The following is a 132,762-nucleotide window of genomic DNA, read 5'->3' as shown; positions in this document are numbered from 1 at the left end:
TGTGAATTCCATCATTTCTATCATTTCTTGATCTTTTTCTGTTGGCTCATTTGCCTTATAGTTTATGTATTACCTTTTCCTACTTCTTTGCATGCCTAATAGTTTTTTATTAGATGCTGGACATTATGAATTTTAGGTTTTAAATGCCTATATTTTAAAATTTTTCTTTAAAGAGTGTTGGATATTGTTTTGAAGGGAGTTAACTTACTTGAAGATTAGCTTGAGCCTTTTGAATCCTATTTTTAAGGTTTGTTAGGGCAAATTTATGGTACTCTTTACTCTAGAACTAGTTTAACCCAATCATTAAAGGGATATCCTTCTGAGGTCTCTACCACAGGCACTTTAGCTGTTCAATGAAGTCTCTTCACTTTTTTGGTTGGAACTCAAATGTTGTTGTCCCTCCTCCTCCTCCTCCTCCTCCTCCTCCTCCTCCTCCTCCTCCTCCTCCTCCTCCACTTCCTCCTCCTCCTTCATGCTTCATGAATTTGCTATCATGATAATTAACATGGGAATTGACTGTATTCAATTCCCTCCTCCTTCCCCTTCTCCTCCTCCCCCTCCTCCTCCTCGTCCCCCTTCTCCTTCTTCCTCCCAAATGTCTTCTTACTCTAGGTGAGCTCTGGAAAATTTTCAGCTTATAGCTTACCAGTAGTTCTTTACCAGCCTTATAAAATTTCCCCCTATGAGTCTTCTTTTCTTTTTTTTTAATGTTTACTTATTTTTGAGAGAGAGACAGGGCACAAACAGGGGAAGGGCAGAGAGAGAGAGGGAGACATAGTGAAGCAGGCTCCACACTGTCAGCACAGAGCCTGATGCAGTGCTGGCACTCGTGACCTGAGCCAATGTCAGCTGCTTAATTGACTGAGTCACCCAGGCACCCCTCCCCCTATGAATTTTCAGCTTAGTATTCAGAACAGATTCAAGGGTATGAAGACTTCTTAAGCATATATATATACACACACACACACACACACACACACACATACATATACATATATTCATACATATACATATATTTACATTGGATATATGTATGTATGAAGACTTCTTAAGCATATATATATATATATATACACACACACACACACACACATACATATACATATATTCATACATATACATATATTTACATTGGATATATGTATGTACAAAATGTATTTTATTGACTATAAGCTGAATTATGGATATGAAGGCAAGATGAAGGTATTGATGCCTACATTGCATATTCTAGCATCTGTGGCCCACAATTAACCTTCAAGTGGTACTACTATTATATATAAAATATCTCTTCTAAATCCTTTGCTTCACAAATCAGCTGCCTCAGTGCCCCCAATCTCTGTGTTCTCAGAGACTACCTTGCTTTACTTGGATTCCCTCTCCCTGCTCCATAGTCATGAAAGTGCCTTCAGAAGAAGAAAGCCAGAGTGATCATTGAGCTTAGGTCATTCGTTTCCTTTTTTTAGGGTTATAAACTTGCACTTTCTGCTGTTCAGTGTCTTAAAACAGATGCTTCTTTTTTATTTTTTATAATTGTTTTCAAGGTTATTTATTTATTGTGAGAGAGAGAGAGTGTGTGCCAGAGGGGCAGAGAGAGAGGGAGAGAGCAAGAATTCCAAGCAGTCTCTGCACTGTCAGGGCAGAGCCCGGTGCGGAGCTTGATCTCAATTTGTGTGCTCATGACCCAAACTAAAACCAAGAGTCGGAGCTTGACCAACTGAGCCACCCAGGCACCCCCTTAAAACAGATGCTCCTTGTATGTTGTCCAGTTTTCTAGTTGTGTGCGCTGAGAGGACAAGTCCCGTGTCAGTTACTCCATCATAGCTAGTAGAGAAAGTTTCCGTTTCAAAAATTACCTAGTCATGGCCAATCTTATTTCATCTATGCTTTTCCCTCCACTTCCACCCCTCCTAGATAAGTCATAGAAACCACCAGCTTTAAACTGATGATGGAGGGGACGATTGCAAGCCTACTTGTGAGTGACTGAAATAGTGGTATCCCTTGAAAATTGATCGTGTGCCACAGATCCTAGAATGCACCCTGTGGCATCAGTACCTCCATCTTGCCTTCATATCCACGGTTCAGCTTACAGCCAGTCAAACACCTTTTGTTTTTTGTTTTTAAATAGTTTGAAATTACAGTCAATTCCCATGTTAATTATCATGAAGCAAATTTATTAAAGTGACAACTACTTGGTTTTTCTTTTAGAAAGCCATCATACTGCATTTGATTTACAGATTCTTAGCAAAGGTTAAAATTAATGATTATCTAAATGTTATTATATTCTTGTTACTGATTCATGTAGCTTAACTGGTTCAATGGATGTTAGCCAGGAAAATTTTTGAAGAGCTAATAATGTATCATTTTGACACCTACTATTTGGATGTGATCCAAATTAAGGCATTTATTGGGCTCCCTTAAACATTTTAATCACCTATAAGTGAGCTAAACATTTCTACATGTTAAAATCTCCCAAAGAGGTTTCAGAAGGCTGCAGAATAAATACTATAAATGACAAAAAACCTTTAACACCCTAACCAAAACACTGACCTATTGTAAACACCTTATAAAAAACACAAGAGACTTGTATTTTCTGTCAACAGAAGTGACATTACAGTGCACTTTTCTTCTAGGAATGTGAGTGGTGATGTTATTAAGAAAATTATTTATTTTATTTTATTTTTGCTTTCTTAGTAAAGTCAGGTGGTAGTGTAATGTGCATATTGGTATTTTATTTTATTTTACTTTAGAGACATAATGCCAGATATGAATGGAAAAACTTAAGAACTCACAGCATTCTTCCATTTTAACACAAACTCGTGAGGCAGTGTGATGTAGGAAATGATCACTAGAATGAAGTGTCTAGGTTTTAATCTTAATGCCAATAACTTGCTGGCTTTGCTTAAGGTATAGTTTGGCATGGCCATGAATTCTATGGAAAGTTAATTTTTTTCTCTCCACGTATCTGAGAATGACAATGAGAATAAGGAGTTCCGTCATGAGAGGCAGGACCTAGACTCCGGAGACAGGAATGTCATCAGGGGTTTCTATGGCCTACTTCAGTGGTTCTCAACATTGGGAACCAAGCTACTATTTGGATTGATTTTCTGTGTTTTATTTGTGTTTTCTTCCACCCCCCCTTTTTAAACATTTTACAATTTACATACATAAAACTCACTTTTTTGGGTATGCATTTCTATAAATTTTGACAGATGCAAACAGTCATCATGGCCACAGTCAAGAATCAGAACAGTTAACGTTGCCCCTCAAAGAAATTCCCTCATGCAACCCCTTTGTCGTTAAACTTTCCTGGGAATCCCTAGCCTCTAGGAACCCCTAGCCTCTGTCAACCTGTGTTCCCTGTTTATAGTGATTTTTCTAAAATGTCACATAAATGGAATTACACAGTAGATAGCCTTTTAGACTGATCCAAAGCTGCCTTTTTATAATAGACATTCTGGGGCGCCTGGGTGGCTCAGTCGGTTAAGCGTCCGACTTCGGCTCAGGTCGCGATCTCACGGTTCGTGAGTTCGAGCCCCGCGTCGGGCTCTGGGCTGACTGCTCAGAGCCTGGAGCCTGTTTCAGATTCTGTGTCTCCCTCTCTCTCTGACCCTCCCCCGTTCATGCTTTGTCTCTCTCTGTCTCAAAAATAAATAAACGTTAAAAAAAAAATTATAATAGACATTCTGTTATTTCCCCTTTACTCTCCTCAAATAGAACACAGGATAATATTATCTACTCTGACACATATAATCCCAAATAATAAATATAATGCTCTAACATATATGAACAAAGCAAAAAAATCAATTCTAAAATAATATGTATTTAAAATGGGAATGGTTGAGCGCAACTGTTCCCGACCTAGTGAAGTAACTGGATACTTGCACCTACTTTAATGAAAAAGTTTGGTTTTATGGGAAGTAAAAAGATCAGAAGCTATTATGTATAAAAAGTACAAGAGAATGAAAAAAGTAGAGGGGTGATGTGATTTTTCCAAAATGTGAATAATTCTTGATAGAGATCCAAATAAAACCAAGCACAATCTTGCTTTCCACAGAATCTTACTATTCCCAGCAGTTGCATTTCGGGAAAATTCAGGGTGTTTTTAAAACTGTGCGTTTACACATAAAATGGAACTAGGTTCCCAGGGTCAAATAAGTGTAAACAAGTTTTCATCTGCATGAATCTCCAATGGGGTAATCAAAAGATGCTTGTAGACTGTGGCACATTCATATGTGGCCCTGTCTCATGCATAGCAGGAAGTACCATTCCTGGTTTGTATCCAGTAGGAGTCCAAAGCACCCACCAGACATTGTAACAACCAGAAATACCCCCACAGATTTCTAAAATGCCCCCAGTGGGTAGCAGTTGAGATTAACTGGCCAAGATGAAGTACCATCCAATACTCTCATCTGGAATCAACATTCATCAATCTTTTGATTACCAATAGAATTCTGCAGGTAGTTTTTTTTTTTTTTTTTTTTTTTTATTTATTTTTGAGACAGAGAGAGAGCATGAACGGGGGAGGGTCAGAGAGAGGGAGACACAGAATCTGGAACAGGCTCCAGGCTCTGAGCTGTCAGCACAGAGCCCGACACGGGGCTCGAACTCGTGGACCGCGAGATCATGACCTGAGCCAAAGTCGGACGCTTAACCAACTGAGCCACCCAGGCGCCCCTCTGCAGGTAGCTTCATGCTAGGAAAGCGATGTCTTGGAGTGCTAACTTTTGCATTCTGGTCTCCAGAAATATATTCCACATATTGGAGATTAGTAAATTACCATTTTGGATGATCCTGGTTCTGAGTGTGTTTAGCCTGAAAAGGTCTCTGAGGTCCTGATCAACTTGGAAGTAACAAAAGATTTGTCTATACAAAATTAACTTCCAATTTTGTGTTAACTCTGCCAAGGTTTTATCCCTCAATGGGTCTTAAATTCACAATGATCTGATCTCCCTTGAAATTTTAAATGTGTCCTTTCAAAAATTCCTAAGTGAACATTTTTCAAGGTTACTACAAATGCTATTTGGTATTTTACCTAAAGGAAGCCAGTCACACCATCTGGCATTGTTTGATTTTGATCATTGTTATGAGCGGAAAGAAACTATGTCATGTTCAGGTAGTCCAGGGAAAGATACCTCAGGAAGTTTGAGAATTTTAATAATGAGTACAGATAGAAAAAATTCAACTCCTATTGTGGTTATTGGTTACCAGTGAGACAAATCTCACAATATATCTTATGATATATTTAAAAACTTAAAGTTTTTAAATTATAATTTTTTTATGTGGGAAGGGTTTTTAGAATCACGATGCTCTCTGAATCCTAGTCAATGCTGCAAAGGCTTTCATGGATGATGAAACCAGACTTATGTCCCCATCGTCCATTGACGGTAAAGTGTTTATTGCAATAGCCAACGGGCAAAGCAAAATTTCCTCTTGGGAATAAGTTATATGACTCCATATAAATTAGTGATATGTATGCAAGGTATTCATGCCATTAGAACAGGCTGAGTTAAGAACATATTTTTGTGGGCTGCCTGTAGTAACTTAGAAGAAGCTAGTAACTTATAAGAAGAAACCAAACATAACCATTTGGATCCAAATATTGCGTTAAATCTTTCAATGTATATTTAACAGACACTGATAACGTACCTATTATATTTCAGGCACTTTAAAACCAAAAGTAGTCCTTAAACTAATCTGAGTTGAAGTAGCTAATCAAATAAAGTTAACACCATTTTAACTTACAGCATGGCATGCATTGTGTGCTCACTTGTTCAGTTTTGATGAGCAATGTTTCTAATTCTTGAATATTGTAAAGTTTGTCAAGAACATTCTTACTTATATATATTTTATGCATTTTTAATTATTTCCGAAATTTTCAGAGGTAAGTTTCTTCATTTTTTAACGCTTATTTATTTATTATTTTGAGAGAGAGAGCATGAGCAGAGGAGGGGCAGAGAAAGGGAAAGAGAGAATCTCAAACAGGCTCCACGCTCAGCCCAGAACTTGACCTGAGGCTCGATCTCACGACCATATGAGATCATGATCTGAGCTGAGATCAAGAGTTGGACACCTAACTGACTGAGCCACCCAGGAGCCCCAGAAGCAAAAATTCTTAAAAACTGTGCTTATCTAAGCTGTGGATACAAGATAATATATTGGTCTTTGGAAAGGTTATACCAATTTGTACTCTCAACAACCGTGAATGCTATGAATTATTTACATCTTTGTTCTAGTGAAAGGTAAAAGAGTATCTTACTGTTATTATTTGTATCTCTGTAATGGCTAGTGAAGTTGGATATCCTTTAAAATGTTAAATGATCGTAGTTTTTCATTTATTTGTATTTGTATGTCAAATTTTTCTACTGAGAAATTCATCTCCCTCATCTAAATTTTGGTAAGAATGGGCTTATATTAAGGATTTTAACCCAATATTTTCCCCTCAGAACATCATTTATCTTTCAGTGTTGTTTCTCATATCACTAAGCATATAAATATATAGTTATAAATATCTACATATAGATATGTAGATATAGATATATACATATATATGTATATACACATATATATACATATCTACATGTTACATAGAAACCATATATATATATATATGTCTTTAATATATATATATATATATATATATATATATATATGTCATCATTTGGTTGAGGAGATATTTACATATATCTTTGGCACATATATATGATATATGTATATCATACATGTGATGTTTGATGTTTTTGTTTTAAAAAGATTGCCAAATGATCACCTAAATTTTTTTCTAGAATGTTTACAAACCATCACACTTTCAAGATTTTTTTCCCCCAAGATATACAAATAGATGTCTTAACCTCACTCACAAGGCTCACCAGACAGGAAAAGACTCAGTGAAGGAAGGAATGAGAGTTACTTGGTGGTAACAGTCACATTCCTACTAACCTCAAACAACCCTGTCAAAAGGGTGGGTGAGAACAGTGTGATTGCTCCTGCTCTAGGCAAAACAGCCTCATCAAAGCTATGTGTCAAAATTATTTTTGCTACTTTTTAAGGCTCATTCTGAAATAAAATCCTTTATATAGTATTTCTGTTACCCATAGAACTTTCCACTGCTTCAGGTATCTGTGTTCTAGGATGTCTGTGTCTGTGGTAACTTTCTGGGTGTGGGAATGAGTGAAGGACGGGAACTCAGATTAACATATAAACCAGACCTCCATCAAGACAGAGAGGTTCATAACGCTCTGGAGACTTCAGAGCTCAGTGATTCTCCCACTCCTCTGTCCTGAGGGTAGCCTCAGATCGACAGGTGAGAAAGCAGCTCTATACCCAGGACTTGAGTCTTAGCTATTCACTTAGATCACTATGACTAGAACTCATGAAATACCAGCGACTCCTGGGGCTTTGCAGTTTACAGCACGTTTCCACAGGACTTAAGCAATTGAAATGGCATTTCTCATGAACACATCAGGGCATTTTTAAATATTACGTTTTGTGTGTTCATAGTACACAAAACACATTACACAGAAACATGGTTTTCTTGGGTGTCTTTCACCTGAAACCATATTTTCAGCTATTAAAAAGTATTTGAAAATGTCATTTAAAAACAATTTTTGGAGTTTAATATTTGAAAACAGAAAAGCAAAAAGAAGAAATTTTAAATGGCTCATAATCACATTACCTTGGTAATTTCTATTAACATTTCAAAAGGTAGATAGGTCTAAACACTATCAAATGGTAGAGAAAAAAATAGAATAGAAAAAGCCTCTTTCCCAAAACTCTGCCTAATTCGTAATTCCTTTCTCTAAAGGAAACCAGCATCCAGCCTGCTAAGCATGGTAAAGTTACTGTATGAGTGTGTGGCTATGTGAGCATGCTGTGCTGCCTTTTTTGTATGTATATGCACGTCTGTGTTTAAACGCTTCTGTGTAGATTTTTATGTGCGTTAAGGAACACATACTATATACACTGCTTTGCATCTTCCTTTCACAAGGAATCCTGAGAACTCTCATAATCGGCACATCCAGAAGTGCCCGAGATTCCACTGCACACACGTACGATAATTTGTTTTACTAATTTCCTATTAATCGATAGATGATCTCAAATTTTTTGTTTCTTTGTCTTTGCTGTTACAAGCCACGATACAAAGGACAGCTTTGTAAATGTAATTGGGTGGGTTTTTTCATGCATGTTCATGGAATAAATTCTCAACCGTGGAATTACTGAGTCAAAGGGTATTTTGCATTTTGAATGTTTGAGGGATATTGCGAAATTAGAAACTGTTTTGCAAAAAAGATGAACCAGCTTGCACTTTCATCAATGATATGAAAGCATCTCTTTTCCTATATCCTCGACAATCCTTTATATTTGGCTATTTTTAAATTCTATAGTCTTGTCCATTTTTCTCCTAAATGACATGTTCCCTGTAAAATGTAAATACAAGCATTTTGGAAATTAAATAAGTTGTTCCTTTGTCTGTCACGTTTGCAGATATTTTTCTCAGTGTTTTGTTTACGGTGTGGCTATTTTTATTTTAATTTCTACATAGTTATTTCAAATACTTTTTCACGTCCAATTTATTTATCTTCTCTTTCATAGCTTTCAAGTATCTTGTTTATAAAGATCTTCCCAGTTCTAAGCTTATAAACACATTCATCTATGAGTTCTACCAGATCTTTTATTATTTTGGTTTTTGTATGATACAGTAATATTTCATTAATATTTTATTAAAACACAACATACATTAAAAGGCACACAGTTAGAAGTGTTCAACTTCATGAGATTTCATCAAATAAGCATTCTCATATGGCTAACACGCAGATCAAGAACAAAACATCGCCAACATCTCAAAGCCCCTTTTATGTCCCCTTTCAATCATTATCACCCTCCAAAGGTAATGCCTTCACTATCTTGACCTCTGATAGCATGCATCCATTTTTCTCATTTTTGAACTTTCAGTAAACAGAATCACCCAGGATGTATCCTTTTGGATTATTTAGCTCAATATGATGTTCTGTGAGATTCATCCATGCTGTGTGTAATTGTTGCTTGTATATTTTCATTGCTGTGTAGTATTCCACTGTACAAGCAATAATAATGTATTAATTCATTCCACTGACAATAGATACTTGAATTGTTTCCATTTGGAGGCCAAAATGAAGAGTGCTGTTATTGACAGTCTTTGCATAAATATATACACTTTTTCTTTTCTGCTGGGCTTATCTGTAGAAGGGAAATTGCTGAGTTGAGCTTCAGCAGTTATTTCCATATCATTTTCCAAAATGATTGTACCAATTTACACTTTGACGGCAGGGTATGCTTCACACCCTCACCAACTTTATATAATTTTTCTATTTTTATTTGAACCATTCTGAGGGGTGTGAATTGGTTTCCTATGTGGTTTTAATTCTCATTTCCCTGATAAGTAGTGATGTTGAGCAGTTTTTCATGTGTTAATTGGCCATGTGAGTATATGCTTTTGTGAAGTACCTTTTCAGGACTTTTGCCCATTTTCTACTGGCTTGTCTGTCCTTTTTCTTATGGATTTGTAGAAACTCTTTATATATTCTGGATGAGAATCCTGTACATCCAAGTACTTCCTCCCATTCAGTGGCTTGTCTTTTCACCCTCAATGCTATCTTTTGATAAGGGAAGTTATTAATTTTAATATCATCCAATTTACCAATTTTTTCTTTCGCTGTTAGTGCCTTTTGTATCCTGATGAAACACCAATATTTCTCATTTCTTTAGAAAGTTTTGAAACAGATTGAATGAAATTCAGTTGACATAATAAACTGCATATATTTAAAGTGTATGATTTGTTAAACTCTGGGAGTGATGGGTAATGTACATTATCTTGACTGTGATGATAGTTTCATGATTGAACATAGATATCAGAACATCAATTGCATCAATTTTAAGGATTCAGTAATATTTCATCCTATGACAGTGTTCCAATATGTTTCTCATTCCTCTAATACTCGACGGTAAAATTGTTTTCCTGTTTTTCTCCCATCGTTAAAAAATTATAGCTGTTAGGGGCACCTGGGTGGCTCAGTCAGTTGAGCGTCCAACTTCGGCTCAGGTCACGATCTCATGGTCTGTAAGTTCGAGCCCTGCATCGGGCTCTGTGCGGACAGCTCGGACCCTGGAGCCTGCTTCAGATTCTGTGTCTCCCTCTCTCTCTGCCCCTCCCCTGCTCTTGCTCTGTCTCTCTCTGTGTCAAAAATAAATAAACATTAAAATTTTTTTTTAAAAAATAGCTGTTAAATGTCATAGAGATGAAACAGCATGGATGAACAGAAAATACCAGATATGGTTTGTGGAAGACAAGTTATAGTAGGTTGCTTGGCAATGCCATTAAGTGAGGGAAGAAGAACAGGAGTGTGGCATGGGATGACGAGGCATACCCAAGCTGGGCTGTGCTTCAGTAATGAGCTGTCATGTGTCGTGATGGACAGATCTGAAGTGATAACGTATGCAAGCAGCACAGCGAACCGTGCTGGCCTAGGGTGGTGACAGCTGCCTACTTGGGGGAGAAACTGACTGAAGCAGGAAAGAAAAGACCTTTTTCCCTTCTTAAAAATGATTTTTAATTACAAGAGCATCTGCTCATTTTTTTTCAAAGCCGGAAATATTTGTGCATGAAGTGAAAATCACCCCTAGACCCAGTTCTACTCCCTACAGACCACCCCTGGAAATATTTTGGTATGTAACCTTTTAGACACTTTCTGCGTATAGTTTTAGACACGTACAAATATAAACATATGTACACATAAACATTGTTCTTCTATGTTTATTTATTTCTCAGAAAGAGACAGAGCACGGGCGGGGGAGGGACAGAGAGCGAGGGAGACACAGAATTCAACGCAGGCTCCAGGCTCTGAGCTGTCAGCACAGAGCCCTACACAGGGCTTGAACTCACGAGCCCTGAGATCATGATCTGAGCCAAAGTGGGACGCTCAACCAACTGAGCCACCCAGGCGCCCCAGCATAGTTTTTAAAAATTTTTTTAAACGTTTTTATTTATTTTTGAGACAGAGACAGAGCATGAATGGGGGAGGGTCACAGAGAGAGGGAGACACAGAATCTGAAACAGGCTCCAGGCTCTGAGCTGTCAGCACAGAGCCCGACGCGGGGCTCGAACTCACGGACTGTGAGATCATGACCTGAGCCGAAGTCGGACACTCAACCGACCAAGCCACTCCGGCGCCCCCCAGCATAGTTTTTCAAAAACAGGACTGCGGTAAAAATAATGCTTGGCAACTTGCTCTATTCACTTACTGTGTTGTGGCTCCCTTTTCGTGCTGCCAGGGTGCCTGCTCCCCTCCTTCACCACAGCTCAGGGTGCATCTGCTGTGCCCTGGTCTCAGGGCCAGCCCCTGGAGTTAGCAAGCTAGCTCTGCTTGAGACCACGAGGCAGAGTGGGCAGGGAAAGGATTACCTGGCGAGTGGGTGGCGGGGCACTGACAAGGTCCTCCTCTATAGCAGGTTCTGCCCCTGTTCCCGCAAAACCGCACTTCCGGGATGAGTGCTGGTTTCTGTCCCCTCGAGCACCTTCCTCCTCCCTGTCCCATTGCCTCTCCTCTAGTCCAAGAGCAGCAAATTCAGAAGCCTACAGAAGCCCAGGAAGTCAAGTGAAGCGGGCTCGGTAGAAGTGTATCATAACTATAAGAAGCAGAGCCCTGTTTGAATGGCAGCCAGTACTTACCCCAGTACTCACACACATCCCCTTGTAAGGGGGGGAATATTGCCAGATCTCTGAATTTGCCTTGCAGAAGCCATGAGAAGCCTGGGAAAGTCTTCATGGTTCATTCTTCACTCTGTCTCCAATTAGACCAAGATTTGGAGAGTAGGAGCTGTGTTTTTATCTGCCTCTCTATCCATACATCAGACACTTCACCAATGCTTTTTTTTTTTTTTTCTTGTCAAATTTCCAGTTAAATTCCAGTTAGCTAATAAAGAGTGTAATATTGCTTTCAGGAGTAGAATTCAGTGATTTCATCACCATAACAAGTGCCCTCCTTAATCCCCATCACTCATTTAGGCAAACCCTCACCCACTTTCCTTCACCAATGTTTTTTGAATGAATGAACTAAAAATTTTTTCAAATCCCAGATATACTTCCTCTTTGAATTCCCAGTCCTTCTGTCAACAGCCACCATATTTTGCCTTCTATTAGGGTTACTTGGGTGCTTGTCGTATTCATTTTAATAACTCCAATATTCGTCAAGAGCTGAGGTCGTGTTTCATTTTTCATGTAGTTTCATGACTTTTTTTTTTTGCTGTCTTTGTTTTTCCTGTAGTTTTCAGCAGTGTCTTGCACAAAATTTGCTATTTTATCAATCTCTGTGGAATAAGTAAGTTAATAAATAAATGCATCTGCCTACAAATGTAGCTGATGAGAATGAATTGCACAAGGAAAGGAAAAATAATAGTCTGGAAAATAAATGGTAGAATTTTCTTAAAGATTTTTAAGTCATCTCTACATACAACATGGGGCTCAAACTTACAACCATGAGATCAAGAATCACATGCTCAGCCCAGTGAGCCAGCCAAGTGCCCCAATAAATGGTAGAATTCTCGAACTAAGTGAAGCTGACTTGTAATATCATCTAGCACATTATTTTGAAATTTTTATAATATGCAAATAAATATCGTTACTTTTTTTTTCGTACAGAAATTTGAAACATGACTGTATTCTAAATGAAAAAGCCACTTTGCTCCTTAATAATAGAAAGGAGAGGGGCGCCTGGGTGGCTCAGTCGGTTGAGCGCCCGGCTTAGGCTCAGGTCATGATCTCACGGTTCGTGGGTTGGAGCCCCGCACCGGCCTTTGTGCTGACAGCTCGGAGCCTGGAGCCTGCTTTGGATTCTGTGTCTCCCTCTCTCTCTACTCCTCCCCTGCTCATGCTCTGTCTCTCTCTCTCTCTCCTTCAAGAATAAATTTAAAAAGAAACATTGAAAAAAAAAAACAACAGAAAGGAGAATCAAGCCTGATTCACGTCTTAGGCAGCCCCTCCCCCCAAAAGATACACTCTTGGAAATAGCTGACTGGTGTATACCATATGTTCGTTCCTTCCTTCCCTTTAAAATCCCAGGAATTCAAATCCAAGATTTTTTAAAAATAGCATGTTTTTATAACTCTAATAAAATCTAATTTTTTTTTAAGTGTCCACTGCTAAGGAGAAGTGAATAGAGAGCAACCATTCTGGAAGGAAAAATAATTTCTTACAGCAAAATTAATTTTACCATCATCATCAACACCTAAGTCAACCACTGCGGAAAGGCCTCACTCAGAGGAAGTTGAATAAGGAGGGAATTTAGCCCCTCTTTTTCCTAAATGTCCTAAATGTCCTAAAAATGTCCTAAATGTCCTAAAAAAGGACATTTTAGGAGTATTTCCTACTTAGTGTTTGATTATAACAACCTGTAGAGGGCGTCCTTGCACCAAGAGCCATAGAGGTTTGAGCACTGCAAAGGAAAAGGTTTCAGTTCAGACCACACTTTTTGGAGTCAAAGAAAATGTCTATTGTGTGCTGAAATTATCTTTAATTGGGAAACAATTGGCATTAAAATGTTAAAGGGCTTCACAGGCTGCCTAATGTATGTGAATACATTATATATAGATGAATATGCACTGAAATCAAAACTAATAAAATGTTTGAAAAGAGGTAAATAGTCTTATTCTAAAGGGAGAATGGCTGTGAGCCTTGGGATGTATGCACTTAATTATAATTTACTTATCAGTACTAGATATAGTGGCTAAAAGAATGGGCTTTTAAATCAAGAGTGCCTGGGGTTTGAACCCTGACTCTGTCCATTACCATCTGGGTAACCAAAGGCAGCTTAGGGGACTTTTTGGAACAGTGCTTCCCTATCAGTAAAATGGGGCTATTAATAGTGCCTTTTTAAAAGAGTTGTGAGGATTAAGTAAGCACTTTAAAGTCCTTATAAAGTTAAGGCACTGCAAGTTCAAAACAGTCATAATTAGACATCTTGTCTAATTACTTTTAAAGATCAACAGTTGTAAAGCTGAAAATATTTCATAATTGGAAATGCATATTCTGTTCTTTTTAGTAACTTATCGTGACCTAACATTTTTTTAACTGAATGCGTGCACATGTTCGGCTTCTGTTCTGTCCGTTCTGTTTGTTTTCCCCTCTTGAGGTGTCCACCACTCTACAAAGGACTGAGTGAAACACCACACCCAGCCCTAGACACTCATCCTTGGGCATTTGTCGCAGCATCTGGGTGCTTAAGAACAAGGAGACGTGAACAACCCTTTTCTGAGTCTGAAATCTTTCTAAGCCTTTTTTTTTTTTTTTTTTTTTTAATCTTTTGCTTCCGTTTTCTTTGCGCAGCCGAGGGATTAGGCAGGGAGCAGGTTAAATCCCTTCTGAGGAGGTCGGGTATGTACGTTAGGCTGTAGCCCACCGCCAGCCAACCAGTCTTCCCATAGGCAAGGCCAGAGCTTGGTCTTCCTCCCAAGCGCCTGTGATTTCAGTACCACCGCGCGCGCCTCCAAGTTTGGGGAAACCCCAGCAAACATTAAGATTTTCATGGTTTTGTGAAGTCCTATCCTCACGGGGTCAGGTGCACGTGTCATCCAGCGTCCAGGGAACTCTTCCCGGGTGAGCAAGGAGAAGAGTCTCCCCAACTGTGAAAGCGCCCTCCTTGATGTGAATCAAGTGCGGAATGAAAGCCCTGCGCCAGGAGCCAAGCCGAGCGCCTGCAATCAAGGACACCACTGGACGGTGGATCGGGTTTTACACTGTATCAGCATAGAGTATCAGCGTAGAGCGGCTCAGAGAGGAACGATAGTGGCGGAAAGGAAGAAGTGGAGGAGTATGTGCTTTCCTTTAGCACTGGCATAGGGATGGGGGGTCGTCGTTGTCATCGTCGTCATCGTCATCATCACCATCCTCAGAGCTTAATCAAGCCGCGCGATGTCCGTTCTTCCCCTTTGTTTCCTGCCAGGCCAGCCAGGCGAGAGGCAGAGGCCAGTGACGTCCCGGGGGCCGGTCTGAGCGGCCCTCTCCTCAACCGCCTACACCACGCGTTCCCTTTGCGCGCGCTCGCACCCGCGCCCCGCGGCAGGGACGCGGCTTTCCCGAGGGTCCCGCGCCGCCCAGCGCCCCCCAGTGGCGAGCGGCTGGACCTCGCCACTCCTCGCTCGCACCTCACTCGCGCCCTCCCTTCCCGCTCTTCCTCTCGGCCTGTATTTAACCCTCGGGCTCTTGGCCTCGCCGTGCGTGCTGGCATCTCCCGCTTTGCCAGTCTCGCGTCTCCGCCGTCGCGTCTCCCTCCTGCGCCCCCTGCGCCTCCCAGCAGGCGCCGGCTCTCCCCTCCCTCCTCCTCCTGCTCTCGCGGACTCATTCGCACGGGAAGGAGGCGGCTGCACGCCTGGCCGTCTAAGCGGGCACAGCTCCGGCTGAGGGAGGACTTCACGGACGCAGGTTGGGTGGGTGCAGCGGCGAGAGCCACGGCGAGGGAGATCTGGGGTAGCATGGCCGGGAGAAGCGCCTTCCCCGCCGCCGCGTTCCGGCTCTGGAGCATCCTCCCGTGCCTGCTGGTACTGCGGGCGGAGGTCGGGCAGCCGCGGGAGGAAAGCCTGTACCTGTGGATCGATGCTCACCAGGCAAGAGTGCTCATAGGTAAGGCCCCCCGCGCCCACTCCCTTCCCCTGCCTTTACTCTCTCCAGCGCTTCTGTTCAAGGAGAGATGCATGCATTTAAGGATCTTTTAAAAACTTTAATTTGCAAGGAAGGTTGTTCCCCTCCACCGTTTAATAAGCTATTTTTCCACCTGAAGGCGTATGCCCTTCTCTCAAGAAACCTAAGCAGATCTAGTGTTCTGATCGCGCAGTTGTAGGTTTCCACAACCGTTAAGTTTTGCGGGGGACCCAGCGGTAACTCCGTGTCCACTCCCTTTCTTGAAAGCTTGTGTCTCTTAGCACCGTTCTTACCCCGTGCAGAGGAAAATTAGTTGGTACCAAGACAGGTGCGTGGTGTGTAGGCATGACCCATACCAATTCTTTAATGCTCTTTTTGCATGCAGTTTCTGGTTTGGATTCTTTTAAGTCCACCTAGTTTGATAGTTTTGTTTTTGTTTTTGTTTTTTTAAACCAGGATTTGAAGAAGATATCTTGATTGTTTCAGAGGGGAAAATGGCCCCTTTTACACACGATTTCAGAAAAGCACAACAGAGAATGCCAGCCATTCCTGTCAATATCCATTCCATGAATTTTACCTGGCAAGCTGCAGGGCAGGTAAGTTCTGATACCAGAAGGGGTGGAGAAAATTACCCTTTAATATTTCTACTGCCCGATGGCAGGTAGAAATAATACGGTGTTGCGTGTAGGCTGGTACCTTTTTACCACTTTTAAGAGTGATTTCTCATGTGATTCCCAACGCCAATAAAGAGCTAACTCGTGTTTATTGAAACATGTCCCATACATTAAAGATTCCCAGAAGAAAAGGGGAAGCATTGTGCCTAAGCTTGCTATTTTGGTATGACTGTGTCTTCAGGCTGCTAGAGACAAATACCAACATCACTTCTTCCTGTGATCAGTGACATTTAAACTTAATATCTAGAAGAGACTCTTTTCCCCATAGTATATACTAATCATGTTTGACATTATTTATACTTCATAGCAAATTTTAAACTCTAAGTATTTTTGACATTGTGCATTTGAAAAAAAAAATTGTTGAATGTTACTCACTGGAACAATGCAAATGCGATACATTTCTGGTTCAACTTCATAGCCTCAAAAAGTGTCATATAAGAATGTTTGTAAAATATTGCAGGCTATTGATTTTTTTAAGTAGCATTTTAAATACGTTCATATGGAAAAAGAAAACTGCAATATATTTTTATGAAGAAGCAGACATTCTCTTAGCACATTACCATCCTTTGTATGTTACCTTTTGTACAGTTCCAATATTACATAAATGAGCTCTAATTTTGGAAAGAAAGGGAGAATAAATGTTAGAGGGATTTAATTTCTTTTGTGCAGTTGGAGAATTTACTGTAGAGGACAAAGAGTAAGTAATAAATTCTTTTATTCATTAGTCGGTAAAATATGTCCACTATGAGAGTCATTGTAATTATAATTAAAATCACATTCTCAGGTCCTTTTTTAACTCCAAATTACTTAAGTGGCCATTTTTGTGACGAATGTGATCCAGAAGACACTTAATTAAAAGTAATTGTCTTGAACTGAGAAACCACTTTGTGTGTCTCTAATTATCTGTTATATTTGGGGTGTGATCATTTTAATTGTCATTTTTCCCTCAGGTCTGTTCTCTCATTTTTCCCCCTAAAATAAACCAAATCTAGACCCATCGACACTTCCATCATTGTAAAAAAAATAGATGTTTTGGATCCATCAGGGTTCATAACAGGAAGGTCATCTATTCTCACACCCCCATTTAGCAGATAAGTTCACTGAGGTGCCTATTGCTCCAAAAGAGACTATCCCTTTTCTTCCTACAGAATTCCCTCTTCATAGATACTTTATAGACAGTTAATTATGGAATATTGTGAAATCAGTAATAATTTAATGAATGACCTTTTATCATCTTTTTTCTTTTCACCTGAATGTATCTGTGTTTGACCATTTGTCAGATGAGATCAACATTAATTCAGTGTTTGTTTGTTTGTTTTTTAATGTTTACTTATCTTTGAGAGAGAGAGAGAGAGAGAGTGAGGAAGGGAGGGGCAGAGATGGAGGGGAACAGAGTATTCAAATTAGGCTCTGTGCTGAGAGCAGAGAGCCTGATGGGGGCTCCAAACTCTCAAACTGTGAGATCAGATCCTGACCTGAGCTGAAGTTGGACGCTTAACTGACTGAGCCACCTAAGCGCCCCTTAATTCAGTAGTTTTAAAAAGGACACTTTTTTAACCTATACTTTCATGAATTTGTAAGAACCATTGGAAGGTCGCTTAACTTACACCCCTTCCTAGCTGAAAGCATTTGATAACTGTAAGAGAAGCAGAAGGTATCAACGGTTCTTATTTATTTATTTTTCATATGCGTTTGTCTTCTGAAGAATGGAATTTGAAGCAAAGGCTTAAATGCCATGCTATCTCCCCTGTTGGTTTATGGCTAGTGCAGGTTTGCAAACACTGGCATGTTATCGAGTACAAAATGAATCACAGATCAATCTCCAGAATATCTCTTGTAAAGGATTAGAGAAGACATCAGAACTGGCATGGAAATAAGGCTTCTAGCATCTTTTTTTCTCCTGTTTAGTTGTTAATAGCCATGTGGCTTATCTCATTACACCGGACTGGGGGCGCCTGGGTGGCGCAGTCGGTTAAGCGTCCGACTTCAGCCAGGTCACGATCTCGCGGTCCGTGAGTTCGAGCCCCGCGTCAGGCTCTGGGCTGATGGCTCGGAGCCTGGAGCCTGTTTCCGATTCTGTGTCTCCCTCTCTCTCTGCCCCTCCCCCGTTCATGCTCTGCCGTTCATGCTCTGTCTCTCTCTCTGTCCCAAAAATAAATATCTCATTACACCGGACAATGTTAGCCCCTCAGTTACCTTGCTCTTTATGCTTTCTGCTCTGGCCAGGTACTCTGGAGTCTCTCTTATTTAGCGGGAGGCTAGGTGAGAAGCGTGTGATCTACGCAATGCCAAACAGCGGGACATTTAAAAATATTACTTAAATGTTACTTATTTTACTCAACAACGTTATGTGACTCCAGCAGCATCATTTTTGAAATGCATGGACATTTTGAAGATGAGAAAAATAATCACTTCAATAGCAATTAAGTCTTTTGAAAGGCATCTCTGGCTAAAGCCAAACCACATCAAAACATCGACATGGAAAATGAAAAGCTCACTCCATTATCTAGTTATTTCATCCAAATAATATCAAGCATTTAGGGATTTCGATCATTTGAAATAACTTTTATGTTCTACTTCAAACAGATGCAAATAAAAAAATTACAGTGAGATTCGTTTCCCCACATCAAGTTGCTCAGGTTTTTAAGAGTGTTTTAAGTATGTGGAGAATTGGGCACGCTTGTATGTGGCTGATGCCCCTTGAGCCTTTTTGTAGAGCAATTTGATTCTGAGAGCAAAAAGCGTGATACGGATCCTTTGACTGGAAATTTTCCTTCCAGAGATACATCCTAAGGAAATGATGTCCTAAGGATATTAATAAAAATGTAGGTGCAAGACTGTTCCTCATTACACTATTTATAAAAGTCAACATGGGTAGATGGGGCGCCTGGGTGGCTCAGTCGGTTAAGCGTCCGACTTCGGCTCAGGTCACAATCTCGCGGTATGTGAGTTCGAGCCCCACGTCGGGCTCTGTGCTGACTGCTCAGAGCCTGGAGCCTGTTTCAGATTCTGTGTCTCCCTCTCTCTCTGACCCTCCCCTGTTCATGCTCTGTCTCTCTCTCTCTCAAAAATAAATAAACGTTAAAAAAAAAAATTAAAAAAAAATAAAAAAGTCAACATGGGTAGAATGTAGAGGCCCAGTGATAGTGGCAGGAGAATGCAAAGAAGCATTAATAAGAATATTCTAGACATCTAACCAATGCCACAGAAGAAAGATATTCATGACAGATTAAGTCAGCAGTGTATAACAGTATATTCTGTTTGATTCCATTATAAAATATGTAGGCAGACATAGGAACAAACATCTGATAAACCTCTGATTCTCCTGGGTATTAACATTAGTCACATCCGCGTATTTTACATTTTTGTTTTTCCACAATGAATGTGTATTGATTTGTAATTTCAAAAAACTATTTTACATTAAATACGTACAAAAAGTTATACTTTAGAGTTTATGCGTGTATGACATTCTATATTAGTTTACTTATATTTATTACCCAGTATCATTTTTTAAATGTTTTTTTAAATTTATTTTTGAGAAGGAGAGAGAGCACAAGCAAGGGAGGGGCAGAGAGAGGGGGAGGCAGAGGATTCAAAGCAGGCTTTGCACTGACAGCAGAGAGCCCGATGTGGGGCTCAAATTCATGAACCATGAGATCATGACCTGAGCCAAAGTCAGACGCTTAACCAACTGAGCCACCCAGGCGCCCCAATACAGTATCATTTTTACACCACACATCACTCAACAAAATGATAAAACAGGTGGTTTTTGTGGCTGACTATAGCTATGGAGCCCAAAGAATTCACTAATGCTTCTCTCTGATTCTCACCAGTTTCTTTCAAGATCCCTAAAAGTCTGCCTACGAAGGCTTTCCTATCTGAAATCAGATGGCCTGACCTCTTTCTCTCACTGAAATCCTCATTTTCCATTGAAAACCCTGTCTCTACTTTATCTCCCATTTAAAATACTCATTTACTCACATGCCCTTCTCAAGGCCTTTAGATCAGAGAAGTATTTCTATTAAAGAGGTTTAGGCTTAAAGGATTTTTAGTAATCAAGGGAAAACACTCTTTATTGCTGTATATAACTTTTAATAGTTGATATTTTTCAATGAGGCATTCCTTATTCTAATTTTTCTCCATATTTGGGACAGGTAGGGACCCTGAGTGACCATTTTGGTTTTCTAAACGATGCACTAATTAAACATTTTATTTGGAAAATAACTCTTTCTGAAACTAATGGCTTTCAAATAAAACCTTAATGAGAAGTTTTGTTGGACAAATCTGAATTCCAGTATTAGGACACCACTGCTGATTTCCATATGAACCAAGTTGGTTCAAGGCCAAAATTTTTTGTGTATATAGATCTTATAAATAGATCTTTATTTATAAAGATCATATAGACTTGAACTTAACAACTGTAATATATTCTATCACCTGCACATAGATGCTAAGGTACTACGAGTCTAGTATGCAGTTAATAGGCCATCTCTTTTTATGTTGGCTTTTTTTTTTTTTTTTTTTTTGCAGCGGTGATGGATTTATGCTGAGCCATATCTGTACTAGTTTTCCAACCTCCTTGTGACCAAATGCCTGGATTTCTGAGATGGTTGGCAAGGGTTGGGGTGAAATTGGTGTGTATGGAATAGAAATTCTCTGGGTGAAGATAACCAGCCAGTATTAACTTCCAACCCACCACGTGCATTACCAAGCAAGCCCTAACCATCTGTACCAACAGGTCCAGATCTTAAAGTAAGCTTGTTATTATGTGTAGCGGTCACAATCCTTGTGACCACCAGAAGTCAGTGACAGAGCTTCATTTCCGTCAGTTTCAAGATGTTTAAAACCAAAACTTAAAAGCATCGTGGTGGATACAGGAAAGAAAGGGGAGAATTTTGTCTGCTGTGCTGGGGAGTGGGTGGCCACATGTATGTTGTGAACGCATTGACCATTGGGTTAAACTGCAGAAATGTGCTCCTTTGTTTTATGTATCACCCTACAAAACAGAAAATACTACATAGGCCGAAAATGTAGCGCGTATCGAGTACGATGGTTTCCCATTATGTAAGGAACATAAATGTATTCATAATCCTTCCTCGTTTCCCTATCAATTAAAAAACGCCCTAAATTAACTCCAACTGCCCTAAATAATAACAATAATAATACAAAATCAAGTATGAAGAAAGCTAAGAACTTGGCCTGGGTGGTGGTGTCTTTGAATGACTTCACTCAGTAGCACCCAAATTCAGCTTTAAAATGAGGAAGGTACCGTTGGAAAAAGAAAAGAAAAGAAAACTCAAAAAGAGATCATTTGCCTGGAAACTGACTCAGATTTTTGCTATTTTTTTTTTAAAGTGGAATCATTCCACTGATGTGTTTCTGTAATATGAACCAGATAATCCAATTATGTCATGAAAATGTCCCTAAAGCTCCGGATAACTTGTTTTCGCATTACAGCATTTGATAACGACGTCGCACTGGTCCCATTAAACTGGCTGCAGTTTGCAGTCTCAAATTTCCCGTTGGACTGCTTGAGGAAAGGAGACCTGTCTGAAAATGGGTTTTTTCCTTCTTTTCTCCTCTTGACAAAAATGAAAGAAAAGCAATAGAGAGTGAGTTTTAATTCAAGCACTACCTCTCCCTCGTCAGAGGAACTACCAAGTACCCTTACCCACCTCCTTCCAATTCCATAAGTTATGGTAACACTTATTATTATTATTTGAGTCCCTTCATGTGTACTGTCCACATTTTTTCCTAATGGAGGTATGATTGTTTTGGTAGTTGCAACCCAAGTGGCTGCATACTTTCATACTCCTGGGGTTTGCCATCATACCTTTTCAGTGGTTTTATGTCATCAAATGGAGGAAATGCCTCGTTTTTTGACCCCTGGTCCCTGGTTTCAAAGTGGGAATGTGAATATGTTTGCAGACTGTGGGCATGAGTTTTTTGAAGAAGGTACTCCTATCAAAAACCCAGCTTTAAACTTTCCATGTTTGGATTCTGCTAGGCTGTGGCATTTTGCATTGTGGTGGTGTGGACATGCCACCAGGGATCAAAGAGTAATTCTGCAGAGAGCCCATTTCATTTAGCAAAGCAGGCATGTGCCAGCCATCTGTTGTATCTGCTGATAGAAAACAGCAGTAAGTTTCTCAAACTTTTGCCAGAAAAAAAAAAAAAAAAAAAAAGCTTTATTGCTTAGAGGAGATGAGTTACAAGGTACCTTGTAAGCCCCATCTGGTTCTACAGCGATTTACATGGCACAAATGTAAACTCTGCTACGTCTTGCTTACATGGTGGTATAAAGGCATGTAAACAAACCCTTCGCTGCTATCCTCTGCATTTATTCCTGACTTTAAAATGCTTGCACAAATAAAAATCTTTTAAATTGTTGTGGTGAAGTGGAAAGGAATGGTACTCAATAAAGCATTTTGTGTTGGATTAAACTCATTTAACTTAAATGTCCCTGACGTGTCGTGAGAGGAAAAGTTCGGGGATTAAGAGTTTGGTGACAGTGTTCTTCATCCTGTAGCTGGATCTCTGGAGGAGGCATTGTCAGGTTAGGATTCTTTTGCTGCAAAAAGTTGGCCAACTTGCCCCATTTGCCAACCTGGGAGTAACTTGGTTACACTGCTGTGAACCTTTAGGGGATGGGGAGTATTCTCCCCTGCAGCATTTCTCTGCCTCAAGCACTCAGTCGATCACCAAACACAGACAACAAACATAGAGCACACAGAGAGGAATAAACATGGTCCCTGCCCTCAGGGAGCTTATAGCCTGGGAAACATTTAGCATACTCATCCGAATAAGGTTAGAAAGTCTAGGATTGCTGGAGAGCACCGAGAAGGCCACTCTTTTCCCTGCCTGGAGGAAGAGAGGTGGGAGCTCTTCCCTGAGCTCACTGAGCAGGTGTGTCTGAATTAATTCCTGAAGGATGCGGAAAGCATCCATCAGGCCCGCATGGTAGGAAAATACCTTCCAAGCTGAGAGCTCAAGGGCGTTAAGTGCACGGAGGTCTTAAAGGGGAAGGCAAGTGGTAGGTGATCATGAGTGGCCTCGTACACATCTGAGAGGTCGTGGGGATGATGCCCCAGTGAAGGGGATGTCAAGGTCAAATAATGGAGATGGTTCTGGGGGAGAAGAGAAGGTAGAAACAATTCAGGGATATTTCTCTCTTCTCTCTACTATGAAAAGAATGGACTCAACATTTTGCAGGTTTGTCCCAGGGATATATCAAGTACGTGTTTGATTTATGTCTTGGGTGGACAGTGGCTTTTGCAAAATCATCATTTAGCTCTTCTTTCTTACTAAACTTTTGGAAAACTTTGTGATGGTTAGTCTCTGCTCCAGGTTAGTTTTGTTTGTTTTTTCCTTGTTTTGTTTTTTTTTTGGTTTTTTTTTTTTGTTTTTTTGGCAGTAGGGCATAGAGCTATTAAAAAACCGCGCTTTGTGAGTGCGTAGAACGTTTTAAAAAATCAATTTAGTTTTCTAATGGAACTTAGAACTTTGAACTTAATGTAAAAGGAAGCTTAAATAAGGAAAAGAGTGTGCTAATTTGTGAAAGGATTGATTGAGCACCTATGCCCAACTCCCATACCTTTTTAAGTATCAAGAGAAGTACAATAAAGGTAAAGAAATTACACTTGGCAGGTACTGCTTCTGTTTAAATGATGAGAAGTGGACATTGGACATTGAGTTATTTAAAATAAGCCTGCTTCTTCAAGTATTAGATGTTCTTTTAAAACTTACTGGCTAAGAGGCACCTGGGTGGCTCAGTCAGTGAAGCATCTGTCTCTTGATTTTGGCTCAGGTCACGATCTCATGGTCCTGAGACTGAGCCCCATACTGAGTGCGGAGCCTGCTTAAGATTCTCTCTGCCCCTCCCCTGTTCACGCGCGCATGCGCTCTCTCTCTCTCTCTCTCTCCCTCTCTCTCTCTCTCTCTCTCTCTGTTTCTCCAAAACAACAAACAAACTTATCAGTTAAAATTCTAAAATCCTAGGACAATTTCTGTTCTCTGTTTCCCTCAGATAGACTTATGGATTTTGTCTTCTTTTTGACTTTTCTAGATGAATGTGATTAAAGAATCCTGAAAATTGTCAGGCACCATTTGAAACCCATTCACCCGACCACAGTGTCACAGAGCAGCTATGTATTGTGTGGGCCTGAAACAGGGGACAGATGCAGGATTGACTCCTTAGCTGGCAATATGAGAAAGGAGATGAACACAGTTCTTGCTTAGCTGCTCTTGGCCAGAACCCAGATCGTGCCCCAGGGAGGCAACACGTGACTAAGAACCAATTTTCTGCCCTTGAGAAAATTAGAAGCTAACTGGAGAGGTGGATATATACCAATCGATCATCCAAATAACTGCTGGGAAGCGGTATTGTATCGGGACTAGGGCATTCTCAGGTTATAATGAGAGCATGGAGAAGGAACTCCAGCGCTGAGCTGAGCCTGACAGTTGAGCTAGCCAAGCAGAAATGTGGAAGAGGGGATGGTTTTTAGGAGAGGAAACAGCACGAGGCGACGTATAGAGACCAGAACGACATTATCTGGGAACCAGTATGTTGGTGTGGCTGGAGTGTATGTGCAAGTAGGAAGTAGAGAGTTGGTCCTAGAGGACTTTGTCCCGCAAGTTAACGCATCTTGTGTTTACTCTATAGATGATGTTGAGTTATTCCATGAAATACAGCAGAGGACTGTAGGGTCAGAGTTACATATTTAGATATTGTGTTAGTGGGATGGAAGATAGCTTTGAGGGGAATAGACTGCAAGGAGAGAAATCAGGAATAATATAATATAAGATCGGAGATGAAAAGAAGGGAAAAATGGATTGGGGAAACATTTAGGAGATAAAAATACAAAAGTCTTCGTGCTAGGAATAAAGAGCCTCTCATTTCCTCCACTGTCTGCTTCATTAACTTGGCAGTAGCCCTGTTAGCCTTCCTGCCCCCAAGCTCATCCTTCCTGTCCCAGGGCCTTTGCACATGACGTTTGCACTGCTTAGAATTTACTCCCACTAGATTTCTATGTGGTTTGCTCCCCCATTTCCCCCACGTCTAATCAAATGTCACCTCCTCTAACAGGCTTTCCCTGACTCCCCTCTGTAAAACATCGACCACCACCCTCATCACTCTTGAGTCTACTTCTCTGCTATATATATTTTTATGGCCCCAAGAATAATGATTATACTTGATTATATTTTAATTGTTCAACCCTCCCATTCAATGTAAGCTCATGAGAACAAGGACTTTGTCCTGTTCACCATGTAACAACTCCAGGTCCTGAAACAGCTCCTGACACGCAATAAGCAGTCAATAAACTATTTGTTGAATGAATTAATACATGATGCAGATCCCATTATTATTCTGAATTGATACATAAGGCAGCTAAGACAGAGAGGAGCAAAGGAAACATGGGTAACAAGTGGCAGAGCTGGAATTCAAACCTGGGCAGTTGGGATCCAGAGCCCTTGCTCTGATAAGTGCTAAATAGAGGTATGAACACAGAATGGGAACACAGAGGAGGTAACAAGTAACTCTGGCTGAGGAAGGAAGGCCAAGTTTCGCCAGAGAAGACGGAATAATTGAACTGGGAATTGAATCTGTTTAATGAGCTGAGACAGGAGTCAGGTGTAGGGAGAAGGACTGTCACAGGTAGAGGCAAAGGATCTGGGAGAGTGCGTTCTGGGAAAAGGTAATGGTGCCTCGGACAGGGGCCGGATGTATGCAAGGGAAAATATTGGGGCCAAGAGCTGGGAGGCAGGGCGTGTGTGTGTTTAGATGAGGCTGGACATTTGGGAAAGGCCAAAGGCAGACAGTAGAACCCATGGAAAGGTCACTTAACTCAATTCTTTTATCTGTAAGAAAAGAAGTTTAGATTAACTGCTTTGGATCCTGTGTCTCCCTCTCTCTCTGTCCCTACCCCACTTTCACTCTGTCTCTCTTGCAAAACTAAATAAACATTAAAAAAAATTAAAAAAAAATAAAATGCCTTCCAAATTCTAAACTATTATGATTCTATCTCTTAAGAAAACATCATCAATCATTTTAACATTAACGGTAATATCTGTATTCAAATTGCAATATCTTTCTCTATTTTTAAAAATCAAGACAGAAAGATTCTTCCTCCAAAATTGTCCTATTTGTTGTGAAATTTAAAGAGGTTCATCTCAGTATACTCCTTTATTTATCGTATGTTGATGATGATACCCAATACTTGCATAGCATATACTTGCTGGGAGCTTTGCAGATACTCTGTCATCAGATCCTCCTCACAGAAAGCCAGAGGTAGGCACTAGTATTGTCCCCAGTGTATAAATGAAGAAACTGGGGTGTGAGGAAGTCAAATTACTTACCTGAGACTACGCTGCTAAGAATACCTATGTACATGTTTATACACTTGAGAGAAGTTATTATGGATGTCTTCGCATCCAAAAAAAATACCAATTCAAAGAACAATTTATCAATGCTTACTATGTCCTAGGTTCTGAGAATGCAAATTTTAATTGATCCAACTGCCTTCTAGGAATTCACCAGCTGGGGGTGAAGACCCTGGGGTCAACAAGGCAATAATAATTATGGTGAGCTCTCAGGGCCAACATGTGTGGTTGGATGGGCTTTTTCATCACATAAGGGGAACTGACCAAAGCAGCGAGTTCAACCTGACCAAGCTGAAATCAGCTCTTCGACATTTCACCTGTCAAATCTGACAGCATGCCACAGAGCTGCCTCTGTGCCTCTACCTAATTTGCATACAGCCTTCATATGGGCCAGGTGGCTCCTGTTACATGCCCTAAGAGAATTCCTATGAGAGCATAAAGCCAGAGGGTTTTGCCACTGGTCAGGTAAATTTACAATTACTTGTATGCTGAAGAAGATATCACAGGAAAGATAACATCTAAACTGGGTCACGAAACGTTCAGTAGGCAGAGCATGACCAAGGCAGGTGGGGCTGGGATGGATGTTCTGGGTATGTTGAATGATGCATAGGAAGGTACGCGGGATTGAGAATCACTGGTGTGGATTTAGAGTTTTTCTTCTCTACCTAGCTCTCTTCCTTCCTGGTTTTGACCTCAACTCAACAGATATTTGGGGTCCTACAAAATGCCAAAGCTTGTGCCGAATGCTAAAAACACAAATATAAATTGTATATGAAGCTTGCCCTCAGTCTAGTATGACAACTGATATGAACAAAACAACAACAATGCAATAGTAAATGTATTGTAATTGCAAAATGAACAAAGTGCTGTGAAAATACTGAGGAGGGAGCATAACTCTTTTGGGAGAGGAGTGAATTAATCTACATAGAGTTCCTGGTGCTCTTCAGGGCATAACCTGAACCCTGTGAAACTAATATATGCACACTTGGAACAACTCTGCTTAACTTCATGGTTTTTATGTACTTGAGACAGTATGGCCTAATATATTCTGCTTTCTACTTGCTATTATTATTGTTGTTGTTGTTGTTGTTTTGGAAAAGAATACAACAAATGTCACTATACCACTAGGTGACAGAGAAAATCATCTCTCCAGAATCAAGCGTCTAGAAATACTCTTGGGAAAAACAGTCTGTGGGAGCTGGAGATATGCCTGAATAAACCTATACAATAGAGCTTGTTAGGATGCCTGGTTTACAAGGGCTATTTCAGTATTAGTCATGGATGCACCACTGGGTGGGCGGGGGGGGGGGGGGGGGGGGAGGGGGAGAGGCGGTGGGATTCACATCTGAAGTCAAGTCCACGTAGATGTATCTCCTATTTAAGGCAATGCCCTGATGGAACCCTAATAAACTTGTAAAATTACTCTGATGTTTGCCTTTTGAGTACTTATAGTGAAGCCATTTGACTCCTGTCATTTGTTAATTCGATCAACATTCCTGTTTCCAGCTGGAACTTGGTAAGACGTTGAAATTGTATTTATATCGCTGTCACTTACAGCAGTAGCCAGCAGGTGGCAATGTAAAAGTTACTTCTTTGCGGAATTTTCCATTTCAGCATTTTTTAAGTCTGTGGGGGTGCTCTCTAACAGAGCCCAATTTGTAGGGTACTGTGATCTTACATAACTCATTTCAATAGGCCATTAATATATTCAGTAAGTTAGAAAATAAACTATCTCAAATTCCATGTCACTGAAAACATCAAGACTCATCATAAATTTGAAAATTCATCCTAAATAAGTACAAATGTGAATGATTTCATTGTACCCTGATTTTCTGTTTCTTCCTTTTAAACAATTGCTCAATCTCAAGCAGGAGTCAAGTTTTAAGTTATCTCTCCATATTCATCCAGTGTTTTGTTTTGTTTTTGTTTTGCCTTCTCTGGCTGTAACTTTAGGTGTCAACAGAATAGCAGAGTTGGAAGATATCCCAGAGTTCATTCACCCTATCAAGCCTAACCATTATCTGAAGCATCCATGAGTTGTGGTTTCTTAACTTCTAGTTGAACATGTGCAGTGGCAGGGAACTTATTAAGGCAGATGTTACTGAATTATTTTAATTGTGTTAGTCATAGAAAGGTTTCTTCATAATGGGCTACAACCTGCCTTCCCACTGTAACTTGAATCTCCCAAGACTCTACCAGTCTGTGGACTTACACTGGGCATTTATACCCTGAAGTTTGTTGCCTTATCCTCTCCACTGCTAATGGAGGGTCTCTGGTTCATTTACTCCTACTTCTTTCCTGGCAAAGACCAGCTAGTTCTGTGAATTCTTAGAAGGACTCTACACATGCCATCCTGGAGGGAGATGTCCTGACCTCTGCTGCTACATTATGGTCCTGGTGAGACCTGCTTGTCAGGTCTAGATGCAGCCTCTCTATGCTCCCTAAGCGATAAAGACTCAAGGGGCCATAGAGGGCTGTATTCTCCATAGGTCTTACAGTCTCAGAGCAACTTGGTGTTCTGTGCAGAAATGGGGAGTCTACCCCTGCTCCCTATTTGACATCGAGCTTTATCACTTGGCACCTAAAACAACATGACCTAAGACCTTTGGCCCCAACTAGACACCAACATTAATTTCCTGCAGCCCATGTCCCCAAACATCCCCAATTTCTCCAGCTCCTTCACATAAGCAGTTTTGCATCTTTTCAACCTTGATTCCTAAATACTTAGCAAAAGTATAAAATGATCACAGATGGAATTTACTGGTATTTTACTCTTTATAGTCCGATGAGAAAATAATTCATTGCTGGAATTGGAGATTACTTCTAGAATTGTGAAATCATTTTTGGTTTACAAAACTTGTATGATAAACTAAAGACGGAGGAGAAAAGGGAGGGGAAGAAAAATGGAAAATAGCCAACACTTACTAAGGTATTCTGTGTGCCAGTCACTGTGCTAATAATCACTTCTCATCACTATCTAGTTTAATTCAACAACCCTGTGAGATTAGCGTTACTAATATTCCCATTCTACAAAAATGGCGACCGGGTCACGAAAAGTTATGCAAATTGCCTAAGTTCACATATCTAGCAGGTAGTGGAGCCAGGATTTAAACTCAGGTAATCTGACTCCAGAATCCACGATGAAATGGCATCTTGAACTCTTCTAAAACAGAGATTTTCCTGAATCTACGTCTTTATCCTTTAGACATTTTATTGCATACACACCATGTGCTGTGAAGCATGAGTTAGATACCACCCTGACCAATAAGAGCTGACACTGTTACAGGTGCTAAAGTAGCATGGCTTTCAAATATTTGGTAAATATTTGATCGACTCACTTGAAATTGTCATCTTTAGTAGGTCACAATGGTTGAATTTCATGTGATTTCACTTAAGAAGAACTGACACTTACTGAATATTTACCTCGTGCCAGAAGCTCTTCTAAGTAATTTATAGGTATTATCTCATGTAATTCTTGGACCAATTCTGTGAAGTGAAGATACTATTTTTATCTCCATGAAATGTATGAGAAGCCGGAGGCGCAGAGAAATTAAGTAACTTGCCCAAGATCATACCTTAGTCATCTGCAGGGCCAGGGCCTGAACCCTGGCAGTCAGATGCCAAAGTAGGTATAAGTATGTCTATATTATGTCACCTCTGTGTTATCTAAGAGTAGGCCAATCTGCCCATCCAAATCAATTTTTAAAGAAGCAGCTTCATTTAGAGAGTCGTACCTTATGAGGCCACTATCAAATCAACTAAGTCAAGATCTAGTTCAGAAGCTAAATGGAACAAATACAAAATCCATTCAGACTGGCTGAATGTCTTTGGTTCCCAAAGTTTGATCAGTAAATGTATCTGATATCCTGGATATCCGCAGGCTTGAATTTGGAGAGTTATCGTTGCATGTCCTGTGTTGTCTGGGGTTTGAGGCAACATTTACTCATAAGCTGAAGGAGACAGTGCAAATTAGTACAGCTCTCTTGAATTAAGGTAAGAGATTTCTACCATTCTGCTAATAGCAGTGACACCTTTCTATATCACACTTAATAGTTTAAAACATGCTTTCGTTTATATTGTTTCATTGAGTTCACTCAGTCCTCCTAATGACTGAAAAACCATGCATTGCTAAAACTGTAGATAATTAAATATGAGGAATAACTGTGATAATTTGCAGTGGATGGCCTTTGGCCAAAGTAAAATAATTCAAACCTGATCTTTAATAGCTGTACATTCTTCTATAATGCACAAAAGTTTTGCATCTGTGATTTTATAGGAAGGCTTTTTTGCCTTTCGATAAAAATAAATAAGGGCCCATTCAATAAATTCTATTTAAATTATAAGGAAACATTTTCAGTGGAAAATAAAAGTAGATTGCCATTCCATTGCCATGGTGAGGATAGAAATAATCACCCTTCATCTGGGCTCATACTTGGTATTTCAGATATCTGTTGCCATCAATTCCTTGAGAAACTCTGCATAGCCAAAACTTTTCTAGAATGGTATTTACATGATTGTAGAAAGCTGTCCCCTTAATATAAAACACTTGAAGTTAAGAGAGATGATTGAATCTGCCCTTTTGAGGGGGACATGGGGCCAGTACTAGGCCGAGTGGGACAAGTGAGGCACTCGGGGTGATTGTGTGAACCTAGGAGTAAGTGCCTCCATACATTTACAGTCTGGGTGCCCTGATCACCTCCCCCTAGTCCAGGCTCTGACCATACTGGAGAACACGATGTGTGGTAGTTAATTTTACGTGTCAACTTGACTGGGCCACACGGTGCCCAGACATGTGGTCCAACATTATTCTGGACACATCTTTGACGGTCTTCTGGATGACATTACCATTTGAACTGGGAGACTGGGACGTATGACCCTCCCCAGTGTGGATGGGCCTCATTCAATCCTGTGAAGGCCTGAATAGAACAAAAAGGCTGACCCTCCCACGAGGAAGAGAGAACTCCTCCTGCCTGACTGCCTTCAGACTGAAACACTGGCTCTTCTTGGGTCTTGAGCCTGCCTGCTTTCAGACTGGAACTGATACCACTGGCTTCCCTCAGTCTTTAGCTGGCCAACTGCAGATGTCAGACTCCCCAGCGTCCATAATCACATGAACCAATTCCTTATTAACTATTTATCTATCTATCATCTATCCTGTTGATTCCTTCTAGAGAGCTCTAATACACTGTTTTCTGTCTTAGCTGCCCAACGAGAGGAGAAGTTAACTATCAAAGAGAAGCAAACAGCAGCATGGGCCAAATCTTGATCAACTTAAATGCTTGGGGCCTTGGTTTCTTCAAGTGCTAAAAGGAAATCATTAATTTACTTTTTACACTGGCAGCAAAATGCAGTTGCATAATGTGTACAAAGTACTTGACACATAGTCGACACTAAAAAAGTAGGGTCTTTTCTTCCCTTTATATTAATGAGCTGTTAGTGCTAAATGGAAGCCGTGAGGCCAAAGAAAGGTAGTCTGCCAGATCCCAGGCTAGGGAGTGTGCTGGCGGGGTGCCCAAACTCCACCATAAGTGATGGCGTCCCAGTCTCTGAACTCACCGTGTCCCACTGAGCTGGCCTCGGGAGATCTGGCTTCTGGCTTGGCTCCCACACCATCTATCTGGGGCTTCAGACAAGTATTTCATTTTCTTTCTCATCTGTAAAATAAGGGGTTCCTTTCAGTTCTAAAATGTCTGTGATTTGTTACTAGCCATTATCACTTCCGCATTGTTCTTGGTTCTGCGTTTGAATTCAAATCACAGAGAGAAAAACAACTTGGACAATACCATTAATTGTAGCAAAAAGGAAAAAAAATGTGAGCAGAACTAACTTTCAAAATACTGTTTGCCTGAATCACACCAATAAAATCCAGCAAAATCTATTTTAGGCAACGTTTACCTGGTTTTCCAATAGTAGCTTGGTTTCAGTTCATTCAGTTTGACTAATAAACTCACGTTAGGAGTTCAACTCTGAGGCAGGTAGGCCAGACAGCTATGTGACTCATATTAACCTTTAAGACCTTTTGACAAATGATTATTACTAGTAATATTTACTCTGTAAGACCTTCTTCAAATAATAGTTCCTTTCTAGACATTCGTAACACTTATTCCTTGCTGGGCTCTTTACAAAGGACTGAGGAATCAAGTCTGAGACTTTGTCTCTCTGTTGCAAATTGAGGTTTTTACACTGCGAGCTGTCCCTGTAGTAATTATAACTTGCAGCACTCGTTCCTCAGTTACATAAACTAGACTTCATTAGGGTTTTCAGTACTTAATTTCCTGGGTATAACCCTGGGTATAACCATGAATCGTTACAGAGTTTTATTTTAAATTCATTACTTTTTTCCATCATAAATGAGTACACCCTCTAAAAGTCTTTGGAAAATACAGAAAAAGAGAAGGAAGAATGGGAGAAGGGAAGTCATGTATAGTTAACTCACTTAAGAAAACGCTAAAATATTGGTGTTTTTCCACCTAGTGTTTTTCCGTTCAAGCAACAACTTGTCCCCTTTTTTTGTTGTTGTCTGCTTGGGAACAGTGGGGCAGTTTCCCATGTTATTACATATTCTGTAAACATGGTTTTTTAACAACCACACTATATTCTGTGGATTATTTAAACGTTCTCCTACTTGTGTTGTCTCTAGATAATTTTTCACTATTACAAATAACACTGTGAACAGCAACCCAAGGCATAAAAGTTTTTCCATAGGAGGATTACTTCCTTAGGACTGAGTTCCACAAGTGGAATTTCTGAGTCAAAGCACTTGATAGTTGTGCAGGCTCTTGGCACATATGTTTATGCTGAATGGCTTGTAATGGGGACTCCATACTTTCAACAGAATTATGCAAGGATATCCTTTTTAGTATTCTCTCGTTAGCATTTTTACTATTTAATATTAGAGGCTTAATTCTAAACCTCGAAGTGAGGCTTTCTAAATGGTCCTGGTGGCTGTTGATTTGTGCCTGCATTTTTAAGTTCTGATGAGTTTATCTCAGTAGGAGTTTCATACTGTAGGGGGCAGTGGGGGATCAGTAAGTGGCTGTCCTTTTCCAGAGAGGGATGGTAAGGTCGGCCAAGGGAAAGAGCTCTGCATAGGGATGATTAATTGCGAACACAGAACTCTTCAGATATATATTAATTATAAATTACGGATACAAATACAAAACTAGTGGGTGAATTGCAAAGAATAAAATAGGTCATTCCTTTTTAAACAGCAAAGAAACACATTTTCTATTAATTTGAAGTGAGTATGAATAAATATATGAGTTTTTCTGCACGTTTCAGGTACATAGATATGTGTACCCAGAAATATTTTGAAATAATAGTGATTGGAACACTTATTTCTGCATATATACCCTTTAAATAAGTTTTTAATATATTAAGTAATTTATTATTATGCTCCCAACACTCAGTGGTATAATTTTCTCAGTTTTAAAAGGCACAAAGTTCGAGAAGGATTAGCAAGTAGATCAACTTCCAAGCCTAAAGAGTTATTGTCATCAGCGGCTAGAGCATAGCACTTTCTAAGAGGAAGAATGGCATATTTACTACATTTATCAAAATAAGGGAGCTCTGAGCAAATAAATATGCTTTTATAGGTGTTCCATAAAAGGGAAGACAAATTAATTTGCTGGTCAGAGCTCCTGGAGCTGGATATTCAAGCAGAAAGAGAAAGAGTTGGTTTAAAGGACCCTTTGGAGAAAAGTACTCAGGCAGCTGGATTCACTTGAACCAGAAGTCTTGATATCAGAGTAAATATTCTGCATTTTAGCCTTTGAAGTGTCTGTTAACTTGTCCTGAATTTGCTGTCTATGGAATAAAATGGTTCAGGCAAGAAAAAAAAAAAAGCCTGGTAGGTAGACACAAATTACTGTTTATAAACTGCTGGCTTCCCTGCTGCAGAGAATCTCCTGTAGCCACTTCAAGGACAGGAGCCCTCACCTGCTTCTTTGAGCAAAATCTCCTGCAGCGAACCGGTGGCAAACAGAAGGGAAATGGACAGGTCTGACGGAGGGATTCTCAGGCACCCTGTTTGCTCACCCTAAGCAATCTCATCAATTGGTTATCAACATGTATCTCTGTAGTCTAGAAAATATCACAAATTGATAAAGGCAACAGTGCGCATCCAGGATATCTGTGCAGCAAATTTCCAGGTTTGCACGTTTCTGAGATTACTCATGAGGTCTCAGATCGTAAGAGCACAGAACTAATACACTGACACTTTAAGAACTAGCTCTTTATCGAGCCCAGTTCTCTACCCGGTTTTCTATGCAGAAAGAATTCTGTTCTTCCCAAATGCTCAGGAGGGTGTTGATGTTAAACGCTGGAAGGATTTGTCAAGGGCTGCCTCCACTCAGAATCACAAACTCTTAGAAGGGAAGGGAAGCTTAAAGGTTTTTCAACCACCTGCATTTTCAGATTAGAAACCACAGACCAGGGGTGATGCCAGACATTGTGAGAATCACAGAGTTAGCAACAAAGCTGGCAAAAGAACGTATCTTCTGACAGAGAGAGCTTCCCACTTTGTTTCCGTCTGAAACTTAAGGCTATGAGAGGGTTAATAACACCATATCACGATTCAACAGTCCCATAAAATGTGGAAGGAAAGAATTGCCTGTAATTTTTCTCCCAGAATGAAGAATAAGGAAGTCTGTTGATCTGTTTTTAGGTTACACAGTCTAGCAAACACACAAACACATGTGCGCACGAGCACGTGCGCACGAGCACGTGCGCACGCACACACACACACACACACACACGCACACACACACACACTAATGTGAAATTTTGAGGCAAAGCCAATGGGTTGGTCACTGCTCTGAATAACAGGATGAGGCAATAGCTGGAGAGGGCACTGGTCGGTTCTGGCCATCATACATTTCACCCAGCACCAGTGGCCAAGACATGGTAGGTATTTAGCAATGGTAGTGCCCCAAATCTCAGGCTGATATCAGTATTGGGGTTTTTTTCTCTTTCATTTTAACATCCGTGTAATGGAGACAGTGGTAGGGAAGTATTATGGAAAGCACACTGAGCCAGTCTTGATGGATGGGCCTTGGAAATATAATTTAACCTCCCTGGCCCTCAGTTTCCCCAAATGATCTCCTAGACTTTTTCCAGCTCTAAAGTGTCATGTCTCCCCATCAGAGGGGCTTTGTGAAGACTGACCTGTTTACAAAGCTCTCTGAGATCCCTTATTGTGGAAATTCCAACAGTATCAAAAGAAATACAGATACAAAATTTTCAATGACATTTGAAAAGTGTTTAATAGTCAGATGATATATATCTTTAAAAATAGTGTTGTTTTTAGGTGATTTTGAAAAGTTGGCCTGACCCTGTGCTAGCCTGTTTCTAAAAGCCTGGGTTCATAGGTTGGCTTTGTCTTCTATCCACTGCCTATGGAGGAAGAACAACATGACGTCAGCACAAAGTGTGGTGACCCTTTTGTTCTGATGTCCTCCTTTCAGTTCATTTTAGAACACTGGCTCTTTCTGGGAGGTGAATTCTTTCCCCTAGAATTCACCAATCCTAGAATTACAACCTCTCTGCCTTTTCTTCCTTCTTCCATTTAATAAACACGATGTTTCTCCATGGTACTAGAACTGCTATTACTTCAATTTCCCCTAATAATATCACCCCAAGAAATAGGGTACAACCAAAGAAAAGCGCTGAAGATGGAATTATATAAGAGAAAATATCAAGGTGATTCTAAAAACAGGCTGATGGAAAGAGTACTGCAGAAATATTTACTCTCTGGGAGGAAGATAATTTAGAAATAAGTACTAAGGAAAGATTTGATTTTCTGGAACAAAGAAATTTTGGAAGGATCAGGAAGAGTAATATAGAGTAACATAGACAAAGGATAAAACTTGGGAGTGGAAAAATTAGAAAAAGAAGTAGACAATGTACAGCCCAGGAGCAGGAGGACTGGAGAGTGAATGCTGACAGGGAAGCTGCTTGTGAATGCAAACGTCTTTTAAGGTCAATAGTCGATCAGCAGAGCAGAAAGGGATCTCAGCCTCTCTCAGCATATAGGCCAGATCTTTAACTACCTTCTGTAGGAACTCTACCATCATCTTAGGCTATCCAGAGTTTCATCATTTTGATGGCCCACATTTTGTCTCCATCCAGAATCTTCCTTGCTACAATTAAATCTAGTTGCTTTTTGTTATACTTTTCAGGACTTGAGAACAACAGCCAAAAGTTCGTTTACATCAAAGTAGGACTCGCTTCCCAGAATGATATGTAAACAACAAACAAAATAACAAGAACTAGAGACAACAATGAACTTGAAAAAGTAGTCAGTCTGAATACTTAACTTTCAAAAACACTCCTTCATAAGACTTCTTAAATGGTTTCAGTAGATTTTTGGTATGTTTTTCTACATCCTTCTGATTCGTTCGTATCATTTAAAATAGATATTAATATTTTTTAAATTCTCGATTCTTTTTTTATTTTTATTTTTAAATTTCATTTTATTATTATTTTCTTGAGAGAGAGAGATAGAGCACACGCAAGTGAATGATGGGCAGAGGGAGAGGAAGGGAGAGAGAGAATCCCAAACAGGTGCCGTAAGCAGCATGGAGCCCAGCACAGGTCTCGAGCTCATGACTCTGAGTTCATGACCTGAGCTGAAATCAAGACTTGAACGTTTAACCAATTGAGCCACCCAGATGCCCCCCCAATTCTTGTTTTTTAATTGAATTAATTTTTAATTAACCTACAATGTTATTTTAATTTTAAGTGTACAACATAGTGATTTGACAATTAAGTGTAGTCACCATCTGTCACCATACAACGTTATTACAATTTTATTGGCTGTATTCCCTATGCTGTACGTTTCATCTTCGTGACTTATTTTATAACTGGAAGTTTGGACTTCTTAATCTTCATCTTTTTCACCTGTTGAACCACCCCTCTCCCCTCTGGCAACCACCAGTTTTTTCTCTAAATAGATACTAGTATCCTATCTAATGCATGACATGAAGGAAGAATTTTACACACAGTAAATTTCATAATCAAGTTGACTTTTTCCATGTAGCAGAAGATTGCTAACTCATATTCAGTTTGTAACAAACTATGATTTTCCAGATCTGATTTCTCTAGTTTCAGCTGCTCCCTTATACCTCAATGGTTGGCTTTTTGTCCCTGCAAATTTTATTCTACTTTTAGTGTTGAAATGTTTTAACTGATTAAGAACATTTAGGTGCTTCTGTCTTCCAGAGTATTAAAACCCACTTAATTTAAGAAAGGCTACAGCTTTTGTAAGCACCTTCACACTTTTTTTTTTTTTTACAAAAGCCACTCATAGGAAATCTTGATAGATTGGTTTCCAAGACCAGTCTGAATGTAATACCACACAAACTCTTAAACTCTTAAACTGATTGTTTAGCCATCCTATAGAAGAGTGAAGGCTGGACTTCCCAATTGTAGGAAGCAATCAATAGTGATTTTGACATAAAGGTAGACTCTCTATTGCTTCCTGCCCTTTCTTTTGAGGAAGGACGTCAATTGAGGAAGCACTATCTGTTTCTTGTGACCCTATGTTGATATCTAGGTTATTCTTCAAGGTGTGAGAGTCATAAAAACAGATACTGATGTTAACAGGTCTATAATTTCCAAAGCCATCCTTTTTTTCTTTTTTGCGAAGAAAAAAAATACAGGAGACTCATTTCTCAGTACCTTTTAGTTTCCACACATTCATACAAGTCACGAGTTAGATCTTATTGGCCCTGCTGATTTGTGTACATCTGGTTTTCCCATTGGCCTATTTCCTTTCCTCTTTATGTAGCCTGTGGCCTTCTGTCACAACTGGACAGAAACTGGACCAAAACCAGCTCACTGATACCTCCTTAAAAACAATCAAACAGGGGCGCCTGGGTGGCTCAGTCGGTTAAGCGTCCGACTTCAGCTCAGGTCACGATCTCGCGGTCCGTGGGTTCGAGCCCCGCGTCGGGCTCTGTGCTGACGGCTCAGAGCCTGGAGCCTGCTTCCGATTCTGTGTCTCCCTCTCTCTCTGCCCCTCCCCGTTCATGCTCTGTCTCTCTCTGTCTCAAAAATAAATAAAAACGTTAAAAAAAAATTAAAAAAAAAAACCAATCAAACAGAAGATGTTAAAAGCTTGATCCTTTTCCCCTTCAGTGTACTGGTCTTCTTTGATCATCTGTGTGTGTGTGTGTGTGTGTGTGTGTGTATAAGGCTTTGAAATTATTTTTATTAAATGAAGTTGGACAATTAAAATAGATTGGTAAATAGTTACAGTCTCTGCATTTAGGAATTATATATAATCAAATAGAGGAGATACGGAATCAAATATCACGTGTTTTAATGTAGATGGTACAATGAAGGCATTGTGAGTCAGTAATTCAAATTTTAATTGGAAAGCTAGTAACATATTTACAAGTGCAGAAGTTTTATAAAGTGACAGTAGAGTCACAAAGATTACTTTAATGGTGCTATTTTCAACTAAGGAATCTAACGGTTTATAAATTTGCTGGAAATTAGCTTGGCAACTTTTTTCTATTGAACTATAGTTGACACACTGTGTTACATTATTTTCAGGTGCACAACATAGTGATTCGACAAGTGTGTGTGTGTTGCCATGTTCACCACAAGTGTAGCTACCAGCTGTCACCATAAAATGCCATTACAATACCATTGATTATATTCCATATGCTGTATGTTTTATTCCTGTAACGTATCCACTCTATAACTGGAAGCCTGGATCTCCCATTCCCCTCCCCTTTGGCAATTTTCAGATATGCTCCCAAAAAAATGCTACTGCATGGTAACAGGCAACAGAACGAAGGTGACACTGTTGGGGGTAGTAATAGTTGTGAAGAGAGGGTGAAGATACAAAAATAACTCCTTTGATGCGTCCCCCAACTTTATTTATTGGTTTTGGCTTTATAGTCTCATCTCTCCTTAAAGATCTGATGTTTAGTCTAAAAGGATGGGACTCCTCTTTCCTTGCATATCTTTCATTCTGTCGTTAAATGTTCCTTCAATTCAGACTTCTTCTTTGTCCCCTTCAATCCATCAGAGAACTCTGTTGGTTTGTTTTGGTTTTTGTTTTTAACTACTGTGACCATGGGTTAGATACTTTTCTTCCCAAGTCTTTTTTTGCATGCATACTGCCCTTCCTCCCAAAGTGAAGCCAATTAAACTACACTAAACACTTACATTTTAAATTTAGTAATAGTATAATTTAGCTTAACGAGAGAGAGGAGTAAATACCAATCTTAGATAATGTAGATAATGGGATAACGGCTTCCTAGCCTTTACTAAGTGAATATATTTTCTACTTATGTTTTTAATCGTTTGCTGGAGGTCTTTTTCCCCCTGAACTATTTTTTAAAGCACACAAGCTACACAATTAAGTAAAAAGTTAACTGGCTTTGATTAAATTGCTTTGCACAAGTGAGTGTCTATTGGATTGGGGAGAAATATTTATTTATCCTTTTAAGCTTTCCAAAAATCCTGCCTGTTAATGTACCCACACCCAAGTTCAGGGGCCCGAAGAGTTCAAGGCTGACAGTAGCTGTGAAAAGTTTCATAGCCTTTTAAGAAAGTTCAACAGCTATGTTTGGGGAAGAAATATATGTATTATGCAAGACTGCTAGCTAATGCAGAGATTGTTACATATGGAATTCATAAAGGTCCAATTACAGGACCATCACTGTTTGCCATGGTTTTAACTTATGTAAGTTATTGATTATACTTTCATGAGATCATAATCAAAAGGTTATTCTTTGGTAATGGTGTGTTAGAAGAGCTTTATCCTGAACTTCAAAGCCATCCTCTGAGCCCCAAGAACAAAGGCTGAGAAGTTTGAACCAGGGCCAGAATCAGTCTGTATGAGTTAACGATGTTCCAGACCATCCGGGAGCCGAATCAACCCATCCACGTGCATGAACTTTCTCTCATCACATCAAATCAACAGTCATCACTAAAAGATGACAGGTGATTCAGCTTTAATGTGCTTTTTTTTTCTTTAATGACTCAGCTTGACTAACTATGGTGTCTGCTCACATCCGCCTCATTACCCATTTATTTTAACTGTAAAGTACTGTCGTTCACTATGTGCTCTCTGGAGAGAGTCATGGAGTCATGGTCATTAACTAGGTTTACATCTAGGAAGGGAAATTGAAAGTCCTCAGGAATTTACAGCAAATAATTCTTAGAAATGAGAAAGCTAATGCATAACATATAATAATTGAAAAGAAATAGAGGAGGGCTCACATTTGTGCTAATATTCCGGCATATGTTAAGTGGGCAAAATAGAAAGACAGTGAGGTTACCAACGGAAATATGCTGCCTCCTCTTTGGTTCCTACCTAAGATCCTTATGTAAGGACCCGAGGCTTAAAACTATTACACCAAATAAGCAAAATGCCACCATGTGTGATCACATTGTGCAGTCTTTACTGATTCTCACAGCAGCCCCTGTAAACCTACTGTATAGGTGACTTTCTCCCTGGGCCTTTGGATGACTCCTCAGGCAGATCCTGGACTTTCTCTACTTAGCCAACGATAATAAAATGCCTTCTGATTACTTTAGTGCGAAGATTATTCTTATTTCAGTAATTAAAATATCCACTGCTCTGTAGTTAAAATTCCAGACTGCGTTCAGAGTTAAAACCCCTCTCCTCCCTTAGCTGCAGCCTGGAAGGCACCATGATTGACTCTTCTCCAACTCCTCTAGGGCTGAAAGGCTGGGGGGCAGGTGGGGGGCCTGGGAAACAGACAAGAGATAAGAGACAGGGCTTTGGTGTCGCGTACAGTTTCCTGTGTCCCCAGAGGATGTTTAGAGCTGATCTTGTTACTGTGGGCACTTTCTGGGGTTCCTACACTGGGAGCATTGGATTCCTTTGCCTGTGATGGAGGGCTGCTTCCCCTCCTGCTGGATGCTGAAAAACACACTGCCCTGCCCGCTCTGGTCCTGCCACACTGGCCTCCTTCTCTTTTCTGAATGTGCCAGGTACCTTCCCACCTGAGGGGCTTGGTACCATGATTCTTTCTGCTGGTGTGCACTTCCTTCAGATGTGCTCAATTTGTTCGGTTATTTACAAGTTTTCCCACACTCATATTTACTCACTTGTATTGATATAAAAAGTTTTCTGACAAAGACAGCTATGGAGAGTATGTGGTTTTAAAAGTACTGGTTTAAATCAGTAGTACATATTACCTGTATTGTGTAGTACAGCATTAGGCAAGGTGAGGGTTGCAGAAGAGGTCTTCGTCTCTCTCTTTGAGAAACTCTAATAATAATACTCTTGATCTGAACTTACTAAAGGAAATAAGAGTATTTACTCCTGTTTAAATTAAACTCAATGTTTTATCTCATACAACCAACTTCTTGTATTAATATCTGAGTAGAAAGAAATCATGTAATCGGTAAAATTATGGTTAAATTACACTGTGCTTATATTTCCAAAACACATTTGATTTTCCTAGATCTTGCCTTTTACCCTACAGATCAATCTCAGCCAACAGCTCTGACCCTCGCAAAGATTTTCAAGTAAATTAGTTCTAATTAATTAATAACAAAGATGTTACCAAATTGAAACATGAACAGAAGAATGTCATTATGTTAGCTGAACTTTCTTCTTTCTTTCTTTGACTCATCCAATTTATTTATCCAATGTCTCCATTTATTGAGCACTTTCAATGCTACAGGCTCTGCTCCAGGTACTGAAAATACAGCAGTGAACACAAGAGAGTGATGGCCCTTGTAAAGCTTAGGAGGAGATACATAATCTGTTAAATGTTTAAATGGACATATATCAAGTGATGATAAGTCCTAGTGAAAAACATAAAGTGGAGAATAAGAATATGCATGGTGGGGGCTGCTGTGTCAGAGAGGATGGTCAGGCAAGGCTGCTTAGATGAGATGACATTTTACTAGAAAGGAATAAAATTTAAAAGGGGGTAAGCTATGTGGCTATCTGGGGGAAAAGCGCCCCAGCAGAAGGCATAGTTAGTGCCAGGTCCCTCCGACGGGAGTGTACCTGGCACATTAAGAAGCAGCAAGGAAACCAGCATGGCAGGACCAGAGTGAGCGGGGAGCTACAGCTAATGAGCATGCAGCCCGGGGGGAAGCATCACTGTATCACTTGCGATGTGTTATTGTCTGTGAATTAAAGCTTATTCATTCAACACAAATGCCAGTATTCGCTGTTTTTCTTTATTAAAAAGCTTTTTATTGAGGCGCCTGGGTAGCTCAGTCTGTTAAGCACCCCGACTCTTGATTTTGGCTCGGGTCATGATCTCACGGTTCATACGTTTGAGCCCCACGTCGGGCTCTGCACTGACAGCCTGGAGTCTGGTTGGCATTCTCTCCCTCTCTCCCTCTGCCTCTCTCCCCTCGTGCTCTCTCTCTCTCTCTCTCTCTCAAAATAAATAAACTTTAAAAAAAAGCATTTTATTATGGAGAATTTCGAGCATATACAAATATTGAGAGAATAGAAAAATGAGCAGCCATTTATCCATCACCCAGATTCAAGAATCATTAATTCATGGCCATCCATGTCTTATCTATACTCCCTACCCATGCCCCCCTCCCATAGTATATTTTGAAATAATCTCAGGTGTCATGTAATTTTATCTATTAATATTTTAGTATGTATCTATAAAAGATAAAAAAAGTTTTTTTAAAAATCCCCCAAACCATTAAAAATAATTCTTTTTTTTTTTTAACGTTTATTTATTTTTGAGACAGAGAGAGACAGAGCATGAACAGGGAAGGGGCAGAGAGAGAGGGAGACACAGAATCCGAAACAGGCTCCAGGCTCTGAGCTGTCAGCACAGAGCCCGACGCGGGGCTCGAACTCACAGACCGTGAGATCATGACCTGAGCCGAAGTCGGACGCTCAACCGACCAAGCCACCCAGGCGCCCCTAAAAATAATTCTTTAACATCATCAAATATCTGGTTAGTGTTTAAATTTCCAACTATTGCCCATACATTTTTAAAGGTTCGTTTATTTGAATGAGAATCCAAGAAAGGTGCACACACTGTGCCTACTAATCTTTAGGTTTCCCCTCCATCTCTCTCTCTTTTCCTATTCCTTCAAATTTTTGTTGAGGACCCTGGGTGTTTGGCCCATAGCGTCCCATAGCCTGGATTTCATTGATTATATCTTTGTGGTGTAGTTTTACTTATTCTTCTATCCTATAAATTCCCTGTAGGATCATAGTCAATAAGACATTTCTCATTTGTTTTAAAGCTAAAGAAATAGGGCAATTCCAATTTTACCTATTTATGCTAACCTCACCTGTAAGCCCACAGCTGCACTAAACAGAAAAGGAAAATATTTTTTAGACTATTTTCACAGCCCCTTGTTCCTTATGAACTCTACTCCTAGGCCCACAACACATAGTTGATTCTTTCAGGACCCATGGGAACCCCCTTGATCACATTCCTCTAGCCCCAAACACTCAGAAATCCCCAGAATGTTCCTTTCTATGTGTGGATTCTTCCACTGTCTAGAAACTCCCACTAGCATGCCCCAGCAATAAGAGAATTGTGTATTGATCCTGTTAATAATGACTACCATTTGTTGAAAGCTTCCCATGTGTCAACATTGGTTACCTACTCCAGCCATTACTTACTTTCATCTTGCAAAAACACCATATAGTAGGTGCTGGCCCCACTTCAGTTCCTCAAGCTTGCCAAAGTCCTGCCAGAGCTTACGCACCTGATCTTACCTCTGCCAAACTGTTGCCCCATACCCTGTTTAACGTCTGCCTCATAAGCAGATATCAGTTCTGCCATTCTTTCTCAGGCAAGCCTTTCTTGACAACTAGGCAAGCTAAGCCTAATTACATATTCCCAAAATGCTACATGCTTCTCCCCTAAAGCATCTTATCACGGTCTTAATTTTTTTAGTTATTTGGTTAATGACCAACTCCCTTTCAGTCTGATAGCTCCATAAGCATAAATACTAGATCTCTTTTTGGTCTTCCTTGGCATTGTAGGTGTATACAATGTCTTTTGCCTGCCACACTCAATAGATAAGAGGCTAGGACTATGCCCAAGACCAACTGGTAAGTAATGGAATGAGAATTCAAGCCAAGTTGGTCTTACTGTAGCCCAGATTTCACCCATATTCGCCCCAGCCTGTGGATGTTGTTATTTTGGACTGTTAGCAGTCTCCATGGAGAGCCAGCTCAGGACCAGCTTCAGTCTCTTTGTGCATGGCCCCGTTATCTCCTACTTCCTGCTGACTTGTGATTGGGATGCCAGTGTCTACCTCTCTCAATCAAGGGTTCACAAGTATACTGGGCTTCTGTTTCATTTAAAGTCAGAAGTTTCATGACTGGGAATGGACATGGTAAGATGTGATTTACCGATTTTTTTAGGGTATGAATAGTTTGACTCAAAGCTTGAATTTATTTTTTATAAAAAGCTTTTATGCCACCAAAACTGTTAGTCACTGGGGATTCAAATAAAAATAGACAAAGTCCCTTCCATAGAGGAGAATTTAATGGGGAAGACAAGTAAACAGATTGTTACTGTAAGTACAATAGTAAAGATAAGGGGCAAAGTGCAGGAAAGAAGAATCTGGGACGGGAAAGTTTTACCAAAGAGATGATATTTCACCTGTGCCTGGAGAGGTAAGTCAAAGTCTGCTTGGTGGAAAAGAGAAGGGAGTAGACATTCCGGGCATAGAGTAGGGAGCAGGATTCAGGAGAGAGCATGGCAGTTCAGTGGACTTAAAGCTTACTGGACCTAAGATTGGACTCAAAGTTTGCTGGAACTAAGATGTGAGAGAAGAGGCCGGTGGTCAGAGCCAGATGTCAAGCTGTCGCTAAACTCTTCCTCGTGATTGGAAACTATTAAGAGTTTCACGTGGGAGTAGTGGTGTGGCCCAGTTGGCATTTATGAGGAAAAAATGGATGATAGTGTAGCCTGGAAGGCATAAATCCAGATAGCATGAGTTAGTGGGGAGATAGGTTAGGGGACAATTACGGGAGCCTATGTGAGAAATGCCTGAATTTTGGTAGTAACAGTGGGAAGGAAAAGAAGGGAACAGATTTGAGAAATCAGGGATAGTTTGTGGAGATGCCTGGTCAGAAAAAAAGTTAGGGGTATAGAAAGACTGCCAAGTTTGTTCCTTGGGTAATCAGGTATACAGTGCTATCTAAAGAAATGTGAGTGCACAGGTTCACCAGGAAGGTGATGAGTTTGGTTCAAATAAATTAGGCCCAAGGAGAGATGTCTGGTAGACAGCTGCCAACATGAACTGAGAGCTAAGAAGAAGCATGGAAAGTGGAGATAAAAATCTGGAGGTCATTGAAATGACGGTATAAAGTCACAGAAATAGATAAAATACTTCAAGAAGAGAGCAGAGGCAAGAAGAGGAGAGCAGGAGTTGTTTCCTGGAAACATCAACATTTTAAGGCGGTGGCTCTTAACCATTTTTTTTTTTTTCTTTTTGAATCATGGACTCCTTTAAGAATGTGAGGAGAGGGGTGCCTGGGTGGCTCAGTCGGTTAAGCGTCCGACTTCTGCTCAGGTCATGATCTCGCGGTCCGTGAGTTCGAGCCCCGCGTCGGGCTCTGTGCTGACCGCTCAGAGCCTGGAGCCTGTTTCAGATTCTGTGTCTCCCTCTCTCTCTGCCCCTCCCCCGTTCATGCTCTGTCTCTCTCTGTCTCAAAAATAAATAAACGTTAAAAAAAAAAATTAAAAAAAAAAAAAAGAATGTGAGGAGAGCCAGGGTCTGCTGTGCCCAGAAAAACAATCACATATATATGAACACATAAGCTATGGTGTGTGGGCCCACCTTCAGAACTCTTTTTCCAGGTGCCATTATAGAAAGAGAAGCCTGGGAAGACCATTACAGAAAGCTAGACAGGAGGAGAGGAGGAGTTCATGGACACTGTTGCTGATATAGGACAAAGAGAGAGAGAGAGGGAAGTTGATTATAATAAAAATTTTCAGAGAATACAGGAGAGATTAAGATGGAAAGTGCTCATTGGCTGTAACAACCTGGAGGCCATCTGTGACCTTTTATGAAGACATTTTAATAGCGATGAGGGCAACAGCCTTACGTCAGTGAGCCGAAGACTGATGAGCAAGAACACTGCAGCCATGAGTATAGACTCCTCCGGAAGCATGGTGCTGACAGGAAGGAAGAAAGAGAGCCTTGTGGCGACAGGGTTGGGTTTTAACCTTTTAGTTCTATAAATATACATGAGAGAAGATGACATTATTGATAGAGCCAATCTCAGAGGATATGGGAAGGAAGCTGACTGAATGTGGATGTGGGCTATTTGTAGGTGGATGGAGGAAAAGTTGAGAGAATTCATGTGTAGCCATTTCTGTTTCCTTTGTGAATATGATCCAGTCATCAGTCGAGCGATGATAGCAGGGATGGGGCAGAGGACTTTGGGGGAAACTATGGAATTGGTGTGGGGGGGGAAGGGAGAGGCCAGGCATGTTTAAAAGAATTGCTCAGGGGTGTCAGGGGGCAACTGAAGTTGGCTCCATAGATATAGCCAGTCCTCAGATTATGGATTTTCATCATCAGTGTTCTCCAGGAAATTGCTTCAGTTCTGCCTCAGTTTCTCATTTTCTTATAAAGGATGAATAATGCATGTCTTAGTAACAGTTTTAAAACAGCAAGTATCTAGAGGAGCTTAGAAGATTAAAAAGGATAATTACGCTGCATGTTCTAGGCAATGGCTTTTCCTGAAGTATAAAAATAAATTTATAGTGATGACTGCTATTTGAATCTTTTGCTAGTAACACTAGTTCCCTAAAATCTAAAACTAAAATTACAGACTTTTTTTTTCTCTACTTGGTTTCTAGATAGGAACAGAGAAACTGGTCATTGGAGGCATCTTGTAACATAGTATCCTGATATATGAAATTGTGATTATATGGACAAAGAAATCAAATTAAGGCATATCTCTTATTTACCAAATAGTTTAATGTATTTTTTTCAAAACATAAAGTCAAGAAGGAAAGTCTGGTTTTTTTTCTGGCTTTTATCAAGACGTAAGTTAACACTGTCCATGTGGTTTCAATAAAAGTATATTAAAGAATTTTAGAAAACTACCTGAAGCTAAAACTAAGACAAACATGACCTAATGGTAAATATTTTTAAAGTCATCACTGAGAACATCCACTGATATTTCTAAGTCAGTTAAAGATTTCCGAATACTTTTTATAGTGGAATGAAATAAATATACATCCCAGGAGATAACTCTACATTATAAAGAACACTGAAAGAAATGGGACATCAGTCTTGCCCCTTTCAAGCTACTTATAGGTGCTACACAAATTTATTTCTACATTTTATAAAAGTCATTCTGTCCTCAAAAAAATGTGATGTGCTGAAGGTACACTATTGTGTGAATTGCATGAAGGCGAGAACAAGGGAATGAGATACTGATGAAGAATAAATGTACTCCATGATGTGTGAGGATAATCGCTCAGTTTTTAAATTATTATCAAAGAAATAGCTCTGAGCCAATTCTCTCTCCACCCACCCCCCCATATAAACAAATACCCAATGACTGCTTCTGAAGCTTTAAGAAAAGAAATATTCAAATGTACATCGTGAGATGAGAAGAAAAAAAAAACAGAGAAAGTACTCCTTTTCTTTTTCCGGAGCTGAAATCTCCCTCTCGTCTCCTCTAGAGCACCATGCATTCAAACCGCTGCCTCCTGAGCCCTTCCATGTTCTCTAATAATTACCATCCTAGCCAGGGGAAGCGTGTGGCTGTGCTCCCGAGGTTTCTCTTCCCACACCTCCTGTTTGGCCTGGCCCTGGTCCACTGGGTGCCAGCTGTACCCCTTAGAACAAAGTTTTCTTTCCCCAGTCCCATTCCTTACCCCACCTGATAGTGCCCAATACTGGCCTTCTCAGTGCCCAATTTGGGGGTTGCCATTGACCCATAACTTTGCAGATGTTTGGATTAGGGCAGGCTCACTGGGGGGAGGAGGTCCTTGTCCCAGAAGCCTTGAGGAATAAAGAGGAATGAGCCTTCAGTAGCCTCACTGCTGCCTACGTTGCCCCTCCCGTGGAAAATTTTGGCACTCTGGTGAAAGCAGTATGCTGAAGGGGGCTGTATTTTTAGAGCCCGTTTTGTCTGCATACTGCATCCTTTTTCTTGGTCTTTAGAAGAGAAAAACCTCTTTTCCATTCCCCAATGCTTTGCTTTTCTGCTTTCTTGTTACCCCTCCCTCAAAAAATAAACGTTAAAAACCCCTCGCTTTTGGTTTTATCCAACACAAAACAGCAAGATAGTGCTCTATGACATTGGTTTTCTACCTTCAGGAATCTTAAAAGAGAGTGACTAGCCAGTGATTTGTCAGATAGCCAGGTCTGTTTCTGGTTTGCATGAGCAATGGTGATTCCAAACCGGAGGAGGAAAAGATGGAAAATGTCTTAGATATTTCAGATTCATGTGAAGCCAAACCCTGTGATCTCCTGCCAGTTTTAGTTTACAAAACTTTCATGGTCCCGGATGTGTTTACTTGGACTTTAAGTTTGAATATTACCATTATATTCCAATAGCTTTACTCCCTCAACCCAGCCCACTAACTGTGGTCGATGGCAGTGTATATAAAAATGATTACTGGAACAGAAGAACTAGGCTGATTGAAATTCTCTAAGCAATGTTCATTTCATTATCAATTAAGCCAAGACCAGTGAGATAATTAAATAACTACTCTGCATGGGGAGGAGCTTTTTCTTTTGGCTTTGAAACAAGTTTTTCTTAGAGCCAGTTTCAAAAGACTTCAGGAAAAAAGTCTTTGTTGACATTTCACACTTTCTCAGTGACATTGTAATTGCATATTGTAATTAGACAAGGCAAAATTTATATAAATTTATACAATCTTACAAAATGTACAAACTTAAAATTATGTGAATTACATATAATTAAAATGATATATATGTAACTTATAGAAGAGATCTGGTCTCTTCTGGAAACATGAACCGGAAGAGCATTGGACAACATCAGGTGTCATAACTGGACCTTGTCTACACTATCTGCCTATATTTATTCTGGGAGCCTCATTGCCAAGGTTTTGTCCCTTAACAAGCATAAAACTGTTACGAATTACACAGAGATTGGTTGGGTATCAAATGGCAATGTTTGTTTGATTGCTCTTTTTTTCAAACATGTTCTCTATTCTCTACATATGCTGCAGCGACTGACCACACAGCAAAGGAAAAGGGAATCTTTTGACCCATAAAAGTAATTGAGCAATTACCAAAACAGAAAAGCTGATTCCTGTCAGTAAAATCAGAGGCTCATGCCCCTTCACCATAGCAGTGTGCCCTGGAATGCACTGGGCTTACGCATCTGGATGCTTCCCAGTAGGTCATTCATTCATTCAGCAAATATTCATAAAATACCTGGTGTGCCCAATGCTGAGTGAATCTGTAGTAGTGTTGGGGGAAAGAGAGAATCCCATCCTTAACCACAAAGAATCCAAACTGTACATGAAAATCCATGATCTCCACGTGGGAAAGTTTAACAATGACACAGGACAGTGTATGTTTAAGGGCTATGCTAGTTTGGGTCCTATTATCAGTCAGTGCAGGTGAAAACACTGGAATAGAGGTATGGCTTTGGTAATGTTTAGAGCACATCATTTGAGCCTCAGAAGAGGACCTCTGTTGGGGAGTAGTCCAAAATAAAGGAAATTTGGAGCCAGATTTTGAAGGACACTTGACAGGCTGAGGGCCCTATCCCAGAGATAAGGGGTGACAGGAAAGCACTGTGATACGGCAAAACCGATGTTTCCACTAGATATATTGGCTTATGTTATAGCAGACGTTTTAAAAAAAAATTTTTTTTAACGTTTATTTTTGAGACAGAGAGAGACACAGCATGAACGGGGAAGGGGCAGAGAGAGAGGGAGACACAGAATCAGAAGCAGGCTCCAGGCTCCAAGCCATCAGCCCAGAGCCCAACGCGGGGCTCAAACTCGCGGACCGCGAGATCGTGACCTGAGCTGAAGTCGGACGCTCAACTGACTGAGCCACCCAGGCGCCCCATAGCAGAGGTTTTAAAGAGGGAAGCAAGAAAGATACTTCAGAAAATGTTCTAATAATGCCAACATGAGTAAACAAAGGCTGGGTTAAGGAGGAAGCAGTAGGAGTGAGAGGTAGGGACAGAATCAAAAGATTATACAAGGACAAAGGACAAGACTTTGGTGCCTGGCTATTGGGAGATGAGGTAGAGACAAGAAACAATGACTCAGAGGTTCAGTACTTTTGTTATTGGAAAAACGATAATACTGTTGACAGATAGAAAGACATCGAGTCAGGAAGCTGGTTTGGGAAGATAAATGACTTAAGCTCCATGCACACAAGCATGGCCATGAGGCAGTGTGAATGGTTCACACTGAGCATCATTGCCCAAAAGGAAATAGTTCAACTTGTGAATGTGCATGAGTTTTATGATAGAATATAAAGAGAGAAGAGCGGAGGCCTGAGTCTTAGCGATTTTTACAGTCAGGAGCTGAGAGGAGAAGAGTTAATAAGGAAATGTAGGAAAATCAAGACACGGGAGAAGAATCCACAAGAGTGTCACAGCATCCAAAGATAATGAGTTGTGAGTTTGAAGGATGAAATTTTGCAGGGAGGTGACAAGAAGAATGCCCAGGAAGAATGTGAGATCTGGCAATTTTTGGTCTAGACATTCAGGCGTCAGATTATTTTAAGCATTGGGCGTGTTTATTCATTTTGTTTGGGACTTTAACATTGAACTATTTTCCTTTCATGCTTACTTTAGTAGATTTCTTCCTGCCCTTCACATGCAGTGTAGGAACTATTTCAAATCCTCCTAGTAATTTCTCACACTGAATGCCTGGCTAATCTGAACAAACATGCATGCTATAATAACACCAGGTTCTTGTGAGAATTCAATGAACAGTGACTGGAGTGTAGTAAACACTCAATAAAAATTATTTGTAGGTTTCAAACTTTACAACATCTATATGCTTTGTATCTATAAATCGCCTGAGATTTTTTTTAGGACAACCCTGATCCCACTATTGCTTTAGTGTTCTCTCATGAACACTTAGGTTAGCATCATGATACATGAAGTCAAAAGAGGCTTGAGAGCCATGGTTTTATGAAAAACCTTTGATTCTTAACTCAGAGGTTCCTGTAATTATTGTGCTTATTAGATTAAGTATGCACCACAAACCCATAACTTCAAAGATGATAAATCCTGGATTCTCCCTGTTCCTCCCAATGTAGTTCTCTGCTTCCTCTCTCTGAGTCCACCCCAGAAAGAGTGCCAGCGTGAAGGGCCTTCTGAGTTTATTCCATTTTGCCGCTTAGATGATGTCTTCATTTCTTCTGGAAGGAACAACCTTAATAGTCAGCCAAGTTGCTTGGAAGCAACTTAACTTGCTCCAGCACTCAACTCCTCTCTTGATAATATTTGGGTGTCTTTTATACTTCTCCATGAAAAGAAAATTTACTGCATGGCAAACCAGGCCAGCAAGATTTTTCAGCGACTTAATTTAGAAGTGAATTATTCTCCTGAATAGGCCCATTCTTTGTTTGAATACAAGGCGATCTTTTCATGTGTTTCTCAAATAAGCACCCTACTTACCTCTACCTGAGTTTCCATTAGTGTCATTTAATAAAACAAAATGTTCTTTTCCCTAATAGAGGTTTCATGCTCTCCAATATGCCACCTCCCTATTAGAGTTCATGCTCTGAGTTCCTTTTATCTAAGTAATAAATCTACAATCTCTGAAACTTGTTCCCAAACTTTAAAGCGAGCTCACTGTTCTTTGGCCTAGATGTAAGTTTTTTTTGCCCCCAAATAAGTTTTTCCAGTGGAGAGGTTTGGGACCAAGACTGTTTATTATATTATAAATAAAGTAAAAACAGAAAGTCCTGTCTAGAACTGAAAATATGACATTATAAATCTATCGCTTATTTCATCAGCCATTTTAACTTTGAGGGAAATATTTTAGCTATTTAAGTTAATACTTAAGTTAAATGAGGAATATATGTCATCTCTACCACACGGTGATGATAATCTATCTGTAGAAATATTTATATGGTACTCGACGTTTGGGTAGATCCGTTTATAATGACAAAGTGAAACTTTGAAAGAAGTCAGTGTTAAGATCAGAGACAAAGTGTTAGTCAATTTCTTTCTTCCTTTTTTTCTTCTTTTTTTATTGTGCAACTGCAGCTTTTTTTTTTGTTAATGTTTATTTGCTTTTGAGAGAGAGCCGGAGCATGAGTGGGGGAGGAGCAGAGAGAGAGGGAGACACCGAATCCAAAGCAGGCTCTAGGCTCTGAGTTGTCAGCACAGAGCTTGACGTAGGGCTTGAACCCCTGAACCATGAGATCATGACCCCAGCCAAAGTCGGATGCTTAACCGGCAGAGCCACCAGGCCCCCCAGGTTGGTCAATTTCTAAGTAGTTTCCACATTAGGATTTTTAAGAAGGCAATGAAAACAGTAGATAGGCAAGCCCCTTTAAAAAATATATACCAAGTATGAAGGAAATTATATATTTCAGAAATTATAGCATCATTATCATCTTCAGAAAGAAAGATGAACAAAAAAAAAAAAAAAAGCTTTCTCTAGAAACTGCCTATTGCCAATAAAAATCCAAGTAAGAAACTGTTTTGACCAATTCCTGCCCTATGATATAGTCTTAGATTTGCAGTAGAAAAACTGATACTCACTGATTCTCAGAGAAATCAAAGGGACACCCTACAACCTCTAGTGTGAAATTCATTATTGATAAGAATGAGAATGTTGGCTGTCCAGACAAATCCATTAAACATCATATTGAGCAGTCATGCCAAGGCGAATTACAAACTAATTAGCCAGCCTACTTAACGTGGCCAAACTCAAAAGCAACAACAGGAGACCCAGTGGCTCTATGGAATTGTTTCTGGACCCTGAGTAAAACTCTCAGTTCCACATTCTTTGAACATCATCAAAAGTCTTTGAAAGACATGTTCAGAAGCTACGTTCTTAGTAAATGTTGTTTTCTTAAAGCAAGTACCCAAGCAAGAGATTTAAATCCAATTGTTACATGAGCACAGCCTACATAGAAGTCCAAAAAAAGAATATTTCATCTGTGATCAGAGAATTATTCAAACGGAGCCAATGATTATCATCATCTACACAGAACTGAAAGCAGGATACATAATAAATGTTTGGTTTTAAATAAATGGGTTTATGTCACTATAAAAGGCAAGGAACCCCATGTAGAAAATTTGGAAAAGAGGGAAAAGGAAAAAAATCAGTTAGCATCCATCATACACAATCATTGTTTTAATATTGATGGCTAGTCTTTCATCCTTTTTCTTAGTAACACACAAAAAAATTAACTTAGTTTTAATTATATTTTTATTAATTCTCTTTTAAAGTATATCACCCATATAGAGGTAGATTTCATTTATAAAGTGATGGAGCTCAAAGATAGAATTATGAGCAGCAAATGACGACCTGTTGAATGGTATTTGAAGCAATCCAGCCACTGAAATGTTTTATTTTCAGCATGTTTGTGTTCTGTCCACTCAGCTCTTTTCCATCATTATATGTACTGTTACCACAAGTGTTAAACATTGGGACGTCATGTGCATTACGCAGGCGTTTGTTATGTTGTTGTTGTTATTACTGTACTTAATAATGCAAATAAACCAAAGTTATGAATTATAAGGGCATGTATCACTAAATCCTTTCATAATGCCAACTAAAATATATTTTAGAACCAAACGTCAAGTGATAAACATTATCCAGTAAAGTGTAGAGGGAAGTGCAGCTGGCAGAGCCATTTAAAACACCTGGATTCATGAAACACTATCTGAGAAGTAGCCCACTTTTAAGAGTTGTCGGTTTACCACAAGGTCGGAAATAACGTTCTCTTTTTCAAAGGAATTCATTCCAAATTGACTTACCTTTCCTGACGACACTTCTTTCCTTCATCAGACTTGCAGTCCTCTGCCTTTCCTCCATCAGGGTAGGAATTGACTCTATCCTCAGGGCCCTCCTGGTGAATGAATTTAATAAAATTAATTCATGAAAGTTTGTTACCAAGGACTCTTCATGGTGGTCTTCTGGAACACTGCCACAACCCAAAGAAGGGGCCACAGTGGGAATTTAGTCAACTAAGGTGCTTCTTTTGGTCCAGTGAAACCAGGAAGTGTTTTCCAACATGCTGCAAGCATAGCCAATGTCCCCATAGCAGCTGAGATCACCCGTTTGCATTATCATCCTCCTACAAAGTCCTTAACACCTAATACATTGATTCTATGACTTAGGACAAAAAATTGTGTGAATGTCTACCAGCTATCTCTTAATACCCTCCATACTGGGAAATAAATTTTATACTGAATATAAAGAAAGGCCATATTCTTTTTTAAACTTCTTTGTAACCCATATTCATGTAATTAATAAGTTAGTTAATGAACCCATCCAAATTCTGTATATCTCTACAGATAACTGCAGAACCACTCAGCTTGCCTCTCATTTTGGCATCTACACTATTTATTGATTTTTCTTTAATCCCAAGCAAGAACACGTTGTTTCTATCACAAATCTTTCGAATAACCCAGTTGAGAATCAGTTAAGCATCAAAGCTCTCCAGTGAGATCAGACTTCACTAGTTTCAGTGTTTCATGGATATTCAAGTAGGAGGAATTATTTTTTTCTACTAGACTTAGTGGGAAAATTTAAATGTTCAGAATGTAAAATTTTATCACTCGTTGCCATATTGCGGCCGTGGCTTTTGCACTTTTAGGCTTTTCTCTCCATAATTAAATTGAGACATTAAATGTAATCCTGCCAAAGGGAATGGTACTGAAAAATAAATCTCAACAGCAAAATCATTAAATTTTGCACTTTAATATCTTCTTTTGCCAATAAGTTACTGCTTTCATTTTCCCTTAGATCTTACAGCTTTCCAAATTCTGATCAAAAGACTTAAAGAATGACCCAAGAAGCCGAAGTGGATTGATTGTGTAAGGACTAACAGTTGCTTAATTGTTTCGACACCAGTTGTTTCCTCAAGAGCATGTTTTTCTCAATCCTTTTAAAAGACAGCAACTAAGTAATATTAAGCTAAAAGGCTGCCTTGTGGATATTTTGGATAGGTGTCATTAATGTTTTTAAAGCATCACTTCTCTCCAGAGTCTAATTCCTAGAGTTCTAAAATCCAGAAGGACGAGTTTTGCCTACACAATTTTTTGGATGTCATGTGCTCCACCAGAGTTCCTATAGTGAAAAATGTCACTTTCCCTTCAAAGGAATGACCAGTGAAGAAATGCCTTCTCAAGCTCCGTGGTTCCCATGGTACTGATTGTCATTGCCTTTTGTTGTAGGCAGAGTACTTCTATGAATTCCTGTCCTTACGCTCCCTGGATAAAGGCATCATGGCAGACCCAACTGTCAATGTCCCTCTGCTGGGAACAGTGCCTCACAAGGCATCAGGTGGGTGGTCTTTGCCTCGGAGGAAGGTTTACATTTAAAATGTAATGGGAATGGGAATAATATTTAAGATCCAGAAGTCGCCCATCAGAGGAATGAATTGTGGAATGTTTTCCTGAAGAGATCTGTTGATTTGAGGGCAGCTCGGCATGTTCCTGTCTCCTTTAGGCAAAACATTAGGACAGGAGTAACTAACTGGCAGTTTTATGATTTCCTAAAGACTCTACATAGCCCCAGTTGGTAAGTGACCACAGATTAAAGAAAGTCACCATATGAGATATATCTGGCCAATAAGTATGAAAAAAAAAAGTGACTTGGGGCAGATGGAATCCAATCAAGAGAAACATCCTCAAAATGAGCATTGTATTAAATAGGAATTTGAAGGAGAGAAAAGACATGGAAAAATGGAAGAAAGGGGTTAATATTTGAGAGCTTATCACCCTTCCCTGCTAAGAAAATATAGCATGGGTTATTTGTTTAGAGCTTTCAGCTTGCAAAATAGCACTTCATACATTATCTAATTTGAATTCTGGGAAGGAGTCAAGGCCAGAATTAATGCTTCATTCTCCAAATTAGAAAATTCAGGCCTATGAGTTGTTACGGAACCTGGTCTGGATCACCTAGCGGAAGAACCAAGCACTTGGAGATCTTGGAAGGCAGGAGGTTTATTTCACACTGGTGGGCTCAGAGGAGATCACTCCTGAGGTCTGAGTCCCCAGCATAAGCATGGAGGACAATTTATAGTCATTTACTTCCACAATAGTAATTTGGCATGCAAGGCAAGCAAGGCAGGAAGAAGAACCTGGAAGGGGAGCCTTTGAGCGGGGTCTGGAATTCCCTATCAGCCCTATCGGCCATCTTATAACATAATTTTTTCCCTATCAGAGCCTTCACTGACTTTCCCAAAGTCATATATGAGTAATAAGCAATGGAGCTGAGACTATAGCCCAGGTCTTATAAGACTTTTAGAAAAGTACAGAGATCACTTATGTTAACGTGTTCAAACACATGTTCATTTCCTTCTAGTTTATGAATATATATTTTCCCATGGTTGTGATAATATTACATATTTGGTTTTGCACTGTTTTTTTTCTTACTATTAACATTTTAACATAAGCATTTTCCCATGTCATTTAGGTTTTTCCAAAAGTTGTTTTTAATGCCCTTATTATCCATTTTATGAACATCCCCATAATTGGTTTACTCATTCCCTTATTGTGTGTTACTTAGATTGTTTTCAGGGTTTTCATACTAGAAATATCACAATAAACATCCTTTACAAAGTACTAGATGGTCACTGAGCAGAAAACCTGCTCGTCTTATCCCCCATGACTGCCAACACATGGCCGAGCACAGAACAGGCATTCAGAAAATACTTATTGGACTAATGTGTATACCAAAATCTTACAGCTCATCTCATTATTTTGTTAAAATAAATTCTTAGAAGTACCATTCTTATGTCAAAGGACATGAACTATGAGCATTTTAAAAGGCTTTTAGAACAAATTGCCAAAATGCCACATTACTTTCCACACAGGCTGTGCCCCTTTGCCCCGGCTAGCAGTGTGGGAGAGTGCCTGGCTCATTGTAACTTCATCAGTATGGGTTATTAATCACATCAACTATTTTGCTGACTTAAAAAATGAAAAGCGTTTTCTTGGTGTTCTTTTCATTTGTTTTTTTAATTTCAATAGAGGCAGAAGACATTTTCCTGCCTCTATTAGACAATGTAAAATGTCTGTGTACTATACTCATTTTTATATTTGAAATAATAGTGCTCTTTATTTTCAAAGCTCACTGTATTTTAACTATTTATACTTTATGGCATATTTTTCAATTTATTATTTAGTTTTTTTAAGATGGCAATGTGCAGAGTCTTTAAAATCCTATGTGGTCAAAACTATTCTTTTCTTTGTCACTTTTTCCTATTACTTTTATGCTTGGAAGGTAACTCTTATTCCAGAGAGCTGGTAAGTGGTAATTTATGATGAGGTTTTTGGGGGGTGATAGTGGGGTTTGCAGGGTCTGGAGCCAGTGGCCAAAGAGAATTCCTGAAGATGTCTTTGGTGCAAAAAAAAGTGATGCTGGTGTGCCTGGGTGGCTCAGTCGGTTAGGCGTCCGACTTTGGCTCAGGTCATGATCTCATGGTTCATGAGTTCGAGCCTCACGTCGGGCTCTGTACTGACAGCTTGGAGCCTGCTTCGGAATCTATGACTCCCCCTCTCTCTCTGTCCCCTCCCCAGCTCATGCTCTGTCTCTGTCTCTCAAAAAATAAATAAACGTTAAAAAAAATTTTTTTAAGGTGATTTTATTGAAGCATGGGGACAGGACCCGTGGGCAGGAAGAGCAGCCCTGGGGCCATGAGGAGAGACTGGTTATATACTACGGGGTTGGGGGAGGTAAAGTCCGGGGGGAAGTTTCCAGTGAGATTTTCATATGCTAAAGAAGACTCCCAAGACAGTGGAGGCCTAGCCATTGTCAAGCTAAGGTGGTTTTCCCTGGAGCAAAACATTAACATTAAGACAGTAGGGAGTTCCTGGAGAAACATTTTACTCTGCTTGCCTCAAGTATTTGTCAATGGGTTGCAGGCTATAAGGAAATTTAGTTCTACCTGCCATTTCCTTCTGCCTTTGTTTCCCACATCAATTTACACATGCTTCTATTATTTTATCAAAATTTGTTTCAGTAGGAGTAAGAGGCTCTAACCTGAATTATTTTCCTGAGTAATCAGCTTTTCCAGTGTGATAGGATGAATTGTTTCAAGATCTGCTTTTTATTTCACATTATGTTCTTCTGTACATTGAGTTTTAGAGCTTACTATTTGTTCCAATATTGTCATATTTTTAGTTTTATAATATTTTTAAATAGCTGATATCATAACCCTGTCCTTTAAAAAAATAGTCTTATTTTTCTAGAGGAAAGTTAGATTATCTTTGATATCAAATAAAAATCACATTAAGGGCTAATATAAATCTATGCAATAATTAGGGAATCGGATACCCTTATAAAGTCCATTTTCAGGTTGCGGTTATCAACTACTTCCAGTGGATCTCTAGGATCACATCCCAGCATTGGAAGAGTTGGGGACTGAATAAGCAGAGTTTTTCCAATTTCCTGCCATAGGTACCAAGGTGGGTGGAGACAGCAAGAGTGTGAATCTGAGTTTCTCTTGAGTCATCCCGGTGCTGTTGGTATAACCAGCAGTCCTCCCAGAGTATTTACCTCCAATCTAGATGGGTTTGGAGTTCTAGGAATCTCCTGTGAAGGAACGAGGACTTGGATTCTGGAGATAAACTCACCTGAGATTTGTAGCCCCAAGGATAAGCCTATCCCATTCCAGATACATGGACATCGCTATTCCAGGCAGATGACATCGCTACTGCTGTCGCAAATTACTGCACAGAGACAAGGGCGTTCTTCGAGTATGGCCATTACTCAGCCTCATGCCACATCTCCTGTTGTTTCTTTCTAGTCAAAGATGATTTTTTTTGTATACAATTTTCTTGATCATAGGTTTTAGTCTTTCTTTTTAGAAGCACTCACGAATGAAACAAATACATAATATATCTCTCAAATGCCATTTTATATTTAAACATTTTTCCTTTGTTGTTTCCTGATTATCAGAAGAATACAGGCTCATTTGTAGAGCACTCAGAATGTATTCATTAATTACAGTTACACCTGCGCAACATCCAATAAATCTTCCGTCTCTGGATTTCCAATTTCATGCTTGTATCCTAATTCTTCCCAGTTTTGTTCATTATAGTGTCTAGTTAAAAAAAGCTTACTAAATTTCTACTTCTTAGGATATTGAAACAACCATAATTTGAATATATGATGTGGGAATATTTTAATACTCCACGCTTAGGTAAAACTTTAATTTCTAATAATCTAGAATCCTTATAAATAATAAAATTTAGGGGGGAAAGTGAATGATGCTTTGGAAAAGGTGGGACGAAAAAGAATAAACCTTTTTCTGGGACGAGGTGACTTATGCGAGGTGACTTGTGACTCACGTGCGTGCACACACACACACACACAAACACAGATACACCGCATATACAACCCCACCCCCACATACATAAGGTTTTAAAGGCAGATGTAGGATTTGTTTGCAGAAACGCAGGTGCACTAAGTTTATGGGAATTTTAGCCCATTGAAGGGCAGTTATTCATTAGCCTTATTAGCTCAGTCCCCACAGTAGGAGCAGTAAGGGTACCTTGAATTATTAAAAAGTAACCAGATCAGTGTGTCTTTGCTCCTAAACATCCAGGTAGTATTCATTATTCTACTGGTCTATTTTATACCCTCAAGCTGCTAAGTTGTTCTTTTATCCCCCAGACTCCTCTATGCCTGAACATTGCATGGAAAAGAAAACTCTTGATCTTTAACAGTTACGAAGTGCCTGCCTTCTGGCATCTGAAGAAAACAAAAACAGGAAATACAAACTGCAGGCTGGTTCAGTAAAATTGGATAACCAAAAACAGTTTCCATGAAGCCAAGGCTCTGCCTCTTTGAAAACTGTTTCTGTCATACCATGAAACCAACAGAGCAGGCCTGTTTCTCAACCAAGACTTCCAGGAATTCCATGTCTAGACATTTTGGAATAAGTGCTAATGCTGGAGGGACCATCTTCTCAGTGACCCCAGTCTTTAGCAGAACGTGAAGCCAGGGAAGGTGCTCAGTATTTAGTGAGAGGATGAATGGCTGTCAGCACCGCTTGGCCCACACTGATGACTATTTGTGTGGTCGCGTATCAGTCTGTGGTCGTGTGGGGCTGAGGATAAGCTCTCGCCCTCTCTCGTCTCTTCCCTTGTATGGGCAGCGGCTCCCCTGACTGACCGGAGGCTGAGGGCGTGTGAGCGCCATACTCCTCTGAGTGTGGGAGAAGCATGCAATCAGAATGCGTTTGCTGTTTACTTCTGTGTGAGAGTTAGTTTACGTGCAATCAGTTGCACATCAAGGGTGTACTTGGATGCCACGTGAGTTATGTTCAGTCTGCTTTAGTTGTTCTGAGTTGTTTTAATTTACCTCGGTTTCATTATACAGATGTGCTGAAATTCACATCTGGACGGATCTCATCTAGCTTTTGGTAAAAGTAGCTTTCTACTCCTATGCTTGTTGTTGCAAAAACACAACGTAACTTTTACATTTCTATTATTCTTTGGATGTAGAGTCTGCTTTTTCTGCCTTAGAGATCTCTTTTTCTTTGTGTGTGTTTTTCTGCATGCACGCCGTTAATGTCTTCTTCTCTGTGTCTCCCACTGTCTGTGGTGAAGTTCTATTTATGTGGAAGTGTGTGCCTGTGTGTATAAGGTACAAGGATGTGTCTCCCACAAGGTCTTTGTGTCTGCCAGTGCCTAGCCTGTGACAGACAGTATGCCAAGTGCTGAATTTACAAAAACAAATAAGATACAGTTCTCTTACTGTCTCTGCCCCTCCCCCACTCACACTCTGTCTCTCAAAAATGAATAAATGTTAAAAAATTTAAAAAAATCATATTAGTCTTACTGCCAAATAAGGAAATTGAGGCCCAAAGGATTTAAACCCACCCTAAATCATTCGGTCATAGCAAGTGCAGTTCTCTCTCAGATCCTTATTTTAAGCATTCGGCAATATTTATGCAGAAGACATTTATGCATCTGTTGTGAAGTTAAAATACAGGCAAATTGAAATTAGATGATAAAGGTCAATACCCAAAGAATCCAGTAGTTGCAGACCCAAAACAAACACCGAAACTACTTTCAATTCCAATTTAAGTCTCTGGCTTTAAATGTTTAGTGTTTCTTTTTCTGGATTTTTAGGTGATTAAAATGTTACTCTCACAAACTGTCTTCAGACCAAGTCCCTGAAACGTAAATGTCACAAAAGGGAGGAGGTTTTATTTGTCCTGTTCTCTAAAGTATCCCCAGTGCTTGGAATAGTGGCTGGCACGTTAGTAAATGCTCAATATTTGTTAAATGGATAAACTGTATCTTGACTCAAATTTGCAATTAACCGCTTAAAGAGAAAAATTCATCTTGAAGACTCAAAAGAAAGTTACTTGTGTTGTGTTTTCCTTGTGGAACTTCTATGGGATTTTGCATCCTTGGTTCTCTTTCCTGGGATTGTTCAGAACCATAGTTTTAAGATGACCACAGGCCAGGGAAACCTCTGCATATTTCTTTACTTTTCATTGACTCAGAGGTCACGTTAGCAGATCGCACACTTTTATGTGAGCGCTCCAGACCTTCTAGATCCTCCCCCTGATGACTGGAGCCTGTGAATATGTCATAATTTAAGCATATTTATAAATGGTTTGCTTTTAGCACATTTGAAAATATGTGCAAGCAAGTAATTTGGTTTTTTTACAAGAGAACAAATCTACACCTTTATGTATTTACTTTTCAGTTAGTTCAAATCCTTGAGGGGTACAGCATCACACAGATTCTGTGGCCAATGGCTTTAGCAGGAACGTTGCTTCGGAATTTGGCACAAACCATGCCACCGTTTCCATGAGCACGAGTTACTTTTCCCCAGATTACTCTGGTTTTATTCGGTTTGTCACCAGGAGTCACTGTGTTGTTCTTTGCTTTGTACACATGAGCACATCTCTTGCCTAGACAGAATTCAGTTTCATCTCGAGCATAAACACCTTCAATTTTAAGAAGAGCTGTGTGCTCCCTCTGGGTCCGGAGACCCCGCTTATAGCCAGCAAAAATGGCTTTGGACCACAGCCTTCCAGACATATTTGTCGTTTCAGGAGTCCTGTTCCCAGCAGGCCTCCACGGGTTCCAAGATGGCGGAAAGAGCAAGCAAGTAATTATTTTTAACTGAACTTTCCATACATATAATAAGGCATTTTTGATATTTAATATCCAAAGTGTGTTTTGAAATTTGACAATGATGGGGCACTTGGGTGGCTCAGTCGCTTGAGTGTCCAACTTCGGCCCAGGTTATGATCTTGTGGTTCACGAGTTCGAGCCCCATGTCGGGCTCTGTGCTGACAGCTCAGAGCCTGGAGCCTGCTTCATATTCTGTGTCTCCCTCCCTCTTTCTGCCCCTCCCCAGCTCGCACTCTGTCTCTCTCTCAAAAATAAAAGCATTAAAAATTTTTTTTTAATTAAAAACAATTAAAAAAATAAATTTGACAATGCTGATAAACAGAAATGAAGATGAATTTACTTACAAGGATCTTCTCTTCCATGCCAAGATTCTGAGAGTTAAAATAAAAGTGAAGCGCCTTTTTTAAAGAATTAAGTGGGCTGCAAAGTGGAGGCTTGAAAAAGGTCCAGGAAAAAGACGCACCTGGAAAATAATAGTTTGGATGATAACATGTGGGGAGAAAATTCTAAAAGTTTTATCTTCAACAATCCTTTCAGTTTCTTCTATCTGTTTGTGTCTGAGGGCAATTATTGGCCTACCCATTCGTGTAAAAAATTCATGAGAAAGGTTAACGAAATTTTAGAATTGAACACAATGAAAATGCATTGGAAGAGTAACAATTGAAAGAAATTGCCAGCTCTTTTGCTTCTTTTTGAAATGGAAATCCCTACAATAGATTTTTGTGTTTTGTAAATTGGCATTTTCATGTATAAGGTTTCCTTAAACCAAGGCTTTCAGCGGGGATAATTTTACTTTAGAACTGCAGGCACAATTTTGCTTTTCTCTCTCTTTTTATGTCTATTAAAATGCCCCTATTTCCTTTTTACCATTTAACAGATTAGTTTGCAATGGTCAGATCTCCAGATTCAAGAGAACTGGGAATCCATGTTATTTTGAGAAAGGCACAGTAATAAACACTGACGGTGGCAAAGCCTTACGAGGGGCTTTTGATTGCCAAGCACACTAATAAGATTATATGGCCAGCTTGTGTGCAGTGCCTTATGGGAGAACAAGCCAATTTCCAGCTCATGTCTTCTTATACATCTAGGGGAAAGTTTTATGAAAACTCTACAGGGAAAGGATTTTTCTTGGTTTGGTATGATTTCCCCAAGCTTGGCAGTAACCATAAGCTGCTATCTGGAAACAAAAGGAAGTAAAATTTCAAACGTATATTTATAGCAATATTTCTTCCTATATATAAGGAAGAACTAGAGTCTAATGGATCAATTAAATCACCCTTGTCCAGTGGATATGTTATGATAAGCTAGTGGATTTTAGAAATTTACACAGTCAGTCTCTTAGCCAATGACTTGATCCAGTTTCCACCCACTTACTTGTGGGCACTCCACAATTGGTGCCCTCCTTGCCCTCTCAGTACACCATCATCTTTGGCCGCCACTCATTTGCTAAGTCAAAATGATACACCCCAAGTGATCATTATACTCCCAAAAAGCAAATGGCTCATTTTTATGAACCTAAATTATTAGGTATAAGTTTGTGAGATTATTTCATCACACCAAACTCTCTTCTAGATCCCAAGATATGGACACATTTTAATATTAGCCTAAGAAAATATTAGCTTCACTAACTCAATCCAATAACTGGAGTCTAGTCTGCATTGTAGGATATTTCCAAAGAATATATTTTGTCACTTTCAAGCACACCGAGCTTGAAACTAAAGCTCGTGCCTATATGGGGCTTTATTTTAAAAATTCTGGAATACTGTTTTTAAAGCTCTTTTTTGGATTATATGGAGGCTGGTAAAGATGCCCACAAGTTTCTTGCTGGCATCAATCTGTGCTGCCTATTTGCACCTTTAATTTTTAGAAAAAATCTCTTTTTCAAGATAGTACAAGCCCAGACTAGGAACAAAATATCCCCAATTCCATATCAGTAAGGTACATATTAATGCATTATTCATTCTTTCTCCACCCAGCATGATGTATAAATTCTTCGGAGAATGCTCATACGATCAAAACACAGTCTCTACTGTGGTGTAGATACAAGAATATGAAATAATGAAATAGGAACCCGTTTGCTTTGTTCTTTGTCTCTCCTACCAAGATGTCTATATAACTGGAATCAACTAAATAAACTGTTTCTCTATACTTGCTTTTTCTTTAGTTGTTCAGGTTGGTTTCCCATGTCTTGGAAAACAAGATGGAGTGGCAGCTTTTGAAGTGAATGTGATTGTAATGAATTCTGAAGGCAACACCATCCTACAGACGCCTCAAAATGCTATCTTCTTTAAAACATGTCAACAAGGTAATCAGTGATCATCAAGAAAGGCTCATAAAACTTGCAAGTGTGATGGGGAAAGAAAGAAAGAAAGAAAGAAAGAAAGAAAGAAAGAAAGAAAGAAAGAAAGAAAGAAAAGAGAAAGAAAGAAAGAAAGAAAGAAAGAAAGAAAGAAAGAAAAGAGAAAGAAAGAAAGAAAGAAAGAAAGAAAGAAAGAAAGGAAGGAAGGAGAGAGATGGGGAAGAAAGAAGGAAGGAGGAAAGGGAGGGGAAGAAGGGAAGGAAAGGAAGGAAGGAAGAAAGGAAGAAAGAAAGGAAGAAAGAAAAGAAAAGAAAAAAGAAAAGAAAAAGAAAGAAAGGGAGGGAGGGAAGGAAGGAAGAGGATAATTTTTTGGTATAATTATAACCACACTAATGGCAGGAGGCTGGTAACCACGGGGTCCAGTATAGTACTAAGACAGACTTTCTCTGCTATGATCCCACTCACAATTTTGGGAACTCCAATACCCCTTCAAAAGCCCTCTCTTCTACTTCTCTCCTTCCCCTCTTCCAGCATAATCTTTGGGAGTCCCCAGTCTCATAGCAAGATCACCAGTCATTACCAGCAACTACCCCTTGTCAAGGCAATACAACTCTTATCTGCCACAACTGCCACAAGCTTGGTGCGGCTGACTTCTCCAGAGTACAGAGTGCCACCATCACACCAGCAATCTCTGCCAGGCATAGGCACCTCACCCTGATGCCCACTTCAGCATGAAGGCCTAGATTTTTTTCCCATCCTGATACAAGCTTTTCCAGCACAGAACTTAAGCTCGAGAGGCTTTCAGTACTCTAAAGATGTACCAAGGGATGTCTGGGTGGCTTAGTCGGTTAAGCATCCAACTCTTAATCTCAGCTCAGGTCTTGATCTCAGAGTTGACAGTTCAAGCCCCACGTTGGGCTCCATGCTGGGCGCGAAGCGTACTTTAAAAACATAAGTAAATAAAGATGTACCAAAAGGTCATTCTGCCCTCTGAAAGTGAATATCGTGGGCAATTCCATTCATTTTATCTCAGGGTGAATCTAAGAAGGTACAATAGATTGATAGGTGGGGACGAAGGCAGAATAACGCTTGCTTTGCCTTCCTCCATTGAGCCCCCCGCTATTGTAAGTGGGATTGAGAGAAACAAAATCTTACTTTGATGAGGATTTAGTGAAGGACAAGGGGTACAGAGAGAATGAGGTAGACGTTATCAGTATTCAGTAGATTATGATAATCAGTGCACAGGGGGGAACATCAGCACTAGCCTCTTCATGCCCGCAGTTAATTCCCCCAACACAGTTTCAAGGGGTGTAAACTTGTTTCTCTTTGGTGAAGCTGAATGCCCAGGAGGGTGCCGAAATGGAGGCTTTTGTAATGAAAGACGCATCTGTGAGTGTCCTGATGGATTCTATGGCCCTCACTGCGAGAAAGGTACAGAACGGACAGAACCCAACCACCCCCACTTGCTTCCTAATGAAATGGGCGTCACACCAGAGCCCCACATGTGCTTTTTTAACACATTCAGAAAAATCGAAATTATTTTTCTGGTCATAGCATAAGGATTGGTAAAATCTTAAAAAAGCCACAGAAGAGCAAATGGAAAGTACTTCTAGGAGTGGCTTTCTGTTAAATCCGATATATGGTGACAGGGGCAGAGAACCTTAGCAGCGTGTCTGCATTCTTTGTGGCCACTCCCCCGCCATCCTTAATTCACTATTATATACTTTGGCATAATCTTAAGAAAGTTCTCCTCCACTTAAATTGGGTTTAACAAGCTAATATAATGATTGATTTGACAGTGTCTACTGTAATAAAAAGTACCTTGATTCACAATTAAGTGTATACCTGAGTTATGAAGTTGCTATAAGACCAAAAAAAAAAAGAAAATTATTTGTACTGTAAATATATCTATCTCAGTAAAATTACTATTCTATGAAAGAGTTAAACAAGCAAGTTGTATTAACCACAGGATGCTTAAATACTAAGGGTTTCTTTGGTGAGAGTAAGCAAAGTCTTTTTCATCTTTGAGACATAAGAATTTTTCTTGTTTGCATATATTTTGGAATTAGAAGATCTAGGAAAGAGGGCAGGGGAAAATATTTAGTCTTAAGAAGGCTACTTCTTAGTCAAAGTAATGATTCTAGGCAAATTTTAATCAGGCGTTGAAATGGCACAATTCTAAAATTCTCATCTATTAACTGGTTAAAAACAACTGATTTGCAACACATAAATAATGTTAAATATAGCAAGCCTGTGGGGTGCCTGGGTGGCTCAGTTGGTTGAGTGTCCACCTCTTGATTTTAGCTCAAGTCATGATCCCAGGTGGGATGGAGTCCCACATTGGGCTTCATGCTGAATGTAGAGTCTGCTTAAGATTCTCTCTCTCTCTCTCTCTCTCTCTCTCTCTCTCTCTCTCTCCTCTCTCTCTCTCTCTCCCCGTCTTCCTCTGCGCCTCTCCCCTGCTTGTGCTCTCTCTCTCAAATTTATATATATATATATATATATATATATATATATATATATATATATATATGTCAAAGCTGTATCTCTACAGACTTTAGAGTCAACCACAAAGATCAAAAATGAAGAGCTCTTGGGGCACCTGTGTGGCTCAGTCTGTTGAGCGTCTGACTCTTGATTTCAGCTCAGGTCTTGATCCCAGGGTCATGGGATGGAGCCCCGAGTCAAGCCCCCGTTGGGCTTTGAGCTGAGCATGGAGCCTGTGTAAGATTCTCTCTCTCCCTCTGCCCCTTTCTCTCTCTCTCTCTCAAATAAAATTTCTAAATTGTAGAGCTGTTGTATTAATGATATTCCCAAAATGGCCCTTCTCAAAACCCCATTTGACCTTAATCGGAGCTCTCTCTCTATTAGCCCTTTGCACACCACGGTGTATGAACGGCGGGCTCTGTGTCACTCCTGGGTTCTGCATCTGCCCACCTGGATTCTATGGAGTCAATTGTGATAAAGGTAACAGTTTCTTTTTAAGAACAAGGTTCTTTTTACTTTCTAAATGTGCAGTCAAAAGGAATATATTTAATATATTATCACTCTATATAATAGCTCTGTGAATAGAGTGTAACACTTTGTTGGCTTCTGTAACAACTTTAACCCCAAATTCTAGTGTAGTTCCACACAGTAGAAGTTTGTTTTCTCTCCCAGAATGCTCCAGTGCAGGAAGCCCTTCTCCATGCTGTGATTCTGGGGCCTAGGTACCTGACATCAGTGGTCCTCCCTACAGCTCTGGAGCTCTCTGAAACCAGCCAATGAGCAGAGATGGGGACTGGTGTAGGCACTTCTTTTAAAAAAAAAAAAAAAAAAAAAAAAAAAAGCTCTGTCCCAGAAGTGATCCACAAAACTTCCACATCTATTCCATGGAGAGGTATGAGCCCTCACGGTCCTACCAGAGTGCTGGTCCCAGATGCAGCCTGGAGAAATGTCATCCCTGGCTGGACAGCTGTCTCCCACGGACGACTTTATGGGAGAGGAGTGTGGATTTTGTGAACACGTAGCTTTCTCTGCCATATGGGGTTTTGGTATGTCCTAAATAAATTCTATGGGTGAGCTTCTAAGACTGAAGTGAAACAGCCTGCTCCCCATTTCCTGACCTAGAAGCCCACTGACCCCCAATTTAAGGACCTGCTCACAGATGACATCCCTGAGAGATGGTTTTCCCTCTGCCTATGATGCAGCATCATAGCCAGTTTTTCTCTCAGAAAGTGGGTTCAAACTTGGCTGTAAAATATTGAATGATCCATACACTTTACAAGATACCTGTCTGTTTTGCCCAGGTCACATATTTTATGGGAAAAAAAATTTAATAATGTCATACAAAGTGTATGTAATGAAATTATCCTGGTGTCAAAAAGGCTAATTGCATGAGCGGAGTGCTATTTTTTAAAATAAATATATGCCATGAAGTAAGAGGATGTGCCTTTTTGAGAAGTGTCTCTTGAGTGATAATACAGTTAGCACCAGTTAAGATGGAAATGAACAGGGGAGCCTGGGTGGCTCAGCCAGTTAAGCTTCTATCCACTCAGGTCATGATTTCACGGTTCCTGAGCTCAAGCCCCGCATCAGGCTCTGTGCGGTCTGTGCAGAGCCTGCCCCCACTCACACTCACTCTCTCTCTCTCAGAAATAAATGAACGTTAAAAAAAAAAAAAAAGGATGGAAATAAACAGATTTTTTCAAAAGAAGGACAAGCTAAAGGAAGAATCCCTCAGCATGAGTCAGAATAATAATTTACTTTATACCCAACAGCCTCCTGAGATGTGGAACCTTTTATCTATTTCATTCTCAGATGGGCAAAACGAGGTTTACAGAGCTTCAGTCTCTTGGCCCAAACTCACATCTTCTATCGTACCATGTTGCCCCTCAGGCTACCTGTTTCAGGTCCCTGCTCCTCCACAAGTACCTCTGTGTCTAGACTGATAAAAGTTGGTCTTTCTGTGGGTCATACTTTTCCCGTCTCTAAAATGGGAATTAAACCATTGCCCCTGGTCCCCCAGCCCCAAAGCTAATTGAGAGAGCATGTGAGACCATCTCTGCTTTTTATTTTTAAGCGATCCCAAACTGGAGTATTGGATTTAACACTATGTCGAAGTTTGTATTCACAAAGATTAAGCGCTGATGACATGATAAGAACAGCTAGTGAGTAAAAACAAAACAAAACAAAACTATTTGTCTAAATTTAGCATTCAGCATCTCTGCTAATTCAAAATTAAATTCCTCTTGTCACAAAACGGTTGGGAAATACAGCAAATCCTTCAGAGATCTGGATGAAGCACTCCTGTATGAACAGGTTTAAAGACACCATTTGGGAGGCCTGCTTACTTAGATGTGGCTGTTCTTGGTGTAGTTTGCACAATGGAGAATTAACTGCAGTGTTTTTCTGATGCTATAGAGTCACAAACACTGCATGGTCACTGTTGAAGGAACATATGTGTATTCCAATATGTTTTACATTTTGTAATATTTTACCTTTCAGATGAAAGATTTTCCCTACTTGTTAGACTCTGGTACTTTTTATTATTATTATTATTATTATTATTATTATTATTATCATCATTATTCTTTTGGAAAGTCTGTTGAAATTCCACTTGGTCTCACTGGAGATGGGGGAATATTAAAAAAGAGTGGTTTCTACTACCTCAACAAAAAGATGCATTTATCATCCAGGAGGGAGTATAGAGCTTCTGAAAAACAGTTTAATTACTGGCACGGAGCTAGACCTTTGCACAACGTATTTGAAGAAACATGAAAGATTAACTTTCATTGGCTCTTGGGACATCTGTTACAAACTTTAGGAAATGAGTAGTTAAGCACTGGCCCAGCATACCCTCAACCCCAGTGAAAGTTACTTGGTGTCTCTGATTCCTTTTCCTAGTCAAGAATCATTGACTATCAAGAGAAGGCTGTAAAATATTATATAAATACTAACAGAGTGGCCAGATTCTTTAACTAGCTTTGTCGTTATCCCATAACTTCCAATTAAGCTCTCAGGTTCATTGCATTCTATTTGTTAGTAAGGGATAGTGCCCAGCCAGCTCTGGCCAAGCAGACCCTGATCCTGATGTTTTCTCTTCTCTTGTTAGTTCCCCAGGAGAAACAGGGACAAATGGGGAGATAGAGTCACTCTCGCAAACCTAACAATACTAGCAGCAAGTAGCAAGGAGAAAGCCCAAAGAGCTGGTTGTCCTAAATCCTAAATTCTGTACCCAAATGCTGCTGTTCCCTTGTGCATCAGGAGGCTGGATTTTGCCAAAGCGAGTACAGCATTGTCTTTAGATGGGAGATACTTATGATTTTAAACAAAAAGCTTTATCCTCTAAGAAGCATGATATTTGCAGAACATGCTGATTGGCCTTCTTTCCACAAAGAAAGCATACACATAACTTTTGGATCTCCTTTCTGATTTTCCTACTGGAAGCTTCCTTCAGCTTTTGTTCATCTGTAGCCCACTTTGGCCTGTTCCATATAGGACAAGAACAAATTGGCCATATAACTGGAATTGCTGAGAATCCAAGCTCTGATTTTAATATCCTTTATAGAATGAGCCAACGTGTCTATTTTTAGATACTTGTTCTCCCTTGTCCCCATTTCTGTCTTCCCTCTATTTTAGGTTCCAGTGAGCAGTGAAATTCCAGACGTTGACATGAAGAGAGGGTTTAGGATGAATCACAAACAGTATGACTTTTACCTGGAAAACCTAGTTACTTGGACTCCCACGATAATCTGTCCAACTGGGTGCTGCCACTTGCCCACCTATAGGGTCTCATGAGGACTGACAGGCTGTCCTTTCCCGAATACCAGGACTCCTTCCTCCAAATGTCATAAAAGTTAATTATTTAAAAAAAAAATCCCTATTATATAAGATGAATCTCTGAATTCATATTCTGAAAAGGAAAAAAGTTGCTTTCTTTTTTGCCAGATCCTAGTACTTATGGCCTGTCCCCCTTTTATCTATTCCAAAGCAAGTTTTCTCCTTTTTCCGTCTTCTTTTAGCTTAAAAAATGCTTCGGGGAGTTTATAGTGTTTCTTTTTTTAAGGGCACAGATATTTACAAGAAAATTAAAAAGATAGCTTTTTAAAAAATTTTACACACCATGCCTTTTTTCTCCAAGATATAAGCCTCTGGGGGAGGATCATATATAATGTGTGTTTTCTCCTCTTGTTGGAATCTGCAAATGGGTCAGCGATTGGTTACAATTCTTGGATTTGCAAAGCCGCTTACTTGATTAAATAAGTAAAACATGCTCTATATCTTGATTGATGAACTATCACATGAGTGTTTATGTAAAAAAAAAAAAAAAAAGCAGATGCCCCAGAAGTATCACCTAAATTTAAGTGAAGTTGGATTTTTTTTTTTTTAAAGATTTAGCCCACTGTCTAATGCAATACCCTGTTATCCATTCTGATAGCAAACTGCTCAACTACCTGCTTTAATGGAGGGACCTGTTTCTACCCTGGGAAGTGTATTTGCCCTCCAGGACTAGAGGGGGAACAGTGTGAAATCAGTGAGTATTGACCTTCTGCATTCTCTTTTTTTCTGGGGGGAGCTTCAAAACCCCATCTAACCCTATCATCTAATCAGTGAGGAAGCTGAAGCCCAGAGACCATGAAGAGCTTATCTAAGGGCTCAGGCCAGTGGTTTCTTCTCTTCTTCTCACTAGTGGTTTCTTCTTCTCTTCTAGCCACCATTCACTTAGGCTAAAGGTGGGGGACGGGGGGCGGGCAGAGGGTGCTCAGATGACTCACAGCAAACACTCTGATGCCGTCTCATCTGGGCTTGGGGTGTTTGGCATGTTGCATTGCTTCTTTTTAGTGAGTTTGTCCCCTTCTCATTGTGCAGAGCCATAGTTTCAGCCTGGAAATGTAGACCAGAGTTTTGGGACAGGTGAATGTGTTTATCTACTTGCAGGCATAGAGTTTCTTCCCTGCCATTCACTGCCACATTTCTTGAATCAGACTGAGCCCAGTATCCCACCTAAGAGAAAAGGACAAGTTCAAGAAAAAGGGGAAAAGGGTGCGCAGCAATAAAAAAGAACAAACTAATAGCATACACAACATGAATGAATCTCATCGATGCTAAGTAAAGGAACGAGGTACAAAAAAGTGCAAACCGCACGATTCCATTTTTATGAAGTTTAAGAACAGGCAAAATTAATGGATGATAGTAGAAACCAGGATAGTGCTCAGGGGCAGAAAGGAACTTTATGGGCTGCCAAAAATGCTCGATATCTTGACTGATGAAGTATCACTTGAGTGTTTATTTATGTAAAAAAAAAAATAGTTGAGCTGTAAACTTTAGATCAACACAGTTATGCCTTCACTATGTGTTTGTCATGCTTCAGTACAAAGAAAGAAAAATGTAAGGGTGGAATGTGGTAGATAATCATTGTTTTCAGAATCAGGATATCAAACTGCTTATCCTCCTGGCTCTGCCCCCTGCCGGCCTTGCAACCCTCAGCAAATCACTGAAGCTCTCTGAAACTCAGAAAGGAGCCAACGGCACCCTAGATTGCTTTAGGATCCAGAAAAGAGATGACACCAGCACTCCGTTCAGGAAGGAGCAAAAGGAACATGAGCATGTCTGCTACGGGTGCCGTGTCCCTGCTTTTCTGGAAGCTCTGGAATATGGCATTTTCATTTCCAGCTGTATCATATCTGTAAAATACTGCTGGTTAGTACAGCCATGGTTTCTGAAGTTGTAGTAGGCTCAAAATTAAATAATATTGACTTGCAATTTTGACTTTCAAGCTCTAATTTGTTTGTGAGTTTCTGTACTTTAGTGAGTAGTAGATGAAGTAACCGCTTTTTTATAGAGTTCAAACGAAATACCTCTGAAGTTTCCATAGAACATGTAATGGATTGTCAGGATGTGGTTTCTGTTCTTATTAATTACCCTGCCCTGATAAAGATATCTCTGAACTAACTCCCCTCAAATTTCTTTTTCCATTCTTGCTCTCAGACTCCACATACTTAGTTAGATCATATTTAGGAATCTTTGTTCATGGGCTCATTTCTCTTTATGTAAATACCCTTTCATGCTCTTGGGTTTACGACCTTTCCAATGGCAGAGACAATGATTTCTATTTGTTTTCCCCCCCCTAACTGCACCCGAAATGTAGGCCTTTGAAAGCTCCTGATTATCCCTATCACAAGTTATGCTCAAACCCTTCTAGGAAGTGTCCTGTTTCTATTATAAGAACCAAGAAAATATGGAAATAGGTCTTGACTTGATAAGTGCCTCTAGTATAGTAGAGACAAAGAGTTGAATTATGAATTCTTATTTTTAAATTGAGATATAATTCACATACCATAAAATCCACCATTTAAAAATATGCAATTCAGTATATTCATGAAATTGTACAGCATCGCTTCTGTCTCATTCTAGAATATGTCATCACCCACAGAAGAAACCCAGTACCCATGAGCAGTGACTCCCTATTTCCCTTTCCCCAAGATACTGGAAGCTACCAGTCTACTTTCTGTCTCTTAAGATTTTCCTATTCTGGACATTTCATATAATAGAATCACACAATATATGTCCTTTTATGGCCAACTTCTTTCACTTAGCATGATGTTTTTGAGGTTCATCCATGTTGTGGCATGTATCATTACTTCCTTTTGATTGCTGAACAGTATTCCATTACATATATATGTCTGTGTATGTATATATGTATATGTGTGTATGTATACACACACACACACACACACATACACTATTCTTTTTTAAATTTTTTTTTAATGTTTATTTATTTTTGAGACAGAGAGAGAGACGGAGCATGAACGGGGGGGAGGAGCAGAGAGAGAGGGAGACACAGAATCAGAAGCAGGCTCCAGGCTCTGAGCCATCCACCCAGAGCCCGACGCGGGGCTCGAACTCATGGACCGTGAGATTGCAAGATCTTGACCTGAGCTGAAGTCCGACGCTTAACCGACTCAGCCACCCAGGCGCCCCTACACATACACTATTCTGATGTAATTTATATTTTCGTTTCCCCTGACCTCTGTCAGGACCGATATCGTCTCAAACTTCACTTTGACTTAATTTGAGATACTCTTGCCAATTAACTAATAACATCATAGTTAGAAATATCTGGATGTACATAGTATACATTTGGTTTATCTTGTTATTTAAGGTTCATAGATATCCCAAGAATCTTCAGTGAACTTTCAGGTAAAAAGTTTAGGGGCGCCTGGGCGGCTCAGTCGGTTAAGCGTCCGACTTCAGCTCAGGTCATGATCTCACGGTCTGTGGGTTTGAACCCCGCATTGGGCTCTGTGCTGACAGCTCAGAGCCTGGAGCCCATTTCAGATTCTGTGTCTCCCTCTCTCTCTGCCCCTCCCCTGTTCATGCTCTGTCTCTCTCTGTCTCAGAAATAAATAAATGTTAAAAAAAATTTTTTAAAAAAGTTTACATGAATTATTTATACTGTATTATAAATGGTTTTTTAAATAACTTAATGGGTTCTTATTATCATAAAAATCCTCCGTATAAAATTTTCCTTATAAAAAATTTAGAATACTGAATAAAACAATTCAAAGTCACCCATAATCCTAAGACCCAGTGATGATAGTTGTTGACACTTATCATAAACCATTTTAATCCGTTTTCTATGTGAAGCAGAGCTCCAGTTTTAAATTATCCTGCAACCTGATGGGCAGAGGAAGTTTAATGTCCTTATTTTGTCAATCCGTAGCTCATTGTTCTCACTGGACTCATCCACTAGTTATAATAAGAACGCTGATTAAACAGTCAAATCTGTTTGTCTTCAGGCAATGCTTAGTCTGTTTTAGGTAAAAATGTGGTGTCATCTTTCAAGTTGACTCACTTTCCCCACTGTCTAATGGATAGAATCTCTTGCAAAATACTCTCAGGAAAAGGAAGTCGATATTAAAGACACTTACAGGATTCTGAATTTTTTTTTTTTAGTTTTTTTTTTTTCCAACGTTTTTTATTTATTTTTGGGACAGAGAGAGACAGAGCATGAACGGGGGAGGGGCAGAGAGAGAGGGAGACACAGAGTCGGAAACAGGCTCCAGGCTCCGAGCCATCAGCCCAGAGCCTGACGCGGGGCTCGAACTCACGGACCGCGAGATCGTGACCTGGCTGAAGTCGGACGCTTAACCGACTGCGCCACCCAGGCGCCCCCAGGATTCTGAATTTTAAAACGATCACACCTTCGTGAGATTCATAAGATTTGGCTTCATAAGATTTGATTTGGAATGGCCTTCAGACAGCCATCTGCAGTCACATTTCGACTGTGTGATAACCAGGAGAGAATGTCCTTCCTGGCTGTGGTGAACCTGAGGACTCTCCCTTCCCTCTGACCAAGAAAATAAAAATACCCATGGAGTCAATGAAAAGTCTCTCTCTGCCACTCATTCTCTGTGATATCCCTGTCTACCAAATTCACCTTTCATTGAATGTGAGGAATTTTGGGCTCACCCAGTATTTCATAATAAGTACTATCGTTTCTGCCATAATTATTGCCCCACATCTTGTTTATTTGAAAAACCCAAGTGCATGACAGAGTACCATGCTATCCAATTTTGTGCATATGATGGGGTCAGATGCTTCATTGATACAAATGAAAATTCAGAATTCGGTATTCTTTTCCTTTAGGTAAGAGTTGGGATCTTGACCACATGGTAAATGCTATTCTTTGTATACAAACCTAGCCAAAAGGACCCTTTATATTTTTAATGGTTAGTGAAAAGGTGGTATTCTATGATTAAGGTTATTTTAATGCCTGTTTCTAGAACATCCCTGTGTCAGAAAAACCTGTAGATATAATGGCATTCCAGGTTTTCAAGAGACTCTAACATATCAATATTATGTCTATATTGTCTCCACTAAATGCTGCTTTGACCAATTTATACATGAAGAAGGTCCTTTCGGGTAAGTTAAAAGAGAAGCAAAATAATTTGCACATGGAATTCATGTGTCTCAAACAGCGCTTGCCAGTAAATCATATTGTAGCTCACTTCCTTCAAAGCTTCATTTGGCCATAAAAAGAACAACTTAGAGAATAAAAGTGTGTTGTTTTAGGATAAAAGTTTCATTTCTTCTCCTTATGTGCTGAGGCTTTTGTAATGAGTATTCTGCTAAAATGTAGAAAATAAAAAGAACAACAATTAAAAAAAAATCCAGACTCCTCCAGTACCACAATCTAATGGCTGTTTTCTCTCTTTGGAACATCATTACGCCAGTCAGCTCCGGGTGAGCAATCCTTTTCCTTCTACTTCTTCAAAACATTCAGCCTTAGGATGGCAAATTCTAGATTGCAGAGGGAGAATAAATAGCTTCTGGAGTAAGAAAGAAGACAATCATTATGTAATTTTTACATCTAAGGCCCTATCCCAGCTCTAAAATCCTGTATCTAAAGAGCTGTGAACACATTAGCCATTCTCATTTGGTCCCAAGATCAAAGAAAGAGTGATGTATCATTAGGATCTAAGACATTCCAGAAAAATGCACAGGTGTGGTATCGGGCCCCTTTAGTGCCCTATCTCATATCGTCCTCAGCCAGCCTCTTACTCCAGTTACTGCTATGGCAACCTGTTTTGCACAGGCATAACCTGATTGCACCTCCTCTTTTTTTTTTTTTAAGTTTATTTTGTCTATTTTGAGAGAGAGAGAGCAGGGGAGGGGCAGAGAGAGGGAGAGAGAATCCCAAGCAGTCTCCATGCTGTCAGTGAGGAGCCCAACATGGGGCTCCAACTCACAAACCTTGAGATCTGACCTGAGCCAAAATCAAGAGTCGGATGCTTAGCCGACTGAGCCACCCAGGCGCCTCAGGTTGTATCCTGTCTTAGCTGCTCCACACTTCTCCTGCTTTCTACCCAGAGACTCCTCTGAGTGCTAAAAAATCAGTGTGCACTCACATAGTGACACATTGGCAGTGTGAGGAAGCTATCCCATAAGGTGACCCTCGGCCAGTGGGAGACAATGAAGAAATGCTCCCCTCTCCCTTCTTAAAAGTGACTTGAGGGTACAGTCTCCACAGCTCCTCAGAAGGACCCAGCAGGATGGAGCCTGGTCCAGGATAGAGCCGCGGTGATGGCCACCCTGCAAACATACTTTTGTGTTGGCTTTCCCTCCTTCCATTTTTCATTCTCCCTGTCCCCCCATCCCGGTTTCCTAGGGTTACTTCACCAAAGACACTCTCTGCCTGCAAGCCAGCCCTGCTCTCTGGGGAATCCTAGGTGGAGAAAGATCCTGTCAGGTACAGGTGCAGGCCTGCTTGCGGAAAGAGCGACATTCAAAGTCTGAGCTCCGAGGAAAGATCATTTAGAGGTTAATTCGTATCTTAACTTTTACTCTATCTTAAATTACAAGTGTTTATGAATCAGAAGTTTATTCCGTTTATAAACAAGTAATATCAATACATTTATAGAAATATAAATGTGTGGGCAACACATTTACCATCGAAGATCTAAGTTAGAAATCCTAAGTAATAACACTAGCCTGTTTGTTCCAAAGAATGAAACTCAAACAGTCTCAAAGCCAGAGTAGGTCGGAAACAAGTGGGAATCGCTGCCTTTAAAAAGCAGTTATCTTCTCAAAGCCCTGCCCTTCCTTTGTAAAATATGATGACCTCTGAACGAAGCACTGAGTTCCTTGCCTGTTTGCATCCTTCTCTTGTTTCAGGCAAATGCCCGCAACCCTGCCGAAATGGAGGTAAATGCATTGGGAAAAGCAAATGTAAGTGCTCCAAAGGTTACCAAGGAGACCTCTGTTCAAAGCGTAAGTATCCATACACAGAATCAGCCTGGCTTGGGGGAGCTCTTCCTACATTACTTCTTCACCCACTGCATGTTGCCTCAGCATTACGATTAACCTCTCTTCACTGACATATATGTTCCCTTTACCTAGAAGAAAAACACTGTATGAAATCCATGCATGTAAAAACAACAACAACAACAACAACAACAAAAACCAGACATATTCACACACAAGCAACTGAACTTTTTAACTATTTGGAGTTTTCTTAAGGAAAATAAACTTCCATTCCAGCAGTTTCAAGGTCCTACTGAACATCTTTTGTGAATGAGAAGCATCAAGATTAGTTTAAGATCTCTGTCAGGACTTAATTTTTTTTAATTTTTTTTTTTTTTTAATTTGAGAGAGAGAGAGAGAGAGAGAGGGAGAGAGAGAGAGAGCATGCATGTGTGAGCCTGGGCAGAGAGAGAGAGAGAATCTTAGGCTCCACGCTCAGTACGGACCCTGACACGGGGCTCAATCCCATGACCGTTCAATCCCATGACCCGAGCTCAATCCCAAGAATCAAAGGTTCGACTGAGACACACAGGCGCTTCAGGACTGTTTCAAAAAGTCCCAGACTGACTTAGAGCTGGAGATTGGCTTTGGGAAAATAAAAAGCAACAGGGGATGAAACCCAAACTAACACATTCTAAAGAACTACAAGAGGAGTGCCTGGGTGGCAGTGGGATCTCAGGTTAAGTGGGATCTCAGGTCGCGATCTCGCGGCTCATGGGTTCGAGCCCCACATCAGGCTCTGTGCTGACAGCTTGGAGCCGGGAGCCTGCTTCAGATTCTGTGTCTCCCTCTCCTCTCTCCCTCTGCCCCTCCCTTGCAAGTGCTCTGTCTCTTTTTTTTTCTCTCTCTCTCTTTCTCTCAAAAATAAATTTAAAAATTAAAAAAAAAAAAACTGCAAGAAAAGCAGCTGTGTGATTCTGTGGAACAACGAAAGCTCAGGAAACGCTCTTTTTTGTCTCCTCCGATTCTAGCTGTCTGTGAGCCTGGCTGCGGTACACATGGAACTTGCCATGAACCCAACAAATGTCAGTGTCAAGAAGGCTGGCACGGAAGACACTGCAATAAAAGTGAGTGGGAGCCTTCTGAAGAAGGCTTCTGAACTAGCTGTATAGATAATAAGCCACTGGCCCATTTTAGACACAAAATGAAATGGGCTAAATTCAACTATTTCATTTTGATTGATATCTTCCCTGTTGGAAGCAGGAATCCAGGCATCGGAGAGATGCCAGTGAACAGAGAGACAATGCCCTGCCTGGCGGAGCCCAGGTTCTAGTGGGAGGGACAGTTAGCAAGTGAACAAAATAAACAATGTGGCTTCCATCCATCTGGTGGTTGGAACTCAGTCTCCTAAGCGTGGGCCCGCTGTCCACTTTTCCTCGGAGGGAAGGAAGGCTTCGGTCATATCACATCCTTCAGTAGCAGAAGCCCACGTTGGGCCTGTCATATCGGGTCTCCAAACTAATGGGCACAAATTGAACAGATCATTTCCACCTCAGATGTTTTCCTAGATCCACGGTGTCCAGAGGGTGGTGCATGTAGCCCAGTGAGTACAGAAATGATCAGCTAGGCTGAGGGAAAATATCTAAGCATGTTATATATAAGTATATTTATACATCTCAATCCAAAGCCTCTGATTTTTGTTCATATTTTATAATGTTGACATTATATTATTATGATGTATATCTAATACATCTACATGCAGGTATACACGTTTGTTTGTTTGTTTGTTTGTTTGTTTGTTTGTTTGTTTAAGGTGGGTTGGTGTCTAGTCGAGGTTACACTAAGCCATTGATTTGAGCCTTTTTCACTCACTGAGTTGACTGTATGGTACATTGAATTGGCTTCAGATGGGCAGAGCTTAACAAGACTTGCAGCTTCTCCGGAAAATAGTCCTTTCCCCAGGTGGTAATGGTTGAATGGTATGTCCCGTGCTGGGACATACGTGGGGGAAGGCTTTTTTGAACTAAAAGAGACCTGTAGAAAACTAACCATTTCCGGAGACCTTTTGGGAAAGAGTAAGCAAAATCCGTTTAGGGGCCCTTAACTCGGGATACAAACCCTAAGGTTTGTCCCCAAATCAAAGTAGCTTTCAAGACGTCGTCGGGCCTAGGGATGAGCCGAGGTCACACACTGTACCTCCCAGGCCTCAGTTACAAAGATCTTCTGAGACCCCACATTTGGGGCTTGGTGACCAAGAGTGATGGCCAGAGAGTAGAGGGGCCCCGTTCCTGCCGATACACCCATCACTCCTCCAGAAAGAAGGCAAGTTAGGAGGCCTCAGGTGGCATCGGAGGCCTCAGGTGGCATTGGTGAGCAATTCTCACAGGTCTGCCAGCCCCAGACATCGTCATTCACAGACCCGGTGCTGAGAGTGTTGTCATTTTGTCATCGACTACGTGGCTCCCTCAGATCAAGGCATTGCATCAAGAAGATGCCCTGGTGCTTGACTAAGATGCAAATGTGTTTTCTGGGAGAGGCCACCCAGCCATTTGGTACATTAGCTTAGAGAATTGGGCTGGAAGAATGAGGTTTATTTTGACCAGGGGGTGGTGACTAGGAAGCTCTGAGGCACAGAGTTCTGCTGGGAACAGATTCCCAGCGAGGTGACACTTTGGGAGGTCCTGGGCACCCAGACATGTTATTGGGGAGGAGGACACTGGAGACAGACTTCCCGGCTGAGGCTCACCCCCGGCCAGCAGGGAGGTTCGGGCTTCATGGGTGGCGGGGAGAGCAGCAGGGTAGGGATTTACTCCAGCGCGTTGTTGGCTCACGTTCTGGCTGTTCCATGAGCTACTAGCCTACATACTGACAATTCAAAGAAACACATTCAGGAACAAAGTATTCTGTTCTCAGTAGTTATTTAATGGCATGCTTGCATTTAAAAACCACAGGGAACAAACGGAATGCCAAACTCGACTCTAATGCCCAGGAAGATGGTGGGAGATTTTTAAAATGTGATTGCTGTCTTGGATCCGTTTTAGAAAATCAGTAGAAATGAGTCAGTGCCCCAGGCACCTCCAGAGGTTCACAACCAGGAGGAAGGGAGGCCCGAAGCTATGTTACTCCCTGTTACAGTTCACTTACAAGTGAGCTGGAAATGCACAGATGCCCACCTTGACTGAAACTGACAAATCCCCATTGATAAGGAGTCAGTTCAAACCATAACCCTTCTCTAAAATGTATCATAGAAGCCCTTACTTCTTACCCAAATCCTATTTTATGTAAGTGCAATAGCCACACTTGATTGTGTGATTGATATGAACAGTGGGGGTGTTCTGGATCAATTTAATCGAGGCTGGTTTTGCAATGCGGTGAAAATAATCAAATCCTCTGCAGAAGCATCCCTGCTTTGGGGACCTCAGTGCTAAATCCCTACCAGCCCTTGGGTGGAGAAAATCATTCAGTCACATTCATCCAAACTTTGATCAAGAGTTTCTGCATGGCCAAAACATATAGTGAATCAGAGCTTCAATGGAAGGAAGCCAGATTGGATGGTTCCTAAAATGGGTTTCTGTTTTAAACAGAGACCCTGAACCTGTAACATCTCTTCATTCAGGTGGCTTTTTGTGGTGACTGTGGTCTTTCACTCTGGGATGAAAAGGGAAAATGGATTTCATTTGAATGGTTAATAATGAATCTGAAGAGCCCGTTTTTGTAGTTTCTTTTCTTTTAAGCTGTGAATAATTTTACAGGGTATGGAGCCAGCCTCATGCATGCCCTGAGGCCAGCAGGCGCCCGGCTCAGGCAGCACACGCCTTCACTTAAAAAGGCCGAGGGGAGGCAGGATCCACCTGAATCCAATTACATCTGGTGAACTCCGACATCTGAAACGTTTTAAGTTACACCAAGTTCATAGCCTTTGTTAACCTTTCATGTGTTGAATGTTCAAATAATGTTCATTACAGTTAAGAAAACTGGCCTGAATTTTATTAGCTTCATTATAAATCACTGAGCTGATATTTACTCTTCCTTTTAAGTTTTCTAAGTACGTCTGTAGAGTGATGGCATAGATTTTCTTGTTTCAGTGTTTTGGGACAGATTTGATGTTATGTCAGTGGATCAGGTTAAAACTGTGTCTTTTCAGTTGTGTAGCTGGCAAATTATTTCCAAAATTGCAATGCATTCACGGTGTCAAGGGGCTGGGGAACACTGAAGAAGATACGTGGAACAAAAATGCATAAATCACAGCGTTTGGATGAAGCACTTAATTGTGTTGAAGTTACAACATTTCTAGTGTTATTGTCAGGTATTTAGACATTTGTCACATTTTTAAAATTCCCCTTGTTTGTAAATTCTCAACACAATATATTTTGGCCTTACCATGATTCCAGAGAATTCACTAGAAAGAAAGAAAGAAAGAAAGAAAGAAAGAAAGAAAGAAAGAAAGAACACTGTGGCAGTGGCATTTAACAATATAATATATGTAAACACAATAAAATAGGGAATATAATGTATGGACTTTTGGCATTGGCTTGAAGCAATATAATATATTGTAAACAAAACACAGCTCTTACGTAATAAACATTTTATACTGTTTGTATAAAATAAAGGTGCTGCTTTAGTTTTCAGAGGGTTGTATGGAGTGGTCTTTGCATGTGCTATCTTGCGGAAATAAAGTTGGTTGCAGTGAGTGGTAGTGAACACTCTGTAGTTATCATGAAAAAGAGAAGATGTTCCCATCTCTGACCCTGCCCTGCTCCCCAGGCCCGCCCCTCCCTCCCAGCTCTCTGCCTTGGCTCTAGCCACACCGCGTTACACCTTGGTCACTGCCTGCGACCTTCCTATGTATGTCAGTTCCCGTGTAGTTGACATTTCTTTCTTTTTTTTCAATATATGAAATTTATTGTCAAATTGGTTTCCATACAACACCCAGTGCTCATCCCAAAAGGTGCCCTCCTCGATACCCATCACCCACCCTCCCCTCCCTCCCACCCCCAGTTGACATTTCTTTCAAGAAGTCTTCTCTAACTAGAATGTGTTAAATTTCCCTTCAGTAGGAGACTTTCTAAGACTTTCTAAAAGTGCCAGGATGTTGCAAACGACAAGTGCTACCATTTATTCAAACCTTACTGGTTCCCAAGGACACTGTATGTGTTATCTTACAATCCTGTGAGGCAGGTATCATTATGCCCTTCTACAGATAAGAAAACTGAGGTAGGGAGATATGAAGCAGTTTACCCAAGATCACACTTGGAGGGTCACGTTTGGGTTTTTTTTGGTTTTTTTTTTAATTTTTTTTTAACGTTTATTATTGAGAGACAGAGAGAGACAGAGCATGAGCAGGGGAGGGGCAGAGAGAGGGGGAGACACAGAATCCAAAGCAGGCTCCACGCTCCGAGCTGTCAGCACAGAGCCCAACGCGGGGCTCGAAATCACAAACTGCAAGATCATGACCTGAGCGGAAGTCAGACGCTCAACTGACTGAGCCACCTAGGCGCCCCTAGAGAGGGGCACGTTTGAATTCATGTCACCTGACTCGGAAGCCTTAACTGACACTAGACTATTCCTCCTCCTTCCCTTTTCTCAGCAAGTACAGTAGAACACAAAACTCCACAAATCCTAAGTAGGTGCTTTCCAACATATTTTATTCTCTTCATCCTTCCAGGGGAATGTGGACTCTATTTTATAGAAAATCTAAAGCCTACACGTTTTCTTTTCCTGGGCAGTGGCATAACGATTTGTGCGGTTTAGGGGCATGACGTGTTATGGGAAGTGATCAAGGGAGAGTCTGGAAGCAGACTGAACACATCTCATTGTGGTCCTAGACCACAGCAATCTTTCTCCTCTAACTAGCCAGGGCCCGGTGTGCCAGCTTCTGCTCACACATACTTGGCAAAGCCAGTCAGGACCCAGGGAGCTAACCGTGGGGATCTGAATATGAGAACCAACTGATTTAAGACTTTGAAGTAAAAATCCAGATGCTTGATGATGAGGATCCAAGATGGCGACAGAAAGTTAAGTTTGGGGATATGATAATAGTACTAAGAGCTAGGGGCACCTGGGTGGCTCAGTCAGTTAAGCATCCGACTCTTGATTTTGGATCAGGTCATGATCTCACAGTTTGTGAGATTGAGACCCGTGCTGGGCTCCCCATTGACAGCACAGGGTCTACTTGGGATTCCCTTTCTCCCTCTCTCTCGCGCGCGTGCACACACACACACGTGCTGTCTCTCTCAAAATAAATAAATAAACTAAAATAGTACTAATAGCTAACACTAATAGTACTTAGTTTATTCTAAGCCCTTTACCTCATGAATGAGTAATAGAAAGGTGGAAAAGTTAGACTGAAGGCAGGGTAACAAAGCACAATAGCCTAGGTTGGTCATCTCCAAACCATTTGACTCTACACTCCATTGGAAATGTCTGAGCGCATAGTCCTACATGTGCTTATATTTATTTACATATATAACTGGCATGCATTATAAAAGCAGAAACGTGGAAGAGATAAAAATATTAATACTTTCACCACTCACCCAGAAGACAGTTTTATGTGCACCCTGGAGTACAGGCCCCCACAGGAGAACTCAGGCAAAGACATCACTGAGGAAAACACATCGGATCCGAAATGGCTTTAGAATTCGTGAGTCTGCACTCGAGAGGGATTTCAAACGTAAGCAAGGGACTGGGTCGCCGACTGCATGTAGGGTTTAAGGAAAGAGAAAATCTGGGGCTCCTGGGTGGCTCAGTTGACGAAGCATCCAACTTCGGCTCAGGTCATGATCTTACTACAGTTTGCGAGTTCGAGCCCCACGTCGAGCTCTGGGCCTCCGTGAGGCAATTTTTCTCAGGGTCCATTTCCTATCCTCTGTCTTCCTCTCGCTCTGACCCTACCCCACTCATGGTCGCTCTCTCAAAAATGAATAAACATTTTTTTTTTTTTTTAAAAAAGAGGAATCTGAACAGTGATATGAATGACCGAGGAGAAACAATACGGGCAGCGGTGAAGGCTTCCAGAGATGTTGACTTTGGTACTGAAGATGTTGAGTTTAATGTGCCTGTGTGGGACATCTTGGTGGAAATGACTGGTAGTCATTTGGAAATACAGTTATCAGGAGGTTAGTCTGATACTGTGTTGATTATCAGTTATAAGTGAATGGTACTAATTATATATCGAATTATTTTTAATATACACATATATAACAGCTTTATTTGGTGAAGTACAGTACGATTCACTTGTATTTTATTGTGTCTTTAGGTCCTATATAGTTAATACCATTTGCTGCTTACCTGTGTGCATGTTTATTTACACAACAGTAGAGCCTTTACAATTTGGCAAATTGAGCACTTCCTCCCTCCCTTTCCCACCATATGTATTATGAATCTTCATCCAAAATATGCCCCATGGTTACTTTGTCTGTTTATGTAGAATCACAACGATAGAGGCCAGCTCTTGAAGCAATGAACAATATTGCGGGATACAAAATAATTGCTGTTACTCTTACGAAGTAACCACAAAAGAGGGGAAGGGAGAGGAAGAAGAAAGAGGAGGAAGGGAAAGAGGAGGAGAATTATTTATGTAAAACACTTCTAAACAATAATTTTAAGGTTAAAATAGTAAGGAGTCAAGGCAGTCTGAGAAGATGTATGCTGTTTGGCAAGATAAAATAAGCAGGAAAAATTAGGCAGGAAGAAATAAAGGTTAAACAATAAAACGGGCCCAGGAATGAGGTTAGGACAAAAGGTATACGGGGACACCCACACACTTGTGAGAGGTAGACCACACGTGTTGCTCCAAGCCCTGCTCCAGCCACCTCAAAGAGGAAATCAGGGCTGGTTACGAGTCCCAAAGACCACAGACACAAAAACTAGTTGCTCAGGAGAAGTTAAACTATATAAGGCACTTACATTAGGGCTGGCTCAAGGTAAGTAGGTCTGCAGGAAAGCTGCTTTGGCGTCCCTTCAAGCAAATAGCCTTTCAAATATCTCTTCCGCATGTATTTACAGAGGAGCTGCTTAAAGAGGTTTAAAAGGGGGTGGGGAGGGTTGCTGACAGGGTTCAGCTTCTCATCCAGTATCCTAGGCTATTTGTCTCCAGTCCTAAAATGCCATGCCCCACCCAGCAAACAGAAGCTCTCCAGCAAAATCCAGCCAAGATGCTCAGAGGGAAGTTCATGGAGCACATTGATCATGCTCCTTGAAATTCTTAGCACCTCCCCACGTGGCTTCTCAAAATATTCCCTTCAATCGTGTACAGTACTCCTCCTAAAAGTTTTGGTAACTAGATTGTTGTCCTCATCCCATTCCCTGTCCGGTGATCCTTGCGGCACAATATTAGCTCGCTGTGCTAGGCATCACCCCAGACGAGCCAGCCCTTCCACCAGCCCTGATTGCAAGTGGAGAGCAATGTCTCCCGTGGGTTCTCCTAAAGACGTCCGAAGGTCACATATGACACAATGTTCTCAGTCATATAGACAGAGCAATAACAGGACTATTCTTTCCACGCTCTTCAAGAAGGCACATATCATCACAATTAGTACACTTCAAGAAAAGCATTTCTACCAAAATAAGGGGGGATAAGGAAATATAATGAGGTGAGAAAATTTTAAGTTAGTTAAATGAGCAGAATGTTTGGGTGGCTCAGTGGAATAAGTGTCCAACTCATGGTTTCGGACCAGGTCATGATCTGATGGTTCATGGGTTGAAGCCCTGCATTGGGCTCTGTGCTGACGGCATGGACTCTGCTTAGGATTTTCTCTCTCTCTCTCTCTCTCTCTCTCTCTCGCTGCTCCTCCCTTGCTCATGCTCTCTCTTTCTCTCTCAAAATAAATAAAATAACCTTTAAAAAATAAATAAATTCGTTAAATGGGAAACACTGACTTTCAGAAGAATTTCTTGGGGCAAAAAAAAAAAAAAAAAAAAAGAAAGAAAGAAAGAAAAGAAAACAAAGGACTCCAAAGACAGGAATTTTGTCGTCATAATTTTTAGGCAGTTTATGCAAGTGGTACAAATATAAAAGTTTAATAAGCATACTGAATAAATGTCCTCCATATGGCTCAACATAAAAAAAAATAGAAACAATATACAGGAAACTGACATCATAAAACAAAGTATTCAGGTGTTCAGTAAGACTTTTTAAAATTCAAATATAAAACTCCAATTGTAAATTGATTTTGCACCTATTTATTGGTTTATTGTTAATAAGAATATAGAGATTACAAATGAAAAATAATTTTTATTAAGCTTTGGCATTGCAGGCCTTTTTCTTTTTTCTTTTATGTTTATTTATTTTTGAGAGAGAGAGAGAGACAGAGCATGAGCAGGGGAGGGGCAGAGAGAGGGTGGGGACACAGAATCTGAAACAGGCTCCAGGCTCTGAGCTGTCAGCACAGAGCCCAATGTGGGGCACAAACCCACAAACCGCGAGATCATGACCTGAGCTGAAGTCAGTTGCTTAACCGAATGAGCCACCTAGGTGCCCCTGACATTGCAGGACTTTTTCTAAATAACACATTTCCCTTCCTAACCATGCTTGGCTGGCACAACTGTTGAAATGTCCTGGCATTTCTTGAAAGTCCAGACCAAGAGAAAGCCACTCTGAGATGATAACTAATCCATGAAATTCATAAGAGGGCCATTGAAAGTTGACTCACCACAAAGTAAATATCAGCTTCTTGCTCCAGTGAACATGACACTGAGCATAGCCTTGATACTGGGTCTGGGGCCATAGGTGGGAGGGAAGAGCAGGAGGAGAGCAGAGAGCCTTGGTCAACAATAATCCAAGAGGAGACTAGCTACATAATTAAAGGGGCCCAGAGCAAAATAAAAATGTGGGACCCCTTGTTCAAAAAGCATTAAGTGGGCACCTGGGTGGCTCAGTTGGTTAAGCGTCCGACTCTTGATTTTGGCTCAGGCTAGGTGTAGGGCCTGCTTGGGATTCTTTCTTTCTCCCTCTGCCCCTCCCATGCTTGTTCTCTCTTTCTCTCTCTCTCTCAAAATAAATAAATTTTTCAAAAAAGCATTAAGAATATCAACATGGTGACCTCAGAGCATTAGCCTGGGGTCTTTCTCCATGCAGAGTCTGTACAGCTGCACCGTTCACACATTCATGCAGCTGGCCCTGTCGAGGAGCAAGTTCCTAGGTCCATGGACAAGGATGTTTAGAGAAAATGCAAAACATCTGCCTGTCCTCAGGCACTGGCCAGATAAGCTCTTCTGTGCCTGTCCCACTCTCAACTTCAGAACCCAAGCCTTGAGAATGGAAGATTCATTCGCCATGGAACCAGTTAAGTCAGGGACCATGTACTGAATTGTTCCTGTGTTAATACTGCAGACACAAAAATGGGGAAGAAAGTATGGGGCAAATTAAGAGGACAAAATTTATTGCTTTATATGTCAATCTAGCGAAGTTCTTTGAACCTCAGTTCCTGCTTAAGAAAGAATTTGTAGCTTTCAATTAAAGGTCACAAGGGAAAGATATTTTTCAGAATTTTATGAACAATTTTTTTAACCAAAAAGATAATTTTGGGGTTTTCCAACTTATAACTGCTGTTCTTTATTAGAAGACAGAAAGGCAGAAACCTTGCTGGAATTGGGATCTAAAGCTTTGTTTTAGAAATGAAGTTCATCTCCACCCATGGAAGCTTGATTCAATGAAGAGCCTTATGACACTCTCCAGAAACCCCAAAGACAAATGTCCTGCAAAGCCCAAATTAGTCTTGCCTCACTTTAAGGAAACACCCAAAGCTAATTTGTAATTATTTTTTACTTTGTAAAGATGAATATTTGCTCTGTGTTTGCATTTAAGCCCTAAAGTCTCTGGGAAGGAGCAGAAGCAAAGCCAATCGTGGGCCCCTAATCCATGTTGATTAATGGATTATTGGGCACCATGTTGATTAATGGATTATTGGCTTGTGTCACAAGAGCTAAACTCCAAGTGTCCTACTGGAGTTTTAAAGCCACTCTGCTCTTCGGTCATTTGGATATTTTGCCCTGGCCTCTTTATTTGGATTACTTACTACCTTGTTTCTAAACCCAACCCAGACCGAGAAGGCAGCAGAAAACCAAGCCAAGATGAGCCGTAAGGTTGTGGCCATCCTGGGTCCACATTTCAGCCACCCTTGAAATGACCATGTGAACACAGGTTATCCCATGACAACTTGTCTCAACATAAGTGGCTACACATGTACCGAAGGAAGTTCCTACAGCAGCTGTACCTTTAGAAGAAAAAACAAATGACGTTTGAAACAAACCATCAGGTTGAAATTGAAGCAAGTTGTAGCTTCCTAGCCTTATCCAGCGTCCACATCTACATGTGTGCCAGTTCAAGATGACACTCTGGAGGTGCGTTGTGGAGACTTATAACGGAACAATAGGAGAACCAATTAGGTGGCTTTCTGGTGACGAACCTTAGCCAGATACAGAAGTGGCATTCCAAAGTCTTTAGAGAAGCTTTCTGTGGAACTTTTGGTTCACAGCATCTCTGGGAGGGGGTTATTAGTTCGAAGGAGAAACTGAGGCTAGGGTTTGCTGAAGATCACAAGCAATTGATTATTGCTAACGATAACCTCAGTATGGAGATTCCAAAATTGTTCCTGAAGAACACCAATTGCCTGGGATGTTAACATGATTTACGTGGAAACAAGATGCTGGGGCCAAATAATCTAAGAGATGAAGAGTTACACCACATTAGGGAGTTGTCTTTAGAGCAGCGCTGCTCAGAGCCTTTACTACACTAGATGCATTGTGCATCTCCAGGAGGGGGCTAATCTCCAGCATTCCCCAAACTAACTTGATCAAAGGACTTTTTTTCCCTAAGGCATCTCCCGGGGAATAAAATTTTACACAGCACACTTTGGGGCACACAGTCCTAGAACAGATCAAAGTCTCTGAAGTTGAGTCTTTACTACACAGTTTTTTTTCTTCAGAATTTTTAATGTGATTCTGTTTGAAGCTAATTCAAGGAAAACTAAAACTTATGACTTACAACACAAAGAACTTCCAGTTTAACTTGTAAATCAGTTGGTTTTATATAATTTGTTTCTTTTTCCCCTACATATTCCAGAATAAGCTGATGTTATATTCTAGCTTTAAACATTAAAGGAGTATTAGGAGGGGTGCCTGAGTGGCTCAGTCGATTAAGCATCCAACTTTGACTCAGGTCACAATGTTGCAGTTGATGGGTTCGAGTCCCACATTGGGCTCTGTGCTGGCAGCCCAGAGCCTGGAGCCTGCTTCGGATTCTGTGCCTCCCTCTCTCTCTGCTCCTCCCCCGCTCGCACTCTGTCTCTCAAAAATAAATAAACATTAAAAAAATTTAAAGGAGGGGGTGCCTGGGTGGCTCAGTCGGTTGAGCGTCTGACTTCAGTTCAGGTCATGATCTCTTGGTTTGTGAGTTCGAGCCTCATGTCAGGCTCTGTGCTGACAGCTCAGAGCCTGGAGCCTGCTTCGGATTCTGTGTCTCCCTCTCTCTGTCCCTTGCCCAGTCATACTCTGTCTCTCTCACTCTCTTTGTCAAAAATAAATAAACACTAAAAAAATTTTTTTAAAGAAATAAAATTTAAAGAAGTATTAGAAAACACTTTAATTATTGTAAGTACTTTAAAAGTTTAGATAGACGTTTACAGCTTTCGGAATTAATTCATCAACAAAGGATAAATGGATCATTATAATGAATTAATTTTCTAGGTATTTAAGTAGCATCTGACATTTAGGGAGCTGGTGTGAACTGCCTAGCTAAAGCACTTACTCTAAGTGAGTTACCTTCAGATGGTGTCTGTAGTGATTTATAAATTCTTGATCTCCACATTGCTTCTTAAATATTGCTCAGCTTTAAATCAGAGGTAGAGATGGCAGGCAGAGAACAAAAGGTTACCGGCTAAAGACTAACAGGGAGCATGATGCATCAGAAGAACAGCAGACTGGAATGAAGAGACCCAAGCTTCAACTCTGCCCCTCTATAGCTGGTGGTTCTTACCCAAGATCCCTAAGATGTTGGTCTTGAGCTCGATGCTGCCCTCCTCATCCCCCTCTCTAGGCCTTTTCTTTCTTCCTAACAGTTGGCTCCCAAGCCCAAAGTGCTTTGAATGCATCAGGCATTCTGAGAAAGTGATGGAAAACCTACCATCGCCTCCATTTTGCTACCAAATCAGTGCTGTTCTTGGATGCCCATGCTCTTAAATGTGGATCTCTTCTAACAGTAATTAGTCATTTCTGGTGGCAGGAGAGGACTTTACATTAGTGCCAGGGCTTTTCTAGGGCAATTTAAAAAAATACCTAATTTCAGCATTTATAGAGCTTTCTCGTCAAATAATAGCAGTAGCAGTAGAAACTAGGTAACGCTTATATATCCTTTGCTGTGTGCCAGGCTTTGTTCAAAGTTCTTTATGTACATTAATTTAAATAAGCTGGAGTCAGTTTATACCAGCTCATGAGAGAATGTTAATTGTTAAATGTTTGGAAATTTATGAACAGTTTAACAACTGTTAAACACAGCCAGTATTAAATAAATTAATAATTTTTAAAAACAAGGTTGGGGCGCCTGGGTGGCTCAGTCGGTTGGGCGGCCGACTTCGGCTCAGGTCATGATCTCGCGGTCCGTGAGTTCGAGCCCCGCGTCGGGCTCTGTGCTGACAGCTCAGAGCCTGGAGCCTGTTTCGGATTCTGTGTCTCCCTCTCTCTGACCCTCCCCCATTCATGCTCTGTCTCTCTCTGTCTCAAAAATAAACATTAAAAAAAAAATTAAAAAAAAAAAAACAAGGTTAACAAATGCTCAAAATGAATCTCTCCCTAATTATCTCATTATTATCTACATTCCTGAGGTTATTTCTATGTAGTGCATCTGTGTTAAAGGAAATGTTATGTCATGGTGAGCTGCTGTGCATCTCTTCCCAACTCCATATTCAGTGATGCTACTTTGGTGGCTTCTAATTGTCCATGGAGGGAGTATTTACCCCACAGAGATTGGCAAATACTACAAATCAAGAGAGCTGGCTGTTAAACCTTTACTTTAATCCTTACCAAAAAAAATTTATTTTTTCTTTTTTTAAATATTCATTTTCATGAGAGACAGAGACAGAACGTGAGTGGGGAAGGGGCAGAGAGAGAAGGAGACACAGAATCCAAAGCAGGCTCCAGGCTCCGAGCTGTAAGCACGGAGCCCAACATAGAGCTCGAACCCACAAACCGTGAGATCATGACCTGAGCCAAAGTCAGACACTTAACCAATTGAGTCACTCAGGTACCCCATAATCTTTACAAAAATTTTATGAGGTTTGTACAATTATTATTTCCATTATTTAGATAAGGGATCCAATGCACAGATGTTAAGTGACATGTCTAGAGTCACACAGCTAGTTAGTGCAATCCAGTACTTGAACACAGGCAACCTGGTTCCAGAATCTTCTACTCTTTATGATTATAGTCAGTAACATTGCTTTGGGTACCACACAAAATATAGTGTATACAAAAATGGTTGATATGTAATTTCTTCCCAAGTGGAAAGAAGCTCATGCCCACAATACAGTAAGAGTAGTCAAACAGAGGTCCTAGAACTTCAGTGGTTGAAAATGAATGACTGAATAAATCAATGAATGCACTTCATTCATAAGAAAGGTTTACTCCAAAGGAATTGGAAACCTTTCTGTCTTGTGGGCCTGGGACTGTTTATAACCTCCAGATAAGCTGTGTTTCAGCTTCTACTCTTGCTCCATTCAGCTATCATTTGAAGAGTCATGACTTTTAAAAGAAGGAGAAGAAGAAGAAGAAGAAGAAGAAGAAGAAGAAGAAGAAGAAGAAGAAGAAAGAGGAGAAGGAGGAAGGGGGGGGGGAAGGAGAAGAAGGAGAAGAGGAAAGATAAATACCCAATAATCATTTGAAAGGTAAAGGAAATTTAAAACAAAATGGGATATCACTTTTCAGCCATTCCGACACAGTACAAGTGTTAGAAAAAAATGTGAAGCCACAGGAATGACCATCTGCTCATAGTGGGAATATACAATGATACAACCAAGTAGGAAAGGAGTTTCACATTATCTTGAAGAGTTGAACATACACATCCTCTAAGATCCAGCAATTCCATACCCTAGAGAGACTTTGCATATAATGCCTCAGGAATCATGAACAAGGATGTTTGTAGCAGTGTTGTTTATAATACCAGAGAGTTAGAAACAACCCAACTGCCCACTGACAGGACACTGGATAAATAAATGGTGGTATATCCACACAAGGGAACACTATTCAGCAGTAAAAACAAATGACCTCCGGCTGCAGAAATCGTACATTAGTGAATTTGAAACACAATGTTAAAGTACAGAAAACTATACACAGTAAGATTTCATTTTCAAAAGAGACAAAATTAAATAATATGCCATTTGGGGGCGCATAAAAAAAACAGTGGTTTCTTTGTGAAGATGCTGAGCAATAGGATTGGGAGGCACTCATTAGGGTTTCAAAAGCATCCAGGGAAGGGGCACCTGGGTGGCTCAGTTGTTTGGGCATCTGACTTTGGCTCAGGTCATGATCTCACGGTTTGTGAGTTCGAGCCCTGTGTCGGGCTCTGTGCTGACAGTTCAGAGCCTGGAGCCTGCTACAGATTCTGTGTCTCCCTCTCTCTCTGCCCCTCCCCCCATCATTCTCATTCTCTCTCTCTCTCTCTCTCTCTCTCTCTCTCTCAAAAATAAATAAATATTAAATCAAAAAATTCAGGGGCGTCTGGGTGGCTCAGTCGGTTAAGCGACGAACTCTTGATTTCTGCTTGGGTCGTGGTCTCACAGTTCGTGAGATGGAGTCAGTCTCCACACTGGGTGAGGAGCCTGCTTGGAATTCTCTCTCCCCCCTCTCCCTTTGGCCCTCTCCTGCTTGCTCGCTCTCTTGCTCTCAAAAAAAAAAAAAAAAAAAAAAAAGAATCCACGAGGTACTATTTCTTAGGCTGGGTGGTAGGTTCAAGACTATTTATTTTATTTCTCTAAATATATTGTGTTGCTATGCACAAATTATTCCTAGTATGAATGAAAATAAATCCTAATATTCACAACAGAAAAATCAATAAGGTATGTGATCAGGTGATCCTCAAAGGAAGAGATGTCAATGACTAATAAACCAATTTTTAAATCATCAAATTTACTAGTAATCAAATAGTTGCAAAACTTTTACTGTAAATTTTTTAAATGAACATCATTTTTCATCAGTCAGATTGGCAAAGATATTTTTAAATAATACTTAATGCATATGTTAATGCAATGAGATGGACAGTTAAACTCTGCTTCTAAAAGCGTAATCAGGACAACTTTTCTAAAAAGTCACTTAAGGGTACATCTCAAGGCTTAAAATTTGCTTCCTTGACTCAGTATCAGAAAATTATAAGAGATTCAGTCAAAGATTTAGATTCAATATAGCCCCAAATGCAAAACATTTGCCCATTCATTTGACAAATATTTACGGAGAACCTACTATGTGCCAAGCACTGTTTGGGGCAATACTCTAGTGCACAAAATTGACAAAAATCTTTACCCTCTTGGAATTTACATTATAGTGGAAAAAATAGGTAATAGACAGTAAACTTAGTAAATAGCTAAAGTAAAATAGTACATGAGAGAATAGATGGTGTGGAAAAAAGAAAAAGAAGAAGCAAGATGAGGGGGATCACGAGTGGCTGGGAGCAAGTTGAAGAGGAACAGGTTGCTTCACTAAGAAGATGACAATTGAGCAAAGTTTTAAAGGAGGTGAGATATCTAGACAGTGGGTCCATGGGCATTCCTGGCAGAGGGAACAGCTGGTCCGAAGATGCAGGGACACAAGCCTATCTGGCAATTAGAGAATCAATAGGGGGTCCAGTGTGTCTGGAGAAGCCTGAGCAGGGGGAGGAGTAGGAGATGAAGCCAAAAACCAGAGAGAAAAGAGTTTGGGGCAGTTATGAAGGGCTTCAAAGGACTTAACTCTTAGCAAAATAGGGCGCCTTTGCTGGGTTTGGAGCAGAGAGGCACGAGGTGACATATTTTTAAAGGATCCAAATGTTCAAATAATAAGGAAATAATGAAATAAATTATAGCAAATTTTATGCTTGTTTCTAGTAGGAGCTCTGAAAATATTTAGAGGACAAATAAATATAATAGAATATTATACAACCATTAAAATTACAAATTCAGAAGCACCTGGGTGGCCCAGTCTGCTAAGCATTCGATTCTTGATCTCAGCTCAGGTCTTGATTTCAAAGTCATGAGTACACGCCCTGTGTTGGGCTCCACGCTGGGCATGGAGCCTACTTCAAAAAATAAATAAAATAAAATAAAATAAAATAAAATAAAATAAAATAAAATAACAACTTTAAAGAATATCAGTGACCTGGAAAAATGCTTATCATGAATGTTAAATGAAAAAAGTTTGATTAAAAAGCTGCATGCAAGTTATGGCTCCAATCTTGGAGATAGATGGATAGATAGGTGATACATAATAGAAACAAAAGTAGATAAAATCTATAAGGAAATACCATCAATTATGAAATGGTTTTAAGTCATTGGTGAAACTATAGATGTTTTTATAGTATTTGTATTGTCATATATTTCTGAATTTTCTGTAATAAAACATATTACTTTTATAATCAGAACAAAAAAATAAACGCAATCTTTAAAAAGTCTACTGTAACCACATGGTATTCCTTATGACTTCTATGGGGAATGTCTGGAAATATGTCCATCGATCAAAATTATGAGATTCGTTCTGGGTTCACGGGAAAATAGAAGGTGTTTGATATTCATCAGCTGAATTTAGCAGCAGGCAGCCTGCAGTTCATCAATGTGGCTGTCACCAGTAGTTCAATAAATCCATTGGAATCACTACAGAAGAATTTCTAATGGGATCATGGAAACAATTTGGCTGGTAAAAAACAAATGATTAAAAAGTCATTACATTATCTACCAGGCAGGAGAAGAATTGCCTAATTTAACCGCGAAAGTCACTACAAAAGACCAAAATAATTACAGTGTAAGTGGATACCCAAAATAAGGGATCATTTAATTTTAATGATACCTTGAGAGAAAATTATGGGTGCAGGGTGAGTTCCCCAGAATCACGTAAAACAGCTCATTAGCACCCTTATTGGACTCAATTGACTGCTCGTTTGGATCTGAGGCACCCGAGTCCCCCCTGAGAGCTCCTTCTTGTTAATTTCATTTTGGTGTCTTGGTCTGATGTCTTCAAATGCCTGCATCTCACTTAAGGCATGCTGGAGGACAGGTTTCCCATGAGATGCATCTCCTTTTAAGTTCCTACAAGGCTCAATTTGTAGCAGGATTTCATCCTTCTGTAGCCAAGAACATGTTGAACTGTCAGAATAATGTGGCAATTTGGTCTATGAGGCATATGGAGTGATGAACAAGAAAAGAGTCCTTAAGGGAACCAAAAGTGGGATTTCCATGAAACATTTGCCAAGCTTCTGGAAAGTTGTTTTCCCTCCCTAAAAGGAAAGGGTCCATGTCCCCTATTTCCTGCGGAGCTGGAGCACACCCTTGTACAAATGAAATCTTCAAAGTATCTTACCTAGCAAAGGTGGCTGCAGAATTAACTTGTTGCTCATTTATTTACTCAGATGCTAAGTTTAAAGGTATGAATATGCCCTGCATTAAGAAGTGAATCTTTCAGAGGGAAAGAGGATAATTTGTTAACTTTCTGTGGGACAGAGGGTGTTGTGGGGACACAACAAAGAGGCCTGAGCTAGGGAGGGGAGAGGTGGTTAAGTTTCCTTCTACAAGAAATGCCTCAAGTTAACGCCAAACAAGTTAGGTGGATAAGAGGACGATGGGATGATTCTTATGATGTCTGACCCAAGATACTCTGAAAATAAGTCCAATACTGCTGGTTTTTATTGTTATTGCTGTTGTTTTGTTTTTATGAAAACAACTTTTCCCTCTAATTACATTACATGCTATGCATTGTGGGGGATAAGCTTAGGAATCCCCCAGGCTTACACCAATGGGTTGACAAGTCATAAAGAAATACAAAGTCATAAAACGCTCACACCCGAGTTTGGATCAAACAGATTGGCACTCCAAGAATAGGGGGTGCATCTCTCTCTACACTTCCTCCACTCATGCTCTGTCTCTCTCTCTCTCTCACTTTCAAAAATAAATTAAAAAAACATTTAAAAAGAATAGGGGGGTGTAAAGACACCCCAAGAATAGGGAGGCACAAAGGTGCCAGGAATAGGGAAGTGCAAAGGCACTCCAAAATATGGGGTGCAGAGCCCCCAAAATAGAAAAGGAGAAGCAAAGTCCTGAGATAGAAATGACACAAAGGTGCCCAATACATAGGAATAACAAGATTAGATATCCAGGGTGAAAGCACCCCAAGTTTAGTACTAGAGCAGAAAGCTGCTTTCATAGGAGAATAGGGCCAGGTTAGGTAAATTGGTGAATTGGACTTTGGACCGCTGTGCTGCAGGCAAAGCAGCCCAGAGCCGAGATGGTTAACAAAAGAAAAGGTGCCTTGTCAACCCTGAGGTTACTCCCTCTATCTGTCTCATCCCTAAGCTAGTTAAGATAAACAGAGCTGCTGCCTCCTGTCTGCTGTAAACAACCTTCCTCCTGACTGCCTGGTGCCCGGATTTTGTTTTGTATTAACGCAAACCCCTAACCACGAATATCTTCAAGACCCCCTTTCCCTCACATCCACAAGTTAATGTTCACAGATTCATTGTCCCTTTGTGCACATCCATCGCCATGTTTGTAAGCCTTCTGATCCTAATAAAACTGGGCAAGGACCCTTATTCGGGGCTCTTGTCTTTTCCCAGACATTAGCCATCTCTGACTTTCAATCCTGTGTCCACTCTTTTGCTGGCCAAAAGAGAACTTTAGACTTAGAGTCTATGACAATGCATGAAGTTCTTGTATTTCACTAGTTTGAGATGATAAGTCTTACACTCCAAAGGGCTTGTTAAAAAAAATTCAACTGAGTAAATTTGAAGATCGAATTGGCTTTACTCAATGATTCAGGAATCAGGCAGCATCCCATCTGGCAAGGAGAAAAGAGCTCCCAAGAGCTATAAGAAATGGAAGACTTTTACAGGCAGCAAGGAAGTCATTCTAGCAAAGCATGGACTGTTTCAGGCAAAGTCACCTGTGGAAGAAATGTTGATAACAGCATTGCAACTAATGGTTTGTGTTAGGACCCCAGATTAAGCATCTCAAATAGGAAAAGAGGCCCAAAACCTGGCCTCAAATGGCTGAGGAGTGCCTTCAGGTAGGTAGGGTCTTTCTGAGGTAGAAAATGATGAAGGACCCTGGAAAATGCAGGAGAGATACATAGGTGTGATGAGAAGCCCCACCAGGCCAGGGCCAAGGGGGAATGGGAATAGAATCCTGCCCCTTCCTCCCCCCAGCCCTCTCCACAGCAACAGTGTAGACAGGTTCTCCGGTGTGACCAGGGTCCCTCTGAAAGAAGGAGAGTAGCATTGATTCTCCTGAGAGCTACAAAATAAAGGCAGATTAATCTTCTCCTCTCTGAAGCTGTTACCTGCATCTTGGATCCTCCTTGACCAAGACAGATTGACCAGGATAACTTGAAATCATAAGACTTAGATGGTATACATTTTTCTGAAAACTATGATAAAAACAATCAGATATTCCTCCTTACTGTCTGAAAGGATAGCTCTCTGTGATAAGTCAAAATATATGAGTGAACCATCTAAATAGAATATAATTCACGTTTGAAACAACTATACTGAATACATTTTTCTGGGCCAAAATCTCGGAGAAAGCTCTCCTCCCCCCTAGTCCCTTTCCCCCTCCTCTCTCTTTCCTTCCTTTCTTGAAGGATTCACACCTAGAGCCAGCAGTGGGGCAGCCTTCAGTGGGCTTCTACACTGGCAGGTGGGAGAGGGTTGGAAGCCACAGGGCCCAGAGCAGAGTGTCAGGGTGCAGGTGGGATGGGAAGAGATCCCAGAGGCTGCAGAGGCAGCCACACCAGGGAGTCGGAGTCCAGATCGGGTAAAGAGGGTATTCACATGTGGGGGCAGTCTGGCACCAAGTGTCAGAGCCTGTGCGAAGGGTGGGCAGCACTGACGGCCAGAGACAAAGCAGGTGCAGAGGGTGCCCAATGTGAGGTGATTCAGAGAGGATGTCAGAGAGTGAGGACAGACCACATGGAGAGGCGTCCCAGCAGAGGATGCAGAGCCCCAGCAGGGCATAAGCGTGCCGAGGGTGACCATGCAGAGGAGGAGATGGTAGTGCAGAAGAGCTATCAGTTATGTTCAAGGAAACAGATCAAATAAGCAAATATATTAAGGATAATGGGAGCCAAGTCTCTCATGGACAGAGAAGGAAGCTACAAATAGGAACCCTGCCATATTGGTATTGAACGAGAATCGGAGATAGGGATATGAACTTGTAGTTTTCCATACAAAAGCTAATTATAGAAACAAAGATTGTGTGTGTGAGTGCGTGTGGGTTGGTGTGTATGTATGCGTGCATCACTACTTGGAAAAATGGCTCATTCCCTGGCTGGCCAAAGGAAATAGCAAGGAAAGGACAAGACAAGCCTGGAGCATCTTCTGGCGGGAAACAAAGCACTCAAAGAATGAGGAAGTCATCTCAAGGGACACAGAATCCAGTTTGAAGGGGGTCCACTGCCCAAATTGAGGGACAATTACATTAGAGCATCTAAATAAATAGGAAAGAAACCCTGAGTCCATGCAGACTTAATTAATAAATGAATACATTGAAAGTTTGATGGTGAATGGGATGTTTCCACAGTTTCAGATCACCTCCCCCAGAATACCTGTATGTAACTATACGGTGGAGAAACCACACGCACACCACCTTCATCAAATCGTCAAAGTCAACATTACCAGTCCCTGGACAAATTAAAATCCTGTGCATCTGAGAGGATGCATCGAGAGAACACAGGCTCGCTTCTGTGACTTCCCTGCCAAAAACGAAGAACTGAAATCTAATCATGAGGAAACAGCCCGGAAACCCAAACTGGAGGACAGTCTACTAAACAACTGGCCTATACTCTTGTAAAGCATGAAAGTCAAGGAAAGACTGAAAAATCGCCGCTGGGTAAGGAAACCAAAGAGGCATGAGAACGAGAGGGCATGCGTTTTCTGAACTGGATCCCTTCGCCATAAAGAGATTATTGAGGCAGTTGGTGGAACTGTAGTGGAAACTAAAGTTGAGGCGGTAGTGACGTATGTCTGTTAATTTCCTGACGGGGATGGTTGCACTGTGGCCATAAGCCCGTGTTGGCTGCGTGCAATGCACACTAGAGTATTTAGAGATGAGGGGCATCAGGTCGGCAACCGACTCTCACCTAGCTCAGAAAACGTGTTTTGAAAACACCTTTTAAGTTTATTTATTTATTTTGAGAGAGAGAGAGTGCGAGCAAGCATGGGGGAGGGGCAGAGAGAGGAGAGAGAGGATCCCCCATGTGGGGCTCATCCCATGAACTGTAAGATCCTGACCTGAGCCGAAATCAAGAGTCGGACGCTTAACCATTTCAGCCAGAAAACATGTTTTTTATACTACAGTTGCAAACTTTCTGTAAGTTTGTGATTGTTTAAAATAAATTTTAAGTACTTTGTTTATACCAGGACAAATATGTCCTACGGTGACAACGAAATACCTGACGGCAAGGCGCTCAGATGTCAGGGTGCCTGGCTGTTCCATCCCCTGGGGGTAAGATAGACCCTCCTGGAGCAGTTCTTTGGGTTCCTCCAAGGGCAGCTGGGCCTTTATCTTTGAAGCCTGGTTTTTCTCTCCACCATGGAGCTCTTGTCCCAGATGATTTACATTTGTGATTAGCACGGCTTCTGCAGGCTTAAAGGGCCATCCTGTGCTTAAGAGAACTTAAAACCCAAAAAGCCAGGCACCTGTCCATTGAGTTTCCTTGCCAACGTAGCACAGAAATGTTGCCACTAGCTGACATCTGTTAATTGTGTGTGGACAGTGGCTCACTGGTCAGGTCGGAAACCAAAATTTCTGAAGCACAACAAATGGTTGGTGCTGGGACACTGGGAAAATGTCATTCCTTCTTCTTCTTCTTTTTTTTTCATTGAACAAATATTTATCAAGTAGTTAATTTGAGCTAGACACTGTGCTCAAAGAGGGGGATAGGGCTGCGAATAAAAATCCAATCTTTCTTTTTTCTCAAGGAGAGTACAACCTAGGGCGCTTTCTAAAGACTACATTTTCTAAGTTGAATGGTAATATATACACACAAAAGTACACAAATCATAATTGTCCTGCTCAGTGAATTTTCATGAACCAAACACAGCTGTGTAATGAGCATCCCAATCAAGAAAGACAACACTACCAGGACCTAGAAGCCCTGTTGCTCTTTCCAAATACTACCGCTTCTCCCTCTCCTACTGACTTTCAGCAAAGCCTAGTTTGGCTGGCAGCTCTTCACTTTTAAAAGAGACTTAAAGGAGGACACCTAAGGGGACCAGTACTTAGGTCCTCTCCTGGGGACCAGGATCACACAGCACTAACACCATCTCCTTGAGCAGTGACTTGATTCTGCTTCTCCAGAGTGCTGAGAGTTGCTGATTAGTGGCTGACAATTTGAGCCTGGTATGGACCTGGATGATAATTCCTGTATGAAAAAGGTTGAGCAGCACTGCTGATTTGGGTTGCCAGCAGAGAGTCCCCTGTGTCAGACTAGATGCAACGTGGCCGGTGACCGCAAGCATCCACCTCACGCAAAGACCTGGCAGCAACCCTAGGTGTGTGAGTGGTTTGGGTTGGGAAAGTGAGTGGAGAGGCATAGTGACTTTTATCCGTGGATCCAATGGCAATCCATGGGCTTGCATGATTCTCAGGCATCCCCCAAAAAGAACCCAGCCCTTGTTTGTTTAATAGGAGGCCTTAAGGGATACCTCCCCAATTTCCCGTGGTGGTGCTGCCCCCTTGGGGCTGCTCACTTCTATGTCAGTAGATCCCAACTCTGTCTCAGGGGCTGTTAAACTCAAGTGCCCTTATATTTGTGTTACAAAAAGACCCATAGAACTGAAGAGTAAGTAGGTGTATATTCTCAGGTAGGCCAGTTAAAGCATCTCTAGTTTTTAAAATGTTGAGCAATTGTAGGGCTGTTGAACCCCTCTCAGCCTGAGGGCTGCCCAGAGACAGAGGCCATTCCTCATGGGGGTTGCTGTTTTCTCCCTCAACAATCCCTTCCTCACATCCTTTTCTTTTTCCTCTCATTATGACCTGTTCTATTTTTTCACTTTCCTTTTCCTTTCCTTCCTATCTTTTTCCTCTCACTCTATTATTGTTTTTAAGGCTTCTACTTGGGTCTCATTATTTGCAATCGTATGAAGAGCAGAGAGAAAGGAAGGCAACTGTTCCGCAGAAGAACAGTAAGAAGGAGGAGAACGCTCCTATAGATGGCAATGTTCATCACATGCGCTTAGCATATAAAAATGAGAGACACATATTGCTATTGTAGGGAAGGAACAATTTCTCCTCTACATTTGGGTTTCCTCCGGCCTAAGAATTAAACTGACATGACATAGATTAGGAGGGGGAAAAGCATACAAGTTTTAATTATTTTCTTTACACTTGTACATTGGAGTCCTTACAAGAAAAATGAGGAAGCAAAGAAGCTGCTAGAGTCAAACACTTCCACATGAAGTTGGACAACAAGCGCTAAATGGTAAGCACGTGACAAGGCAAAGGGGCTTAGGCTGGGGTAGTTAATTACAGAAAGTCGACTAGGAAGATAGAATTCATTTAATAGGTTTGTTTGTGCAAATTTCTCCTGGTCGCCACTCCTCATCCCTGGTGATAAGAATGTTTCTTTTCTTCTGGTACAGACAGAACATCTTCCACATGGGCGCCTCATCTCCTCCTTTCAGGAAGAAAAAGGAATGGTGCCTTCCATGCATCTGCTGTTCTCAAGTGCCTTTAACTCAAAATAATCAATATGCCAGAGCAGCTCATTTTAGGGTGGTGTCTTCTAAACTCTTTCACTATATAGGAAATATTTTACATGAAGTTTTCCTTTTAAAGAGAATTTTAAGGAAGTTGCCAGTCCATGGCAAGGAATAAGATAAACTTAAATCTATAGAATATTAAATTGGGGGGCATTTCCAGAACTTAGAGAGTTGTGAAAGGTCATTCGACCCAAAGCCTTCATTTTTCAGATTAGGAGGCAGGTCCAGAGATGCTGATCTGTTTAAGGTCACACAAGTAGCCAGTGGCAGGAAGCCACATCTGAAATGTCCCAGGACAGTGCTCTTTCCTTGGAGATTATTCTTGTAAGTTGTAAAACCGCACAAAACAACTTCCTCCTAGGTGTCCAGCTTAAGTGGTGAGCTCCAGCAACTTGAAAAGTTAAAAATTACAATATTATTTGCAAAAGCATCCAACAGAACTTATTCCAGCCTTCAGAAAAGACAATAGAAAGGAATCCTCTTGCTTACTACCTTTAATGGGCAGCACGATTAGTGTTGTTTTCCTAACTTACTTGTTTAGGAAGTCTTGCAACTTTTCTGAGGAGTCCTATCTTTGTGTCATCCTGTGGTTGGTTTGAAATTCATGACTCTCTTCCATCCCCTGTGATCCCTTTCTCTCCCTCCCCCTTCTTCACTCTTCCACTCCATCCCAGTCCTAGGTCAAATGTGAAGGATCTGATAGTGGGATATCACAGTCACCAAGGACTTATCATCATCATCAAGACTGATCCCACATGACAAATACAAAGATGAGGGGTGAGGGGCGCCTGGGTCGGTTAAGCATCCTTACTTCTGCTCCGGTCATGACCTCTCAGTTCATGAGTCCGAGCCCCATGTCAGGCTCTGTGCTGACAGCTCAGAGCCTGGAGCCTGCTTTGGATTCTCTGTCTCCCTCTTTCTCTGCCCCTCCACACTCACGCTCTCTCTCTCTCTCTCAAAAAACAAATAAACATAAAAAAAAAAAAAAAAGGTGAGGGGTGAGGCCACTGTGCTTGTATCCTCCACAGGGACCATGTGGGGACACAACTCCTTTTCTCTTCCTTCCCAGTCCCCAAGAGGAGCTCAGCCTGGTAGAACCAACAGTTTCTACTCCCCTGGCTTCACCAGAGCTTCCAGCCATGCTTCTTCCATTTCTTCGACTGCATTTCAAGAGCAACGGGATTCAGAAGTTTTTGAAAAGCTTTTAAAAATATATTTCATGTGATCTTGTGCCTACAGAATTCATGCTCCAATTTACCTTTGAGCTCTTGCCTAGTCTTACTAATTCAATTGTTCCTTTTGTGTCTATAAATTATATTTGGATTTCTTTCCCCTCTGGTTTGTTTAGTTTCCAGGATAGAAGAATTCTCATCTCAGGCTCTAATTACAGCCTCAGCACTAATCTATCATTTGTTTCCAAGATGTTTGAAGAGGTGTCTCACTGAGTTCTTCCCCTTCAAGCTGGCTTCTCAGAATGTCAGTGGAGATTTCCAGAAGCTTCTTCCATTAGCCATGTGTTGACCTGAAATCTGAATGTTTTACCCCAAGTTCTGTGCTACAACGGAGGAAGAGAGCCACAAAAGGCTAAGCACCCTCCAACATTTTCCTTGCAGCATTGGTGCCTGAAACATCTTGTCTTCAACTACAAAACGACACCTAATAATACAATTTTGAGTTCATTTCTTTTAAAGAAAGAAATGACTGACTGGTTTCTTCTCATGGTCCTTTTCTGGCCAGCTGTATTTGGAGAAGCCAGGAAAGCCTTGCTGAAGAAGGCAGATCTGTCTGGTTCTACTAATGGCTCGCCCAGTTACCAAAGCATTATGGCCCATGCCAATGGCCACAGTATTGAAGAGCCAGCCAGAAATGGACATGAAAGAGAAAGGAAACATAAAAGTAATTCTACTGTAGTAAACTGCATGGCATTCAAGGAGGGGAAAGACAAACAACTGAAAATACAACCTTAAAATGTACAAAAAAAATACAGCAAACTGCCCACTGGAGGCCTCTGGAACTTTGTTCTCAGGCAAAGTGCAATTAACTGCAGTCCCGAGTTACTGAAGGCCAGGCCGTGGTGAAGGAGAACAGGCTCTCTCACCGTACAGAGTGCGTCTCTCAAAAAGATTTATCACGTATCTGATAGATTCGCCACATGTCAAAGACTTACTTTGATTTCATAAATCCTTTTCCTTTCTTTCCCTGCACCCCCCAACACAAAAAAAAAATTGTAATTGCGGTGACAGGAAAATGTCTGTAACAGTTTTAACACATGTGAGGATACCCAAGAGGTGTATCATATTTAGATGGTTTCAGAATTTCATTAATCCTCCTTCTAGGAATGTGATACTTCACAGATTGCTCTTGTACACAGTACAAAGACGCACAGCAAATTCTTAACAGACACTGAAGGGCAGTCCCTCTTTTTCCAACATGCTCCTCACATTTCTGTAGCTGAGTTGTTCAAACACCGAAAAGTAACTTGTTGGATGCTTGGCTACTGGCTTCTTATCCAGATCCCCTTCAGAAAACAAGTAAATTCGGTTTACATAAAGCTTACCAAAAAAAGGATTATGAGCCAGACATTACATCAAATTCACTGATTGGGCAGAAATGGAACTTGTTAATTTCTCTTTGGTAGATTTGCTCTATAAATTTCATTTTCAAAGATATATATATATATATATATATATATAGATAGATAGATAGATATATATAGATATAGATATAGATATAGATATAGATATAGATATAGATATAGATATAGATATATATCTCACTGAGTTGAACTGTCTCTGCAGGGTAAGCTAGCCAAATCCCTGCAATGAATTTCCTGGGCTTCAGGAACCATTTATAGTTGTCTTCCCCTCCCCAACCATTTATAGTTGTCTCCTTTACATAAATATTAGGTAAGAATGCCACTTTTTTAGGCAAAAGCATCTGTTACCAGCAAGCCCCTGTGCTTTTGAGCTAAGTGCCATTGTCAGTCTGCTGCCACTGTTAACCTTTCTCTGTCCTGGACTGTGATCTCTGAGTGTCTCATTGAATCAAGGCAGAATGTTAATGAGAATCTTCTTACTCCAACCTGACTCATTGAGGCTCTGCCACCAGAACCAGAATAGATCTGCACGGAAACTGGAAATATTTCACCCTAACTCAGGACTAAGTGCAGCTGCAACCCTTGTCCAGAATTTAGAGATAGATGGAACTACAGAAGGGAATTTAGCCCATCATCTTGTCACTCTCGACCCATGCTCAAATAATCCCTAAAAAGTTTATAAATGTTTTTAAAACGAATCAGTAAATATTGAGCGCCTCTCGTGCTGGCAAGAAAAGAAGTATCAAACACACCTTTGCAAAAGGAGTTAAAAATATCACGGCAAAATGAGCTGTACAATTTCAGACAATCACATGATCCCACCCCATGTTCATAAGCTTCCTTACTGTAGTCACTGCTGTTCCTCCTCCGCCCTCCCCACCTCCCTCCCCCCACCCCACTGCTGCCATGATGTCTTGATTGGCCCCGGTCGTGGTCTCCTTTCTGTGTGCAAGTCAAACCCCCACCTTAGAGCAGTTGCTATTCCCTCTGCCCAGAGCACTTATTCCCCAGATGTCCAAATGGTCAATGCAGGCATCTCCCTCAAACCTTTGCTGCATCCCTCCTTCTGATTGGGGCCAACCCTGACCATTCCATTGAAAAGTGCATCCTGCCCTCCAGCCCCACACTCTCCATCCTACTTGCCCTTCTTATTCCTTTTCAGTAACTTTTATGACCTTCTAATATACTATATAATTAACTTATTTTCTATGTCTATTGATTCTCTCCCCTCTCCCCACACTAGAATGTAAACTCAATAAAGACAGGAGCCTTTGTTTTGATCGTGGGTATATCCTGAGTATGTAGACTAGGACCTGGTGTATTACAGGTGTCCCATAATATTTGTTGAGGGGCACCTGGGTGGCTCAGAGGGTTAAGCAGCCAGCTCTTGGTTTCGGCTCAAGTCATGATCTCATGATTCATGAGTTTGAGCCCCACATCCGCCTCCATGCTAACAGTGCAGAGCCCTCTCTCTGCCCCTCCCACATGCTCTCTCTCTCAAAATAAATAAGCAAGCAGACAAACAAACAAGTATTTGTTGAATGAAGACCATATCAAAGACAATCATAAAGGCATCCAGCAAGAAGTACAAGTTCCTCCTTGCTGGGTGGATTTGGAGGGAAAGAAAGGGAGTAATGCAAGGAGATCAGACTGCAGGGCCCTGGCTCACCCTCTGGGCTGAAACCCAGTGGGAGAAAAGAACTGCATAGCTGTAGGCACCCCCATGAAGAACTGGCAAAGACATCCTGGTACAATTCTCAGGGCATAGCTCAGGAAAGTACCCTCCCTGCCCCCATGCTTCTTAGGCCCCCCTGTGAAGCAAGGGAGGAGAAAAGGAAGGAGTGAAAACCTTGGGGGAAAAAATACAAGTACCCAAAAGACACTGAGTTAGACCCAAATGACTATTTTAAACTGTCTTTAAAAATGAATTATTTTGATGGATTTATAGTTTTAAATGTTTTTCTCACCATCCATAGGAAGGAGGCCTATCATAAAAATGAAAGAATACAAAAGAAAGAAAAGAAAAGAAAAGAAAAGAAAAGAAAAGAAAAGAAAAGAAAAGAAAGAAAGAAAGAAAGAAAGAAAGAAAGAAAGAAAGAAAGAAAGAAAACTAATTTTTGGCACATCTGAGTTGTGAGGAGTAAACTCAACCCTGCTGCATTTGCTTATGTCTCTCTATGGCTAGACATTAAGCATCAGGAAGAAAGGCCCCATATCTGTTTTGTTCACGGCTGTATTCCTAGTATCTAGCATAGTACCTTCAAGGTCATAGATGATAAATACTGTCGGCTGACTGGATCAGTGGTTTATAAGAATGAAGGAATAAATTCATTCCATATGTGCTCTGGGGTCAAACTGCCTGATTTCAAAACCCTTGCTCTACCAGGAACAGTAGGGACAGTGTGGAATGGTCATGTCTTCATCCCGTTGTGGCAGAATCATTTATTGAGATACTAATTTGTATTTTGTTGTCATCATATTTTTCCCTATCCTATACTTTCATGACTCTGAGCCTCCAGGGAGGTTTATGCTGAAAAACAGAGAGGTTAAAGGGTAAGCCAGCCAGCCTGGCTAGTGATAAGGATGCATCCTCCACCTTGGTGATGCCAAGGAGATGGCAAGTTCTCAGAGAAGGAATGAACTACATGGCCCAGTAACCAGCCATCTTCAAGGACCATGAGGACCTGGAGGTGAAGATATCAGTAGCAGTAACAGACTGAAGATTAGGGGAACATTTTCCATTTTCTAAGAACCACATAAGATGTTTGTACAACCCTGAGTAAGATCTGTAGGCCAACTTTATTGAGCATAAATTTCCTGCTGTCACAGCATGGGTGCAGGGGAAGGGGGTTGCTTTAGAGTCAGATTCTATTTGATGTAAAGAAAACAAAGACAAGCGACCTCTTTTCATACTCACATTTATGGACAAGGATTCACATAATGACACTATTATTTTTAAAATAATTCTGGGGGCACCCGGGTGGCTCAGTCAGTTAAGTGTCTGACTTCAGCTCAGGTCATGATCTTGCGGCTCGTGGGTTCGACCCCGTGTCGGGCTCTGTGCTGACAGCACAGAGTCTGGAGCCTGCGTCAGATTCTGTGTCTCCCTTTCTCTCTTTCCCCTTCCCCCCTTGCACTCTCTCTCTCCCTCTCTCTCTCTCTCTCTCTCTCTCAAAAATAAATAAACATTAAAAAAATAAAAAATAAAAAACTTACAATTCTGGAAACATAGTGACCCCAAATTTCCTCCAAGAAACTTCTTCATGAGGAATTCTAAATGTCTGTTAGAAGTTGGATAAAGGGGACACTGAATTGAACTTAGCCTCTTTCTAAAGCCAGCACAACATACTCCTGGGAGAAATCTGACCAGAGTTCATAAAGTGTCAGGAGTGCTCCTCTAGGCATCTATGGTCAACGTCTAGGAATTTGATGAGCTGCGGTTTGGGTTCCTCGGGTGGAGACTCTATTGGTAACACGAATGCTTCTCAATAGTTCTGCTTCTCCAAAGAGCTTGGGAAGGCATTTTCCATTCTTTACAGTTTCCTTCAACATTTATTTGTTTTTCAGACTTAAAGCCTAAATCCTATAATCATACCCCCACAAAGCTAAGTTTTAGAGTTTAACTAAAAATTGCATTATTTTTTTTAAACTCATTCTCTACATAGAAATGAATTTTCCCCTCTTCCCAGGACTCAAATGGGCATGAAGAATTTTTTTTTTAATTTAATAAGTGCATTATACTTGGCATAAGACAAAACCTTAAAAATATGTTTCTTTTCCCTTTAATTGATAATTACCAGAGGGGCGCCTGGGTGGCTCAGTCTGTTAAGCCTCTGACTCTTGATTTCAGCTCAGGTCAGGATCTCGTGGTTCATGAGACTGAGCCTCATGTTGGGCTCTGTGCTATCAGCACAGAGCCTGCTTGGGATTCTCTCTCTCCCTCTCTCTCTCTCTCTCTCTCTCTGTCCCTCCCCTGCTAGCTCATGTGTGCTCTCTCTCAAAATAAATAAATAAACATTTAAGAAAATTAATAAAAATGAGACAAAACAGAGAGCAAATAAGCACATGAAAAGAGCTCCATATCGAATGCCATCAAAGAAATGCAAATGAAAACCACAATTAGATACCACTGTGTATCTATTAAAAAGGGCAAGATCTGGAACACTGACACCACTAAATGTTGGCAAGGAAGTGGAGAAACAGAAACTCTCATTCATTACTAGTAGGAATGCAAAGTGGTGCAGCTACTTTGGAAGACAGTTTTGTTGGTTTCTTACAAAACCAAACATACTCTTACCACATGATCCAGTAATTGCACTCCTTGGTTTTTAAGCAAAGGAGTTCAAAATTTACATCCCACAAAACCTACACACAGATGTTTATAGTAGCTTTATTCATAACTGCCAAAATTTAAAAGCAACGAAGATGTCCTTCAGTAGGTGAATGGATAAAAAAAACTGTGGTACACCAGACAATGTAATATTATTCAGCACTAAACAGAGATAAAATATCAAGCCATAAGAAGATATGGAGAAAACTTAAATGCATATTACTAAATGAAAGAAGCCAATCTGAAAAGGCTACATAGTGTATGATTCCAACTATATGACATTCTGGAAAAGGCAAAACTATAGAGACAGTAAAAAGATCGGTGGTTGCCAGGGACCGGCAGGGTGGGAGTAGAGGAGAGGGATGAATAGACAGAGAAATTTGAGGCAATGAATATACTTTCCACGATACTAAAATGATAGATACATATCATTATACATTCGGCCAAACTCATGGAATGTACAACACCAAGAATGAACTCTCCTGTAAACTCTGGACTTTGGGTGCTTATGATGTATCGGTGCAGGTCCACCAATGATAACAAATGTACCATTCAAGCGGGAGATGTTGTTTATGGAGGAGGCTACGTTTGTGTACAGGCAGGGATGTATAGAAGATCTCTGTGTCTTCGCCTTAATTTTGCCGTGAACCTAAAACTCCTCTAAAAAATAAAATCTTAATACAAAAAATTGAATGTAGCCATCAAAAAATACCTCCTTAAAAAAATCCCTCCTTACAGATACTTATTCTTTACTTCTATACATTCTATACCTTCCTCACAGTATGTACGTTTGCATATGAAATGCCACCAAATATGAGAACAAGGCCTTCACCTGTATAAGTGCAGTGAAAGTAATGGTTTCCTTTCAGATGCATGTGAACTTTTGTTCCAAGACTTGCCTTGAAACTGGAGTTTGGGAAAGGGTCAGCAGAAGACCATCCGAAAGATAACAGCTCCCAAAAGAAAAAGCGGACAATGGAGAAGGTGGCTTTGCTTCTGCTTCCCGTCCAGCCTCAAGACTGAATTTGAGGGCCAGTGGTTAGGGAAAGAAAAGGGCCAGGAAGTGATGGGGCAGTTCAAGAAAAACCTCGTGTGACTGCCAATAGCAGAGTTGTTTGGGGGTTCTAATGGCAGGTGGCAGAACCTGGGACCTCTTGGGGACAGACAGGATTGGAAGCATGGAGTCTTTGGAGCCAGTCCCTTGGCAAAAATATTGTCACCCCGTAAAGGGGGCAAGTGAGCATAAAGCTTCTCCAAATGACTTTTGGGGCAGCAAAGAAGCATCCCTTTGGACATTCCAAAAAGTAAATGGTCTGGGGGAAATGTGAGTGGGAGCTCTTGAGCCAGCAGTCATTTGTATTATACAAATAATACTCATACATGTATATATAATACATAAGCAGCACTTTCCCCAGTGAACTTCAAAGGATGTGTGATGGAGATAACAAGGGGCTATTTTAATGACAAGGAAAGCCTTAATAATTCTATTTCAAGGAAAGGATTGAAATCATAGAGGTTTTCTCAACACACAGCAAACCCAGAAGAAACGTAGAATCTACTTGAGGTCCCCTATGCCTCTGTTCCCCGGCTGGTACACTATTCCACACTTTTGGATGCATTTTGTTGGGCACATTTCCCCTGATATCTAGAAGGGGCTTTCTCATTACAAGCCCCAAAAGAGCATTTCTGGGGATGCTATGAAAAATAAATAAACTAAAAACATAATGGGACACCTAAGGACGTTTATTACAGCTTTTTTTCAAAGGCAGAAAACTAGTAAACCTGAATATTCATGAATAGGGGGAAATTTCAATACATTGGGTTATACAATTCAATCTCTAGCCATTAATCTGGGGAAAGTACATGAGACATTATACAAGTATATGTGCCAGAGTTTTAGTGAAATGTAAAACAATAACAAAAGGGTACTCTATAGGGCCCCATATATTTGCATGAACATAGGGAAAAGCAAACCAGAAATACACAGCAAGCTGTTAATATCATCTCCAGTGGATGGGCATTGAAAAGATGGAAATTTTTCATATATTCTTTATAAGTTTTGCATTGTTTTACTGGTTGCAGTGGGTAAGCATTATTTTGGTAATTTTTTAAAGTTTTTTTTAAAAATAGTTTTTTAAAGTTAAAAATTTTTTTAAGTTTTTAAAAAAATGCATGTACTTTATGAAAAATGCAGTCATGTTGTTAACTCCTCCAGAGCTTAACTGCCACACAAGGCATCCAAAAATTTACATAGCGCTTTAGCATGTTAACAGTAATTCACGCTGCAAATGTATTGCAGTGCTGCTTGCTTGGGATGAGAACCAAACATGCTGAAACTTTCTGTTAAAAAATGTTTTTTGGAAAGTTGCCACTACCAATGAAAGAGCCTCAGATAACAGCAGGAGAAATACGTCTAATCAAAGTCTTAACTGTGTCTGTTCCTTTGATGACAGGGTGTGTTGGGATTTAGTGTTTCAATTAGGAACTGGATTTTGTTTTTGTTTCTTTTAGTAACAATTTTTATAAGGAGCTAATAAGGATGGGTGTAGGACAAGCTGATATTTTAAGGGAACGGGAAATATCCCAGGCATTCAGTGTCAAAGCTATGGGGCAAGTAACACTGACTGGTATCCAGGTTTTTGGCAAGAATTTCTTGAGCACTTCCAAAATGTCAGGTACTGGGCTTGATACTGATAATATAGAGGAATAAAGTTACTGCCTTTGCCTTCAAGAAGCTCATAGTTGAGTAGAAGAGATAGGTAAGTCCTTTGTTAGTTGTTGGTCAGCTCCCTTTCTCCTTCTCATTGGCAACCATTCCAAATCTCCACCAACCAACCTTCTCAAGATCTTCTTCTCCAACTCCCACCTTCCTCCCTCTCAGCAAATAGCCTTACTTCACACTTAACCAAAGAAAACGAGTGATCAGAGATATAATTCCCTTAATATCTCACCCCACAATCTATAAGCATCCCTTCCCTTACTCATCTTTATTTCTTTTCATTCACCCTCAGACACGAAATCTCTTTTCTTGTGTTTAAGGCCAGTTTGCTGCTGGATCTTGATTCTTCAGTGACCTGCCGTCCTCTCTCCTCGACCGGCCCTTCTCTATTAACTCCTTCTCTTTAGCCTGTAAGCGGCTTCAAGTTTCTTCCATCCTAAAATCACCCAACGAAATCATACATTTTTCTTCTACCTTTTGACTCTTTTTTTTCTTCCCTCTATATTAGTTAAAACAGGATAGATTATATTGCAGTAACAGCCCCCAAAATTCAGTGACCTAATATGAAGATACAAAAAAGTTAACTTCCTACATAGGCTTCTTTCACATTTCTATAGCAGCATCCTCCCTCAGGGTCACAGATCGATGGCAGCTCAGCCATTTGGAACATCAACAGTCAGTCTAGCAGAAGATTAGAGAATTATACACCACCTCCTAAATGCTTCCATTTTATTCAAAGGTCACTAAGCCAGAGGAAGTCACGGCCTGAACTTTAGGAAGAGGAACCTAAATTTCAAAAAGTTCAAACGACTTGCCCACAATTACATATCCAGTACGGGCCAGAGCTATTTCCCAAACCAGATGGCCCAAACGCAATGTGATTTCTATAATTTTTACAATTCTACAATTGAATTTTAAATATTCAATTATTTAACTGCTTGTCTTATTATCTACATCACAGATTTGAGTATTTAAAATGATTTAATGGCTTTGGGGCGCCTGGGTGGCTCAGTTGGTGAAGCATCCGACTCTTGATTTCACTTCATGTCATAATCTCACAATTCGTGGGATTGAGCCCAGAGTCAAGAGTCAGGCTCCACGCAGCATGGAATCCTCCCTCTCCTTCTCTCTCCGCCCCTCCCCCTCACTTGTGCACACTCTCTCTCTCTAAATAAACAAATAAATAAACTAAAAAAATAAAATAAAATGATTTAACAGTTTTGCCTTAGCCTAAGTGAACCAGGTATAAAGATAAGGTGCCAATTGACAATGGTAGATTAAAAATGTTACTTTTTTGTTTGTTTGTTTGTTTTACAGCTCCATACATGTGCTTCAGTCTTGATCTAAAGAGATCAAGAGATTGAACCAGGATGAAGCTGTTCTAATTTTAGAGTCTACTCATGGTCTAGCCCATCTATGACTACATCTTAGCAGTGCTAAGGATAATAGGAGTGATAGTGAAAATCGATTTAATAAAGTGTTCTTTGCTATAAATGTTTGAAGAAGAAAAGAAGGAAGTGGAGGGAGGGAGGAGAGAGGAAGGGGATAGGGAAGGAAAGAAAGTTTTTATCTAAGTCACTGAGACTAAGAGGACAAAATGTCATCACTTATAAACAACCAAAACCACATCCCACAAGCTTGAAGAAATTCATTAGTACACACAATTAACCTGTACTATTTTAAAAGAGCTGTAATAAAAGAAAAATTAACAAAAAGTAGCCCATTCATTCAACAGTAAGTTGAGAAAGGAATATGTAGCATTCAGCAACACAGAAATCAATGATGATCTTGATAAGAGTGACTGATGGCAGAATGGTGGAAATGGAAGGCAGACTGAAGTACACTGGAAAGAATGTTAAGAAGGAACAGTGTGCCTAAAAGTACAAAGTCTCACATGAATAGTATGTTCAGGAGCAAGAAGAATGGTTTGATGGTGTTGGCGATATTGTGTTTATGAGACTTTTATTTGCTTTGTGTTGTATGTGTGTTGTTTGTAGATTTTTTTTCCTTTTTTTTTTTTTTTTTTTGGTGTATGTGGATGCCTTAAAGTCACCATCTGGTCTAACAGTGACAGGAAGTTATGTTTGAGGTTGTCCACTGAGCCATGGAGTATAGCATCTTATGCAATCTATACCCTATCCCTCTTTCCTGGGAAATTTCCTGGAAAAAGCCAGCATTATGGAGATTTGTTTTAGAGCTCAAACATGGGAATCAACGTGGATTTGCACAGCAACTCTTCTCTGTATCTGTGAACCAGTAACAAAAGTCACTTTATCTCTGGGGTTGGGGTGCCTTCAATTTTCTCATCTGGACAAGGCCATCACTATTGGCCCTTTCAGTTCTAACCCTCACTAGATTTACTCAGTTAAAAGTTTCTGATTGGTTGGTCACAAAGATTGCAGTTACAAAGGCTGCATCTTTCACGTCTAGTTTTACTGTTTTTTGTTTGTTTGTTTTTCCCCCAAATGAAACTAAATACCTGGAAATTCAGGGAAGCTCTTTCTCTTTACTAAATCATCTTTTTCTTTTGCCTAATTGAGTGGTCAGAGGGCAATCACTTTCGTGTGAACTTAGATACTTCTGGCATGAACATGATAAGAAGAGAAGTCCAAAGTAGATCCTTTCTAGCGAAATACAAAAATAAACACTGTATCAGCAATGATGAAATTAAGCAAGATGGGTATCACAGACCTTTTTCCCAAGCAGAATTGGGTTTTTCTTAACTCTCATTCAGAATTTTTGATCTATAGAACAAAGCAGCATGCACAGAGACAATTCAGGATTTTATACAGTGATAACCGGCTTAATCTCATTGGGAAATGAGAGTAAACTGCAATTGCCAATCCCCATACGTATCATTGATAAAATGGGAACCCATTACCAGATAGACTGAGACAAGGATGATGAATTTCACAAAAAAGTCACAAACTATTGTTGTCTTATTCTGTCGTTAGAAATTGAAACAATCTTTCTGGTTAGCAATACATATCAAAAGGCTTTAATATGTTTATAAATTTTAATCTAGCAATTCCATTCTATAATTTCATCCCAAGGAAATAATCATGGCAGAAACCAAAATTTAGCTTCAAAAGATGTTCACTGCAAGAACTTAATAATTGCAAAAATCGGAAACAGTTTTAACAGTAAGCCATGAATATGCTGATTAAATAAATTGTGATGCTATGGAATGCTATTTTAAGCCTTCTACCTTTTTTTTTTTTTTTTCTCATTACCTCATCTCTTTGTCTTTTTGTTCCGCTTTTGGGAAGATTTCCTTGACTTCACCTTCTAACTCTCCTATTAAATTTTTTATTTCTACTATCAAACACTTTGTTTCCAAAAGCTTATTCCTATTCTCTGCTTATTCCTTTTTAAATAGTGCCCATGTCTTGTACCAGGGGTACAATATCTTCTCATCTCCCTGAGATATTAATTTTGTTATTTTTTTTTTCTTAAGTTTTCTTCTGCTCCCTTTATATTCTCTGTTTTGTCTGTGTTGCTTTGTTCCATTTATTTGTTTTGGACTCTGGTTTCACACAAAAGACTTCCCTCACATAACTGATGGCCCTTGACTGAACGTTTGTGTTTGAACACGGGTTAGAAGCCCTCTGTGTGTGGAGACAGAGCTTGTCCACTTGCAGATTTTGTTGAAGGTCATGGGGTAGGACCCGGTCATATGTGTAAATTCCTTTCCATGGACAGGTCAAATTTCCCTCCAATATCCTGTTTAGAGTCTTAAGCCTGGATGCTATGGCCTGTTTGTGTTCCTCTCTATCTCTCTCTGTCTTTCCCCCACTCACACTGTCTCTGTTTCTCTCAAAATAAATCAACTTAAAAAAAATAAGTTAGGTGCATTTAATGCATTTTTGACTTTTGATATTTTCAACTTACCATGGATTCATCCAGACAGAACCCCATCAAAAGTCAAGGAAAATCTCTGTTTATGGTCTCCAAAGAGATAAAAGAAGTTATAATAACCATAAAAAGAACAAAGGCACTTGGTTACGCCAGTGAACAAAACATGGGGGGAAAAATCCCTGCCCTCATGGAGCTTCATTCTACCAGGGGGAAGAAGACCAGTGTATCAGGATCCCTCCAGGAAAAAGATTGCACATTCAAAAGGAGTCAGTGCACATAGTTCAATAACTCTTTATAGTGCATGATAAAGCGCCCCAAGGCTAGCAACAGAAAGAAGTTATTACCAAGGACTTAAAAAGAACAAACCACAGTATGGTACAGAGGTGAGAATTCAGAAATTCTCTCAAACTTAGAAAAAGACTGTTATAGCCAGGGCAATAAGTAGCCATAAGAACCAGTTTTAACCCAATTCAAATTATCACCAAAAACTCAATTCAGTGAACATGCTTTTGCAAGATAACCACCATCAGATAACCATTCTAAAAGTCAGCCAAACAGGGACAGACTCACTCTAGTGAACACAGCTCCAAGAGTCGACCAATCAACAACAGTCTTGCTGAGTCACAATACAGATGAAGGCAACCCACCAGAGCCTCTGAAAGTCCACCAATCCCTCAACTCCTTGTTTCTCCAAAACCCTATGTAAGGTCACAAGTCTGCTTGGTTTGAAGGCACCGTGCTGACCAGTCTAGTGTCCTTTGACAGAAGAACTGGGGACACACACACCCTGAACTCTCTCTCTCTTCCCCACACCTAATCTTTTGACAGTGTCTTCTTAGCTAAACTCCACTAAAAGCCAGAAAGTGAGAAAGATTTGTTGAAACTACCCACAGATGGTTGCTTCTCAAGTGACAGAGTAAGGTGGATATGGATGAAAAGTGGATCTAAAGGAGCAAAGGCAATTTCCAGCATAATAACAAACATAACAAGTAAATTATATAGTCAGAAGGTAACAGAACAGAGAAAGTGAGATTGTGAGTATTGGGCAAAGGGGGAGGGGGGCGGAATTGAAGTTTCAAATAGGGTTTTCAGAGTAGGCTTCATCAAGAGTCACATTTGAACAAAGACTTAAGAGAGGAGAGTGAATTGGCCATTCATATTAAGTGAAAAGTGGTCCAGGCAGCAGAAACAGCTTGGGCGAAGTCCCTACAGCAAGAATATGCCTGGCATACTCAAAAACAGTGTGGCTGGAAAAGCATGAGAGAGGAGGAAAGGAGTAGGAAATGACATAACAGATGGAATTGGGAACCAAATCATGTAGGTCATGGAAAAGAGCTGGACTTTGTATAAATTTGCTAGGGCTGCCATAACAAAGTACCACACGCTGGTTGGTTTCAACAACAGAAATGTATTTTTTCACAGTTCACCAAGATCAAGGTATCAGCAAGAGTTGGTTTCTTCCGAAGCCCCCTCCTTGACTTGCAGATGGCTGCCTTCTCACTGTGTGTACGCAGGTCATCCTTTGATCTGTGTGTTATCTGTGTCCTAATCTCCTCTTCTTATAAGGAAACCAGTCATACTGGATTAGGACCCAGCCATATCATCTGATTTTGCTTTACCACTTTAAAGGCCTTAATTCCAAATGCAGAAATACTCTGAGATACTTCAACATAGGAATTTGGAGGGACATAATTCAGCCCACAACAGGCTTTTATTCTGAATATGGGGAGCCACTGGACGGTTTCGAACAGATGAGCGGCATAATTTGATTTATGTTTCAAATGGCCACTCTGGCTGCTGTTTGGAGCTTAGGCTGAAGTGGAATGAATATAAGACCGGAAGCTGAGTTGATTAAGAGGATATTTCAATAATTCAAGTAGAATGTGATGGTGACTTGGTCCAGATGGTGACTAGCAGTAGAGGTGATAAGAGTCAGATTCAGAATACATTTCTCAGGTAGTAAATGGGATTTCCTGGTGATTGGGATATGGAATGAGAGAGAGAGGTGGCATCATACGTGGCGCCACGACTTTTGGCCCAAGCGACTGGAAGAATGGAACTGCTGTAACTGGCATCAGTAACGCTACAAGAGGAATAGCCTTGTGAAGAAAGACATAACAGCATAAGTTTGCCTTTCAGAAGCATATAAAGTCTGCAATGTCTACTGGACATTTGAGAGGAGATGCCGATAGGCTATATAAGTCTAGAGTTCAGGAAGAAGGTCTGTGTTTGAGAAGTAAATGTAAGAAACATCAGAGCATAAGTGATATTTAAAGCCATGAGACTCGATAAGGTCAGCAATGGAGGGACTGCAGAAGAGAGGAGAGCAAGGGATGGGCCCTAGATCACTCCCACATGAAGGGTTGGAAGGAAAGGAGGAACCTGCAAAAGAAACTGAGAGGCAGCTGCCAGTGAAGTACAAAGAAGATGAAGAGAGTACTGGGTCCTTGAAAAGAAACAAAAAAAGTTTGTCAAGGGAAAGAAGAAGCTACCACATGAAATGCTACTGGAAGTCAATGTTCAGATCATTATCAACCTAAGTATACCCTTGATATTGTCCTATAGCTCTTGAATGCCCTGTTCTAGTTATTCACTTTTTTCTCTTTCTGTTTCACTTTGAGTAATTTCTATTGGCCTCTCTTAAAATTCACAAATTTTTTCCCGAGCTGTTTTGAGTTTACGGATGAGCCTGCCAAAGGAATTCTTCACCTCTGTTACTGTCTTCCATTTATGTATTTCCACCAATTCTTTTCGATGTCTAAGCTGAATTTAGCCATCTTTTGATGCATGCTGTGCACTTTTTTTCATTACAGTCCTTAACATATTAATCACAGATATTTTAAATTCCCTGTTTGATGTCATAGTCCAAACCTCTGTGTCTTACAGGAGTCTGGTTCTGTTAAACACTTTGACTCCTGACTGGTGTGTGTGTGTGTGTGTGTGTGTGTGTGTGTGTGTTCCTCTTTCTTTGCCTTATAACTTTTTGTTGAAAGCTAGACATCTTGTGTAGGTCACTAGACTCTAAGGTTATGAGTTTTTAGGCCTACATAGGGGCATGCATTTCTTTCTGCAAGGTATTTAGTGTGAGGGAGCTGACTCAATCTAGTCAGGATTTGAGCTGAGTTTGTGATTCATTGTTGCTACAGTTATCTTCAGTGTACCACGAGCTTCCAATTCCTCTCACATTATCTGGTGTAAGGGTGGGTGCTAGATTATAATAGGTTTTTTTCCTGAATGTCTGTTCCACACAGCTTTAGATCTATCCTTTTCGTGGCACCTCCATACTGTTACTTGTTAATTGCACAAGTACAATTTTATTTAATTATACGATTGTGGGTTTTTTCTGCCTAGTTTTGGAGCCAGGGGGAGAATTTGTCAGTTGTTTCACTCAATCTTCAATCTTAGTTAGGCACCCTGTCCCCCGGATTTCCAGGACAGGGCCATTCAATGATCCTACCCCATCCTTAGTTGTGGAGTTGAGACCAGCTCATGTTCCTACATCTCCCATAGGAATGGACATCTTTGTAGCCCTCTTCCATAGGTACATTGGGCTATCCAGTACCCTAAGAAAAACAGTGTAGTGACTTAAGGCTTTGTTCCATCTGAGATATAGGGGAGGATTTTGTGCCTTTCTGACAGGAGCACCTGCTCCCCTCCCCAGGTGTGCACCATGATAGAGGCTTTCTTGGGATTCTCATCCTGCCCCCAATCTCTTTTATAAGCACTTGCTGAGGTCCATGGAGAAGGGCCCTGAAGAGAATTCCTCTTGTGTCTATGGCCCCTGAGGTTATATATTCTCTAACTAGCCCACATTCAGCCTTTAGCAATTTGTTAAAAATCTTAGCCACACTTTACATACCAGTGGATCTGCCCCTATAAACAAGTGCTTGACTCTCATTGCTTTTGGGAAGCACCTAACTTTCTTCAGATTTCAGGTTAGTTGATTGCTCTGTGACTTTACTGCTCTGATGGGTTCAAGAAAAGCTGTGAATTTTTATATTGGTATTTTTGTGGTTGTTAGAGTGAGAATGATGTTATTTCCAGCTTCCTACATCCTACACAGAATCCAGAAGTCCTCTGTCATTAGTCTTTAAGTGTGTGACTGCAGTCAAGTCTTTTATTCTCTCTGGATCTCAGTCATAGGAATAGTGTGCTAGAAATGTCTAACATCCCTTCCCACACACATGTTTCATGGCTTCAATAAACAAAACAGCTTCTAGAGAACTACAGTTTTATACTTACCTCATTGCTCCCTATCACAGCTGCATCAACTAACTGTATAGAAAGTAATATAAGAGAATTCAAGCTCAAATTCTATATAATATTTCTATCAGCAGTGGACCTAAAGTCATAATCTGGCCTGACTTCCTAGATCACCCTCTATTCATTAGCTCCAAGACAGCAAACCAGTTTCAATTCAATGAGTAGCACAGGGATTCTGGAACTCATTTTCCCCTTTAGTTAATTGTCATCTCTAATAATTATTTTCTTTCATGCTGAACTCTGTGGCTCCTTTAACACATTCTTGGATGGTTCCACTAATCTCTCGTGTTCCCTTCTTCCCATGATCTTTGGCAACTCTGAAAAAGCCTGGAAGTTATCCTGCCAGAAAGTGTTTGTGTCTCCCTGATTCTACTGCTCAGATTGTGACGTAGTTTATCTTGAGGGTAGCTGTTGGAAAGACATGAAGGGTAAAAATCCCATGTACCATATCCACCAATTTCACAGCCTCTCTGAGTCCAATATTAAAGGGGAAGTCTAAAAGGTGGTCTTTTCTTCCTCAGATATTCCAACTTGAACAAAAAGAGTTTTTAAATCCACAAATTGGTCCAGCCAGAAAACAGTCTCACACAGTTCCCAAACCGTTGACTGTTGCGTGGCAATATACACATGGCATTGATGAATCCTTGGCCTGGCCTTGCCTCCAAGTCTCATACAATTGATTACTGGATTTTACAGACCAGAGTTGGCTACTACATAGAAGCCATCATCCTGGGCTCTGGAGAGCTTTGCCTCATGCCTGTCCAGCTGCTCCTTTTCTATTTATTTTTATGTCTTACTCAAACCCCTTCTCTTTTGTAATTGATGACTTTCCAGCCTTAATGTTTAGCCAGGGGAATTAACAGATAACCCAAGGCAATGATTTCATTGCTATGGACTCAGAACACTACCATTACACTGGAGGATACAGAATTTTATGGTTTCTCCTTTCTAGATTCCATTCCAATGGAGTGTGAAATCCAATGGTTGTTAGACGGCAGGAAGCTGAACTGGGCTCAGGGTTCTGGACACAGTGACAGCTTGTTGGCACAACTTTGCTACCTAGAGAATGAGGGAGCCACAGACTTTCCCTTTAGAGAGGCCTCGGTGAAGACAAGTTTTATAAAATGCCTTGACACTCAATTGGTTTGGCTTTTTCTCTCAAACAGTCTATTATGTGCTAAAACAATATTTCCTTTCTTTTGATTTACATAACTTGTTTAAGATTTGTAAATTTCCTGGATCAAAATTTTGTGACCTATTTAAACTTTTTATATCTTTTCTATACTGCCTCCACCCCTCAACTTCCAGTCTTTGCTTCCAAAATCTAACAAGCTAAAGATGGTGGCTCTCCTGCAGTAGAAGTCTCTCTAACGTTCATAGGAAATGCTTGAAAGTAGACAAGCGAATCACTGAGAGACCACTAAGCTTTATTTCAATTTAGGACAGGGGTAGTAAACATTTAGTTCAGTCTGATTTGTAATGTAGACTACAGAATATACTCCTCTCATGTGACCCCTCCACATGGTCCCTAGACATACACTCATGATACAGCCAGGGAGAATGGTAGGAAGAGGATCAGATCTCACAAACTTTTCCCAACAGAGATACAGGAAATGAGGTTTCCTGAACACTTAATCCTGAAAGGTGCAGAGTGGAGACCTCCTTAGGAAGACACTGAAAATAGAAGGAAGAGAAAAATGGAGAGGGAAGGAACAGAAGAAAAAAAAAAAAAAAGAAACCATTTGTGAACACCTCCTATGTGGCTGACATTGTAATGCATTGACCTTCATCATCAGGAGACAGAGCTAAACTCAGAAGTCAGGCGTCTTGGCTCAAACCTTGGCTCTGCCTCCCATCAGCTATGATGATGAGCAAGCTACCTAACTACTTTGTGTCTCAATTAATTTCCTCACTTTAGAGGGTTGATGTGAGGATTCAGTGAGGTGATACCAGTTCAGAGCATAGAACAGTGCCTGGTAAACAACCAACATATGTTGGCTATTATTGCCAATCATCACATTTAGTCAAATAATTTATCACAGAATCAAGAGAGAAAGTGTTTCCACCCAGGACATGGGCTGTTCATTCACTCAGTTGTTCAATAAATATTTATTGGTCACGCCTTCTATTAGACAGTCACTCTTCTAGGTGCTGGGGCTATAGCAGTGAACAAAACGGACCAAGACTCTGGTTATAAGCATCTTTTGATCTAGTACCCTTGGAAGCTGACTCCTTGGAAGGGAAATGCTTATATATTCCTTTGAAATGAGAGTTTTGTGTGAAAGAGAGGGAGAATGAAGATCTAAGTTTGAGAGTCAACATAAGATTAAAGCATTTAGTCATTTATGAAACACAGTAGTTAAATAACTTGACCAAGGACACATAGCTGGTAGGTTACTTTTTCAATTATAGCTCCTGGTTTACAAAGACTCAGTTTACTGAAAAATCTGAAAGCCAGCTTATCTCAGTGGTAATAGCCTGACAAGACTATTTAGTGATTTCTGTCCAGTAGCTCTTTCTGATTCTGCCTGATTCATTCTTCTCTGATTCATTTTAGTCCTTTGACACCTGGTTTTTCTCCTTTCTTATTGATGGTGGGGGTCGCCCCACATCCTTTCAATCTTCCCCCTACCTTTTTAGGTTAACAACAATTGGTTCTGTTACTTATGATAAAAAATCTTAACTGACAAATCTTCAGCAATTCAAAAAGTGTTGAGGTCTCTCCATGCCTTACAAGAGTGAGGGGGAGACCCAAGATGATTAACTAGAGGCAGAAATATGAAGACTTTATGGGTATTAAAAAGAATGCTAAGCTTTAGCTGAAGAAAACCATAAAACCACTAAATAGTTTTAAGCATGACTGTATTAGTCAGGGTTCTCCAGAGAACCAATAGGAGATAGATAAATGAGAGATAGATAGATAGATAGATAGATAGATAGATAGATAGACAGATAGATAAAGAAGTTATTATAAGGAACTGGCTCATGCAATGAAGGAAGCTAAGAAGTCCCAACATCTGACAATCTGCCATCTATAAACTAGAGACCCAAGAAGCTTGTGTGTAGGTCCAATCTGAATCTGAAGGCCTAAGAACCAGGAGCACCAATGTTCTGAGTCCTAGTCCAAGGGTAGGAGAAGACTGATATCCCAGTTCAGCACTCAGGCAAAGAGAGCAAATTATCTCTTACTCAGACTTTTTGTTCTATTCAGACCCTCTTTGTACTGGATGAGGCTCACCCACACTGGGGAGGGCGCTCCACTTACTCAGTCTAATTCAAATTTGATCTCATCCAACACATCCACACAGATGTACCCAGAATATAGTATTTAACCAAATATATGGGCGCCCTGTGGCCCTGTCAAGTTGGCACATAAAATGAACCATCACAATGAGGGAGACAACCAAAGATGGTTTCAGAATTTCTCTTTGGAAGTAGCTAGTGGTGACAACCTGATTCAAGAGGAAGACCAGTCTTTGAGCTCAATCTGCAGAGCAAGCACTCTGCTTATTAAGATTTTTGTGTGTGATACAGCTCTGGGGATGATATTTAGAAGGAGCTAGAGGTCTCCAGAATATATCCATGGTGATTGTTATGAAAATGCACTCCCAAACTGTTTGCTATGGGAGAGTAATTGACACATAGCCCCAAGTGCTGTGATCTGTTCACACTGAGTGCCGTGCTCTGTTCACGCTAAGGCCATGCTTCCCATGGTTGCTCCCAGACAATGACAGAGTATAGCAAGGATACTAATGCAGACCCATTCCTGCAAGACATGGGACATGATGGCAGTTTTGACTCAGACTCCTCATCAGCCAGGTAGAAACTTTCTTAGAACTGCAGACTGAGATTCTTCCTATCCAACCTTCCTTCCATCCCTCTCCTTTAGATAGATCAGGCCAGTATCTCTCCCATCTCTTTCAACCTCCCATTTCTTTCTCCCATCTCTTTCAACCTCCTCCCCTTTTCTCACAGGAAATTCCTTTTATATCTCATCCATGCTTTGGCATATGCTTCTCAGAGAATGCAAACTACATAACTCAAAGATAAAATAGATTGCTATCTTGGAAATATCACTCTGGAGGCTCTGGGAGAATGGACTGGAGGAGTGTCAGAGGATATGGAAAGACCAGAAAAGAGGTAATATCAATAAGCCAGGCAAGAGTTAGTGGTGGCTTTTACCAGGGTAATGTCAGCTCAGGTTCACATTAAGCACAACAGGTACCAGATTTTATGAGGGATTTCAAGTTTCATCTCCTACCAGTCTATTTCTGGAGATAGGGCTCCTCATATACTACCAGAGTATCTCAGGCTGTATCTAAAAGAAGGAGAAAGTGTATTTGGAGGGCCTCTGTACCCACAGCTAAACCAGTTTGGTAAAAACAGGCACTGACCCCATGGAATCTGGGATGGTTTCCCTCAACTAGTTTTATAGACTATTCTATGATTCAGGCCATATTCAAGTTTCAAGCATTATGAGATTTTTCAATGACAGGGATAATACCATTGATATTTGTGCCACTATGATCAGAAAGGGGTCAGAATTTCCATTGCTAACACTATGTTTCCAGAGCCATAAAATTTACAACTTGCTGAAACATGGCACACGTAATTAGCTACAAAAATTTTCTACATTTCCCACAAAGACTCCATCACTCCATTCTTAAAAAGCAAGAATAGAAATATAAGTAAAAGTTAGTTTAGAATTCACTTAATATAGGGGCGCCTGGGCGGCTCAGTTGGTTAAGCAGCCGACTTTGGCTCAGGTCATAATCTCACGGTTCTCATAATCTCATAAACTTGAGCCCTGTGTCAGATTGTGCTGACAGCTGGGAGCCTGGAGCCTGCTTGGGATTCTGTGTCTCCCTCTCTCTCCACCCTTCCCCCACTCACACTCTGTCTCTGTCTCTCTATCTCAACAATAAACATTAAAAAATATATATTTTTTAAAATAATTCACTTAATTTTTAACAGTGACTTATACTATCAAGCTTGGTGAATGAAAATCTTCATGTGGAGAAGCAAGGGTTTTCTATAGGTATTCCATCAGAGAGTCACTAAAAATGTACATTTGTTGCACTTCTAGATGACCCAATTGCTGCTCAATTCGAGGGTTTCATTGAGATCGTTAGGAGGAGGGGACTTTTATACAGACCTTTATTTTCTTTCTGGGGAAAAAGGCTTTGAAAAAGCCATCACCATCTCTAATTCTTAAAGATTATGGCAATGCTGAACCGAATCTCCAAAACAAAGAAAAAAACAAAAACAAAAAAGGGAAATGAAGGCAAAAATCTTGATACCCAATGTCCCATACTAATGTCATTGAGTTATTTCTTATTCCGATCAGTGAGTGGACTTAAAAAAAGAGAGTCTGTCTCATTCTTTCATGTTCATGTAGAGGCAATGTCTTAACTGATATTGCTATAGCTGAATGTGCAGCAACTATATTTTAAAGCTCACTTTCCCCATGGATGGCAAGCCATTTGATTAAAAGTTTCAGTCGTGCCTTGACGACAAGGAAAACAGACTGAGAACTGGAGCGAGGTCTCTGGAGGAAGTTGGAGGGTGGGGTGGGGGCCTCCACCAGCAGGTAGAATAGGTGTTTGTCATTTCCTCGAATTTCTTGAGACCACCCACAGGCATGAAGGATGGTGAACAAAGCCTGAGGAATGGAGACTGTCTTCAAAAAGTGCTTCCTGGGAGATGTAAGGGACAGTAAGAAAATAATTTGCTGGTTTCTAAATCAGCTGACATGGCTTTTTGATCATTCAGATGGGACAGTTCTGCCTGGAAGGGATCCATCTTTTTTTGTTCCAAAGACTAACACAAACAGATACAAATCAAAGGAGGTGTTCTTTCAATAAAGGAAATTCCAGAGAGGATGCCTAGGCTTAATTAAAATATAACCCTTTGTTTCAAGGGCTCTTCTTTCCCTTGCAAAAGGAAATGCACTCTCTGAAGAAGCATATGCCAGAACTGGTGAGAGAGGATTCTTCAACAAGTAAGGATCTGTCTACATTCGGGGCAACATCTTAGGGAAGCCTTCAAGGGGATCGTGCCTGGAGTCCCGTCTGACTTAACTCATCATCACAGTCCTTCATCACAACATAATGAGTGTTATTACTTCCTCATGTGGCCTGTGGGCTTCGTTAATTAAAGAATGGAAAGGTAAGTAGTTCCAACCTTTTGCTTTTAATTAATCAGAAGATGTGTTTTCCATCTTCAAGTTGCTGCGCAGCAAGCAAAGTATTTACTCTGCCTTCCAGGACCTAAAAGAGTTCAGTGAAAAAACTCAGCTGCTGGTTTGAGGTTGTGTAGACAACACCGTAGATGGCTGGCTGTCCTCTTCTTTCTAAAATTTAAATCGGTTGTACACCACAAACTCATGCTCTTTTTGTTATGTTATGCTGCCTTCCTGTTCCCTTGATTTGCTTAAACTTCTAGCTTTACAGTCATTCTTCCATATTAAAATATCCTCTACACTTCAAATAGAAATATATTATTACCTGGAAGGAAAACACGTCAACATTAACAAGCATCACACATTAGTAAAGGCAGCATTTCAGAGAATGAGCAGGGCACGAGTATATTTCCTTTTGGAAGGAACTTTGGAAAAGCCTGGAATGGGAGGGCGAGTAGGTTTTATCTAGTATGCCAGCCCTCCACAATTAATGTTGGCTGCCTCCCAGAGCTCTGTTTTGAGAAGGAGCCTGGAGGCAAAGAGTCTAAGCTCTGTAGGAAAAAGAATTGCAATTGCTTAGTGATATCTACCTTGCTGGAGGCTTGATAGTGAGGAGTGAAGAGACACAGCATCCTGCTAAGAAAACCTGCCTTGCTAAGCCACTGAGAGAAGTAGAGGTATAAAGTGAAAACTGTCCCATCTCTCACTAAAACCCCAAATCTTCCAAGTTTACCTCTATAAGAGAATCTCTTAGTGGCGGGGCGGGGGGGGGGGGGGGCGGGTTGCGGAGGGGACAGAAGACCAGAAAGCCTCTACTATTCACTCCTTCCAGATTCACTTCCACATTAGAGAGATCTCATACCATGGTGGCCAATGAGAAGTCAGGCCATGCTCCCGTTCACTTAACAAATACTCTGGCTCGTTTGTAGACATGTGACCCTTCCCTCAACGGCCCATAGCATGGCTGAAATAGTTGGTTTATTCAAAGAAGGCATCTCTGAGAGGAGCTGGATGAAAATAAGTCTATAGAGCATAGACTTCTTAAGCCTTTTTATGTCCTGGAACCCTCTGGCACTTCGGTGAAGAATGTGGAACTCCTTGTCTGAAGAGTGCTTTCTGGTTTGGGGGTGGTTTTAAATTAATTGATCTTTTCCGTATAGTTGACATACGATGTTACTCTAATGTTACACGTACAACATAGTGATTGTACATCTCTATGCATTATGCTATGCTCACCACAAATGTAGCTACCATCTGTCAGCATAGAATGCTATTACCATACCATTATTATATTCCCTATGCTGTACCTTTTATTCCCATGACTTATTCATTCCATGACTGGAAGCCTGTATCTCCTACACTCCTTCATCCATTTCACCCAACCCCCAACCCCCTTCCCTCTGGCAACCATCAGTTTGGTCTTCATATTTATAGGTCTGATTCTGCTTTTTATTTATTTGTTTATTCACTTGTCTTGTGTTTTAGATTCCACGTATGAGTAAAATCATATGGTACTTGTCTTTCTCAGTCTGACTTATTTCACGTAGCATAATACCCACTAGGTTTATCCATGTTGGTTCAGAATAATGTTTTCAAATGGGTAAAATGAAGGATTAAAAGGAAACCTGTAATATTGAAATATAGGCAGCAAAATATTAACATAAAAATGAGATCTAGTAATATATGGGCTTCTTTATTACTTTATTAAATAATAAGACAATACATTTAAAGTATAGGCAAGTTATAATTAAATTTTGAGGTGCCTGGGTGGCTCAGTCAGTTGAGCATCTGACTTCGGCTCAAGTTATGATCTCATAGCTCCTGAGTTTGAGCCCCACCCCACCCCATCCCCACTTCCACCAGGCTCTGTGCTAACAGCTCAGAGGCTAGACCCTGATTCAGATTCTGTGTGTGTGTGCGTCTCTCTCTCTCTTTGTCCCTTCCCTGCTTGCACTCTGTCTCTCTCTCAAAAATAAAAAAAATTAACCATTAACATTAAACATTTTAATTTAATTAAAATGTTTTAACTAAAAAAAATTAAATTTTATTTTTTAATGGCATTGCAGTGTGAAAGCTATTGGTCTTAGTTGACTTGGAACATTAAACTTTGAGGTGGCCCTTATCTTACCTCCTCACACATATTCAGAAGAAATATGAGAAAGCAACATAGATGTCTGGGTAACCAGCATGAGTACACAACCCTCAGCATTTGGTGGGTGAAGGATCACTAGGCAGAAAGCTTCCCAGTTGTTGGCCATCTACATCAACTGAACATCTATAGATAGGAAGACTTTGAACCTGTGCAATCTACCAGCAAGTTTAATAACAATCACAACGTCAAAGTAGTGATGAGCATAAAAAATATTTAGAGCGGCTCCTGGGTGGCTCAGTTGGTTGAATGTCCGACTTCAGCTTGGGTCATGATCTCTCAGTTTGTGGATTTGGGCCCTATGTCACATTCTGTGCTGATGGCTTGGAGCCTGGATCCTGCTTCAGGTTCTGTGTCTCCCTCTCTCTGCCCCTCCCCTGCTCACACTCTGTCTCTCTCTCAAAAATAGATAAAAACATTAAAAAAAATTTTTTTTACATTTAGAGATGTCTGAAACAATAATGTGATATTAAAATACCTGATTTTTACTGCTGAAAAAGCCAAGGATAGAGCCCAAACTTCTGAGGTTTGTTGCTGTGGTGGTGAATTAGTAGACCTAAACATTGCATCCCTTCTGTATTCCCATTTTTTCTTTGTGACTCTGCAATTACTCTCACAAAATGCAGAATGTACTTTCTCACTCTAGGCTTTGGACTCAGCCATGTGACTTACTTTGGCCAAAGTAACATGGCAGAAGTGATTGTATACCAATTCTGAGCCTATGTCTTAAGAAATCTCATGTGTTTTCATTGCCCTTAGCACACTCTCCAAAACCATGGGAAGGCCCAGACTAACCCAGTATCTAAGGAGAATAAAAGACACTTGGCATGGGGCGCCTGAGTGGCTCAGTCAGTTAAGCGTCTGACTCTTGATATCAGCTCAGGTCATGATCTCATGGTTCATGGGATGGACCCCTGTGTCGGCCTCTGACAGCACAGAGCCTGCTTGGGATTCTCTCTCTCTCTTTCTCTCTGCCCCTCCCCTGCTCATGTTCTTTTTATCTCTCAAAATAAATAAACATTAAAAAAAGGACACTTGCCATAGAACTGCCTAGTCAACCTACAAAACTGCAACAAAAGGCTGAATCAACCAGCTAAGATCACTCTAGATTAGACAACCACTAATACATGGGTAGGATCTATGTTCAGAAGAGCTATTCCAGATGACCTATTAATGCATGAAAAATAAATGTTTGTTGATGTATGCCGTTGAGATTTTTTTTGTGATTGTTATACAGCAATAGCTGACTGATACACTATATTCATAATTTAAAGAAATGCTAAATTTCAGTTAGATCATGTGTAATTTTTAGAGGTTAATAAACATAAATGTGCAGTGCTTTCTAACTCAAATTCACAAACCCTTCTAAAGCACACAGGGTACCCACAGCTTAACTTTCAGGCTCTGCTAAAATAACTGAGATTCCAGAATGGCCCCAAAATAATATTACTGAAGTCTGAGAAAGATATAAAAATACGTATAACAATAATCCTAAAAGAGATGAAATAACAGTATGACATCAACAAAAAACTAATTAAAACTATGTTGTTGATATTTTGTAGTAGATTTAAGTTTATTCACAAATTTTTAAAAATTATTGTATATGTTTTTAAATTTTTATTAGACATGTAAGTTAAATAAATTGAGCATTAAACAAAGTATAAATAATTGTGGCTATTGCTGTCCACATTAAAAAGAAAAGCAAATACAAAAACCCTGAGCATTAAAAATCTGTTACTACTTTTCTCTGTGTTTAAGCTCCAATTATTCTCATTCCTACTCCTTCTGAATACCGATGGTATTGCAGGATTTTTGTTTTTACCTCAAAACCCAGGATTCGTTATCTCATCACTTTGAAGAATGAACACAAAAGTTTCTTAGAGGACAAGGCAAAAGTTTCTTAGAGGACAAGATCAGAAAGTAAGAAAAGTGTAAAAGCTCTCTCTACAGAGAGCAGGCATTCAAAAGTGAATGCCCATGACTATAGGGTTTTGTAGGGTTTGGGTCCCCTTGTTCCTTCTCAGGTTCTACTCTGGCTAGGTAACTCTAAATGCCTAGTCATTCCATTTTGATTGGCTTGTTTCCATTGTATGAGGGGTGGCATAGGGCCATACCATTCCTTGTGGGCCATACATTTAATGGCCTACTTATTTTTAGTCAGCTCTTTTGTTTGTCAGCTTCCTGAGGGAAACCTGCAGGAGTGGGGGGGGGGGGGTGGGTAGGTGGTATCTGTCACATTCTCAAGAGGAACTTTACACCTGAGAGAGTTTGCTCTAGGTCAGACATCCCCAGAAATGTTTTAAAATATGTGTTTTTTCCCCACCCAGGGACCTTCAAGCCCTAGTCTCTCTCTTTCTGCCTACTAAATCTTATCTTTCCTTATCAGAATGGGGTACAATTGGGGAAGATCTTCCCCCTTCAAATCAAACATTCACCTCCTCTTCTGTTCCAAGAGGAATGAACAGGAACATTGATCCCTTTTAGCTAAATTATTGCCTCCAACACACCAGGATATCATCTCTTTCTCATGTCCAGAAAAGGACTTTCACAACAGACCATGGTACAGTTTGTGAAGTCTGGGCTACCTGTTCTAAACATCAGCATGTGTGATGATTAATTTTATGTGTCGCCTTGGCTGGCCATAGTGTGCCCAAACTAAACATATTTCTGGGTGTGCTATGAGGGTGTTTTGGAAAGAGATGGGCATTTGAATCAGTAGACTCAGTAAGGCAGATTGCCCTCCCCAGGGGTGGGCATTATCCAACCCATGAGGACCTGAATAGAACAAAATGTGGAAGAAGGAGGAATTTGCCTCATTTGCTCCATTTTTCCAGCCTCGCTGATTGAGTTGGGATATCTCATTACAGACTAAGATCTACACCATGGGCTACCCTGGTTTTTAAGCCTTCAGACTCAGACTGAATTATAACAATGGCTTCCTAGGTCTCCAGCTTGCAGACACAGATCATGAGACTTCTTAGCCTCCATAAATGTGTGAGCCGATTTCCTATAATATATATGTGTGTACATATCCTACTGGTTCTGTTTTCCAGAGAACCCTGATTAATATACTACGTATAGAGCACCAACAAAATGATCTAGTCAGCTCTATACTAAGATCAACCAAAATCTTTTCATTTCTATCAGTTTACTTTAATGAAAAAATCAGGCCTCTACATAAGCAGATGCTTGAACCAAAAGACATGCATGTCCTATGTGTAATCAACAATTTTCAGGAATAGGA

At 40.5% G+C, this 132,762-nt stretch overlaps 1 protein-coding gene and 1 pseudogene across 1 annotated transcript; one reads left to right on the top strand and one right to left on the bottom strand.

Moving 5' to 3' along the window:
* Positions 1-14,963: 14,963 nt before the first annotated feature.
* On the top strand, positions 14,964-82,949 carry WIF1 (Wnt inhibitory factor 1). The gene is made up of 10 exons (XM_078449720.2): positions 14,964-15,646; positions 16,121-16,260; positions 56,045-56,153; positions 65,139-65,279; positions 66,609-66,704; positions 68,145-68,240; positions 72,193-72,288; positions 78,432-78,527; positions 79,532-79,627; positions 82,253-82,949. Exons 1-10 carry the CDS (start codon positions 15,499-15,501, stop codon positions 82,372-82,374), a joined length of 1,140 nt encoding a protein of 379 aa, XP_078305846.2. The 5' UTR covers positions 14,964-15,498; the 3' UTR covers positions 82,375-82,949.
* LOC132694117 (large ribosomal subunit protein eL33 pseudogene) lies at positions 62,531-62,946 on the bottom strand (annotated as a pseudogene).
* Positions 82,950-132,762: the final 49,813 nt, after the last annotated feature.

The sequence above is a fragment of the Panthera onca genome, chromosome B4, assembly GCF_046562875.1.
Source record: "Panthera onca isolate mPanOnc1 chromosome B4, mPanOnc1 haplotype 2, whole genome shotgun sequence".
Lineage (NCBI taxonomy): Eukaryota > Metazoa > Chordata > Mammalia > Carnivora > Felidae > Panthera > Panthera onca.
Note: the sequence above shows the minus strand (reverse complement) of the source record. Positions and strands in the feature narration are given on the sequence as shown.

Bases quoted from the DNA above. Each gene is read 5' to 3' on its own strand.
- WIF1 (XM_078449720.2), top strand. From the start codon at position 15,499: ATGGCCGGGAGAAGCGCCTTCCCCGCCGCCGCGTTCCGGCTCTGGAGC. The intron at 68,241-72,192 runs GTAACAGTTTCT...CCATTCTGATAG, and splicing joins TGGAGTCAATTGTGATAAAG to CAAACTGCTCAACTACCTGC. The intron at 79,628-82,252 runs GTGAGTGGGAGC...ATAATTTTACAG, and splicing joins CGGAAGACACTGCAATAAAA to GGTATGGAGCCAGCCTCATG.